The following is a 116,520-nucleotide window of genomic DNA, read 5'->3' as shown; positions in this document are numbered from 1 at the left end:
AAGTCCCTCCAAATCTTCGAACGCCATGCGCTCTGTCTCGCTTTCTGCATCTGTTTTTCTTCCCCCACATGGGTCCTCTACAACCTTATCAAATTCCAGCCCCTCCTCAACCAGATCATACACCTCCATATCTTCTGTACTATCCGCAAACTTGATTCCAATAACCCCAATGTCTCCCCTCTGATCACCAACCCTGGTATGCTTTCACGCCTTCACAAACAAATTCCTCGATCCCTACGCCTACACACTCTCCGTATCCTAACTCAATGCAACTTCAACCAACCAACAAAGAAGCCGTCCAATCAGAACAAACCAAATTGAAAAAAGAAAACAGCCATATTGGGTTTTATTCCTCTTTCCTCCCCCAATCCCTTATCTCCAGCCACTCATAGTGTGACATTAAAGAGACCAAACTGGGGAAATAGTCCAGTTGCATCAGTGGAAAAAATTTAACCCCTCCTCTCCCCATATCTTCAACCTCTCCTTCAATCAGAGGCTAGTATTAAAATTAAAAATTAAGTATTAATTAAAAGTGTAGACCCATCTGGGCCATGGAGCTTATTGTTTGGGGGGTGAGACATTTTGGACTTTCAAAAATTTTCCGCCAATTTTTAACAATTTCTCACTAATGCCTTCCTTGATTTTTTAATTTATCTCCTTTTCTTAGAAAAGTTCTCACCATCTGCCATCTTTGATTTTTAAATTTCCCGACAATGTTTTTTTTCTTAATTTCCCGACATTTTACACACAGGACGGTTTTGAGTTTTCGGTCATTTTTTGAATTACTAGTCGGCCTCCATCTCCGATTTTTTTTTCATTTCCCGCCAAAAGCGGCTGAAGCACCGCGAATGTAGTGCCACCTACCGGCAGAAACTTGAACTGTGTTCCAGCTTGCCCATAGCATTACCACTTGCAAAGACGCTGCAAGTTTAGCAACTGTTGGGGGATGTACCACTTAACATGGATGCAACTAAACGAGAATTATTTCCTAAACCACAAGTTCCTGTTCGATAGTTGTAATTCGACTCCTCTGTCAGCTCCTTAAGTATGAGCGCAGCCTTTTGAATCATCCTTTATATCATGCGAAACAAGTGCAAGTGGAAGTTGTTTCCCACACGCTGACCTTCATTTTCGGCTATGTGACTTTTCACTTGACGTGTGAAGGAATATAATAACATATGTGGTGGATTTAAAATTAATACAGATTCCATAACGTCAAAGTTCTATTGAAAACACACTGCAAAAGGGGACCAGCATACCGCTCAACATATCTGATCCACTCATATGTTGATTCACTTATGCTTCAGTCGGCCAAACCTACCAAACGATAACGGAAAAAAAATGTATTTGCAGCTCTGTCCTTAACATTTTGCCAGAGCATCACATAACCATATCATTGCTTCTACTCATCGGAAATACTATTCTGGAGAGAAAAAGAAACGTACCTCAATGGAAAATTTGATGTCAGTATCTTGTCGAATAATGCGATTACGATAATACTCCAGTCACTAAGTTAGGCTCCTTTGAGGGTCTCCGTGAAATCGAATAGACTATACGGCTAATGGATCAAACGTCATTTGTCAAATGTTAGGTGCCTACGATCGCCCCTACAGTATATGAGCAGAGGCTTCAGTTTCACAAGTTTTCAACATATAACTAGGTAATGGGCACTTTACTTACCCTATTGCCGTTACATTTAGTAGGCACATGCTGCTTAACTGTATGGTTTAATGGCGATAGTACGTCCTCGGCAAAACATTCCGGAATAATATAGTTGCCCAGTCAGACTACTGGGCAGAGACTACTTAGGAAGATGTTATCAGGAATAGAAAGTCTCTGAGGTTGTACAGGTCGGACAACGAAACTTTAATTGCTTGGGCAGGTTAGAGAACTTGAAAGGTTAAGCGGTTAGGTTGGAGTTGCATGCTGAGGAACTAGTGAAGATCGGTGATAGGAAGAAAAGCTTGTCTTATCAGGTGATTACAGAGTTATCAACAATAAATCGGATGAAGGTAATGCAAAAGTAGGAGCAATAACAAACGAGAAAACAGGAATGCACGTAAACTACTTTGAACAAAACAGCTAAGAAAACAAAAAAAACACGAACCACCACAGTACTGCTTGTCGAGTAGATGCCTAATTCTGCAGCTGGGGAATAAATGTGGAACGGTGTAACGAGAAAAATATAATACTAAGTTTGTTAAGAAAGATTTAATTTAATAAGATGACTGGAATTCGATAGTAGCAGAAGGAAGAGCAGACGAAAATGGACTGTGGGGTATGAACAATAGGATAGGAAATCGAGAAAAATTTTGAACCGAGCACAGTCTAATCATTGCTCACTTTTTGATTTTCCTTGAGCCAGAAAACTGGTTTCATGCGGCCCGCCGTGAATTCCTCTCCTGCAATAACCGCTTCACCTCAGAGTAGCATTTGTACCCCATGAGCGCAGTTATTTAGTGGATGCATTCAAAACTCTGTCTTCCGTACTACAGAGGTTGCCCTCTACAGCTCCCTCTGCTACCATAAAGGGTATTCTTTGATGTCCTAACACGTATGTTATCATCCTGTTCCGTCTTTTTGTCAGGACTCCTCGTAAGTTCCTTTCTTCGCCGATTCTGCGTAATATTCCTCATTCCTCACCTTATCAGTCAACCTAACTTTCAACATTCTTCTGTAGCACCACCATTCAAACGCTTCGATTTTCTTCTGCTCCAATTTTATCACTGTCCATGATTCACTACCATACAATGCTGTGCTTCAAACGCACTTTCTCGGAAATTTCTTCCTCAAATTAAGGACTATGTTTGATACCAGTAGACTTCTCTTGGCCTGGAATGCCACCTTGTCTGCGTTAGTCTGCTTTTAATGTCCTCCTTGCTTCGTCCGTCATCGATTATTTTGCTTTCATGGTAGCAGAATTAACTACCGTCGTCTATTTCGAAATCACCTATTTTGATATTACGTTTCCGGCTATTCTCATTTTTGCCACATCTCATTGCCTTTGTCTTTTTCCGTTTACTCTCAGTCCAGATTCTGAACTCATCAGAAAGTTCATTCCGTCCAACAGATCCTGTGGTCCTTCACCACATTCACTGACGATAACAATGTCGTCAGCGAATACTATCGTTGACACCCTTCCGCCCTGAATTTTAATCCCACTCTTGAACCTTTCTTTTATTTCCAACATTTCTTCTTCGATGTACAGGTTGAACAGTAGGGAGGGAAAGACTACATCCCTGTTTTACACCCTTTTTAATCCGAGCGCTTCGATCTTGGTATTCCAGTCTCACTTTTTCCTCTTGGTTCTTGGACATATTGTATATTACCCGTCTTTCTCTATAGCTTACCCCTATTTTTCTCAGCATTTCCAACGCACTGTCGTACACTTTTTATCGGTCGACTAGTGAACGTGTACTGATTTTTTTTTAAATCTTTTTTTCAATCACGAAGCGCAACCTGAGGACTGTATCTCTGGTGCCTTTACCTTGCCTAAACCCAAACTCTTCGTCAACTACTTGATCCTCAGTTTTCTTTTCCATTCTTCCGTATATTACTCTTGTCAGCAATTGGGATACGTGAGCTGTGAAGCTATCTTCGGGATTGTGTGGATGGTGGTAGGCTGAATCAACTTGAATAGTCTTTGGTTGCCACTTCCTCCAGTGATTTTAGAAATTCAGATGGAATATTATCTTCCCCTTCTGCTATATTTGATCTCAAGCCTTCTAGAAGTCTTTTAAATTCTGACGCTAACACTAAAATCCCTGTCTTCCGCAGCGACTCCAATTTCTTTTTCTGTCACGTTATCAGCCAGATCCTCCCACACACAGAGACCTCCATCGTACTCCTTTCCACCTATCCGCTCTCTCTCTCTCCCACGTTTAACAATGGAATGCCCATTGCTCTCTCACTGTTACTCACTTGCTTTTAATTTCATCGAACGCTCTGTCGAGTTTTCTATGTGCAGAGTCAGTTCCGAAACGATCATTTCTATTACGAATCCCTCACGTCTTTTCTGCAGCCATTTCGCCTTGGCTCTCCTGCACTTCCTATTAATTTAATTCCTAAGAGATTTACACTGCTGTATTCCTGCCTTTCCCATAACATTTTTTTACTTCCTTCTTTCGTCCATCGAATTCTGTTACCCTAGGTTTCTTCGCAGTTACCTTCCTTGTACCTATGTTAGTCTGTTCAACATCTCTGTTTGCCCTTTTCAGAGATGTTCACTTCTCTTCAAACTGAACTACTTCTTCTGCTGTTCCTTAGCGCAGCACTCACATCAATAGCAAACTTCAAAAGTATTTCATGATTCCTCAGTAGTTCAGTATTCCACCTCCTTCCACGCTAGTTCTTTCGGATGATTCTCTTAAACTTCAGCCTATTCATCATTATTAAATTGTGACGCGAGTCTATATCTGCATCTGGGTAAGCCTTATAATCCAATACGTTGTTGTGATGCCTCGTGCAAGGAGGAGAAATGCGTACCATCACGTTTCCGACTTTGATAAAGGTCAGATTGAAGCCTATCGCGATTGCGGTTTATCGAAATTGTTGCTCGCATTGGTCGAGATCCAATGACTGTTAGCAGAATATGGAATCGGTGGGTTCAGGAGCATAATACGGAACGCCATACTGGATCCCAACGGCTTCGTATCACTAGCAGTCGAGATGTCAGGCATCTTATCCGCATGGCTGTAACGGATCGTGCAGCCACGTCTCGACCCCTGAGTCAACAGATGGGGACGTCTGCAAGACAACAACCATCTGCACGAACAGGTCGACGACGTTTGCAGCAGCATGGACTATCAGCTCGGAGACCATGGCTGCGGTTGCCCTTGACGTTGCATCACAGACAGGAACGCCTGCGATAGTTTACTCAACGACGAACCTGTGTCCACGAATAGCAAAACGTAATTTTTTCGGATGAATCCAGGTTCTGTTTACAGCATCATGATGGTCGCATCCGTGTTTGGCGACATCGCGGTGAACTCACATTGGAAGCGTGTATTCGTCATTGCCATACTGGCGTATCATCCGGCGTGATGGTATGGGGTGCCATTGGTTACACGTCTCGGTCACCTCTTGTTCGCATTGACGGCACTTTGAACAGTGGACGTTACGTTTCAGATGTGTTGCGATCCGTGGCTCAACCCTTCATTCGATCCCTGCGAAACCCTACATTTCAGCAGGATAATGCACGACCGCATGTTGCTGGTCCTGTACGGGCCTTTCTGGATACAGAAAATGTTCGACTTCTGCCCTGGCCAGCACATTCTCCAGATCTCCTCACCAACTGAAAACGTCTAGTCAACGGTGGCCGAGCAACTGGCTCGTCACAATACGCCAGTCACTACTCTTGATGAATTGTGGTATCGTGTTGAAGCTGCATGGGCAGCTGTACCTGTACACGCCATCCAAGCTCTGTTTGACTCAATGCCCAGGCGTATCAAGGCCGTTATTACGGGCAGAGGTGGTTGTTCCGGGTACTGATTTCTCAGGATCTATGCTCCCAAATTGCGTGAAATTGTAAACACATGTCAGTTCTAGTATAATAATTATATTTGTCCAATGAATATCCATTTATCATCTGCATTTCTTCTTGGTGTAGCAATTTTAATCGCCAGTAGTGTAACTTGTACTAAGAACAACACACACACACCCATGCCCGAGGGAGGACTCGAACCTCCGGCGGGAGGGACCGTGTAATCCTAACATGGCGCTTTAAACGTGAAACTTCCCCTTTGAACAATTATACAGGACTGTCCTTAAACTGACACACAATATTTTGTTAGCGCAACGCAATCTGACTTTCAAAATTCCCTACAAAAGAATGGCCCTGACTAACATTAAACTATACCTTTCACAAATCACTTACCTCACAAAAATCTTTGCTGCTCAAGCTACTGCAATACAGCGAGCGCCACTACTGCCAGCTAAATAAAAGATTCAAACTATGGAAGGCACTAACTACTGATAGGGATAGCTAGCAAATGAAAGATATTAATAGAGAACAAACAATGTATTTACCTTAATATCATCACAAGTCATAATATATATATCAGTTCATGACAAATTACAAACCTCCGCCATCTCTCTCCCCACATCCACCACTGCTGGCGGCTCACCTCCAACTGCGCAACGCTACGCGCTGTTCACAGCCAGCTGCCCAACACTACAATGGCGAGTATTACAACAATGCAAAGCAGCCACAGACTGCACACAGCACAGCCAGTGATTTTCATATTGAGCGCTACGTAACGTTGCCAATAAGAAAACATAAACAGCCTATTTACATAGAGAAAACATAAACAGCCTACTTACATAGCCCCCATGCTCCCCATAAAAAATTTTACAAATTTTTTTTGGGCAGTGGCCAATAATGATTTGATAAAATTTTTCATAATTACAATAACAAAGAAATCAAATGCACACACTTATTGATACAATGTTGGTCAAAAGCTAAAATTGTCTCACAGTCCATAAAGACAGTCCTAATCGTACATAACAGGAGAATAGCAGTGTTTTTCTCAAAGTCTGAGCAGTAAAAGAAAATGCACATGGAAGTAGTGGATTTCCATGCAGTCTTGAAGAAGTAGTGTTGTCCTTCCAATGGAAAGACAGTGCTGACTCTCGACATGCAGACAGGTAATGGGCCACAACAGAGCAAACCCACAGCAGAGTCAGTCGAAATTTTGAAGAATATTGGTAGTTAGGTCATCACAGAGCAGACCCACTGTAGTCCTGATAGAAATTACGGTATTGGTGGGCCACCAGAGGTGCAGACCCACTGTAGTCCTTGTAGAGATAATGGTACTGGTGGGTCATCAAAGATGCAGACCCACTGTAGTCCTTGGAGAGATAGCCAGCAGCCATCTGTTGTGACTGTGCAGGTGCACAATCACCATTGCAGAGTCTTGCGGATAATATAGCAAGTCCATAAACCACCACTTGTGCACTCACAAAGTTTTCGGAACTGTCCTTAGAACCAGCAATGCTGTTATCCAGTCCCTTGCTGAATTAGTAACACACGTGCAAACACTAACAGTCCCAACTTCTCACATATTGTCCATATACTATGACCAACAGAAACGTGTGCAGTGAAATGGAAATTACAAGTTAATAATATGATGAACTGGTGTCAATTACAATTTTGTAACATAAGAATACAATTACAAAGGTACAAAATACATCATTAAAGAACATAACAATTCAGATAACATTTGTAGTAACAAACTTTACAAAAGAATCGAAATAACATATACATCAGTGTTACATGAATTATGACATAAGTGAATATATAAAATAATGAGAATAGTTTTCGAAACATTAATTTCACACATGAGCATTAAATCAGAACAGAATAAATAACGTCTAAACATCTTTACAAAGAAAATAACATAGTATTTGAAAAATTCTACAACATAAATCTTATTAGCTAAACACATAAAGACATTGAAAAGACAAATACACAAGGGTACATATACACATACCAGAATAACACAGGAGAAAAGGAATGGGTTTGTTTTCAGTGTAAGATTTGGTACTGCAGTATTTGCGAACAAAACCTTTTTTGTTCTTGGAGATCTCCCTTCGTTCATCATTATTCCCAAAAAGTCCTATCTGTACCTCTTTTCTGTATTCTAACCATATTTCTTTCAAAATAAATATGGCTCATTGTACAATACTCATTTAGGCCCAAATCGTTTTCATATAACTTTCAAAGCATTATTTCCCTATTCTCCATAGCTAGGTTCTTATATAGTCTACCCCCTCATAAGCTAACTTAAATCTACTGAGCTCAGATATTAAACTAAGGGACGAGGCAATGCAGCAGCACAAAACAATTAACACAAACAACAATGACCAAAAAAATGGAAAATTGCAAAGCAAGCTACAGTAAATCTAAATTACCAAGCAATGCAACATTACAACTAATATGAGCCAATGTACAGTAACAAGAAAAATAAGTCAGTAGTAACACTAGCTTAACAGAGTAACACAACTTAAAATTCAGTAGCACTATGCCTGGCAAACAGCAGCAGCAAATATAAAAAATATAAAACTTATATCTATACATGACAAAGCTCAAGCAGAAAAGATATTACAGTAAAAACAACAATGCAGATAAGGGAAGTGTATATTCACATCTTAATGTCTATGTAAATTAAAGTGGTGCACCACAAGAAGTTATTCTACCAAAAAGTTACCAATTGCTTGAAAAGAAAATTATGAATGCGGTTCCTGTGAAGGTAAATGTCATTTTGTGCTCCCTCATTTTTTTAAAAAAATTATTATTTACTCAATCTGTAGACAGAAAATATTTATATTAGTACATCTATAAAATTTTATTTTAACCAATGCTGCAGTGCAGCTAGAAACTAGATATCAAATGAAATAAGCAACTATGTACAAAGCAAAGCATAAGAACATCGTTCAATAGTCATGTGGCATTTCATAAGTAGTAAAAAAATCTCTCATCTAGAAAGACAGTAGTCATAGTCAGGTGTGTAGACAAACTATTTCTTGTCATTTCATTAGGCATTTCAGTAAATATCAGAAAGTACGATATGTTTCTAAGTAATCAGCGTGTCGGATTTGCGATGCTTTCTCTAAAGGAATGACAATGGCCAGGATAATGGCCTCCCTTTTTTTTATTCCTGTGCTCTGAAAGGCACGCGCTAATGGCTTTCTCTCCAGGCGTCTGACACAGCTGGGTGCCCACGACACATTACGTGCAGGTGGTCACTTAATTTTCTTACGGAAATATTTATGACAACAGTTTCCGCTACAGTGGCAGTCTCATATAAAAATATTTCACAGGTCAAGAATTAGCGTTGCAAATCTGTAGAAAGAAAATCCTATAAATATAAGTGTCCAAATAAAATATTCGTCAGCATTGTGATACAGTCACGCATTTACGCACATTTCATAACTCTTAAAGTACGATTCTTGGTTTCCAACATCCTTTTTCACAAGTCAAGAGTCCCTACCCACTATTCATTACTCCTTACCTTATTACACATATACGTATCCATCGACACTCGTCAATATTTTGTCATTATAAATATGAAGCATAATCAAATAACTCATATAGCCTCAGCCTATTAATCGTAAACATACCTTAGCAGCATAATACACATCGTCATCGTAAAAATAACATCATAACACCTCAGTCAAATCTCAAAATCGTCGTAGCTTCCTCCAATAACTAAAAAAATTCTCTGCTGATGTCAAAAGTGTCATCTGCCTCAAACGTACTTTAAAAATCATGAATCCATACCAAATACATCATTCAAAGCTCTCATAGTATCACAATGGTTCCGAAAAAATATGAGCATTTCACAAAGTACAGACAAAATACAATTTCATAAGTGTGAAGTTATCCAACTGTGTAATTGCGTAAACATCTGTCACTGATGTAATAAAAAAAGTTTATCTCTCAGTTACATGATCAGATAGCTGTGTAATTTGTGTGTTAGAGAAATATGGTACCGATGTGTAAAGTTGTATAAGCAAATACCATATTAGCTAGGGTTCCTTGTGGTTGCCAAACACATGGTACACAAAGTAGGCGTATACCCCCCTGAGGATACATAAACTAACCACTGTGTCGTCTGGTATCTCACAGAAAGTACTTTAAACCCAGAATGTATTTTCAAGTAAACCAAAATGTTGCATTAAAATCTCATTAGCAGTACCAGTATAGGTTCCAAGTATGTAAGCCTGATAGTCGTTACGTAATCGTGCAACTAACAAGCAAGAATGTACACACACAATAACACTGTGACGTCTGTTCACTATAACAATGCATTCGTCATTTCTGTTTAAATAAGTTCTCTTGGTTCTTGACTGGATATTTAACTTCAAACATTGTTGCATGTTAACAGTTTCTTAAGTCTGACAAAGCATACTAGAAATGTGAAGTGAAAAGTTTTATGGCAAAGACAAAGTTAAAGAGCAGATTATCTTTCAATAAACGGTTTTACATGTGAAATGTGGTGTAAACCTTTACTCTTCCTAGTACGCAGAGTTTCAACTTCAACGCAATTATCATGTGGTATACGTCGGATTCTGTAAGGTCCATTGTAAACTAGAAAGAATTTGTGACTCAAGTGTTTCTTCTTATGTGACAATGAATGAGCTTTAATGAGAACTTTCTGACCAATATACAATTTCTTTGCATTTGCTTTACCGTGTAGTTTTCTCCTTTTGTCTGCTGCAGATTTTATATTTTTAAGAGCCAAATCAATTATGTCTTTGTGTCGAAGTTTACGTGTATTTGGGAAAGGTACAAGCTCTCTGATTCTGTTCGGTGGTTCTTCATTCTTCAGTACAAAAGTAGGTGGTAAAGCAGTGGAGTCGTGAGGCATTTCATTCAGCACGTTTTGAAATAAGTGTAAATATCTGTCCCAATGCTGATGCTTTCTGTGACAATAAAGTCTGCAAAGCTTATTGATTTCTTTCATAATCCGTTCGGAGGGGTTACAATGTGGTGAGTACAATGAAATAAAAACAGGTTTGATTTTATGGTTGCGAAGCATGCGTGACCAAACAGCAGATCTGAATTGAGGTCCGTTATCTGAAATGACTTTACTAACGTGTCCAACTTCACGTAAGAAATTTTTAACAAAGGCGTTGGATACAGACCGTCCAGTGGCTTTACGTAACGGTGTGAAAGAAACAAATTTTGAAGTAAGTTCAACAGCGACTAGAACGTACGAAAATCCATTAGATGTTCTGACAAGCGGTCCCAAGAGATCAACAGCAGCAAATTCTTTTAATGTAGAAGGAATGATAGGAAACAGCGGAGCACTATGGGAGATAGTAGATGGTTTCGCCTTTTGACAAAGTTTACAAATAGACAAGACTCTTCGAATTCTCTTTTCCATATTGTTAAAATAACAAGTCGTTCGAAGAATATGATAACATTTTCGTGGGCCAAAATGTGCGTAGCTGAAATGAATGTACCAAATGAGCTTATTATCAAAATCGTCTGGAATGCAAAGTACCCATAGCTTGTCATCAACAGTGCAGCGTTTGAAGAGTATGTTGTTTCTAACCAGGTAATAATGCCGAATCTGAGTGTGTGTCTTTTCATGCCATTTACTTTTGATGTCTCTCCAAATCGGATCTTTATCTTGTTCATGAGCAATGCCTTTTAAAGATGTGGTGATGAAGTTTTCAAAGGCGACTTTCTGAATGTAAAGAATACTGAAATTTTTCTCGAGGTTGCCTTCTTTGTTACTTTTCTCAAGCCCAGCCGGTGCGCGTGACAGTGCGTCCGCAACAATGTTCTCCTTGCCGGGAATGTAAACTATTGTGAAGCGGAATTCTTGCAGAAACAATGCCCAACGTTTTAACCTGTCATGATTTAATTTTGAAGACATAAGAAATTGTAATGCACGATGATCACTGTATACTTTTACGTGCTTACCAGAAAGAAAGAAACGGAATTTGTTAAATGCCCAAACGATAGCTAAAGCTTCTAATTCAGTAACGGAATAATTTTTTTCAGATTTTGTTAGCACTCGGCTAGCAAAAGCAATGGTTTTCTGAACGGTAGTGTCACTTTCTATGGCTTCTTGAAATAAATGGGCACCAAGACCGACTTTAGAAGAATCCGTGCTAAGGCAGAAATCTTGTGACAGATCTGGATGAGCTAGTATTGGTGCGTTAAGTAACGCTTCTTTCAAAGAACTGAATTCCAACTGTGCTTGTTCGTCCCAGTTCCAAATAGTATTTTTTCCAGTGAGAGAACAAAGTTTTGGTGTAACTAGAATTTGCGTATTCAGAAAACGACGGTAAAAATTTACGAGACCTAGAAAACTGCGGACTTGTCTTTTTGTGGATGGAACTGGAATGGCTCTGATTGCTTCTAACTTTTCAGGATCCGGCTGAATGCCTTCAGAAGAAATAATATGTCCCAAAAACCTCACCTTTGACCTACCGAATTCAGACTTTTCCAAGTTAATTGTAATTCCAGATTCTGCAAAAATACGTAACAAACTGTTGAGGATGCGATTATGTAGTTCCCATGAAGCTTCTGCTATTAGAATATCGTCCACATATAAGGTGACGTGACGTTTTAAGAACTCAGGTAATATGGAATTTAGCCCGCGAATGAATGCTGCTGAAGAAATGTTCAAACCAAAGGGAAGTTTCCGAAACTGATAACAAACGCCGAAACAAAGGAAAGCTGTGTATTTTCTACATTCTGGATGAAGTTCGATCTGATAAAAGCTGGATCTGAGATCAATGGAAGACAACACTTTTACACCATTAAAATTTTGAAGAAGTTCTTCCATCGTCTGCGGCCTGTCTGTTTCAGGAATAATGATAGTATTGATTTGTCTCGAATCTAAGACAAGCCTGATCGATCCATTTTTCTTCTCAACAACATGTAACGGATTGTTGTATGAGCTTACTGCAGGCTCAATAATGCCCTCGTCAAGCATAGATTGTATTTCTGTTCTAACACGGTCCCTATAATGTGCTGGAATTACGTATGGTCTAACACAAAATTTAGTATGCTCACGAACAAGAAATTGGTATTGAAATCCCTTGATTGTTCCTGTTTTGTGAGTAAAAACTGTGGAATGTGCTTGTAAAATCTCAAAAAGGTCCTGCCTATCAGTGTCATTACAATTCTCAATTGCTTGAATTTTATTCTGAATTAACTTATTAGTGTCAAATGCGCTGTCGATATCATCCCTGTCAGTACTTGCAGAATGATTGTTAGCGTCAAGTTCCGTCGAAAATTCCGAACTGTTGTCTAACAGGAGGTAAAGCCGATTAATTTCTTCGTCATGGTTTGAGAGCCAATCTTCAAATTTCAAAGCTACTGACTTACCTTCTTTTTCTAAAGTTATTTCAGCATCGTGAAAGTTTAAGATTGCTTTGTATTCATTCAAAAAGTCTACTCCCAGTATAATTTCCGTCGACAATAATGGAACAATAAGAAAGTTCATAGAGAAGCTGTGGCTTTGACAAAAGAATTCTAGGTTGGTTTGTTGGCGTACATCTACACTTTTTCCAAAGATTGCACCTTGTAATTTAATCTTACGTAACGGAAGTGTGGGGCAATCGTTCGATTTGTTGCATTTGCTAAAGGCTGTTTCACTGATTACTGAAATGGGACTGCCAGAGTCAAGTACTGCCGTAAATTTTACGTCATTTACTGTAATGCAAATCACAGGATATGCAACCTTGTTATGTTTTACGTCGTGTTCTTGGAGTAAGATGTCCCTAATATCTTCCATTTTTACGTAATTACTAGCTACGGCAGCTGCGTCGTTAGTGTCATAAGAACGTTTTGTGGCTGCCAGCGGTGTGAGTCATTGCCTATTGTCTCTTTGTTGGCGCGCGTCGTTATTGGGATTTGGAGACCTAACTTCTACAAATTCACCGTGACGAGAGGGCCCTGCCCTGTTTAAATCCCGCCAGTTCTGATGCAATTCAGGTCTGTCGTTACGATCACATCGTCTGTCGTCATGTCGATAGTTCCTGTAGTTTCTTTCTTGTCGGTTAAGTGGTGGAGAATTTCTCCCTGAATCGTAACTGCGCGCTGGACCGTTGCGTCTAAAGTTATTCTGTCTCCCTTGATAATAACTGTTTTGGTTCCCATATTGTCTGTTTCTCTGATTGTCTCTGTGATAGTCATTACCGCGGAGAGGTGATCTTTCCCTGTAATTATTACTACTCTGCCAACGGTTGTCATACGGGTGGTGTCTGTTTTGGTCACGATATGTGTTGTGAGAATAGCTTTGTCGTGTCCAGTTATTATTTCTTTCATCGCGGAATTGCGACGGATGTGATCTGTAATTGTTGTGCTCCTGCGTTCCGCGATTGTCAGTGTCAATTTCCAGTTCTTGTAACAGTCCCTGAAATGCTTCAATGTCGTCTTTGCAACGTCCTGCCAAAATAATATGTCGTAAATGTTCAGGCAGTTTGATTAAGCAAATGCGGATGAGTTCTGAGGGGCTGTATGGGTTTGAAAGATACTGATTCTTATGCAACATGTCTTCAAAATATTTCACAAGACTGGAAAATTCAGATTGTTCGAAGTGTTTCATCATTATGATGCTATGTTTTACGCGGTCTTGTGTGGCTTGAGACCAATATGCTGAGAGGAAGGCATGGTAAAACTCTCCTTCACTGTGGCAATCGTGAATTACCGATCGCATTCTTACAGCTGGTTCATTCTCCAAGTAGCGACAGACTGCACACAGCACAGCCAGTGATTTTCATATTGAGCGCTACGTAACGTTGCCAATAAGAAAACATAAACAGCCTACTTACATAGAGAAAACATAAACAGCCTACTTACAAACGTCGCGACCACTCCACGCGACTTGCAGCTTTCATAGAACGTCTAGAGAAAGGATACAGAATTTGCTATAGACACATCACTGCATTCATGACAGCTAGAAGTGTACAGGAAGGCCAAGAATTCGCGTGTCCCGGGCCCGTTTTGTCGAAGAAGTAAACCAATAAACTACAAGTTTTCAGACATAGCCACACTGCGTTTGGAACACTGGTCAAAATGGACTTAATTATGAACTATTTTCTGGTGCGACACTCTGTAAAACAAAGAGAAAAATCAACAGTTGCCCTGGTCCAGTCTGCACACAACACAACTCACTGTTATACAAAAGATGTTAAACGTTCAATGAGTGGACATCTAAAAATGACTGTAAATTTACCTTCAGAAAAAAACTTTCGGCCTGGAAGTTAAAAAGGCTATTGAAGACAGTCTTCCACCAAACATAGACTTGGAGGCTACCACAAGTGGGAAAATGTTAAAATACTATTAGAAAGTCCTTTATCGTGAGTATTGTTAGTGACAGTGCCGCATATAACCAGAAGTGTATACTACTTTGTGATCTTGGAGTGCTCACAAGGACACAACAATAGGAAACGATTCGTTGATTCATTTGCGGATAGAGATACTGAATGCATGATCGTTCCACCAAAAGCAACAAAATATGTATAAAATTTATGCAAGATGGATAACAGCCTCTACAAGGACCCTCTGCACTGACTTCGACACAAAATTAGGAAATCAAATTTTCTTAATCAAAATGCATTCAGTTATTCAAAAACAGCTCTCTGCTCCAGTGTATCAGCCTATGCCTGACAATTGTCTGGCTACAGTACTCCATCACATGTTGCTGAATTCAAGAATGTAATTGAAGTGGAACTTGCGAGTCTGAGGATTGTTAAGGTACGGCTTTCGCCAAATGTGCCTATTGTGAGTCTGCATATTGTTTCATGCATTTTGTTGAGGAATCTCAGACACATTTTTAAAGTCCGATAGTGAGCAAACTAACGGTAACACAGTCGAATGCTTTCACCACCACAGTGGTACGTAATACTTCTAAGCACAACTGTAACACCGAATTTTTGGTCGAACCCATACACTTCCCTTGTCAGAAAGGCTGCGACATTTTGTACAGCTCACGTATCATTTGCACATTCCTCTTTCCTGTGCGCCTTTTTAGGAGCAGTTGTGATTTCAACAGCTGTACTTAATACAGAAAACCTATCTGTTGGTGATGGTCTCAATCTTGAGCAGAAAGCATTCACATTATCATCTGCCCAAAGATTTCTGATTGCCTCGCATGCAATGTGTAACAGCTGTATCTTTCCGCGAACATACACCACTAAGAACTGTTATGGACTGAGCTTTTCGCGTGCGCGCCATTCAGCACCACGTTTCTATCTCAGAGGGAGTTTCCCAAGTTATTGCATCTGGCTACAGCTAAAGATTTACAGGTTGTTTGCTTAGCTAGGTTGAGATTACACACTCCTTTTGACAATTACCGTTTCTAAGATATTATTGCAGCACGATTCTACTGATAGTGTTTAAAGTAGCAAAACAGTAAAGCAATAAAATTACGACAATCTTACAGAATAGGTAAATACAATATATGTCGGAAGAGAAGTACAAAGACATTTCACAAAGCAAATATAAAGCTGTATTAGAAGCGTGTGAGGTGTCGTGTAGTTTCGTTACGACTGAAGTGGAGGACATAGTTGTGGCTAACGAAAATGAAATGGAGGGGAGTGCGACGTACAACGAGTTGAATATATGATAGTCCAAAGAAGTGCTTTACTGGATTGAATGAGGGTGCTGATATCGATCCTGTACTTGACGGATCGAAGCTACCCTCGCGCAACTTCGCTACAGTGCAGTGGCATCGCTGACGGGGGTGCCCTATAGTCCTAGAACGCACAGTTTCGTGCAATGGGGTGCATTGCGGCAGAGCCATCAAGCGAGTAGATGGCGTAAGAATGTGAGAAAAGCGATCGTAGTTAAAGTGATAATTTTGAAGCAGAGCATTAATATCGTATCAGTGGCATTGTTATACAATTGTAACGCCACCGTACTGTAACGAATCGGCAATGGTATACTCATTTAAACTGGTGATAAATGAGTGGATGTAATTGGAGTGCGAATGAGATCAGATCAACTAGAGGCGTGATACTTGAAATTAATGTAAAGTCGTACAAAAGTGTTCACCTATTGCAAACTTCTTCATTATTATCAGAATGTTTTGCAAAGGACTAAGTTACATTTCAGTGTCGGAGAATGGAGAAGACATGCGTCGTATACACACGATCAGAACTTTAGTCATCGGCGCATATACATTGGGAATAAGTTCGCCCTCCTAACACTGGCTACTTATGAATGTCCGCCGCCTAATATTCCAACCAGTCACAGTATAATAAGTAATAATCAAGTATAAATCAAGAAATAATACAGAGTGGCGGCTTAAAATTGTTAGAGGTAACGAAAGAGAGAGACGGCTACCGATCTGAAAGTGGGTGCTGTTAGAAACCCTTGAACATCAGCAATGTTGCGTATCGTTACAGATCAAAAAGCGTGGAAAAGTCTGGAGGAGGTCGTTATCTTGCAGCAGGTGACAAGAGACCACTGATGATGAATATCAACCACGGTCATGTAACAGCGTGCCTCTTTCCAAACGCCAGTGAATGGCCTTAAAAATGATATCGTTTCATTAAACAAAACATAGTTATTTCATGTTAAGTGTTAACAATACAGTGAAAAACTCTCTCTTGTTCATAGTATCAGTTACTCAAAATCTTGTAACGATATCTTCCATCTTTTTCTAGATTTTAATAGTTTCACACTGTGTAGGAACCAATAAACAGTATAATTATGAGACTAATTTTGTCTTGTGTAATTAAACTATCAGCTCCTGAGACGGAGATGCGTCAATCAGCATCTACATGTTGATCTGCTATAATGCGCCGGCCGAGGTGGCCGAGCGGTTCTAGGCGCTTCAGTGCGGGACCGCGCGACTGCTACAGTCGCAGCTTGAATCCTGCCTAGGGCGTGGATGTGTATGATATCCTTAGGTTAGTTAGGTTTAAGTAATTCTAAGTTCTAGGCGACTAATGACCTCAGATGTTGCGTCCCATAGTGCTCAGAGCCATTTGAACCGATTTTTTGCTATAATGCTCTGTATTTATGTTACGGTGGAACCCCTTAGCCTCTATTTTTTCCTCGTTGCGACGGACACAGGAAAAGAGGAATGATAAAGAGTGCAAGAAGCAGCAGGACAGAGAGGGAGAACGTAAGCAAGAGTATTTGTACAAAGTGCTAAAATTTCGATAGAAGGGATTGTGATTTTTAATGCTGTATAAGCCCTCCCTTTCCACAAGCTGCAATAGGCAGCTGACAAGGGTCTGTGGCGGTAGTTGCCGCTGTTGTGTTTTCATGATACTGACAGAAGAAGGAGGAACAGGTGGGACTCTTAACAGGTTTACCCTCTCTACTCAAGTCTTCCATTTTCGTGTCGCTCTGTAAGCAGCGTAGTGTTCAGGATACGTCAGATGTGTTTGTTTGCTCTTAGAGTAGATCAGACTATCTTTGTGGTGTGGAAGTGCGTTTACGGAGTTAGAAAGTGTTTCACCCTGAACAATGAGATCGGTAGTGATTGTGAAACTGCTGGTGGAGTATTTTGGTACTGCAGAAGACGTACCTACAGAAGAAGAGTTTGTTATTTACGAACAAGTAAAGCAATAGTTGACAGATGAGGATACTGTAATAGCAGAAGTTACTAAACTTTTAACAGATGAAGAGATATCAGATGAAGAAAATGATAGAGCCACGGCAGTGAGGAATGAAGCAGTGTCATCAGTGGCCGATTTCCTGGGAAGTATCGGCTCATCTTATCAGCCATCACCTCCTGGAAAACGAACGAAGTTTCCAGAAGGACATATGGCTGATACGCACAAGATTTGGGCAAAACAACCAAGGAAAAGGATGGGAATGTTGCTTCTCCCCGTCTGTGTTGTCCTGAATTGCAAATATGGAGCCACACCTGAACGTTACAACGTTGTTAACACAAAAAAGCAAAATAAAAGCAAGTCTGTGTTACGAATCTTTGAAAAACAAGTTGGAACAACGTCATTCAGCAAACCCAAAAATTCTGCAGGATATGATACATTGTGAATTATGTTAATATTTTATAGCAAAGAAACAGGAAAACGCAAATAATACATGCCCGCACAAAGAGCCATTGGGCACTGAAAATGAAGAAGAGAATTGACCCTCACAATTCACTGCAGTTCAAAGCCGCGCGGAGTGGCCGGGAGGTTTGAGGCACCGTGTCACGGATTGCGAGGCCGCTCCCGCCGGAGTTTCGAGTCCTCTCTTGAGCACGGGTGTGTGTATTGTTCTTAGCATAAGTTAGTTTAAGTAGTGTGTAAGACTAGACACCGATGACCTCAGCAGTTTGGTCCCTTAGGAATTCGCACATATTTGAACATTTTTGACCAGTTCAAAGCTTCTAACTCGTGGGTAAGAAAATTTAATTCTAAGAATAGCAATGTCTGTCGAAAATAAGCTACAAAGTCAGCGAGCCTCTGGTTGAAGGGGATGCCGATATTCAGCTAAAAGCTTATCAGTTCCTAGAGAAATCATGTCTGTCATTGAGGAAAAACGTCTGTCACCAGATCCAGTAATTAATGCTGACCAATCAAGATGTGATAACGAGTTGTGATCTGGAAGGATTCTCGCAGTAAAGGGAAGTAAGCATGTCTTTGGTGCGGCTGGATCCTTAGCGGCAATCACACACTAATACGTGATAATTCGTGGGTTTGTTATGAATGGTGCGCTCCTGCCTCATTTGTGTGTCATTGTAGCGGAGCCCACCGGCCATTTTACTGCAGATATCAATATAAATTTACCGAACAGCTAGCGGTTTGCTAACACATTTGCTAATATGACGAAGAGAGATTTAAAAATCTTCCTAGAACGAGTATTGTGACCAGACATACAAGAAACAACTAAAGCCTTTCTTTTGGTTGACTGCTGGACAGCTCATTCCAGCAAAGTGTACAGGTATTGTGCAATCTGCCGACGTTTACAACTTCCATCAATACAAAAATTTCGTGATATTTATCATAGATACAATTATGGTATCTTCAGAGAATGACATTAACATGCGGCAAAGACCACTTCTTACGCCTTCAGTCGTTTGTGTATGTCCAGTTCCCGGCGACAAGATTTTCCAACTTCATCAAATTTGCAGTTTTTTCAATGCGGATATACCAAAGAGATTCCTGTTTGAACACCCTTGGAGTACTTCCTCGAAGAACGATTAACGGAAGTGTGTTTCCATGAGAAATTTGAGCAACCTGCTTTCATCAAAAGTGCACACCGCGAGAACTGTCTATGCATTGGCCATGCTGTTATAGCTGACTTTCACATTTCTGCCTCCAATAGTGTAGTTAAGCAAGTAAACTCTGTTATAGAATGTTTCATGCCGTAGCATTGACTGTTTGTCTCAAATGATACATTTGTGCAATAGATCATTCATACTTACAATATTCTCTTCGTAACTTTGACGATTGATTTCTCCTGCTGTAATAGTCCATAGCAGCCACAATTTTTATGGTGTACGTATATTAGGTTGCACTATCAGCAGCGCTATGTATGAATACAGTTTGTGCGGCAACGTTTCCCTGACCTTGCCTCGTGAGTCGGCAGCTGCTATGCAGTCAATTGTTGGCGCGCTGAGACTGTGCCCCACCAATGACCTATGATTACCACAAGGACGTTGGTTAGCGAGGCACGAGGACGGGGGGACGGGGGGGGGGGGGGGGCAGGGGGACAGGGGGGCAGTGTGTGCCCCGGACTCACACAGGCTGCTGGCTCTGCGGCGACAGCTGCCTCTGGCTACTGCACCGCCCGAATCATCTGTAGCAGAGGTGAGTTACCTGCAGTCATTCAGTCACTGTGAAGAGAGCTTTATACCTAACTATATAGGACACGCACTTTGAAGTTTCCATCTCACATTCCTGTTCTTTAAGGTGGACGTATGCGAAGTTTCAATATCTTGAAAAAAAAATCCTTATAAAGTCCAAGGCTTTAAAGACAATATAACTAAATCTGGCACAGTTGTTAAAGAATACGTTTTCATGCTTATTGAAGTTACACGTTTTCAATTACAAACAACTGAAATTTTTTCTACAAGGTGAGACCAAACGTTCCTTTTTCGAAAAATCTATTAGAACGAATTACAAATATCTGTGGAACATAATACTGATATCTTCTTTTGCTAGATTTTCACAGCTCTCCAAATTTCTGTGAAAAAAGTATACCAAATCTTACGGCTTTTCTCTTACGTAAACGCCTTACTATTGTAGTAAATGAAAATTCCTTTCACAGAATGTTCCACTGTAGTATTGACTAACTTCATGCCAAATTTAAGTACTGTAATGCCAGAGTTTTTTGAGGGAAAGGTACATAAAGTTTCCAAAATGTAAGCTATGTCCAACGTGAATCAAAGGTTTCTCCATGTTCGGATTAGGCCTTATTTTATCTGGGTGAGCTAGTGCAAACCATATGCTTTATCATCTCCATCCTCTAGCAGCCTTTTCTTTGCTTGTACTCTAAGGTTAACCTGAATTTCAAACTGAGTAACAATAATCACAGCTGCATCAATTCTCGTGTTCGATTTCCTTCAATATCGATAGCGTGAAAGCTCGTGGATCAAATCTCAGCCTATTTACAGTTCGTAGTCTGTCAAGATTAGCACACTCAAAAACTAAACGCGCATCATACAATGCAACTTCACCAATAGTTGTCTTGGGGCGTGGTTTTCCTGTCACACAGTTGTAATTTTCATTAGGGTTTTCAGCTTCTCCGTGCTCACACCTTTGTAGAAGTTCTGGATCTGCTAAACACCGAAATATTCCTCATCCTGGAAGAAAACACAACAGGAATAAATAATATGAGGAAATACAGAACAACAGAGGGGCGTGACCCCGTGCAAGCTTCCGTTGATTATTATTTCTGTCATACTTAGAAACTGAATAGGAACGTAATATTCAAAATATCAGACTTCAGTACCATGAAATAAATGAAGATCCAATAAAATATTTTTCACAGTTTTGGTTGCTTTCGCTTACGTCCCACCTTAACGAGATATTGCTAGCTATGCCGATTGTGCGAAGCTTCATTACCACCTCTAGAAATGACGCGCGGGAAAGACATTATTTCGGAGTTTTTTCCTTACTCTGCTTGATGCTGCGAAATAACAGCAGTCAAGTGTAAACGTAAGTGCGTTATTCTATGTGGGCCTTTTGAAATAGTGGTACCGCACAGTACAAATCAATAAAATCGAACATTTATTAGCCATATAGCTGTTTGCTTCGCATTCGCCGGTTGGAAGTAGTCCAAAGTTAGTAAATAATTGTAAGGAATCATATCCGTCACTTTCAAGAGCTGAGAATCTGATGGTGAGATGAATCACATACCGCTCGAACATCGTAAACGCGAAGGGCATCCCAAAACTAAAACCACAGGCGAAAGCGTCTATAAAGGGCTTCAGAGTCTATTAGACTATTAGTGGTCAAAGGTGTATGAAGTAGTGTGCTCGGCAGGGAAGTGTATGATACATCTGACATGGAGAAAGAAGGAATAGAAAGTACTGTGCAAAGTGGGTGTTGCATTTGTTAAACGCTGAGCAAAACCAAATGCTTCATTTACTACATAATGAGCAAACGCAAATGCCACATAACGTTTTCAGAAATGTTTCAGTTTCTTTTCTAGAGCACAGATGCTTATGTTCACTAATTTTTGCAGTCTCTTAGACAAGGATTCAACAATTAATGTCAAAAACTAAACACCGTTCAAAACAATATATGGAAGCCTCCGACATTGCACCACAAGATGATGATGATTTCATGTACTGGGAAGGTTCTCGTCAGAGTTTCCTTGCATGCAAATAATATTCTGCTTTTGACTGCCTAACAAAAAGTAAACCACTAACAGGTGAACATTGTGAAAGTATTTTGGATGAAAAAAAGCGTTACAAGACACTTGGCTTTGTAAAATAACGAAAAGTCATATTTCTTCAATCTCCGTTTGACTCCCACATACACTCACATTTAAATAAATTTCTAAGCGGACAAATTTTTGAGTCTATGAAAATTTTACGCAGAAAGGCTATTTTGAACTGCCCATTTACGTTCAAAAGTAACAATTTGTAACTATAGCTTCACACAAAGTATCCGCACAACACAAAAAAAGTCTGAAGCTTATATGTGCTGCGAAAAACGAAAAAATGTTCGTATCTCAGGTCTTGTGTTTTCACTTTATGTTATACGCGATTTCGACATAGGCTTACTGCCACTCTCCCTCACATGATATTTCCAAGTTACGCTACTCCGTAATAATACCAAAAACGGAGTAGCATTTATTTCTTGGTATTATTCTGTCTTTTTTATGGATAATTTAGGTTCAAAAACTGCCATGTAGCCGCATCATTGTATTATACCTCAGCTCTGGGAATACAACAAAACTGAAAAGTATCATTCATTCCTACTGAGTGCAACCTGTTGTTTGTGGCTACAACATTTTTATTACAACGCTATCCTACATGACCTGAAACGGTTTTCAACACTTTATTGCTAACAAAATGAAGGAATGAAGGTTAAAGTTTAATATGCCGTCGACATCGAAGTCATTAGAGACGGAGCACAAGCTCGGATTGTTTCAAGGACGGGGAAGTAAAATCAGACACGCTCATTCAAAGGAGCCATCCTGGCATTTACCTGGAGCGATATAGGAAAATCATAAAAACGTAAACAAGGCTAGCCGAAAGCGAATTTTAGCCGTTGTCCTGCCGAATGTGGGTCCTGTGTGCCAACTATTACGCCACTCAGCTCGGCTTCGTTGCTGGTGTCCTACAACACATCTTCCCATCCTTGGACACATTCCTTGCCTCAAGTCTGTTCCTCGTCTTACTCCTTTAAGGCTCTCACAACTAGAAAGAGTTCTCAAACATCCCACATTTTTGACATATTCTTTCCTTGTAGATTATTTCAGTGAAATGCAGACTTATGTGTCTGACCTTGGACCTTTTTCGAAGTAATGTTTGCAGAAGATTGTAGAGTTCTTCGTTATGGGTTTACAGAGCTGCAGTTCTTTCTAGCTGGATGTGGAATATACCATATTCTTCTTGAAGCATAGATCTGTACTCCTCCATAGTACTTGGGCTGCACCAGTTCTGGCAAAGAATACATTGTTGCCAGATTTCTGATGTTCTCGTCAGTAGCATCTTTCATTGCTAGCCCCCAACCGTGCTGACAGAGGCGAATTGTCCTACATAGGAAATGGTGGGAAATTCAGAAACAATCCAGTTGTACTGCAGGATTTTCCCTCTACTCCCATGACATTACTGTGAGAGTAGGCCACTTGTGACAAGTATAGAATCCAAGATAGGTTTTCAGCCCTAACATCACACATACTGCTTCTCATAAGTTAAAGAGTAATCCCTCTCATGTCATGCTACATTTGGAATTCACTTGTCCTAAGCCCATCAGCGAAAAGATAAGAGTGTTTTTGTCTTTATTTTAAACAAATACTAGAACAGTGAGCCCCCTTTCTGTAGTCTCAAAGTTCACCATCAGCCATACAATACCTCGCCAGGCAGCATTTCACCAGAGACCAACGTAAAGCCGCTGTCGCCACCACTGCCACCTCCCACTTGTGCTAGCACAGAGCTGGGACTGCTGCAGCCACCAGTCACTAGCCAAGGTAGGGCTGGGCAGCCAGCCAACCACATCACCTGTGCTGTGCCAATGACTAATTTCACAGAGATAGGGCTATGTCCACTTGTCTGTCTGTCATTTAAGTGTAGTTGTTCACATTTCAACACTTTCAGTGTGGTGTAAATACATCGCTTCTAGTAGAAAGAGGTCATCAGTCCCCTTTAACTTAGAACTAGTTAAACCTAACTAACCTAAGGACATCACAAACATCCATGCCCGAGGCAGGGTTCGAACCTGCGACCGTAGCGGTCTTGCCGTTCCAGACTGCAGCGCCTTTAACCGCACGGCCACTTCGGCCGGCTAATAGAAAGAGCATGTGTAGTGCAGATATACTCGTGCCTGCCCAATAAAATTTGAACACCTGCCCACTGCAAAAACTGAAGTGTAACGCATCTCTTCCTGCAGGAAAGACGCTGGGCTGGTCACATTTAATGAAGTAGAATTTTAATAAAGTAGAATTTTCTTCAGATTGGTGTTATATGTTTTTACCCCTCAAGCTGGACTAGTTCTTACACTTCACGTGTTGTATAGGGCCGGAGAGGGCTGTCCCCCACTCAAAAAGTGTCACACAACTGACCTGAACACTACAGGCAGCTCATTTCTAAATAACACACTCCACTTACCCTTACTTTAAAAAAAAAAGTGTAACTCAAGTGTGCTGCTTAAACGTTAATGACATGTGGCGTAGGATGGGATACAAGCACTTATTTAATTGCTTTACATGAAAATGGGACACACCCATGAACAGCCCACACCTCACTGGTGGGTAAGCTACATTTAGCCCACACAGCAGGGTATCACACCATACCACACTCAGTCATCCACTCACCAGTCCACAACAGATGCCTAACTCTCTAATGCTAGCTCAATGGAAGCCACAGATGTACTGTTAGTTGGAATGACACATCATAACTTTTGGAGTTTAGACAGATAGATGTGTCCTCTCATCTGCCATGGGTTTCCACACGATCTGCATGTGGTGCCCGTGTGTATTCCACAGCTAGCATAATGTGAGATACTCCACCATTGCTATCCCCATCACACTCGATGATCGCAAACTTGAGTGAGAAAGGGTAAATGCATATATTTTGATCTAATTTCTAAATTGTTTTAATGATTGTCACCACACCTACATCTAGTTGAATCAAGACAGTACATTAAACTTCCCTCACACAATTCTCAAAAACAATCAGATTGGAGTTACAACTATGTATACACCAAGAACTGCTCTATTGTTCTATATGTCAACATAATGAGTGGTGTAAGAAACTCAACTCTACAGCGCCATTAGACTGCTGTTAAGGAAGTGCAAAAATCTTTACTCTTTTTGACATATTTCTGCAATATACAATAATGACAGATTTTTGTCATTTATCAGTCTCAATTCAAGTGCCATACAGCTCAAAGTATCAAAGTATTCTGCAAGACTCAGTCATATGAATGAAAAGTAGTAATGAGTTCTATCGAAAAATCATGCGGGAACTTATCAAGTGCTGTGTATCTCAAGAGTTCGACTACAGTGCTAAAAACAGTCCAGCGAGATGGTAGCACACACTGGCTGACAGACACAACACACATAGCTCACACAAGGCAGATCACTTTGCATAGTTCTGTGAAGCTTCCACCAACAATCATTGTTGAACTCAGCCTCATACACATCAACAACAAAAAACGTAGTCTTCAGAGTTAATGTGACATCAAAATAGCAAGTGTATAAGAAAAATAACTACAAAATATGTAAAAATGTTAATATAGTACCTATTTATTCACTGTACACCTTTAAAACTTGTATACAGCTTTTAAACTTACATGTCAGCAAGTGATGTTACAACAATAACGTTGTTATCATCATCATAATCATTATCTTCACACTTGTTACCACTGAAGTCACTTCCTGCAACAATAAAAACAACAAGGTTCCATTGTCCTTGACCATCAATGAATATACAACACGCCAGAAAAAATGTTGTTCACCTCACACATTGTGATGATTGGGTGCATCACACACCAGTATTGTTGCACAGGCATTCTACGATACATGTAAACATAGCAGTGTCACATGTAGAACTAAAACTCAACAGCATGCAAAGATTGTCCTTAGGTTAAGACACCTAATACTAACATCTCATTGTCATCACTGTCATCATTATACTCTGCAAGAGTGTGCAAAATGATAGATGAAACCAATATTAAACTATTACATTCGTGCAGTAACATTGCATGGGTGCATCGACATTGACAACACCTGAAACATGGTAGGTAGTAGCTCATAAAGATAGATCATGAATATTTCCATTACACTTACTAATACAAAGCACCTATGACAGAATGTTATGTTCTATAGTTACATCAGGGAGTGTTGGTATCACGACATCATCCTCAATGACAACATCTACAGGTACACCAATAACTGATTGCTACTCATCTGATGTTATATCAGTAGCTACCGCACTGTTGAATATAGCAATATCAGCTATGGGAATAAAAACTCATCAACAAGCATGTATGACTTCATCATAATTATGAGCAACCATACAGATAAACAAATAAGTAATAAACATTAATATCTCTTGTGTCAAAAAACTCAATACTCACACTCCATTGGCTGCATATCCACATCCTCTTCAACAGATACTTCATTAATGAAATATTCCAGGTTCCCAAACACATCAGCAGCAGACAGCCAACACAGTCTAACACCAGTAGTGGCCTCTGTATAACAGCTAATAGAATGCTTCATTTTGTAATACAGTGCAATGACTGAATAAACTAACCATGCAGATAGTGAATTATATGTCATCAAGGATAAGGAAGAGAGGCATTGCTATGACCATTACTGCTATGCATCCAAAACCTTTTAGACGTAGCGTTCCTTATAAGGGAAGCAAAACAGACCATTTGTTTCACATCTCATTAGCAGCCATCTGCCATACTTTTCGAACAACGCAGTACTCTTAGTCAGTGGTAAAATCGGAAAGCCTTATGTATCCCAAACATTGCTCCTGTCTTTAGCTAAAGTAAACAACAAGAGGACATAAAAAAGTTAATATGATGCTGCTGACTAAGTTCACAGAATTTTCACATGGAATAAGAAAGTGTTAGTGCCACAACTGAGTCACCTTTCATACTGTACATATTCATCCTGAGGTGACGAATGAAAATTTGTGCCAGGGCTGAGATTCGTAAACAGTTTCCCGCTCACTAGGCAGATGCACCGACCACTTTGCCACCCTGGCACAGTGAGTTTGCACAACTGCACGAACTACACTATCATACCTCCATTATTAATTCAATTACCCAATCATGCCTCAGCCCATTTGGTTTTCCCCAAAAGTCGAACAATATTGCACAGGCTCTCCAACTATATTGGAATAGGACTTCAGCATGGACCAAGGTCCACGATGATGCCTGAAACCCAGGCATATGTGCTTTAATGAAATGAAACTATATGGTTTCACAGACCTTTTCAAGTCCCAAACATCTATGATGTATGTATGCAGACTGAAGCAACAAATGAAAATTTGCACCACGTTTCATCTTCCTTACTTTTCGAATAAAGGAATCCTGTTAGACAATGACAAAATCAGAGACCCCACATTTCTTACGCTGGAACCCTAGAAACTGTTAGTGCTGCAACCAATGTGTGTACCAAACTTTTAGAATAATGCAAACTTCTTAGATGGTGAAAAAATCAGAAAGCAGTGACTTTATGCAGACATTAATTTTAGAATAGAGGCATCCTATAAACTCTTCAATACAATCTTAAATCTGATGTGATATTCTGTATTTTACTCATAAATTTGGAATTCGAACACTGATCGCAAATTGAGAGACAAACATCAGGATGGAAGGAAGATACCACCAGTTACTCCAGTCTTTGTAAAGGAAATGATGTACATAGTACAGTGTATAATATTAGTTTTGCTATGAATTTATGAAACTTTATTATATTTAGTCGGCAATTGCAATGGTATCGTATAGCACTATGTACAGAACTCGCAGAAGAGGCTATTATCAATATTTGTATATATATGTGCACAGTTATGGAACTAAACGTCTAGGTGATTTTTTCATGTACAGTTTCATCCAAGAAATGACTGTAGCCAACCTCTTCTCCGTCTAAGAAGGTTGTGTTTTCACTCTCTACAACATATACAAGCTCAATGCAGGGGACATTTAACCTTTTATAGGTATGGAATCACATCACAAGATTGATGTAGTGGTAATTTTGGAAAATCCACCATTTAGTAACATAAAAGTTGTGCTATCAGAATGATTTGAATCAGTTATGGTAGAATTCAGAACAAATAATTGCAGCATTCAATGGTCAAATGGCAGAAGTGTTACTGAATTGCCAAAGAATATGTGGGGGTGCTACCCAAGAACAGTGAAAATATACAACACCAATAATGCCACACAGTAAAGTCGCTTTCAGGAATTTACACTTCAGAAGAAGAAGAATTCATTGCTACAAATTTTGGTGAGTATTGTGCATCAGCAAGTAGTACTACGAACAATGTCATGGCATCAGTGGCTGATGTTGCTGCAGAATTATGTACATATTTGTACTTGTAGGTGTTAAACAAATCTTTGCTAAGAATTTTGATGTGTTCTGTACTTCAGTACACCATATGTATCATACATCGGTGCCACTATCTGACAATGTTGCAGAGTTATGTGAATATTTGTGCTTATTGATATTCACAGCCATGTTATCACAGATATAAAAACGTGAAGAAAAGTGACTATCTATCTCTCTAAACTGTGTTCATTTCCTTAGAAACTTCAGACATAGTGAATAAACTATGCAGTTATGATTAATAAAGTACAAATAACGTCTATAATGATTTAGATGTTCTAGACAGGGAGGCAATCGAAAACATATCGAAAGTAGGAAATGAGAATTTTTACTTATGAGCAGGAGCGTATAGAACTGTAGATCAAGTTTAAACGAATAGTTATCCATGGGCAGAGTAATACATATCTAGTCGGACAGCTCATTATGTGAAGGACCATGATTTTATGGTCGAGTTCTTGCTACGTTGAAGGGACTTAACACCATTTTACATAAGACGAAACTTAATAGATCAACTGTAAGAGAGTGAGACAGACTTAACAGTTATTGCAAGAAATACCATGTGTTGCAGTAAAGTTGTAGCAGAATGCACCGTGCTGCAACAGAAATCGTAATAGAACGCCTCTCAATATGCGTAGGTGTTCTATAGCTTTACACAGAGTACTCTCATAAGCGAGAGCCTCGCACATACAGTGCACAACAGGTGACTGCGTCTAGAGTCGGACTTTGCAGTCCAAGTTGTTCCTGTGTTGACGTGACATACTATATTTTACCCAAGATGAAACTTAATAGATCAACTGTTGCTGGGTGTAATAGGAAGACTTAGCGGTTTACACATTTTCAGTTGTTGTTGTGTTAGAGAATCTTAGCACTTCATCCTGTTCCAGCTATTGTTGGACAAGACAGTTCATTATCACTAGAAGAGACATAATGCATGTGTTGAATGATGTTGCTGAAGATTTAAATATCGACAGGTGAACCATGCAAAATGTCTGTTGGAAGAAGGAGAGGCGGCCGCACCTTCGTGAGTGCCACCCTAACAAGTGTTATGGTACCGTGAGATAGCCACGTGGGGTAGCATAACGTGGCACTATACATACATATAGTTCCTGGCGCACTACCGCGTGTGTGCGATGTGCATTGTGAGTCTTCATACACAGTACCCAGGCTATACAGCGTGAAGGGCGAAAAACTGGATGCAGTACCTGAGCTATGCAACGCACAAAGTCACATCTGGATGCAAAACCTGGCAATGTATGGGATAGCCTAATGATGCAACATGCAACGTTGTGCCGAGGCATGATATCTGGAGGGGTGCGGAATGGGATAGTGCTCTGGTACTCATGACGGGGCACCCATCCTTCCTCTTTCCCACAGACATTATGCATGTTTCATCTACACATAATTTAAATTCTGAGCTACCACATTCTACATACATTTTGTCTCTTCTAATAATAATGAACTACTATGCCTACTAACAGCTAAAATGGATTAACTGCTGTGAATCTGTAACACAGCAACAAATAATAAAAGTGTATGAACTTCTAAGTCTACCTCTGACACTGTAACAGTTGAACTGTTAAGTCTCATCTCATGTAAAAACGTGGAAGGTTCTGTCAGCGTAGCAACAGTGCTGAACTGTAAACTCCCTCTCTAGGTGAAGTGCTTTGCTCTCGTACATCTGAGATATCTGTTTTGACAGCTCTCTATGTAAAGCTATATATCATTTATGTATATTAAGACGCATTCTGTTAACTTTTATGACGTAACAAGAAGCACTTTGCTACAATTTTACTTTAACATAGGGTATAATTTGTCTCAAATATTAAGTCTGTCTCGCTCTCTAAAAGCTCAACAATTAAGTTTTACCTCATACAAAAATGTGCTACGTCCCTTCGACATAGAAATAACTGGACCCTCACATCAACAACTGTACTATTAGATATGTACGTACACTGTGCATGGATAACTATTTGTTTAAACTTGAGCTACAGTTCTATATGTTCCTGCCCACAGGTAAAAGTTCCCAGTCCCTACTTCAGATAAGTTTTCGACTGCCTCTTTATCTAGAATACTGAACATCTAAATCATTCTACTTGTTATTTGTACTTTAGTTATCTTAACGGCATAGTTTATTCAATATGTTTGATGTTTCTAATAAAATGAAACACAATTTAAAGATATAGACAATAATTTATTTTCACTTTTTAAAATTTTGGTTACTATAGTTGATGATACAAATAAACACAATTATTCACGTAATTCTACACCAACGTCAGGTAGTGGCACAGATTTATTATATATGCCGCTGAGTGAAGCAGAACGCACATCAAAATCCGTAGCAAAGACTTGTCCTGCACCGTTCTGATGGGTAAATTCTGCAAATACATGCCAGACATTTTCATGAAATCCATACACGTTGGGTTGCTACCTGAGACGATGGTCAGCTTGGCTTGAACATTGCAACTATTTGCGCTGAACTTTGACGTAACTGATATCATTCATAGAATGGTACCACGACTTTCATGTCAATAAATAGTGAATTTTCAAAAATTAGCACTACTCTGTTGATCTGATGTCAAGTCAGTAACAATACATTTACTGTCAAACTACCTTAAGCTTTCACACTGCAGAAACAATGCCATATTCATTGGTGCACTATGCAATGCTAGAAATTTGATGAATGCAGCAGATGTTGGTGATAATGGAAACTCGAAGTCTGGAAACAGTCATGCGGGCTAACTTGATTTCGTGCACAGCTTCAGAAAAACATCTGAGTGGTGACTTGATTTCAGCTCCTATGTATGAGAGAGCTATTGCATTTACTGAGACAATCATTCATGCATTGTAATTTGGTTTAATATTTATAATTGTAAATATGCACGTAATTCTACACTATCGCCAGGCGCTGAGACCATGACATCATTCATAATACTGCTTGCTGATGCACGACACTCACTGAAATTCGTTTTCTTCTTCTGAAGTGTAGATTCTTGAAAGTGAATGCGCTGCTCGGTTTTCTTAATGTAGAATATTTTCACCGTTCTTAGGTAGTCTCTCACACATATTGTATGGCAATCCAGTAACACTGCTGCCCTTTGACTGCTGAACATTGCAGTTATTTGTGTTGATTTCTGGTGTTACCTTCTTTCCATCGCGAAGTCCATTTTCTTACACCCAACACGGTTTTGCGAGAACTGCATTGTCATTCCATTTAAGTAGAACAGCACAGTTAAGGTGGTAAATACCGTGCCCCCTGGCTTGTGAGCAGTGTTCGTTGCAGTGCCTTGATACCACAGCATAAGCAAAGTCCAACAGACTATCACGCCAATCTATGATCGCATTGAAGAGATGTTTGGAAGTGTCTGTTCTAAAACTGAGATGTGATCAAGGAGCCTGCCTTTTTGATTTTATCATCTAAGAAGTTTCCATTGTTCTAAAAGTATGCAGAGGCATTGGTTGACGCTTTAACAGATTCTAGTGTGCTGACTTGCGAAACTGTGGCTTTCTGATTTTTATCATCTGAGGGGGGTTCCACTGTTTGGTGACTATTTTGTGGCGCTAATACGTCCTAATGCGACGTTATAGTTCTGCAACTGTAGTCAGCAAAATCGTAAGGACGTTTTGGCATCCTTTTTTCATGTAAGGTACTGTAAAAAAGGTTGAAAAATTTGGGAAACGTAAGGTTTTCTGATTTTACCATAGTCTAAGAGCACTACATTGTTTCAAATGTAAGGTGGATGACTTGGTTGTGGTGCTAATGCTTCCCAGTGGTATGAAAAAGTTTTGACACCTTTGTCAGCAACATACATGGAACGAATCGGCACCCTTGTATTCCATACGTTAGTGTAAAGAATTCTGGAAAGATTGTACCACAATACCTCGAGTGGGAAACTTACAGCTTTTTGATTTTACCATGGCTAAGAGGGCTGCATTGTTTCAAAAACATGGTAGATGGCCCCTAACGAGATGAAGCTACTGCTCTGCTTTGTTTCCTCTTGTTAGGAGCGATAATGGTATTTCCTCTCATCCTTAGCTAAGCTATCACATAAGTCACCATTTCCAGTTGTGGCTTGTTCAGACCTTTCATTGTTTTTCAAAATGGAGAGTTCTGTTATTCCTGATGGTGAGGTCTCTACTGTTGGTAGGTTGTATCGACTGCCTGCTGCTGTTGTCTTTGGGGATATGGAAGATTTTATTGATATATCATGTGATGGAGAGGATGTGTATATGCAGCCAGTGCAATGTGATAATTGAGTTCATTTGACACAAGAGTGATTAATGTTTATTACTCAATTATTTATCTCCATAGTGGCTAATAAATATGATGAAGTTATAAATGAATTTTGCTGATTTATTATCCCCTTAGCTGCTACTCGTGTATTCAGCAGCAGGGTAGTTATTGCTGTATCATCAGATGAGTGGCAGTCAGTTATTGCAGTGTCTGCAGATGCTGTTAGTGAGGTCCATGTCCTGATACCAGCACTGCCTCAGTCGCATGTTCTTATATATATATATATATATATATATATATATATATATATATATATATATATATATATGTGTGTGTGTGTGTGTGTGTGTGTGTGTGTGTGTGTGTGTGTGTTAACGTATGTTATAATGTTATGTATGTCATTTCTGCACATACATTTGGTACATACCAAATGTTTGAGAGGTGTTGACATATATTATTTATTTACTTATTTTCACAGTTGCTGACAATTGTGAGTGAGGAGGTTATCTGCATATCATCTGATGCCAACGTCTGATCTCCCTAATGTGACTGTACAATGTTATATTTTGTCATTGGTGCTTTGTATTTATAAGTGTAGTGTAAACATTCTTGATCCAAAGGCTTTACGAGCTATTACCTACAATGTTACAAGTGTTGTCAATGTCAATGCACCCATGCAATAGTATTACGTGAATGTACTAACTGAATTTTGTTTTGATCTAATCATTTTGCACACTCTCACAGATTCTACTGATGACAATGAAGACAATGAGATATTATTATTGGGTGGCCTAAACTCAGAGCTCCAGAACTATGTTTGCATGCTATTGAGTTTTAGGTACCTTATACATATGGCAGAGCCACGCTTACAAGTATCATAGAACGCCTATGCAACAATATTGCTGTGTGCTGCACCTCTTCATCATGATGTGAGAATTCAATAATATTTTTTTCTGAAGTGCATATTTGCATATTCATTGGTGATCAGAGATGGTTAAATTTTGTTATTTGTATTGTTGTAAAAAGTAGCTTCAGTGATATCAAAGGTGACGATATTTAGGTTGATGGTGATGATGTTATTGTTTTATCGTCAGTTTCTAACGTGTAAGTTTAAAGGCTGTATACAAGCTTTAAAGCTGCACAGTGAATAAACTGGTTGTATATTAACAATTTCTTACATATCTGGCAATTAGTTTCCTTATTCATTCGCTATGTTGATGACACATTTACACTGAAGATTAAGATTTTTGTAGATGCATATTAGACTGAGTTAGACTATGCTTGGTGGCGGCTTTTCAGGGGTTTCTAAAGCTATCTGCCTTGTCTGAGCTATGTGTGTTGTGTCTGTCAGCCAGTGTGTACTGCCAACTCACTGGACTGTTTTAGCACTGCAGTCAGACTGTTGAGATACACAGCACCTGATACAGCCCCTCATGATTTTTTTGTAGAAGTCCTAACTACTAGTCATTTCTGTGAGTGATACTGTCAGGAAACTTTGGACTGTGTGACACTTGGATAGATATTGATGACCAGACAGTTGGCAGATAGTGTACATTGCATGAATCTTTCAAAAACAAAAGAGCCATTTACTCTTCACCAACAACAGTCTGAGGGATTTTGGCATTGAATTTCTTACACCATTCATTGTGCTAACATATAAACTGCTCTGATGTCATACTGTCTTTTCTCAAATGTATGTTGAAATAACCTATGTTTTTATTGTAAATTATAGATGAGTTATTCTAAATAGGTCACTCTCTTTGCTTATTCACTGTGGGTTATAGGAAATGAACTATCCTGAATAATAGAGCAGTTTTCAGTCTGTATGTAGCTGTGGCTCAAATCTGATTCTTTGTAAGAATTTTGTGAGGGGAGTTTAATGTACTATCTACATTCAGCTGGGTGTAGGTGTGGTGACAGTCGTTAAAATAATTTAGAAATTAGATAAAAAGATACACATTTGCCCTTCCTCACTGAAGTATGTGATCATTTACTGTGACAGGGATAGCAATAGGAGAGTATCTCACAGTACTTAGCTGCAGGATACACACAGTTTCACAGGCAGATGTTGTGCAAAGTTCATGGCAGGAGAGGGGAGTAATCTATCTGTTTAAATTCCAAGTCTAATGATGTTGCATTCAAGCTAGCGGCAAATTTGTAAATTCCTTTCAGCTAGCAGTAAAGAGTTAGGCTTCTATTGTGGACAGGTGAGTGGATGAGGTAGGGTGTGATATACTGTTGTATGGGCTAAATATAACTTACCCATTGTTGAAGTGTGGACTGTTCATAGGTTTGTCCCACATCTGTTTAAAGCAAATAAATAAACGCTTGTATCCCATCCTACAACATATGTTGTAAATGTTTAAACAGCACACATGAGTTATATATTTTTATTTAAATTCAAGGTAACTTGAGTGTATTATTTAAACATGTGTGGTCTCCCCTACTTAACCATGTGTTGTCTATGGTATGCAGGTCAATTGTATGGCCCTCTGCTACTTTTTAAGTGGTGAACAATACTCTTCGGCCCTACACTACATATCATACGAAATGTAAAATGTATGAAATGGTCCTGCTTGATGGGTAAAGTCATGTAACACCAATTTGAAGAAAGTCTATTACATATAATTCTACTTTGTTAAAGGTGACCAGGCCAATGTGTCTTCCATAAGAATAGATGCTTTAAACTTCAGTTTTTTACAGTAGGTCAGTGTTCAAATTTTATTACTGTAGGCAGTATTGAGTGTATCTGCACCCCACATATTCTTTCTATAAGTATGGGTGCATTTATAATTCATTGAAAGTGTTGACATATGAACACCTACACTTAAAAATGTCAGACAGATGAGTGGACACAGTGCTACCTCTGTGGCGTTAGTCACTGGCGTGGCACAGGTGAGTTGGCTGGCTGGCTGCTCGTCCCAGTCCTGGCTGATGGCTGACAGCTGCGTCTGTCCAGGTTCCCTGCTAGTGGTGGGTGAACGGAAGGTTGCAGTGGTGGTGGCTTTTCATTGCTTGTTGGTCTAGCAGTGCCTGGAGAGCAGGCATGTGGCTGGCAGTGAACTTAATGACTGCAGAAAGGGTGCTCTCCCCCATGTAGTATTTGTCTGAAATAAAGACTTAAGTTAAACAGTCGTATTACTTCTGCAGTGGGAATAGGACAAGTCAGATCGAAATGAAGTGTGACATCAGAGGGGAGTTGGACTTTAACTTGCCACAAGAAACAGTATGTGTGGTATTAGGAGGAAAACACAGTGACCATCTTGAAGTCTATAAGTGACCTGCCTGCTATAAATAGCCATACTTGTCTGAGTGAATAATAGCTTGGTAAAAACATGTTAAGTAGGCCAGCAGGAAATTCCAGACCGGTTACTACCTAAATTGCAAAAGTATGTTCTCTTATTCATAGGTTTGGTCCTGTAGGGGGAACTAACTTCCTGTACCTCAGGTAGGTTATGGCAAGGGGAAATACGGTGGCCATCTTGGATACTATACTTAACACATATTACATACTTCCACCAATGTAACCTTGCCCTATCTAGGATTTCATGCCAGTTTTTACTTGGGACAACAGGTCTATATCCACAGCGTCATCAGGGAGAAACCTGGAGGCCATCTCCACAAAGGAGCGGTGGGAAACCCTGCAGCACAAGTAACCTGTGTTCTAATTTCCTGACAATTTTTGAATTTGAGCTGTTTTATACACAGGGTACCTGATCTATGTCAGAGGGTTTCATTTCAACTTTTCTGCGTTTCTCCTTACAGTTTTAAGCTTCTGTCTTGAGCGATCACTTATAAAAATTACACCAAATGAAATATGTTAACGTGATTTCATCGATGAAATGATTGGAAATCTGGCAACAACGAACTCTGTGCCCAATCTTTTACAGGTACCTACACTCTGCAGCTGTTTGTTAGTCCCAGACCTCCTCCTCGTTAATCCAAAGTCGCTGTGCTACAAGCTGAACATTTAACAATTCCTGTGCAAGGCGATTTAACATACTGCTCTTTCCATATTGTTGGTAATCCCCGGGTGTATAGACAGGCTTAAGTTAATGTAGAATACTTTTGAAACTTAAATGCACTATAATAGCTGTACCTCATATATTATATTCGGATAACTATTTTGTTGTTTTTCGTTTTACCTGTAGTTTTTCCGAGTACCTCCTTACAATTTTCAGCTACCATCAGAGCGCGGTGGCAACACTGTAAAAAGTACACAGAGTGATTAACGTTTCTGTATTGTTGCGTTCTGTTTTCAATACTATTCAAATTCATAATGACTTTTTTTATCGTGTATACTTCAGCACCCGTAATACTGCAATAAAACTGGAGCCCATTCGTTACATTTAAATATCAGCATCACTCCTAATCGTAACGTTTTAAGTTATTCACAAAATGCAGTTTTGTGCGTGTGTGTGTGTTTGTTTTCCCATAGTTATTATATATAATGGCACAGAGGGTAGATATTACTGAATTTCTAAGACCTTTCATCCTTATGATCATTTCTCAGTGAATTCAGGAGTATATCGCTTGATACCATTGCTTCTATCTTCGCAGCAATGTAATTGTAAATGGTCTTTAAAATTTAAAAAAAATGTAAAAACGCTAATAATCTTTAGCTTTCCTCGGTTAGTCACATCTGTTGATTCATTAATAGTTTTCATAATATTTCAGCCAAGCAAAGCCATTGCATTACTTGGTATGCCTTGGTCCATTATTGCAGTAATGAGGACTTTCGTAGGTTAGGAACAATCGTTAACACCCAATGACCAGTGTTCTGCAGTTTCGATTAGTACTGTAAGCTCCACGTAACTGTTGGCTCATGTGGAAGATTAGGAGACATTAAATTTTATTCCTAGCCGATTTTTGTTTTCACAATGTAAATAATTATAAAAATCGTGCATATCGCTGGATGATCAGTAGATTATTAGTAGGTAGTGTAAAGACTAGCAGTTGCTCCAACAGAAACAAGTGTAATGTTGTGCTCATAAATGTAGCAATATCTCATGCTCTGCCAAACAATTAGCGGAATCGGTCACAGCCATCACCTATACTCTACCAGCATAAACTTAAGGTGAAATGATCATGATATATTCCAATTGGGCCTACACAATGTAGATATTTGCTAAAGAAATTCATTGCAAGTAAAGATTTTTGTTTTGAAAAAACAAAAATTTCGATAGTTGAGGCACTAGAAGAAATTAATCAACGTCATTACTTCCTGAAGATTAAAGTCGTGTGCCGGACCCCAGACACGAACTCGTAACCTCTGCCTTTTCCTGGCAAGTGCTCTTTCAACTGAGCTACCCACGCATGACTCAGATTTCCTTCTCACAGCTTTACATCCACCAGTACCTTCCAAACTTCACAGAAGCTCTCCTGCGAACCTTGCAAGACTAGGACTCCTTGAAGAAAGGATCTTGCAGAGACATGGCTTAGCCACAGCCTAGGGGACGTTCTCAGAATGATATTTTCACTCTGCAGCGGAGTGGGCGCTGATATGAAACTTCCTGGTAGAGCATTACCTGCGAAAGGCAAAGGTCTCGAGTTCGAGTCTCGGTCCAGCACACAGTTTTAATGTCCCAGAAAGTTTCATATCAGCGCATACTCCGCTGTAGACTGAAAATTCATTCTGGAAACATCCCCCAGGCTGTGGCTAAGCCATGTCTCCGCAGTATCCTTTCTTTCAGGAGTGCTAGTTGTGCAAGGTTCGCAGGAGAGCTTCTGTAAAGTTTGGAAGGTAGGAGACGAGATACTGGCAGAAGTAAAGCTTTGAGTACCGGGCGTGAGTCGTGCTTCGGTACCTCAGATGGTAGAGCACTTGCCCGCGAAAGGCAATGGTCCCGATTTCGAGTCTCGGTCGGGCACACAGTTTTAATCTGCCACGAAGTTTCATATCAGCGCACACTCCGCTGCAGAGTGAAAATCTCATTCTGGAAACATCCTCCAGACTGTGTCTAAGCCTCATCACCACAATATCCTTTCTTCCAGCAGCGCTAGATTTGCAAGTTTCGCAGGAGAGATTCTGTGAAGTTTGGAAGGTAGGATGTGAAGTACTGGCGGATGTAATGCTGTGCTGATCGCTGGGGAGTTCTGCTTGGTAGCTCAGCTGGTAGAGCCCTTGCCTGCGAAAGGCGAAGATTTCGAGTTCGAATCTCACAAATATGCCAGGAAGTTTCACATACGTAGACTTATTGCATAATGACGTTTCCAAGCGGTGATATTGGTCCTAGGGCAAATCAAGTATTTTGAGAATTATGAGTAAAACATGAATTAAATTGTGTGTTTACTAAAGTACGTCGAAGGCTTAATATCTTGCTAACCTGTATAGGATCATGCACAGGTCACTAACTTGCGACATAAGATGAGCCGTACTTGAGTTGAACCTACTGGCTGTATAATTGGTCCAGTACTCTAGGTAGTCTGCATGTACATTTTATGTCGCATTCCACAAACACTTGAGTAAAATCTCTGGCCTAGAAATTCATCATACACTGTCATGCAAGAACGTCAACAGACGTGACATAACAAAAAATTTCAAAGCTGGCGTAAGTAAAGTTAGCCTCCTTACAGAAAGGTAACACTCTGGCGTATGCAATTCCATCTCGCGACAGAATAAGTGACCATGTCTGTGATGAAAAGACGTGCTTTGTCAGAAACTTTTGTTAGCCAGAGAGGAAATCAATGATGTTTTTAACTTTTCGTACGCCAGTTTTGCAACACTCAGTGCAAGTAGCGTATACGTTTTCCTGTCGGAAGTATCCTCTATAACTAGAGGGCTGCGTGGATAAGAGTAACAATTTCCGCAAATGCACTGCATACTTAAGCCTCATATTCTAATCCACATCAGCGACAAGTTTATTATCTTCATCCGTAGATATTGAAATTTTATTAACCATTTTAAACTTTTCAGTTCGTGAGAGCTCAAATTGTAGACTCGCATTTTACCTCAAAATTTCAACTACTGAAGTCGGATCTCGTAATTAACGTTTCATGTACTGAAAAAGTAGAAGGTGATCATATAATGAATATAACATAATTGTTATATTTTTGATATGTTCCATAAGTTACAAGTTTATATCATAATTACTGAAATGAATTTAATCAGATTTTCTTGGAATATTTCTCTTATTGTGGGAAGTCAAAAGACGTCATGCCACAGTTTGTTACATTTTGCGTAATGCTAAATGCTAGTCGTATAATTAGATACACAGCGTTAGGAGTGTAAGTGCAGACATTTGTGTTGGTGACAGCGCAGTGTACGGAAGAACATTAAATCACTATTTACTTCACTTGCAAAGTAATAATTATAGCCGGTAGGAGTAATATGTTATTAGGTTGGTTAGTACCTCCAAGTACTTGCGGCAAGAGTAAGCCATTAATGCTTATTTTCTTCTGGCTGTTGAAGTGTGATCACGTGGATGCAAAATGGTTAGTCTATATTGAAAGGCGTAGTTACGCCTGTGCCGGTAGTAAATTATGTGACGCCTTTGTGGTTGGTTGGTTGGTTTAGAATGGGGGAAAAGAGACCAAACTGCTTGGTCATCGGTCCCACGCCTTTGTGGGTTCAGTGTTGGACGAAAAAATCGGGTAGTAAATTGTGTGACGTGTTGGCGGTATAAGTGTTGGACACAGAGAAAAAAAGAACTAAAACACTGATGTGCATTGGATGCAGACAAAAAAAAACTAAAGCACTGACGTGGATACGTATTAAGGTATCAATGATCAGAATATCTGCATTTATCTCCCAATCTCCCCAAGTTGTTTCACCATAAAGTTAAATCATTTCCAAGAGCTACACTTCCAAATCTAATAAGCATCTGTGTAGGGTACTTGTAAATATATTTAAGGGAAACGTTGGAAGACTAACTGACTTTACATCGAACATTGTTAACGTGTATGGAATACATGCTTATTCAGAAGTACCTCTGGCGTTTTAGAAGACGACTGCGAGAAAACTACAAGATGTACAGGAACATAACATTTATCAGTTGGATAGAGTATCTACCCAAGATCGATTCGTAATACACGTTGTAGTGTAAGACAGATGTATGTGTCTCAGAACGTGTAGACAAATCATCCACTGTGTTTATTAAATAAAAAACTTTTAAGAGTGAAAACTTTTAATGCCTAGACCATAATTTTGCTATCACTATTAAAGTTCGAGAACTAGTTTCAGTTGCTGTCTGCAACCATCTGTAGATCGTTCAAAATATGAAAAGTCGCTGAATAAGCATTGGAAAGCATTGTTAGCTGTAGTCATGCAGCAACATGCATTCATAAGGACCAAAACAGTGAATGAACATCGTGTGACTAGGCCCACATTTCGCCGGGTACAAGTGTTTCGATTTGACGCCACTTCGGCGACTTGCGCGTCGATGGGGATGAAAGAATGATGATTAGGACAACACAGTACCCAGTCCCTGAGCGGAGAAAATCTCCGAACCAGCCGGGAATCGAACCCGGGCGCTTAGGAGTGACATTCTGTTGGGCCGATCACACAGCTACCGCGGGTGGACGCCAAAACAGTAACAGTACGTAGTTGAAACAGTAGCCGTGAGCAAGCCAGGTTGTAGACGGTAATTTCGCAGGTTGACGGTCATATAGGAAATTGTCTACTTGCATGTGTAGAAGCTGTATCAAAAGCTCACTACTCGCAATAGTATAACACGTGTTATCGTGAGAGAATTGTACGTAATGGCCCCAAAAACTATCAGCTTTTCCGTAGCCTGGTTTGCACAAGAGTGATGTTGCGTGGCTTACAACGTAGTCATCCTTACAAAGTAAGATTGAAGTAAAATATGTGAAATCTGCACGCCGCCAGTGTGACAAGACATGTGAAAACGAAGTTTTCTTGTGCAAGCCAGGTTATGGAATACCTGACAGTTTTTGGATGCCGCCTAGCCACGTCTCCGACCTCATCATTTGCGCTTACTTCAGGGAGCCTCATCCTAGTTGACATTGTGATAGCTGGACCTGTCGTTTGTTGCTTGTTTGTAATGAGTCTTCGTTAGCTTGGAGATAGACAAGTGAAGTAAATCTCTAGTTTGTTGTATAAATTGTTCGCTAATCATTTCTGCTCCTGTCCAACTTTCCTATGGCGACAGCTGCCACACCAATCTATAACCACCTCCCCTCATCACTGTGTACAAAGTTGTACACAACATAAATTAACGAAAATCTTACTATTTAGACAGAAGAAATTACATGTGGTGTCCCACAAGGATCCATCTTAGGGCCATTGGTTTTTCTTGTGCATGTTAATGATCTCTCATCAGTTGCACTGTGAGAAGCAGAGTTCGTTTTGTTTGCAGATGACACAAGTATTGCAATAAATAGTATGTCGAGTGTAGTTCTAGAAAGATATGCTAATGATATTTTCATGAATATTAATAAATGGTTTAAAGCCAACTCACTAACATTTAAACTTCGAAAAGACTCACTATATGCAATTCAGAACCTGTAAGACGTTTCCACCCAGCATATGCATAAAGTACGAAGAAGAGCAGATAGAAGAGGTTGACAGTCTTAAATACCTGGGATTACAACTTGACAATAAACTCAGTCGGGAGGAGCACACCACAGAACTGCAGAAACGCCTTAACAAATCTGTATTTGCAATTCGAGTGTTAGCAGACATAGGCGACATAAAAGTGAAAAAGCTTGCATACTTTGCCTACTTTCATTCCATAATGTGATATGGTATAATATTTTGGGGTAACTCTTCAAGGCAAACAAAAGTTTTCAGAGTCCAAAAGCGTGTAATACGTATTGTTTGTGGAGTAAATTCACGGACGTCCTGTAGAAACCTCTTCAAAGAATTGGGTATACTAACTACTGCCTCTCAGTATATTTACTCCTTAATGAAATTTGTCCTAAATAATACATCTCTTTTTCCAACAAACAGCTGAGCTCGTACATACAATACCAGGAACAAAAATGATCTGCACAAGGACTTAAAAGAGACTTAAGTTCAAAAAGGGGTCCACCACTCAGGAACACTCATCTTCAATAATTTGCCAGCAAACATAAACAATTTGGTTACAAATAAAGATCAGTTTAAAAGAAGCCTGAAAGACTTACTAGTGGCCAACTCCTTCTGTTCCATTGACGAATTTTTTAATAGAAACAAATGATGTGTTGTATATATTCATACTATTAGTATTGATATTTGAGCTTAAAAAAATATTGACATACTCCACATCCACGAGGATCTCTTCAGCACGGATCTATGGAACGAAACACTAATCTGATGTAATCTAATCAAGCCCTTTGACATTTGAAGACAAATTAGTTTTTACTGCAGATTGACTTGGGCATATTAGCATTGGTGCAGGCTTTTATTCAGAAAGTGGTTATTACTCTGTGTATCCAAATACACACAGCCATCTGCCTATAACTTCAGTACTGGACAATTCTGGTTTCTAAACGTGCTGCAGATGTGTGCAGAGAGCAGGCCGTGGAGGCGGCCGGACGACAAGCCGGTGCCGACGGTGTGGCGGCGCTTCGAGGGCCGGCGCCCCATGGCGGACGGGCAGCGGCCGCGCTTCGTCGTGCAGGACGCGACGCCGGAGCTGGACGACGCCGTGCTGGAGCTGATGGCGACGCACTTCCTGCGCGACGAGCCGGTGTGCGGGGCGCTCGAGCTGACCGGGGAGGCGGCCGCCGTGCGGGACATGGAGCGGCTGTGGCGCCGGATGCTGGACCAGCGGACGGTGCTCGTCGCCCTGCTGGAGGACGGCCGCGTCGTCGGCGCCAACATGACGTCGCCCGAGTGCCTCGCCGACAAGGACAGGAAGGAGGAGGTGCGTAAGGCGTCGCTTTGAGGTAACAGGGCGCACGGCACACTTTGGTGGTACTGTTCTTTTGTAAATGCAAACATCAGAAACATTACATACTACGAGAGCTTTTCGGGATGTAAGGATTGACAGGTCACGAAAATCCGATGAAACTTTGCGCAGATGTGTTGGCTAATGTGTTTAGTATGCCCAACTTTCGCGCCACGTAGCTCTTTTCAGTTCTCAGTGCACAGTGAGCACGTAAAGATGCCCAGAGATCAGTGTCTCCCCACCAAGTACGAGCACCTGCTGAGGTTTCACAAGCCGTCACGCAGCGCACACAACTTAACTGTTACGTGTTTGCTTCTTCATGGTAATTCTCGGCCACACTCTGCAGGGACAATCAATCTACTCTTGCAACGTTTCTTTTATTTTTTTCAATGTGGAGCGATTATCACCCACAATACAGCCAGTAATTCGCTACTGACAGTGTACTGTAGACCAGCATAGAAAAATGACGGAAAGCACAGGCGGCTGCCTTTTATGACGAGGGTATTACAAGATACAACTCTATGACAGATGTCTAAGTAGGAGCAGTGACTATATAGAGAGGAGTGGTAGGATAATGGGGTTTCTGGTGCACGTTTGGTATCAAACTGATACGCAAATTAATTACATTGATCAGTTAATTACACCCCAGCCCCCCCACCCACAGATAACATCAAGTGCTTTCTCCAGCCCCTCCCCCTCCCCTTCCACTCCCCATCCCCCTCCCCCAACTGTCCTACTGGCAGGAATTTCGAATTTTGGCTGGAAATTCAAAACATGGTGGGTATTTAAAAACGGTGGAATTTCAAAAGTGACTTGAATTTCTTTGTCCCAGGGCTCTGCTGACGTCACATCCCCAACACCTCCCATAGAAATTGCAGTAAAATTCCAATTTGGGTGGGAATTTCTTTTTTTTTTTCTGCTCACACTACCAGAATTGGTGGAAGAGGCTCAGTCTATGCTGAGCTCCTGTTGTGGCTGCACTGTGATGTGTTCGATCAACAAGATGAATGTGGGGGACAGAGCGGCTTTCAGTAGCTGTATTACACGTACACATTTGATATGCAGCAGTAGCCGACCGAGACAGAAGCAGCAGCAGGGAAGTAACCGATTTTGTGCCTTTTACGAGTTCCTAATCAGGAGCGAATTATCTAATATCATCTGTGTGCTCAAATAGTTTAGTTTCTTGTGTTTCTGCGTGTTTATTTAATATATAATAGCCACAGTTCACGCGTTTTCGTTTGCATCGGAAAGTGAATCGATTTTGTGACATATTACAAGTTCTTAATCAGGGCGAATTATTTAGTTTCTTCTGAGTGCTTCGGTAGTTAGGTTTTTGAATCTTAGCGTGTTAATCAAATTTATTGGACACAGTTCTTGCGTTTTCGTGCTGATAGTCTGTTTATCTGCATAGTTTAGTTTTCCACGGTCTATGGTATGGACAGGGACTGCGATTGTTGTGTGCGGATGCGAGCCGAGTCGGTGACACTTCGCTCTCAGCTTCAGGCTGTGATGGCTTCAGTTACACAGCTTGAGGCTGCAGTGGATGGGCACCACTGTTGTGGGCCGGCTGTGGGGATCCAGCGGACGTCCAGCGCTTCAGAGTCCTCTGATCGGTCCTCACCAGTGGCCAACCCAGTTACTGCTCGCACTGAGGCTGACCCCCCACCTGTGGTCGAGTGGGAGGTCGCCCCGGGGCGAAGCAGCCGGAGAAAGACTTCCCAGGAGGCTGCACGCAACGTCTCCCTGGTTTGTATGACAAACAGGTTCCATGCGCTGTCTGAGGCCGACGCTGTCACTGAGCCAGATGCTGTCGCTTGTCCTGTTTCAGAGGAAACCTCTCAGCCTGCAAGATCCAGAGGGGTGAGAGTATTGATAGATGGGAGCTCCAACGTTAGGCGCATTATGGGGCCCCTTAGGGGCATGGCTGACAAGAAGGGAAAGAAAACCAGTGTGCACTCTGTGTCCATATCAGGTGGAGTCATGACAGATGTAGAACGAGTCCTCCCGGACGCCATGAAGAGTACAGGGTGCAGCCAACTGCAGGTGATTACTCATGTTGGTAGCAATGATGTGTGTCACTTTGGATCAGAAGAGATTCTCTCTGGTTTCGAGCGGCTAACAGAAGTGGTAAAGACTGACAGTCTTGCTTGCAAGATGAAAGTAGAGCTGACCTTTTGCAGCATAGTCGACAGGACCAGTTGTGGACCTCTGGTACAGAGCCGAGTGGAGGGTCCGAATCAGAGGCTCAGATGGTTCTGCGACAGTTTAGCCTGCAGATCCCTCGACTTGCGCCAGAGGATGGTTGGGTTTCGTGTTCCCCTGAATACATCAGGTATCCACTATATGAAGGAGGAGGTTACACGGGTACCAGGAGATATGTGGCGTAGACTGGGCGGTTTTTTAGGTTAGAGGGTCTCAGGAAAACACAAGAACGGCTTCTGCCACAAAGGGTACAGGCCGAACACATGAAGAACGTAGATACAGGAACCACTCGTATAACAGTTGTAAATTGTAGTAGCTGTGTTGCGAAAGTACAAGAGCTCCAAGCGCTAATACAAAGCACTGATGCTCAAATCGTTGTAGGCACTGAATGTTGGCTAAGCTGGATATAAGCTCAGACGAAATTTTTGCAAGGAACCTAACGGTGTTCCGAAAGGATAGGCTAAACACGGTTGGCGGTGACGTGTTTGTTGCTGTTAGAAGTAGTTTATCTTGTCGCGAAATTGAAGTAGATACTTCCTGTGAGTTAGTGTAGGCAGAGGTCATTGTTGGCAACCGGAATAAAATAATAATTGGATCCTTTTACCGACCTCCCAGTTCAGATGATACAGTTGCTGAAAGGTTCAAAGAAAACTTGAGTTTGATTTCAAACATGTACCCGACTCATACGATAATAGTTGGTGGTGACTTTAATTTACCCTCCATATGTTGCTGAAAATACATGTTTAATTCAGGAGTTATGCATAAAACATCATCCGAAATTGTACTAAACGCATTCTCTGAAAATTATTTCGACCAGTTAGTTCATGAGCCCATGCGAATAGTAAACGGTTGTGAAAACACACTTGACCTCTTAGCAAAAAATAGCCCTGAGTTAATAACGAGCATCAAACGGATTTTCGTAGCGAGATCGAATATTGTAACCCCCAAATCCTCCAAAAATAAACAAAAAATATACCTATTCAAAAAAGCAGGTAAAAATTCACTTGACGCCTTCCTAAGAGACATTCTCCACTCCTTCCAAATTAATGATATAAGTGTAGACCAAATGTGGCTTGAATTCAGAGAGACAGTATCGGCAGCAATTGACAGATTTGTACCAAATAAATTAACAAACGATGGAGGTGATCCTCCTTGGTGCACAAAACTGGTCGGACGACTGTTGCAGAAACAACGAAACAGACGCAAAATCTCCACGATTGGCGATCTTCTACAGAAGTTCGAAATATAGTGTGGACATCAATGCGAGATGCTTATAAAAGCTTCCACAACGAAACTTTGTCTCGAGACCTGGCAGAAAATCCAAAGAAATTCTTGTCGTATGTGAAGTATGTTAGCGGCAAGAAACAGACAATGCCTTCTGTGCGCGATGACAATTGTGATATTATCGATGACAGTGCTGGCAAAGCAGAATTCCGAAATGCCTTCACAAAAGAAGACGAAGTAAACATTCAAAAATTCGAATCAAGAACAGCTGCCAACATGAGTAACGAAGAAGTAAATCATATACAACCGTTCGCTCGACGAAAGATCTGTACCCAAAGACTGGAAAGTTGCGCAGGTCGCCCAATATTCAAGAAAGGTAGGAGGAGTAATCAACTAAATTACAGGTCCATATCATTAACGTCGATATGCAGCAGGAATCTGCAACATATATTGTGTTTTAACATTATGTATAACCTCGAAGAAAACGGTCTATTGACACATAGTCAGCATGAGTTTAGAAAACATCGTTCTTGTCAAACACAACTAGCTCTTTATTCGCGTGAAGTGCTGAGTGCTATTGACAAGTGATATCAGATCGACTCTGTATTTCTGGATTTCCAGAAGGCTTTTGACACTGTACCACACAAGCGGCTCGTAGTGAAATTGCGTGCTTATGGAATATTGTCTCAGTCATGTGACTGGATTTGTCACTTGCTGTCGGAGAGGTCACAGTTCGTAGTAATTGACGGAAAGTCATCGGGTAAAACAAAAGTGATTTCCAGCTTTCCCCAAGGTAGTGTTATAGGGCCTTTGCTGTTCCTTATTTATATAAACGATTTGGGAGACAATCTGATAGCTGTCTTAGGATGTTTGCAGATGACGCTGTCGTTTATCGACTAATAAAGTCATCAGAAGATCAAAACAAAGTCCAAAACGATTTAGAAAAGATATCTGAATGGTGCGAACATTGGCAGATGACCTTGAATAACGAAAAGTGTAAGGTCATCCACATGAGTGCCCAAAGGAATCCGTTAAACTTCGGTTACATGATAAATCAGTCAAATATAAAGGCCGTAAATTCAACTAAATACCTAGGAATTACAATTACGACCAACTTAAATTTAAAGGAACACATAGAAAATGTTGTGGGGAAGGCTACCCAAAGATTTCGTTTTATTGCCAGGACACTAAGAAAATGTAACAGATCTACTAAGAAGACTGCCTACACTACGCTTGTCCGTCGTCTTTTAGAATACTGCTGAGCGGTGTGGGATCCTTACTAGATTGGACTGGTGGAGTACATCGAAAAAGTTCAAAGAAGGCCAGCACGTTTTGTATTATCGCGAAATAGCTGAGAGAGTGTCATTAAAATGATACACGATTTGGGCTGGACGTCATTAAAAGATAGCCGTTTTTCGTTACGACGGAATGTTCTCACGAAATTCCAATCAGCAGCTTTCTCCTCCGAACGCGAAAATATTTTGTTGACACCGACCTACATGGGGAGAAACGATCACCACGATAAAATAAGGGAAATCAGAGCTCGTACGGAAATATGTATGTGTTCGTTCTTTCAGCGCGCTATACGGGATTGGATACCAGGCACTTAAATGTGATTTGCAGAGTATCCATGTAGATGTAGATGTAGATGGAGAACTGCAGGCACAGTCTACTGCTATGATAACGGAAGAGTGCAGGAGAAAAAAGACGTAGATGTAGATGAGATATTCCACATGAAGTATTCACTCTTCCAAAATGGAAGCGGCAGACAGATGATGCTAATTTGCTTCAGTTTAAGCACATTTGTATAAGTTACATATATTACTGAAGTGCTTCAACTGCTCTTCTACACCCACTTCCCCATCTACCAAGCCATCCTCTCATCCCATCATCACTCACTCACCATCCTTGCTGCTGTGCGGAACATGTTCTATTGAAGAGCTGGTGGTGTCTGGCCAGGACGAGATTAACTACCATGTTGCCTGTAAGCATATAGCCGATGACTGTGCCCATAGCCTCCTACATGCAGAATGGAAAGATATTGGATAAATGCCTGAAGAAGAAGAGGAATACTGTCCAGGAGGTAATGGCTATGCAGCTGAATGGTATCAAGATGCTTTCTGCAAATCATGAAGACTGACGCTGTTGTTATAACTGCTTGCCATTTTTCAATTCACAGTCAGTTTTCCAACTCACAAGAGATAGACATCGCTTGTGAGATGGAAAACTGACTATGATCCAGAGGACCAAGCAACTGGTCTAGTTCACAATTATGGCACCATAGGCGCTCAGAACTGGCAGAAGCCAATAGGAGCACAGCACCTGACCACGTTGGGAATATAAGGCTGCCACAGCAGCTCTGCCGCCTCAGTCGCAGTCAGTCAGCCAGCATGAAGCATGAGCCAAGATTGTCCAGTGCTTCGCAGCCGCGGCATCAGCAGAACAGACAGAAGCCACGGAAGAGTGAGTACCCCTCGCTTAATGTCTGTGTTTACTGTCACGTGAGGAAGATGAAGTCTTTGTGCTGGCATTATCGCTTGTACCGGTTTTTTTTTTTGTACGTTCTCCAGTCAGCCGGGGTCTGCAGCAGTGACACGTCCCAGCCCATCTGGGCCCGCAGCAGCAGCTGCGCCCTTGGCTCCTGCCACACACCTGGTCAGCATGTTGGAGCAGGACAGTGAGCTGTTATTGTCAGTTGAAGACACCCAGCCATAGTCTGACTCGCGGAAGCGCACTGGGAGCCCTAACCAGCATGACACAGGGCGGTACTGGACCCCATCATACACCTCGTTGCACAATATTCCTGCGATACTGTGTCGGCAAAGTGAGGATGCAGTGGATGGGAAGATACCATTTGTGACCTCTGCACCAATACTGTTCACTTCAGTGTATAATTTAACCGCTAGTGGCTCAAAGTGTTTACATACTGGTGCAGAAGCATCCACAGACAGGGACTGGTATGTTGTGATAGAGATCAAGAATGCACGTAAAATTGTTAAAGTGTGGCTTACAGAGGTGGAATGGGATGAACTGTGTTGTGTAAAAGCCTACATCAAGCAGTAGTAGAGCGTCTAGTATCATCCAAGCTGTCCTCCACTGGACATTTACTGTGGTGCTCTAACTCTATCCGTTACAACAGTGTATGGTGACTCTGAACTCTGTGTGCAGTCGGGTGACACGTCCATTTGTCTGCAGCACACCATCACGACAAATTCGTTCAGTCTACAGATGGTGCTATCCATTGTGTTGGAAAGGCTGAACAAATGGGTGCCTTGCGTTAAAGCTGTGTACACGGACATTGCACTGTATCTCCATACGAACAGTGTGCATGTAGACGACTTTGAACAGTGGGTCAGTATGGTGCCAACAGAAACTGTCGGTCAATAAGTTTGAGAGAAATACGTGCTGAATTCTATACTTACAAGAAGGCTTTCTTTTTATATTCTGTACCGGCGTTAAGATAAAGAAATAACCTGTTCATGTAGTGCATCCAATTTAAGATTACTGAATAAAAGTGTATACAACCATGTGTGTGTTTTATTTCACACCTCTCATTATATTGGAAGTACTAAAGCTATTGCTAGCAGTATTTTTACTGCAGTCGTGCAATAGCAGAAAATTATGTCATATAACTAAATTCTCTGCAAAAGCCAATTCCACGACACTATATGACATAGTCAGTACTAGGGCAGGGTGCAGTGTTCATTATTATCTATAAAAACCCAATGCATACCAGTATCTGACGTAGTAGGTATCGTGGCAGGGTGGGCGAAGCATGAAGACTTTGTTGTAAGCGACTGTAACTTTGACGGCATGCAAGACAACTGGAAGAAGAATGGCAAACTCCTTCCTGAAAATATGCAGTAATTGTATGTCCATCCAACTGTGGCAAGACAAATGTTCTCATGTCACTGCTAACACATCCGGATGGTGTCCACTTTGAGCTTGTATGTGTATTTCAGTCCAAATATCAAATATAACAGGAGACATTGCAGGGTGTAGGTGGTGTGGGCGGTGGTATCCCTCCACAGGGAAAAGTAAAACCAAACACAGTGTTCATATTTGACGATGTTGATGTGGAAAACCAAGATCAAATTCGACGAAATTTCTGTTTTGGTCTCCTTGTGGCTGTTGATGTATTTTAGCTGAGTCTGGCACAGTCCAGAATCTCAAAACAGCTGGCGAGGGATAATGCAAACCTAATTACGGAATTCAAACGGGCAATCTGAATTTAAAACACATTTACCAGGCAGGCTCGTGTGGGAATCAATATGCCGTTCAATGATTTTGTAACGAAATGTGCAGATTGCTGGAATCACTCGCACTTTCTCGTTATTGACAAAACAAGAAAACTGAATGATGGCTGGTACAGACGGAAAATCCAAGAGTTCCTATATATACACACTCCTGGAAATTGAAATAAGAACACCGTGAATTCATTGTCCCAGGAAGGGGAAACTTTATTGACACATTCCTGGGGTCAGATACATCACATGATCACACTGACAGAACCACAGGCACATAGACACAGGCAACAGAGCATGCACAATGTCGGCACTAGTACAGTGTATATCCACCTTTCGCAGCAATGCAGGCTGCTATTCTCCCATGGAGACGATCGTAGAGATGCTGGATGTAGTCCTGTGGAACGGCTTGCCATGCCATTTCCACCTGGCGCCTCAGTTGGACAAGCGTTCGTGCTGGACGTGCAGACCGCGTGAGACGACGCTTCGTCCAGTCCCAAACATGCTCAATGGGGGACAGATCCGGAGATCTTGCTGGCCAGGGTAGTTGACTTACACCTTTTAGAGCACGTTGGGTGGCACGGGATACATGCGGACGTGCATTGTCCTGTTGGAACAGCAAGTTCCCTTGCCGGTCTAGGAATGGTAGAACGATGGGTTCGATGACGGTTTGGATGTACCGTGCACTATTCAGTGTCCCCTCGATGATCACCAGTGGTGTACGGCCAGTGTAGGAGATCGCTCCCCACACCATGATGCCGGGTGTTGGCCCTGTGTGCCTCCGTCGTATGCAGTCCTGATTGTGGCGCTCACCTGCACGGCGCCAAACACGCATACGACCATCATTGGCACCAAGGCAGAAGCGACTCTCATCGCTGAAGACGACACGTCTCCATTCGTCCCTCCATTCACGCCTGTCGCGACACCACTGGAGGCGGGCTGCACGATGTTGGGGCGTGAGCGAAAGACGGCCTAACGGTGTGCGGGACCGTAGCCCAGCTTCATGGAGACGGTTGCGAATGGTCCTCGCCGATACCCCAGGAGCAACAGTGTCCCTAATTTGCTGGGAAGTGGCGGTGCGGTCCCCTACGGCACTGCGTAGGATCCTACGGTCTTGGCGTGCATCCGTGCGTAGCTGCGGTCCGGTCCCAGGTCGACGGGCACGTGCACCTTCCGCCGACCACTGGCGACAACATCGATGTACTGTGGAGACCTCACGCCCCACGTGTTGAGCAATTCGGCGGTACGTCCACCCGGCCTCCCGCATGCCCACTATACGCCCTCGCTCAAAGTCCGTCAACTGCACATACGGTTCACGTCCACGCTGTCGCGGCATGCTACCAGTGTTAAAAGACTGCGATGGAGCTCCGTATGCCACGGCAAACTGGCTGACACTGACGGCGGCGGTGCACAAATGCTGCGCAGCTAGCGCCATTCGACGGCCAACACCGCGGTTCCTGGTGTGTCCGCTGTGCCGTTCGTGTGATCATTACTTGTACAGCCCTCTCGCAGTGTCCGGAGCAAGTATGGTGGGTCTGACACACCGGTGTCAATGTGTTCTTTTTTCCATTTCCAGGAGTGTATACAGGGTTATTACAAATGATTGAAGCGATTTCACAGCTCTACAATAACTTTATTATTTGAGATATTTTCACAATGCTTTGCACACACATACAAAAACTCAAAAAGCTTTTTAGGCATTCACAAATGTTCGATATGTGCCCCTTTAGTGATTCGGCAGACATCAAGCCGATAATCAAATTCCTCCCACACTCGGCGCAGCATGTCCCCATCAATGAGTTCGAAAGCATCGTTGATGCGAGCTCGCAGTTCTGGCACGTTTCTTGGTAGAGGAGGTTTAAACACTGAATCTTTCACATAACCCCACAGAAAGAAATCGCATGGGGTTAAGTCGGGAGAACGTGGAGGCCATGAGATGAATTGCTGATCATGATCTCCACCACGACCGATCCATCGGTTTTCCAATCTCCTGTTTAAGAAATGCCGAACATCATGATGGAAGTGCGGTGGAACACCATCCTGTTGAAAGATGAAGTCGGCGCTGTCGGTCTCCAGTTGTGTCATGAGCCAATTTTCCAGCATGTCCAGATACAAGTGAAACTTGCCCGCACGCGTTCAACCGTTTCTTCGCTCACTGCAGGCCGACCCGTTGATTTCCCCTTACAGAGGCATCCAGAAGCTTTAAACTGTGCATACCATCGCCGAATGGAGTTAGCAGTTGGTGGATCTTTGTTGAACTTCGTCCTGAAGTGTCGTTGCACTGTTATGACTGACTGATGTGAGTGCATTTCAAGCACGACATACGCTTTCTCGGCTCCTGTCGCCATTTTGTCTCACTGCGCTCTCGAGCGCTCTGGCGGCAGAAACCTGAAGTGCGGCTTCAGCCGAACAAAACTTTATGAGTTTTTCTACGTATCTGTAGTGTGTCGTGACCATATGTCAATGAATGGAGCTACAGTGAATTTATGAAATCGCTTAAATCATTTGTAATAGCCCTGAATATAGCCATGGAAAGATGTGCTTACATCAGTATATGCATCACCATCGATAAATTCGCACGTATGTCTGGAGCTCAGTCTTATAGGATGGGTGTGCATAGCCGAAACATTAGCTTGTACAGGGACGCGAAACTCTCGACTGTAAAGTTGAAGGATTACACAAGGAACTATAGACATTTTGTTATACCGTTCTGAGACTGAACAGTACAATGAATGGTCGGGTTAATTCAATCGAAAAGAAAGTAAACGAGTTAATTGAAGGTAAAATATCTGTTGCTGAGAAGGGACTATGGTACGAACGGGTTAATACAACTGAAAAGAAATTAGGCGACTTCAGTGAAGGGAAAATATCTGTTACCGAATGAGGAGCAGCATAAGAAGAAGGAGAGCGTATGTATGAAACCTCACGCCGCACAGAAGTCCGATTGGTATACAACGAGATGTTGACTAAGCATAAAGTCATTGAGGCATGGAAAAGTTACGGCTGCTGAGGTTAGAGCATTTGAAGTGGGAGAAATCTTTAAGCCAGTTACAGAATCTCTCTGTCAACTCTCAGCAGAGTTACACGATGATAGCGATGCCATTACCGACTTCACTAAGGATCACATGATGCTATGATAGACAAAGTATTTGGTGTCAGCTGAGTCAAACCATACAGCCTATAAATGTAAGTGAGAACACAATACAGATCTATTGAACCTTACTTTCGTAAGACCCACACGCCTACAGATCTGGAAATGTACCTTGAAATATTGCGTTTGACATCTGCTTCAGAATTCGAAAATCCATAGAAACTGGAAACACAAATCCAGTATAAAATCTGTACTGGATGGTGAAAAAAATAGCAGCGGCCATGGTATTTAAAACAAAATTTAAATATGTGGTAAGGACTATGGGACCAAACTGCTGAGGTCATCGGTCCCTAGGCTTACGCACTACTTAATCTAACTTAAACTTACTTACGCTGAGGACAACACAAACACACATGCCCGAGGGAGGACTCGAACCACCGGCGGGGAGAGCCGCGCGAACCGTGACAAGGTGCCTTAGACCGCACGTCATGGTATTGATCGGCTACATTTACTCATGGCATTAGTCGGTGCTGGTAATACAGCTCATTCGAATGAAGTTGTCTGAATAATTTCTGAGCTTAGAGGTGCCATCGAATAAGTATGGAGACTGTAGTTCGAGAAACGCACCAACCGCCGTGCAAAACATTCGTTCGTAGATATTTTACGATTAAAGGTTTGGACGATCTGTGTCAGGCAGATCTTGTTAACATGAGGGAATATTCACGTGTAAATAACGGCATCAGGTATAGTTTAATGGTCATTGATGCTTATTCTAAATTTTCCTTGGCATTACGCGCGAAAGTGAAAGCAGGGAAAGATGCCACGCATGTGTTTGAGCGATTGCTGCAGACGGGGACGAATCGAAGCCCAGACAACCTTCAAACAGATCATGGAGGCGAGTTTTACAATAGATATTTGAAGACTGTGACGGAGCGGTATGGAATACATCACTACTCGACGGTCACCCACCTGAAGGCAAGTATCATGGAATGTCTGAACAGAACACTGATATCCCAAAAGTGGATGCTATCCAATCTTCCTGCCTCACACAAATAAACCGATATCCTGCCACAAATGAATGCACAGTATAATCGAACCAAACATCGCATAATAAAAATGAGACTAGTGGATGTTCGTGATGACAGACTTCTAGATACAATACACAATCGTATTAAAATGCTTTATCTACGCAAGCAGCAATTTCATGTAGATGATTTAGTACATATTTCAAAACGCAAGACAGCATTTGAGAAGCCATACATGCCAAACTGGTCAATCGAGATATTCACAGTTTCCTGACTGCACAGAATGAATCCTGGAACCTCCCTCTTAAAGGACAAAAAAAAAAAAAGGCTCTGAGCACTATGGGACTTAACGTCTGAGGTCATCAGTCACCTAGAACTTAGAACTACGTAAACCTAACTAACCTAAAGACATCACACACATCCATGCCCGGGGCAGGATTCGAACCTGCGACCGTAGCGGTCTGTTAAAGGACAGCAGTGGTATTGAAACTGCAGGATGCCTTATCACAGAAATGTTACAGAAGAGTTTAGAACAAGATGTGTATCTCGTAGAGAGGGTCAATCGGCGTCAAGGAAACAGAACGTTAGTTAAATGGCTTGGATTACCTGCATCACAAAACAGCTGGATCGACGCTGGTGACTTGCTATTTAACAGAGTGCATAGACCACACCCACCTCAGCAGCATAACATGTGTGATAGGAGATGCATTAGAGGAGGAGGTGGTATTTTCGACAAACAACCAGTCGAATTACACATTGCTGAATATAACTGCTCTGGACCTGAAACAAAACTTCAAAAACGATTGGCACGCGGTGGTAAGGGGATAAATCTGCTCGACGAAGCGTGTATGGAACACGACATGGCATATGCAGTGAATAAAGATCGTCACACCACCGATCGAATTTTAGCTGATAAAGCTAGAGCAATACGTGCGAGAAGGGATATGGGTATAGGGCAACTCATTGCAGCAATTTCAGTTGAAAAACCAATGAGTGTGTGGTAAAGTTATGTTGGGCTTGGATGTGAAGAAGTTCAGCCAAGTTGTTAGGGCTGCACGTCGCGCGCTAAGGAAGAAGAAAACCAAAGGGTGCATGAAAAACTGCATACTGACGGCGACGTATGCAGCTAAAAGCACCCTGAAGCAGAAAGGACCGAGAAAAAGAAGATCGTTTGAACCGCCCAGGATTCTACCAATACCCAAGATGTCGGGTGGAATTATTCCCTTACTCATTCCTGCCCTAACCAATCTCTCGGCGTGGGTTCACTGCCAGGACAATCAAGAATGCACAGAACTCTCAGTAGCAACTACATCGGGCACGATGGAGGCAGCAGCCATCGGAGAAGGACTGTCAATGAAAGACCGAGGTCTCTTCATAAACACAAATAACCCCCCTTGCAGTCCTACCAGCAGGGCGCTTACAAATACACATCTGATTAAGTTTGTTAAGAAGAAATAAATTCAATATTCCGTGATTCCGAGGTGTGTTTATGCGGAATACATTACTGAAGACTGTATGGAAATCAGGAGGGTGCGCAATTGTGAATCTAGATGTAGCAGGAGGACCTGGAACTCACTGGGTAGCATATGTTAAATAAAATACAATTGACGTCCGCTATTTCGACTTATTTGGCGTCCTGAAACCTTCACAAAAATTGCAACGATATTTCACAGGCAGAAGACAAATGTTCTACAATTTTCGACGCCACCAAGACCTTAATACTTTCGTGTTTGGTCATCCATGCATCATGTTCCTACTGACGTTTACACCGAATGATCTATAAGGATGGGCATTAAGCATCCATTCACCAATTTATGTCTAGTTGCAATGTCACCCACCCTGACTTTAAAAGAACGACCGTCTGTATTACGTGCGAATTACTTCCCACCAATTGATTTAAGCATTGGAGGTTGAAGTTTCATGCTGATTGGGCTGGAGACATACAACTAAATCCCAAATATCACAAATAAAGTGCATCTGAAATTAATGGCAAAGGCGAAATTCTGAAAACTGAACCTGGTGCATACGATATTGACGATTTAAACGAAGTTTTAAATTGGTGTGGAAATGGACTGAGCTCTGTGTAAACACCAGTACACTTAAATCTGAAATAACAACGGCGAATGCATCGATTAACTTTAAGCAGAAAGGTTCAGTAGGCCCCTTACAGGGTTTCACAAAGGGACAGGTTTTGAAGACGGATTCTGTAAATTTTACAAGTCTGATCAGGTAGTGGATATTCTCTCTATCAATACAATCCATGTTGAGTGTAAGATTGCAACGAACTTATAATTGAACGATAGACTGATCCATTCAATTTACCGATTCTTCCCATCAGTCGCAACAGGGTATATGATTGTTGAGACTTCCACCAATGCTATATAGGTTCCAGTGACAGTTCATACAATGGACTACGTGAAGCGTTTCGTGGACCAGAATAACCAACTTGTTGACTTTCGTTGTGAGGAAACCATTGCACAACTATATCCAAGACAGGATGAGCGTAAGGTATACAACCAGCGCACACAATGCGCAGCACAGCATTTCTTAGAATAACCGCAAGATGATAACACGTGCGAACTACAAGTTTCTTAAATCAGTGGGCTTGAAACGGCGTCGTTTCTCAATAGATGACATCCCGTGGATTATGATGAGCGAATCATATGACAGGAATACTCCTCACAAAAACCTCAAGTTTGAACGACATTTAACAAGAAGATGGAATTACTGTCATCCTACATTAAGACGCTTCATCTTTTTCATGCAAGATTTTCATGTATTGGGATGCATCGTTTAAGGAAAAGGATGGCTGTCATGCAGTGGGATCAGAACTTATGCGTAATGCTTTGGCATTCCTGTTCTAGGAAATACGATATGAACTTAATGGGGAAGACACTGATGGTACACATAAAGAAGGCATTGCATCAACCCTTAGAACATATGTCTCATCATCACTTTGGGTTTAAATGGTTTAGTAAATGCCGGATGGTTCATAGCCGAGCTTGTGTGTGGAACAGCAGAAGAGCACTGCCGATCTCTAAAAATGCTTATGGGGTACTTTGAGGATACGGAGCAAATTATTAGAAATTATTCAGGTATGTAGCGCAACGGACAGCAATTCATACATTCAACTATATCAAGAAGAGGATCCGATCATCATCAACAAAATTATACGGAAAAGTCACACATCATTGTGGCGGACGAGGAGCGTTTGAAGCTTTTAAAAGTTCTGAACACCGGTACATACCTGCCATTTTTTATTTTACTTCCCGCTCATGGGAGGTTTGTGAGTAACCAGTGCTACCGACAGCGAGCAGGAAAAAATGGGCTATTAAAACCTCCCTGCAGCTGGAAACATTGAGATTCATCATACTTGTATTTCAGACCAATAGAGGTGGGAGTTTAGCAAATGGCTCCACCGTACTTGATAACTTAATTTAACTAATACCAGAATCTACTTGAATACAGAATTCTGTCTGTATGACAGTTTAATGCTACAATGACACCATAATGTTTACAGCCTGCTTAATTTTATCCGTATTTCGTAGCTTCAAACGTGAATGTATTCAATACACTGGAGTTGTGAATTAAAACATGACTTTTTTAATTCACACCTCCAGTGTATACAGTCTAGCATTTGACATGTATGCAAGGTTCAGTGCTTCTTACAATGAAGGTGTTGAAGAAGGATGCCTACTCAGTCCACATAAATTTAACGAGCTGGCACCAATCATCGTAATAAACTGTTGTAAGCAGAATGAGATACTTAAATCAGGACCAATAGACGTACGAATCGAATTTGAATCCTTATCAAGTTTCCCAGAACACACTCCACAGTATGCTCTATTTCTACATGACCTATTGCCCACTTACTATTGTTGTGCAGCGTGCTGTATAAATGACCAAGTGCTGCGGCATACCCAGAACATTTCACAATGGCAACTTGCAGTGTGAACTTCTTTGCCGACGTTCAAGGGTTCTATGATCATGATGAGTAAAGACAATTCATATTTAAAGATGTTGCACTCGTAGCATACATATAAGATGCTGGTATAATAGATACATTGTCAGCAAGTTCTACATCGCCGAGGCCATTCAAAGATGTGAATTGTGCTAAAATACAGGAGAGTGTAAAGTGGCTAATATGTTTCTTCCATGGACTCCACTGGGACGATCCTGGTATACCTTATAAAGTTATGATGACGTCGCTTAGAATATTCAGTCATCCTGATATCATCATGTACGCCAAAGACGAGTGGAAAATCACAAAGATGCATCGAATCTTCAGGTTTGCATCTATTCCATCGAATCTTCAAGTTGGCATCTATTCCGTAGAATCTTCAAGTTTGCATCCATTCAAGATCTGGAATTCTATGGGTCCCTGCTACCCATCAGCTCAAGAAGAAGAAGAAGAAGAAGAAGATGTGCGAAAATAGTTTGTGTCTGCTTATGAAAACGTAAAATTGCTTTTAAGTTGGATTAATGAAAATAAATGAATTTTTTTACCTCACATTCTCTATGTTTTTCTTTCTTTCTACCTAGCTCTCACTTAGGTAGTATGTAGCTTTGCCCAGATCCTACATCTGTGGCTTTCTTCAAGCACAGGTGATATAATTTCAGATACTTTTGCTGTATGTCTTTGGAAGCGGACACGAACATTTGCCGCCTCTTCCCAAAAACCTATATCTGCAGCATGAAACGTGACACCCCATCAATCATTACATGTATTTTGTTTTCCTCCATCTTAAACAGCAACCCCCTCATGCTTCATACTAACATCTTGTGTGTTTTGCATAGCCACTATATACATTTGTCGGGGTAGGGATTGGTGAAATAACAACAAAGAAGTATGGTAACAAATAGCAATTTTTAATTGAGACATACATATTCACAGTAGTAATACTTTTTTCCATTCACAAATCGAGTTCTTTTTGCAATACACGAAGTAATACTGTTTTTAAATTCACAGTTCTTGTCGCTGTTTGATAGTCCTTTATCCACAGTTCTTGGTTTTACAAAAAATAGTACTGGATGAAAAATTTTTTACTTTACATTGCAGCACTTATTGAATATTCCTACATCACTTTCAGTGCTGAGTGAAAATTTCTGCATTACATTGCAGTACTGATTACAGCTATTGCAGAGTTTACAGTTTCTCTTACACCATTACTATTACTAGTAAAATTCCACCCAAACAGAAGATTTAATTTATACATTTAGCTGGTGATTCTAAACATTTTCCACCTGAAGCAGATGAAATGATTTAATAATACAATGAATTGGGTGACTGAACTGGGTGACCCTAAAATCTTCATCCCAAACTGCTTCATGAACTTGAAATGGGTGGAACTCACACTTAAAACTAGTATGACTCGAACAATTAGCGGTAGGTGAAACTTAAAAACTAGTCTGCTTACACACGCACTCATATAAAGTGGAAAAGAGAGAAATACGGTGAAACAATTTTTTTTTTGCTTTTCCAATTTTTAAGTTTTTTATGATTTTACTCCAATTTTTAAACCTTGTTGTATGTACTTTTAATATTTTTAACTTTTTTCATATTTTTTGTAGCTTTTTCCAGTTCATGGTCTTATTTAATTATGTGTATATAGTATGCTATTTATTTTTAAAAAAATTATTTGTTTACGCACAGGCATACGTAATTACACAGGCATCCACACTCAAACACACTCACAAGCATATACACAGCCACATAAGCAGTCACACATGAAGGCACATGCTTACAATGTTTACACTATGATAAAAGAGCCATGCTATTGGGTACAAGCTCTCACTCAACTAGTCACCCAGTCTCTCTCATTCACACCATTGGAGTCCCTCACACTCTCTCGTGTTTCAAGTAAGCAGTAGGAGGGTTTTGATCCCGTCATTACAAATGGCTCTTTTATCGTCATGAGGTGACACTCTGACTTAAGACTGCACGACAGAGTACACTTCATGACCTCATGATCGAATATTGCTGTACCATATGCGGAGGTTGCTGTGGAGCACCACAAACATCACCATAGAGGCGCTGTAAGTAGTCTTCGATCGTGAGGACATGTGATGCTGCACATTGCACACCCTTTGCCTCTCGGTGGCCCCATCTGTTGTGTGATATGCATATATTTCGGAGATTAGACTCACAAACTGCACAATCGGCAATCCATCTACCACGTCTTTCATTAAGGGGGGGGTAGGACGTCAAACGGGCCGACTTGGATCAGGAGAGGCATCGCAGGACATTTTAATTTCCACTGTCTATACGTTTACAAATAAATTCATAAAACTTTCTCAGCATCACCAGGAAGGATTCAGGATTCACACCCATTGCAGTGTAAGTTCGAAAACATAACAAAATAATTTTTTTTACGTGCGAAATTTCATAATTTTTTAACTTACTAATGGCTGCATTTGTTGCTAGAGGCACACTTTTCTTCATAAGTTAGAGAGATTATCGATTAATTTTGCACAGCATACATACCATACTGATAGGTGTATGAAACTGTAGAATTTATTTAATTTATGAAAAAACGAATGAACTGTTATATGTTAAACTTAATGTTTAGAAAAAACACAAATTTTATAGTTAATTACCACAATTTTTACCACAGTTTTTAATAGATTTAGGAAATTCTAGAGTTCCATACACCTTTAAGTATGGTTTGTATGCTGTGCAAAATTCATCGAAGAATCTCTCTTACTTATGAAGAAAAGTGTACCTATAACAACAAATGCTTCCATTAGTAAGTGAAAAAAGTGATGAAATTTCACATGTAAAAAAATTACTTCGTTATGTTTTCGAACTTCCACTGCAATGAGTGTGATTTCTGAATCCTTCCTGGTCATGCTGACAAAGTTTTATGAATTTATTTGTAAAAGTATAGACAGTGGAAATTAAAATGTCCTGTGGTGCCTCTCCTGCTGCAAGTCAGCCCGTTTGACGTCCTGACCCCCTTAGGCTGATAACCTTCTTGTTCTGAGGAGCAATAGCATTAGGATTATTGGTTGAACATCATGAGTGTCAAATTCATTATTGTGACACCTCATCACTTCATATGGATTGCAGTTCTTTACCCAATAGATGAAGCTAAATGTATCTGTATAAAGTAACTTTGGTTCCGCAAAATGGATCATAGCAAACTCCTAATGAAATCGGTATATGTGGAGTTTGGAGATGTCCTGTACACATTTCAAAATAGATAGGTTTCATAAACACTAATGAAACCTTCGACATCTCCACAGCAACAAAGTTCTCATGAAAATAGCGACTCACTTAAAACTTGGTCTGGTGATTCAATTTCTTATGTCCCAACGCCCATCCCATTGGGTCCTAATCAAAGTATTGCATCCATTTCTTATATTCTGCATGGTTTTACCGAAAATGGAATTAGTCATTAAGTTATAAAAATCTTTTTCGAAGTCATTAATCACACCCACCCTCTTCTGGGTATTTAATTCAATGTATTCCTTCATCCAGGGGACTAACTGAAGGAGATAGCCAGGTGCTTCTACGCAGTTCCCTCTCTAAACTGACGCACTGCTGGAGATTACGATAATGAGTTATGCACCTCTGATTATGTCCAACAGTTGTCATCGTTTAAGGGATAGTGCTTCCTTGCAAAAATTGTTGCTCTGGGCACAATGGAATGTCGCTTGTCATTTCATGCATACTAACAGGCTATATGTGGTCTGCTTCCACCACATATCCAATAGCCTACATCAGAATCACCCGCCAAATCCATCATTTTTCTACCTAATCTCTCTAACTCCTTTTTGGGCACTCATTGAAACCCACCAATCGGTAATGGCTACATCATGCATGGTGTCCTGAATAAGTTATCCACATCTAAATACAGAATAAAACTTGAATCAAGGGATGCGTTGAACCCCGCTCTCGGTAGTGGATTATTTGTCTTGGTGTATCTATGGACACACTGTCGTGTCTATGGACACACCCCAATCATTATGTTTTTGTTAAAAAATATACATGTTTGAACATTCTGCAGTTACATCTTTATTGCACAGTACAAGTCTACAAGAGTTGGCGCATTTACCACACACACAATTTAAAAGAATTGACTGCATTCAGAACTGCATTGCATGCGTCTAGAAGATGTGCTGCCCTTAAGACACAATTTCAAATAGAGAAAGCGAATTCACTGTGGGTGACGTGAAAGCACTTCTATTAATAGCACAGGAAGCGCTACTCCTGCGCTGACAGCTTGCAAAGGCTGTGGTACGCGAGTCAGACAGTTCCAGTCGAATGCAGGTATAGTATCGTCGTTAAAACTTAGATGCTAACGACGCAGGTGTCAAAAAGAAAAAGTATACCAGGATTGTTAGGGAAGAAAAATTATTTATTTTTCATCCAACTTAAAACTAGTTTTACATTTTCATAAGCAGATATAGTAGCACTTTTTTGATACATGTTCTTGAGTCAATGGATAGATGGACAGCCATTGTCGGGTAGCCTGGTTTCATAGAGTTTTGCCGTACTATCCTGACAAGCGTCAAGGAAAACTTTCCTAGTCACAAGCTGAAACTTTTCCCCAACAGATTATGCAGATCAGGTGATATGCATATTCTCCGAAGGTAGAGTGTCAACAAGTTTCTGGAGTGAAATCTGTATGAAACGTTAAGAGTCAAGGAAGAAGAGCGTAATTTTTGTGTAATTCGTTTTGAGAAAAAAATATGCTTCTCCACACTGTCAGGCATGGTCACTGACCTGATCTTTCTTCACAATGAAATTGGCCAGTTGCTCAACTAGAAAGTGAGGGTCATACGCGCTTAAATTATGGAAGAAGTCGGGTACGTGTCGTGGTAACTGGTGCTTCAAATTGTATGCACTGTGAGCTGTACCGCAGAACTTCCCCATAAGATGACAGTGGTCCCTACGAGGAATTTCAGCTTTTCTGTCTAACGGCAGCCCACAAATATCTCACAGTTAAATGCATCATTGTATAATTTTTTATTCTCCTCCGATTCGGTCATGGGGACATTATTGCTGTAACACCTATCAACATCCCTTGAGAGTTTTTCAAGCTTAGTGAGCAATAAAACTGCAGGACAATCCCCAACATAAGATTTATAGTGGTTAATACTTGAATCGTATGAGCATGCAACTTGGTATGTTATTGCATACAGTAGGTGTTTTTTCTTGAAGGTAGTACATGAGGCCAAGAGGTTCCCTTCACAGTGAGTGAAAGGAGCAAGGAGACATTTGAAGACAGTGTATACAACAAACGGACATCATTACCGGTGCTGAGTATTCTTCAATTTAATGAACTTGTTTTCTTCTGAAGGTATAACAACGTGCACCAGGTTCATGCATTCACAGTCCTCTTTTTAAATACTTTTCTTCTGAAAAGGTATTTAGACAGCTGGAGCAAATGTGCTGTTTACACTTGTGTTTATTGAGTTGGGAGTTAAGGAGGCGAGACGTGTCTTTGATCCATATGTATTGCTGGCTATCACCTTCAGAGCAGAGCAGCATGTTTACATGAAGATCATGCTCACCTGCATATTTAGAGAAATGGAGTGGTCTCACTACAATATGCTTGTACTTCTTATTTTGCTGATTATCAACATCACCATCATAAGCTTCATCTGCCATTCTTTTATTCTTCTTCAGGCCATAGACATGCACTAATATTTTAAGATTTTGTGCCTCAAATCTAGGTATTTTCTGAATCTTTACAGGGAACTCTCTACCGTCTATGTTATAACATCCACGAATATTAAGGTGCTCTGGAATCTACATCTACATCCATACTCCGCAAGCCACCTGACGGTGTGTGGCGGAGGGTACCTTGAGTACCTCTATCGGTTCTCCCTTCTATTCCAGTCTCCTATTGTTCGTGGAAAGAAAGATTGTCGGTATGCCTCTCTGATTTTATCCTCATGGACTCTTCGCGAGACATACGTAGGAGAGAGCAATATACTGCTTGACTCCTCGGTGAAGGTATGTTCTCGAAACTTCAACAAAAGCCGAGCTACTGAGCGTCCCTCTTGCAGAGTCTTCCACTAGAGTTTATCTATCAACCCCGTAACACTTTCGCTACTACTAAATGATCCTGTAACGAAGTGCGCTGCTCTCCGTTGGATCTTCTCTATCTCTTATATCAACCCTATCTGCTACAGATCCCACACCATTGAGCAGTATTCAAGCAGTTGGCGAACAAGTGTACTGTTACCTGCTTCCCTTGTTTTCGGACTGCGTTTCCTTGGGATTCTTCCAATGAATCTCAGTCTGGCATCTGCTTTACCGACGACTAATTATATTTGGTCATTCCATTTTAAATCACTCCTAACGCCTACTCCCAGACAGTTTATGGAATTAACTGCTTCCAGTTGCTGACCTGCTATATTGTAGATAAATGATAAAGGATCTTTCTTTCTATGTGTCTTCGCAGCACATTACACTTGTCTACATTGAGATTCAATTGCCATTCCCTGCACCATGCGTCAATTCGTTTCAGATCCTCCTGCATTTCAGTACAATCGTTTCTCTATCCCTCTGTCGTCTATTTCGATATCTACCATTTTGTCATCTGTACGACAATCTAGAGGAGGAACTACAGTGCAGTCTTCCTCTGTGAAACAGCTTTGGAAAAAGACATTTACTATTTCGGCCTTTAGTCTGTCATCCTCTATTGCAGTACCATTTTGGTCACAGAGTGTCTGGACATTTTGTTTTGATCCACCTACCCCTTTGACATAAGACTAAAATTTCTTAGGATTTTCTGCCAAGTCAGTACATAGAACGTTACCTTCGAATTCGTTGAACGCCTCTCGCATAGCCCTCCTCACACTACATTTCACTTCGTGTAGTTTTTATTTGTCTGCAAGGCTTTGGCTATGTTTATGTTTGCTGTAAAGTGCCCTTTGCTTCCGTAGCAGTTTTCTGACTCGGTTGTAGTACCATGGTGGCTCATTTCCATCTGTTACGATCTTTCTTGGCACATACTCATGTAATGCATATTGTACAATGGTTTTGAACATTGTCCACTGATCCTCAACACTATCTATACTTGAGACAAAACTTTTGTGTTGAGCCGTCAAGTACTCTGTAATTTGCTTTTTGTCACTTTTGCTAAACATAAAAATCTTCATACCTTTTTGAATATTTCTATTTACGGCTGAAATCACCGATGCTGTAACTGATTTATGATCGCTGATTTCCTGCTCTGCGTTAGCTGTTTCAAATAGTTCGGGTCTGTTTGTCACCAGAAGGTCTAATACGTTATCGCCACGAGTCGGTTCTCTGTTTCACTGCTCAAGGTAGTTTTCAGAAAATGCACTTAAAACATTTCACTGGATTCTCTGTCTCTGCCACCCGTTATAAACATTCGAGTCGCGCAGTCTATATCTGGTAAATTAAAATCTCCACCAAAAACTATAACATGGTGGGAAAATCTACTCGAAATATTTTCCAAATTTTCCTTCATGTGTTCTGCCACAACAGCTGCTGAGCCAGGGGGCCTATAGAGACATCCAATTACCATGTTTGAGCCTCCTTTAACCGTGACCTTCACCCAAATTATTTCACATTTCGGATCTCCGTCAATTTCCTTCGATACTATTGCTCTTGTTATCGCTATAAACACGCCTCCCCCTTCACTGTCCAGCCTGTCTCTGCGGTATACATTCCAATCTGAGTTTAGAATTTCATTACTGTTTACGTCTGGTTTCAGCCAACTTTCTGTCCCTAGTACTATGTGGGCATTGTGACCGTTTATTAATGAGAGCAGTTCTGGGACCGTTCTATAGACGCTTCTCCAGTCTACTATTACCACATTAATATTGTTATTCCCTGTTGTGTTTTGCCTACTGCTACCTTGTCGCGTCTCAGGAGGCGTCTTGTCGAGCCTAGGGAGGGAATTCTCTAACCTAAAAAACCCACATGTGCACTCCACACGTACTCCGCTACCCTTGTAGACGCTTCCTGAGTGTAGTGGACGCCTGACCTATTCAGGGGGACCCTACATTTCTCCACCTGGTAGCGGAGGTCGAGAAATTTGCACCCCAGATCTCCGGTGAATCGTCTGAGCCTCTGGTTTAAGCCTTCCACTCGGCTCCAAACCAGAGGACCGCTATCGGTTCAGGGAACGATACTACAAATAGTTAGCTCAGATTCCACCCCGCGAGCGAGGCTTTCCGCCTTCACCAACTCCGTCAACCGCCTGTACGAACTGAGGATGACCTCTGAACCCAGACGGCAGGAGTCATTGGTGCCGACATGAGCAACAATTTGCAGTCGGGTGCACCCAGTGCTCTCTATCGCCGCCGGTAGGGCCTCCTCCACATCCCGGATGAGACCCCCTGTCAAGCAGACAGAGTGAACACTGGCCTTCTTCCCCGACCTTTCCGCTTTTTCCCTAAGCCTAACGTTGGAGCTCCCAACAACTAATAAACCCCTCCCGCCGTGTGCCTGCTCGTACCTTGCTGAAGGAGCGGCCACATGTCCACTCAAAGGCAGAGCGGGCGATGCCACACGGCCAGCCTCCACATTGACCCTCCGCCTCGTGCGACGCGAACGCCGCTGAACCCGCCACTCCCTTTGGGGAGAGGGTGGCCCAACTGTGCCCGGTACTCGTGAAGATGTCTTAACAGCAGGGACAGTGGGTGAAGCATGTAACACCTTGGGTGTACCATGCGACGCACCAGACTCCCCACTGCCGCTACACTCCGAGGCAGCAGCCTGAAGACGGCTGACCGCGGCCATCAGCACGTTCAGCTGTTCGCGAACAGTGGCCAGCTCCTCCTGCGTCCGTACACAGCAGTCACACATCCTATCCACCCCAATAAATCAACAATTTACTGTAGAAAGTTAAGTAATCAACTTTTAACTACACTGGTAATTCACTAAAGGCGGCTGATAGCTGACTAAACTGTGGGTACTATACACTTCTTGTTGGAAACAATGAAAATAAGCACTAACTGTCTCTGGACTGAATTCAAAACAAACACGAAATCTATCGAACACTATCACTAGTACTCGAAAATTGAAGGTTCCTAAAAGCAAAAACACGCGGAAAAAGAAGTGACAAGTAAGAAACACAGTTAAACTTACATTTACGTAGCTTGCTGCACAGGAGATCTGTTTAATTTTACTTTTGCAAGCGTGATTGAGCATGCAAAAGAAGCATTATGCTTTTCATTTTGGACTTAATACATGCCTTGTTATCAGCTATATCCTTAGGGATCTTCATATAACTGGACCCTCCTTTTAACAGATCATAATCATGAGCGCGGATGTCGAGGTGTGGTATTCGGCTGTGTGCTTTAGCTGACTCTCTCATTTCTGTCTCGGAAAACTGGGCCAGCATAGCATCCAAGGTGGATTCACGATACCACGTGGCGATAGATGTGCTCTTCGATATAACTCGATTATCATCCCAGATGTAGTGGAGGCTTTTCTCCTCAGCAACATCCGGCTGTTTCGGAGAGTGAGTCGACCCACGGCAGAACTCTCTAAGAGGTGGAGCCCCTCCACGCCCTCACCGGCATGATGGCCAACTCAGAAGGTCTACTGCCATCTCTGCATAAGGGTTAGTATTCACTGAAGTGAGGTGTCGCAGGGTGTGGGTACTGCGATGTTTGGATACGTCTGGTTAACGTTAACCATTTATACGCGCTCATCTCGAGATAGATTGGGTCGAAAGCCGAGCGATGGGTAGCTGTTTCAAGGGCAGAGGGAAAAAGGTGCGAAGGCAAGCGCCAAGGGCGGGGGGGGGGGGGGAGGGGGAACCCTCTGCGATAGTTAGGTCGGGTAGTAAGAGTAGTGGCGGATGTCTTGCTGACTGCGATAGGTCGTGCAAGGATGGGTCAAGGTAGAAGCGGGTATCATGCAAGCAGATAGCGTGTCATAAGAGATCAGTCCGTGCTGCAGTTTGGGCTGTGAGAGTGCCCTGCCGCGCTGCGTCAGTAGTGACTTGGCGCTGGGGAAGGCCCAGCTGGCACATCGGTGTCTGGTGCGCGAGCGGAGCGTCGAAGCCGAGCGATCGGAGATGTGCAGCCGCGTAGCGGCACCGCTCCTCGCTCGTTGGCTGCGCTGACAGGCTCAGCGATGGCCGTGGCTCAGTCTGCCCTGTGTAGCGGATTGCGTAGCCCATGCCCTTGAGCGTCCTGATCGCCGTGGTAGCCCACTCGTCGGAGCAGAGCTGGTAGGAGCTGCTAGGAGCGGCTTCCACTTTACGCACCGCGGCGCGTTGTGGCAGTTTTTGGCCACAAGCGCTCCAGCTTGGCTGTGGCTTAGGGTCCATGCCTAGGGGGAGAGCTACGGCGGTGACAGGAAAGCCTAAGAGCTTCCTCATCCCGAAGATGTCGCCACCATCTGTCGCAGTTTCCACTACGACGATGTACAGCCGCGGCCTCTTCTTACTCGTCCGGTTGTGCAGCTTAGTAGTTGCACCCCAGAATACGGCACATGAAAGCCCCCGTTGGACCGTCTTGTCATCAAAAATCCAAGGCAGCCTCCTGACCAGGCCCATGGATTGCTTCTCGCGCTGTTTCGGTGCGGTCGTCTTCTGCACAGTGGACGGATCAACAATGTGGGCGGCCACAGCGGTGGTCGGCCACGCTCGCTGCAGGATGGCGTCTGAGTCCAGGGACTCTACGCCTACTTCTTCCCTGCACCAGTTAGCTGTGATATCACACATCTCTGCCCACGACCCTCTACAGCACTTAATGTACAGAGGGGGGACATGTTCGCGCTTCCGTTACGCATTCCCGGTGGGTTGCGGTGCCCGTTTCTGCCCATCCTGTGACGCGCGGACGCGACAGTTTTGCTGTGTGGTAGTAACGACTCACGACAATTTGCCTTAGCGCCACGCCACAGTCCGAGCACGGCTTCACAGCTCTCCTTCTGGCCGAGCACAGGTAGTGCGCCTCCGCTGCTCCAGCGCAACTGCACTCGCAGCAGAGTACTGCGTTACGTTTAATGGCATTGAATCTGGGACCATCTAAGGCTTTGAGGAGCTGTCTTCCAGCAGGCATGCTCCTAGAACCCTGACTGGATCACGATACCCCCAGCCGTGTCTCATTGGTACAAATGTGTTCGTTGCCAAAATGACTATTTTGAGATATACATTAGAAGACACGAAGAATAAAGATGTAGAATGTTAATAACCTTTGTTTTGTTTAAAAAAATTCAGAGGCAGTATTTTTCAGCACGCCCTCGTACGTGAGAGTAGTAGCCTCTGTGAGGCTGGAACTGTAATGTTACTGAAAAACTCTATCGCCGTTCAAGAAAGTATCGATTCTGCTGCGACTCCCGCTATTTCAACAGTATTATCATCATGGAGCAATGCCGTCTGGTTTAAAAAATGGACCATCAACATTTCGGCATTTCTTGGACATGGCGTTGAAATTACTGAAATGTCGTTGAAGGTTAGTGTATCTGGATGACATAATTGTTTCTCCTGCGGATATGCGAGAACGTAGGCAGCGACTGAGGGAAGTCTTCAACAGGTTACGTGCTCCACATTTAACACTGAGTACTGAGGAGTATCATTTTGCTTGGGAAATATAAATAATAAGGATGGTGTGAAGCCTGATCCAAGATTAATACATGCTTTGCGATATCTTCCAGTACCAGGGACAAGCAAAGAGTTACATTCTTTCTTTGGACTTGCCAATTATTATAGAAAATTCGTGAGAGGATTTGCGGATATAGTAGTTACTGAAAACGGTCATCAAATTTGTGTTGCGTGAGGTTTGTCAGAGAGCATTGTTGAGGTAAAGCAAATATTAACATTTAGTCCACTGTTAGTGTTTCCAGATTTTCAGAAGCAATTTAGATTATCATGTGATCTGTTGAACCATTCTTTCAGGTGCGTTTTAGCCGGGAGGTCGATGGAGTTGAGCACTAAGTGGCTTTTATGCTGAGACAATTGAGTGGTGCTGAGAGGAATTATTCTCTGGCATACAGGGAGGTGCTTAGCCAGGTGTATGAAGTAACATACGTTTGGTGTTACCTGTACAGGAGAAAGTTTATAATAGTGGCTGACCATGTTGCTTTGGAGAGGTTATTACTAGGTTTGCCTCCAGTACAGTGATGACATGGGCATTAAAACTTATTACATTTGAGTGTGAAGTAATCCACAAATTAGGGAATAAACACGGATATGCAGATGCCGTAACCAGAAAGGTAGCAGTGAATACAAGTACTACGTCAATACGTTGTTGAGTGGCAAGCAGCGCAGAGTGCTGATTGTGTCAGCGATATAGTAAGCAGCAGCAGCTCAGCATGTGTGTGTGTATGTGGGGGCGGGGGGGGGGGGGGGTTGTTACGTAAGGAGACGAGATCATGGCCATGAATTGTTGTACCAGTGGAAGTAAGGGAACAGGTGCTGAGAGAAATGGGCGATCATGTTTTGTCTGCCATAGGAGGGTGCAGAGCAACGAATGGGAGAGTAGTGGACAAATAGTGGTAGAGAAGAAGAAAAGGTGATGTCAGTCAACATGACAGGAACGATGTGCATTGTACCCAATGTGCAGATCTGAGGAGGAAACAAGAACTGTTGCAGAGATTACTGGAAGCGATGGAACAGCTCTGGTTTCTTGGGATGGATGTATTAGGATCTTTTAAACGAATTCGAGCAGGGGATCGTTTTTTGCTGACTATAATAGATTATTTTTCTCTTTATACTGAGTGGTGCTGATGCTAGACCAACAGGCAGTCACAGTGATGCGAGGGTCGATGAATAGATGTTTGTCGACGTTTGGGATGTCAGAGACAACAATACGGGTAAAGGGACAAATTTCACTCAAACCTGAAAAAGGTATTGTGTCAGTTGTTGCAGGTGAAACATTTAAGAACTGGTCCACTTCATCCTAAGTCATATAGAAGAATGGGACAGGTTCATCAGACAATATGGAGGATGCTTAGCTGTTGTGTTAACCCCTACCACATGCATTGAGACATGTATTCATCTTTTTAAGTGAGTGTATATAATTCGAAAGTACACACCAGCAAGGGATTGCCATTCGAGGTGGTGTACAGCAAAAATATACCATTGCCATTTAATATGATTAAGCAGAAAGGGGGGAGGAGCGGAAACGCAGTCCGAGAAATTGCGAGAACTGTGAGGGAGGTTTGGAAAAGGGTTTAACAATCGAACACCAAGACACTGGAAAGGCGAAAGGATGTAGTGAAGGGTATCGGAACTTTACGTCAGTACAAGGTGGACCACAAGGTGATGTTGTCGAATCCACGTACTCCGAAAAGGAAGACAAAGAAGTTTTCAGGAGTGTATCAAGGAACATACGAAATGACTAAGACCATGACACCGGTGAATGTGACGCTACAGTTGCGTACAAGATCAACAACTGTTCACGTCGCACTTTTACGACCGTTCAAGGGTGCACCAGAGTCGACCTCAGGGACAATATTGGTAGAACCAAAGTAAAGAGCAAAAAAATAAAGATCGAGGAGTGAGCAACAGGATAAGGAGGCCCAAGCACCGCATACATCATATTTGTTAAGCCCAGGCAGCCAATGTGTTTTACGTTATTTACAATTCCTGCGATTTTTTGTGTATTGTGTATATTGTTAAAGTAATTGGGTGTAGGATCGTATGTTTATGTAAGGGCGACGAATTTGTTTAGCTGTTGTGCGAGAGATGCTGACTGGAAACAACATATTTCCAGGAATAGGAGAGGTGATAATGGTCCCCACCCTCAGGTGCCGTTCTCTGAGGGCGAGGAAGGGAGAGTGCTTGTTTCGGAGGTGCTCCACTTCTTCACATGGGGTGGTAGTTTTCCAAAAATGGCTCTGAGCACTATGGAACTTAACATCTGAGGGCATCAGTCCCCTAGAACTTAGAAGTACTTATACCTAACTAAGCTAAGGACATCACACACATCTATGCCCGAGGCAGGATTCGAACCTGCGACCGTAGCGGTCGCGCGGTTCCAGACTGTAGCGCCTAGAACCGCTTGGCCACACCGGCCGTCTGGTACTTTTCCAGGCAGGAGGATGTGGTATTGGCTAGTCACAAACGGATCTTAAGTTTGGTATTTAATATTTGGAAACTAAAGAATGAGAAAAGGAAGTTGAAAGATGTATCTATGGTGTACCCAATAATTAGCAATTAGTAATGGGGTACTCACTGGATCTGTCAGGGGAGCACAAGAAGTCGCTCCTGGCATATGCACGGTTGAAGGAGTGGATGCGGAGGAAAAAAATGGGATGGACAGTAATTGGGGCAGCAGACACAAACGGCGTGAGTGAACTGAATGATGCAGCAGAAGCCATAAGAGAATTGGCAGAAGGGAATCGGAAGGCTGTAGAATGGCATTCCACACCAATTGTAAGTTTGGAAAGCACCAGGTTGAACAACACATACCAGCTTCGGCAAGTACCTAGAGACATAACCGATTATGCCAGAGCATCAGCTAGCACTCTAAACCAGGATTTAGGGGAAGTCGAAGCAAGAATGAGAGTCTTAGACGCAAGATGAATGCTAACAAGACTGCTGCAGTCATTATGACACAGTATATGGGGTGCAAGAGTGGGGATAACGGGCTTGTAGAAAGCCGTTCATCAGGTGCTATGTGGATAATTGATTCTGGTCCTATTGTCACTCAAGCACTATCTGAAGTGTTTGAGGAAAGTATGGAAAGAATTACGGCCAGAGCTACAATTATCAACGACCGTAGCAGTCAGAGCCAGCCTTTGTAGTACCGCTGACCAAGGATGGAAGTAAAAACAGGTAGCACACATATATATGAATCAGTGAAGGTACAATAGTTGAGAAGCATGCTTTGTTTAGGTGTTAGACGGTGTGTACCTCTACAATAAGGCTGGGAACGATGGGAAAGCATATGCAGATATAAAATGATGGTGTGTAGCTGATAGTGAAAGATTGGGATCAGTGTAAAGTATGAGAGTGAGCTACAGCAATCTCAAAGCACGGTTGTCACCATATGTCCCACTTGCGAGATCCAGATGGGAGAAATACATGTGGCATTCAGTCCTGAGCCGGACCTGAGAGGCTGGGCCCAGCAGCACCACTATTTCTCTAGGGTCACACTAGGTGATAAGATGACGCAGCATCACCAACTGAAGCCTGCACCTGCCACACTCCTACCAGTGGGCAGCGATTCATGTCCCAAGCACAGCAGTCTACTCTGATCGCTGTGGTGGACCTGAGCTGGGCCTGAGTCGCCTGGGTGTGTGTGTTGAACAGGAGACTGCAGTCGCAACAAGAAGAAGAAACGCGCCACTGACCTCAGGGCTTTGACCCCCAAGCAGACTGTCGGCTGCTGCTAAGTCTGATATCCAGACACATCTTCGCTGGTCATCAAAGCTCAGTTAGAAGCAGAATGCATCACTGAAGATAATTCTGCTCCAGTCAATGTAATTCCTGGCAGAAGTCGTGTCTTGTGACACCTTCGATTGCGGTGGGATACCAACCTGATTTTTGCCGGCTATACGGCCCCACAACGAGGAATGATGGTGTGGGATGCCATTTCTTTTCATAGCAGGACCCCTCTGGTTGTCATTCATGGCACCCTTACAGCAGAGCGGAACTTCGGCAACGTCTTCTGCCGCGTTTCGTTGCCCTTCATGGGAAGCTATCCTGGGCTTACGTTTCACCAAGATTATGGTCACCTGCACACTACCAGACTTTCTACTGCTTGTCTTGGTGCCTTGCCAAACCCTGCCTTGGAAGTCAGGTCCCCAGATGTCTCCCCAGTTGAGAACGTCTGGAGCATTATGGGCAGGGCCTTCCAACCAACTTGGGAATTTCACGATCTAACGCGCCAATTGGACAGAATTTGGCATGATACCCCCCAGGTGGACATCTAACAACTCTGTCAATCAATGCTAAGCTGAATAACTACTCGCATAAGGGCCAGAGGTGGACCAACAGTTTATTGACTTGCTCATTTTGTGAAGCCTTTTCTTCTGAATAGATAGTCCAATTTTTCTGAAATTGTAATCATTTGTTTGTATATGTATATCACATTCACTGATTTCAGTCCCATTCGGATAATTTTCGCTTTTTTCTTCTTTTTATCTTAGAGTCTACACTATAGAGAGAAAATGTGCAAATTAAAGGATTTTTTCGCCATTAGTAACGGAGATAGTACATTTTATTCTTACAGTAAAAGTAACAGGTTTATTTTCTGGACAATATTCTGAATGTAGTACTTTCTAGAGAGAGTACTGCGTTCCTTCATTCCTAATAAATTAAAACGTTTAATACAACTGATTATTTGATCGTTTATGATAGTAACATTTGGTTCTAGGAGAGTTTTGTGTCATAAACTATGTATACTACTTGCACAAACGAAGTTGACACTTGGCGAGGTGGCTGACAGGAGCGACCGTAATGGCATTTCCCATTCATGATGTCTACCATCTGCCACCGCTCCGAGTGTCAACTTAGTTTATGTGAATCATATTCTACTGCAGCTACAGTCTATACTCTGAAAACCACACACGATCCAGCCACACCCTGTTAGCCAAATAATTTAGTCAAATGCCACGTCTCTCGTAACGACATGTGATCTACAAAAAGAAAAATTTTGAAGTCATCTGCAGCTCATTTATTCGTTCTACGTAGTAGGCCAGAATCACAACTCTGTGGCATCTTCAACTTTTCAGCACTACACTCGGATTAAAATCTGTTCCCACTTTTGTCGTCTGGAGGATCTTCCAATTCCTATTTTCTAGATATGAACTGGACCACTGTTCAGCTTTTCTCCACTTCTGTAATATTCCAAGTTATGAACAAATATAAAAAGCATTCAAACAGAAACACGCTAGAGGCTGCGAAATGATCACTACTCGTAGGATCGTAACGTAATTTCTTGTGGAAGACGGTGAAGTCCCCATAAGAGCGTTGAGGTTCCATAATCGTCGCTAGAGGGACACACACGCACACCAACGTGACAACATGGTGAGCAAGCACGTACGTCTATCGTCCGCTGTGCTCACTCAGGCTGAAAGCAGTGAAATGATGGCCTCAGGAGCAGAGGGTTGTTGTGCGGTTCCTGGCAGCAGAAGGAGTGCGAGGAATGGAAATTCATTAAAGGATGGCCCAAGTGTTAAAACGGATGTCGTTGGCCTATGATGCACGCTCAGAAACGCCGCACCGCATTACCGTCAGTATCGTCCAGCAGGAGGACGCTCTCATTATTCGAGACGGGCGAGTTACGGCAAAAGCCAATGCCGCAGAGTTGGTATTGACCGATGGAAGCGTTCACGCAACTATTAAGGACGGACTGAAATTTCTTAAAGTGTGCACCCAGTGGATGCCTCACAGTCTTCAACCATCGCAAAGTGTGCACCCAGTGGATGCCTCACAATCTTCAACCATCGCAGGAAATATGTCGAACCGAACTCTCTCTTGAACATCATCAGCGCTAGGCTAGGAAAAGGGAATGAGACTCAGTCACGAGTCGTCACTTAAAACGAGACATGGTGTCACCACTTCGAATCTGAGTCCAGTGGACGTAACCTATGTAGGGTCTCCGCCACCCACAACGCACTACACGCTTTTGTGCATCTTGCGGAGCCTCCATTTCAATGTCTCACGCACGACTAACGAGGAGAAAATGGCTAGCGCCATAACCCGCTTTCCCATGAACTTCGCTCAGTTGAAGAGGAGCCCAAATAGGCGAACACGTGTCTCGATTTACCTGAAGATACCCGACAGTTTCTGAGATAATGACGGTTAAAATTTTCAACGTAATTCAGATGGCTTTCAGCGCGCACTTAGCTCGATACTACTGGTGACATAGTGACTATCGTCACGGATCCTAAATTTTGCATCCCGCGTTCAAAAACCGAATAATGTTCCTATTTATTTCATTTTATTTTTTTCATTTATCTACCCAAGTCCATAGAAGGTTATTAGCTGAATGTTTCTTATCAAGTTAGGGGATTCAGGGGCGTTATATTAATTTTAACGTTACAACTGGGTTTCACAATAGTGTCATATATTCATAATATAACATACGTGTGTATGGCATTTTTAGTTGTTACAGTTTTTCTTAATTCTCATATTCTTATATTTTATGCTTATGTTTATTCTTCAGGAGGATTTGGTGCATTCCCTTGGATAATACCGATCGTAGAAACATTTGGAACATATTTTTTAATTGTCAAAATGTTCACTGTGGACTGCATAATTTATTTATTTCACAATTGCAATCCCAGCCTTTGGTACTGCAAAAGATTTTGCTTCACTTCATGTCACTTCAAAATCCTCTCATGCGTGTACATGTCATCGTAAAGATTATGCCATTTGACTCTAGAAATCAGATGAGTCTGATGTTACTGTATTTCTGTAATCATAAGACGTATTTTTTACGATGACATCTACACGCATCAGAGGATTTTAAACTCCGACGTGTACTGAAGCAAAAACTTTAGCAATACCACTTGAAAACGACCCAAAGGACGAAATTGCAATTGTGAAATAAATAAATTCTACAGTCAACGGTGAATATGATGTCCCCTAAAAATTCTACACGACTGCGACCCCCGACCACGAGAAGTTAATCATTCGAAACATACTAATTCAAACACCACAAGCATCTTTCCAAGGCAGTTTTACCACAGCGAAATTTCTTCGTATGCATCTCATTAGGGAAAGAAACACTGTTAACACATCCGCGCACCAGGTACATTCAGCCGTTGCACGAAGAGACAAGGATGGGCATGCACTACGGGTGGATGTTATCCTGAAACAACCGACTTTTTCTTATATCATTTTCCTCCAACGCTAGTTTAACCGGACTGTTAAAACCAAAAGACCCGCTTACTGAAATAACAGATTTTCACCTTCTTATTCCTGTTATTTCCTGTAATAAACGCAGAGATCGTATAGAGACTGAAAAAGTTTGACTCCTTCGGTTTCAAGATGCACAGAATGAAAATATTCAATTAAGTAGGCTAATAAAGGAAAACTTAGTCCGTCCACCGTTCGCTACTTTTCTCGAAAAGTAATTAGTGGCTGACCAGAACCAAAAATTATTAGTTTTCTCCTGGTGATTACAACGTTTTAAACACTGCTAAAAAATCATGCTGTGATCGGGCATCATTTGTACGAGCAGTCAGGAACATTGAGATTGAATAACCTGTAAAGACATTGCTTTCCCCGAAAGTGGATAATATTTTTTTTCTTTTGTGCATTACCTTATCGTAGTACGTATGTATCATTTATTTCAACTATTCTTTATCTGTTAATACGTCACATTGCTTCTTCATTCATTTTTCTACTGTTTTATATTTTATATTGTACGAATGTGAATGTTATGGTTTTATATGCTTTGTAAATCTTTGGTTAGGCTAGGAGAAGTACTGTGTCAGAGAGAGAGAGCGAACGACTATCGATAGAGAGCGTGCGAGTTGCTGTGGTATCGTGGCCGGTTCGCGGATGGAGAAACGTTGCAAAGTTCGGCGTGAAAGACGGTGATACGCGGAGGAACAATTAATTACAGTGCGTCCGCTGTGTTAATAGGAGATCGTGCATTATTAAGTGAACAGTAAAACCTGAAAAGTATATCGAGCGTTTGCGGTGACGATTTCACATACTGTGTGAACTTGTGGTAATTAGCCGTGAACCAGACACCATTGTCGTGTGGAGACACTAACTGTTAGAATTGCGTGAAAGTGGAACAAACCAAAATGTTAAGTAAAAGAACAGTGCTGTGATTTGATCAAGAAACATTTATTATATCATCCAAACTGTCTTAAAGACGACGACGTAAATTGAACTGATGTTTAACGGACTGTTATAGTGATAAACACATGTGACTGTTTTCCTGTGGCAACACGGTGAGGGAATTGTGCGAAGTATTGGCATTAACCGGCTATATATCGTAAATACTAAAGACATTGCATAATTCCGACCTACCTGCACCGCGTGATTAATAAACTTTTAATAATGAAACGTCGCGCGCGTAACGACAACGCACACACTGGAACTATTATTTTCACACCAGTGCTGCCAGCTGATTCGACTACAACGGAGACGTGGACCACCGCCGTAACTGGAATACTAATGAAACAGGAGGACTCATCATTATCTTCACGCCGCGAACCAGGATTCACTTCACACATCGTCCGCGAGGACCACCACTGACGTCATCGCACTGTCTGCAGCAACAGTTAAGACATTAAAAGAAAATTATTACGCTCTCTCTCATTTCAAAATTAAAGACAATTGCAGTTAAATTAACTATTTTAAAAATACTTTCACAATATCCCAATTTTGTTTAGTTACAATAAATATTCTTTCCATTATTTCGTCTTATTGACAGTGTTGAAAACCCGCCAAATTAAAGTTCAATTAATAATTTTCTTTCAAAATTCTTCTCAGTCATTTTGCTACTCAGTATAATTTTATTTTAATGTTTGTGTGTAACTTCTTTTGGAGGGAGTACATATTTTATTTTTGTGCAGTAAAATTAGCTACCATAAAATTACGTAAATTACCAGCTGATGCTGTCCGTCATTAGTGCTTGAAAACTGACCAGCAGTGTTTTTGCACCCATTTTCTCATTGGCTGTCAGCTTCAAAACAAAATTACGTATTTCGTGGGCATCTAGGAGATGCGTGATGTCTATGCAGGCCCCTACAATATTTTTTTTTACTTTTGCAGGTTTACTGGAATTATATTGACTTTAATTGTTCATTTGGCCCCTGTTAAAGTGATTTATCGCATCTATATAATAATTGTACTGAATTACCTAATTAATTTTTTTATTACGTAAACATTGGCATACCATATTTAGATCGAAATTGACGTCTTATTGGTCCCACATAAGATTCTGCACGTTCTGACAAAGACTATGTCAAATTTTTTTCGTCCATGACTAACAGGGGTAGTCAGATTCCTTGTATAGGTCATTTTTATTATTTAAAAGGGGTTTTTCGGAAGTAGAGAACCAGTTTCTTTACAAAGCCAAATTTGTGTGTTGATTTCTGCGGTTTCAAGGGCTACAAGCAGATAAAGGCACGTTACGTAGACGCAGGCAGCAGGAGAGCTGCTTTCTGTTTCTATTATATCTATGAATGAACTGTTAAGTCTCACAATATCACCTTATATTATGTCACAAGTTTGTTGTGGCTTCTCCAGTTTTTAATCTTTTAAAGAAAATGGAGCAATGTACTTCATTGATACAGCGCTCCATAAAATACTTCCAGGCTAGAGATTGTGCCATTCTGTAATACAACTGATGTCTGAAGACGATGGTGAGGAAGTACCTTATAAACCAGAACAGGCAAGTACTCGCATAACGTCCAATAGACCGCACCATGCGGTAACAGATATATTATTGCCTCAGCGCTGATGTACCAATTCTTTGATGCTCTTTGCTGTCGGCATTGTTATTAAACAGTACCAGTCGCTTTCCCGTTCTCTATAATAATGCAATATATCAAAGCAACGCAAATTTTAATAATAAAAGGTACTCGTCTTTTTTTAAAAAAATAAGCATTATTCAAAAAACGAAAAATTTTAGCGTTGCAACTATAGTTAACTGATATTTCCGTTCTTTTACCCAGTTATTAACAAGAAATAGAAACACCTGCTATAACTGAGACCAGATTCCGAAAAATATTCGGAACTAAAATACCACTATAGGTTTTAACTGGTAGATTTTTCTTATCCCTAGCATGCACTGATGCAAAGTCACGCTTGCCTCTGATTAGTGCGCAAGGGCCAGGCGCGGATAGGTTCCCCACCCCTGACAGGGGAGACAAGCGCAACAGTCGTGGGCCTGTAAGCGGTTCTCTCCGTTTGGTGCTTTCTTTCACTACGTTCCACGGCTATATCATTCTTTTTTTTCACGCGTTCATGTTTGTCTTTGCGTTACCACGTCGGCTGAGTGGCCTAACGAGAGACGCATGGAATTAGAACAGTATTATCGTGCATTTCTTTTATTCTCTTTGGTTAATTCTGTTGATTATCACGACAGAGAATTATTAAGACAGGGAATAACTGTCGGCAGGTCCTCTCAGATGAGAACAACCTGGAAACAACAATGGCAAACATGACCGAAATAAAATGTCTTCGCTCGTACTTCCGATGAATATGTGCTGAAGTGGAGGACTGGTTCTGGGGCCGTTGATATGCCGAAGCCATCTTGATTCCTTTATCAGCAGCTTTGATACATAAATAGTTTGCGTCGACAAGAGCAAATAAAAAAAAGCACAGAAGCCTCTAGTAGAATTGCTCATCGATGAAGTACTTTCTGGCTTGAAAATGGAATCGGAAACGAGACATCTAATATCTGATATTTCTTCTTTAGCCTCCAGCCAGTGCCTAATCATGTTGTACATCCATATACTGCAGAGACTGCTCCACTCTGTACTTCTCAAATTTCAACTGCCAAAACATCCGTCCTCATCTCAACAAGTGAAGCAAAAGACGTATTCGTGATATAGATGAAGGACTTTATAGGCACGTTGATTTGGTTGATTTGATGATGGTACTTTTTTTCTTAATATAAAGTATTCTTGCCGTTAGAATTCATCATTACGATTACATGTTTTGCGAGGTAAATTGAATACACTGGGTGATAATTATTGAACTATATAAAAAAACGTAAATTAGTTACAAACTGCGGCATGCACACACTTTATTCAACATGTAAACATCACCAAAGATATTCGGATTTAGACTATGACATGTTCCATATGTCTAGCAATTTTGGCAATGATGTGGCGCTGACAAATAGCAAAATTCTGCATGACCCGCTGTCGATGACCTCCTGAATGGCTGTTTTCAGCTTAGCAGTGGTTTTGATGTTATTGGTGCACACCTTGTATTTAATATAGCCCCACAAAAAGAAGTCGTGTGTGTTCGGATCCCGAAAATACGGCGGCCAACCGAGGCCCGTGCCAGTGGCCTCTGCGTACGCCAGAGCCAGAATGTGGTCCTCAAAGTGCTCCTCCAGGACATCAAACACTCTCTGCTTCGGTGGGACCGAGCTCCGTCTTGCATGAACCACATCTTGTCGAAATCGGGGTCACCTTGGATAATGGGGATGAAATCATCTTCCAAAACTTTCACGTACCTTTTGGTAGTCACCACGCCATCGAGGAATATTGCACCGATTACTCCGTGACTGGACATTGCACTCAACACAGTCACCCATTGAGGGTGAAGAGACTTCTCGGTCGTGAAATGCCGATTTCCAGTCCCGCAGAGGTGCCACTTTTGCATATTGACAAACCCATCCAAATGAAAGTGGGCTTAGTCGCTAAACCAAACTATATTAATTCCCATAATGCCCTGCGGCCAACCGTGGAGTTCGAGCGTCCTAACGCGAATCGTTCCGAAGTTATGACGATTTTTTTTCATGTAGTTCAATAAATGTCGCCCTGTACGTATTTGTACCCTGTCTAAAACAAATGTAGAAAATCCAGCACGTGATTTGTTCCTCTCGGTAAGTAACTTTAGGTCTTCAGCCTGCCTTCATTGGGCATGCACATCGGCAGCACACGTGGCTAGCTCTGATATACTCTCCGGGACTTCGAAAATAGCGCCCCCAGAGGGAAAAAAAGGTAAATAAGTGTAGTGATGTCTGATATACAAATAATCAAAGTTCGGCGCCAATGTTCATGTCCACAGAACCGGCAGAGGCGCTGCAGTCGAGCAGGGGACCCTACTTAAGCGGCGCAAAGTGGACGAGTCACACACGTGACGATCACGTCCTGACTCGAGGAGGACGTCAATAGGCGCAGAAAACGAGGTAGACGTGTTAGATGACATAGCTCACAGTTACGCCAGTTTGAGAGGGGCCTGGTCATTGGCATGAAAACTGCCGGCTGGTCAAAACGTCGTGTGGCTCGGCAGGGTAATAGTTAGGACGCTATTGGGAACAGTGGACACAAGATGGCAGGCAAGTGCGACACATCGAGTCTGAAGCGGCCAGAAAGACTACGAGGCGGGAGGATCAAAGGATCGTGTGGCACGTGAGCAGGGATCGTACAGTGACTCGCTCCATGATACTAGCAGATGTGTGGCCGCCAGTTGTTCCTCAGACCATTTGAAGAAGCCTTGCGAATGAGAATTTGGAATCGAATCGTCCATGTCGTGTGCTGACATTAACACCGAGACATCGGCGTCTGCATCTGCAGCGGTAACAAGCCACAGATTGGTGAACAGTGGTGTTTAGTGATGAATCCCGATTCATTTTGGGAAGGTTCAAATGGCTCTGAGCACAATGGAACTTAACATCTGAGGTCATCAGTCCCCTAGAACTTTGAAATACTTAAACCTAACTAACCTAAGGACATCAGACACACCCATGCCCAAGGCAGGATTCGAACCTGCGACGTAGCGGTCGCACGGTTCCAGACTGAAGCGCCTAGAACCACTCGGCCACACGGGCCGGCTTTTGGGGAGGGATGATAAATCCATACGAGTGTGGAGGCAGCCTGGTGAAGGGTACTGTTCCACCCAAGATGCTCTGCGCCACACCACTCGCCCAGCCGCCATAATGGTTTGCGAGGTCCATCATAACCGATGCCCTCTAATTGTGGTACGTGGAACCTTAACGGGGCATAGTTATGTTGATGAGGGACCTTTCCTATATGGTCTACCAGTGGGATTTCTCCAGCAAGATAACGCTCGTGTGCATACAGCTGGAGTTGCTCAAGAATTTCTACGCCATGTTCCGACTTTTCCATTTCCACCCTGCTCCGCACACTTGTTCCATATGGAGCATGTGTGGCACCAGCTGAAACGCCAGATGGCACCGTCTCACTCTACGCACGATTTGGAGGTGGCTGTTCATGATTAGTGGGCCACTCTGCCTCAGGACATCAAATGCCTAATCAACTCGATGCTGGACTCTATTTCGACATGTACTGCACGCAACAGGTGATCCAACGCGTTATCAAGTTGCACTGCATTTGTCTACTTGTACTCGCTGTATTTGTTTACATGTCTTGGTTTTGAGATCAAGTGAATCTCTAATCTGTCTCATTATATCTAATAAATATCATTTGTATCAGATGTTCCCCTCTTGGTGCGCTATTTTCAATGTTCCTGAGTATAGGAAAAAAAAGAGAGAAGGAGACCGTGCACTGGCCAGTCGTATGGGTGCATTTTACCTGCAGTTGCGGCTCGATCACTGAAGTAGTGTGCATGATTCGCTCTAGGTGAGAATGAGATCGACCACGTGCACATGCTGAGAAAGATTTATGTACCTGTATATGTGTAAACGTAACTTAATGGGTGTTTTAATCGGTATGGTAACGGACTGCACATGTAAGACGTAATGCTCACTGTGACAAAATATTTTCAGTACGAGGGCACAAGGTCGCGCAGAGCATTCGCTGCGTACGACTACATCAAGTCGCTGGTGCAGCCGGACGTGTTCACGCGCTACGGCGTCGACTGCTACCTGACGGCGCTCGGGCTGTGCGTGGACCCCGAGTACCGGGGGCAGGGCGTGGGAGAACAGCTGCTGAGGGCGCGCTGGGACCTGTGCAGGGCCCTGGGCATTCCGCTCACCCTCACCTGGTTCACCGCCACGGCGTCGCAGGTAAGCACCGCCCCCTGCTCTCAGTCGCCTACCGACGCCAGCCCAGAGAGGAAAGCTGCCGTCTCCCAGTACGTAATATCCTGTGTGAAACCTTTGTGGAGCGAGTCAGTTCTCACATTAGAACACGATTTTTGATATTTTCCGTTTTCATTCACTATGTGATCAAAAGTGTCCAGACACCACTTGACCATTAGGTGTCACGAGATATGGACCCACCAGTATAAAAGTCTATGAAATGTATTCGTACTTTCGAATATCGACAACTGTTAGCTGTATAACGGAATGTTGTTGCTGTTGTGGTCTTCAGTCCTGAGACTGGTTTGATGCAGCGCTCCATGCTACTCTATCCTGTCCAAGCCTCTTCATCTCCCAGTACCTACTGCAGCCTACATCCTTCTGAATCTGCTTAGTGTATTCATCTCTTCGTCTCCCTCTACGATTTTTACCCTCCACGCTGCCCTCCAGTACTAAATTGGTGATCCCTTGATGCCTCAGAACATGTCTTACCAACCGATCCCTTCTTCTAGTCAAGTTGTGCCACAAACTCCTCTTCTCTACAATTCTATTCAATACCTCCTCATTACTTATGTGATCTACCCATCTAATGTTCAGCATTCTTCTGTAGCACCACATTTCGAAAGCTTTAATTCTCTTCCTGTCTAAACTATTTATCGTCCACGTTTCACTTCCATACATGGCTACACTCCATACAAATACTTTCAGAAACGACTTCCTGGCAATTAAATCAATACTGGATGTTAACAAATTTCTCTTCTTCAGAAACGCTTTCCTTGCCATTGCCAGTCTACATTTTATATCCTCTCTACTTCGACCATCATCAGTTATTTTGCTCCTCAAATACGTAATATCCCGCGTGAAATTGATGATAATGAAAATTAGTGTCAGAGCGGGACTCGAACCCGGATTTTCCACGGTCGCCTTGCAGTTAGGCTATCCGAACACGACTCACGGCCGGACCCAAACTTCCATATGTCGCCAACCACGTTTGTTGAGTCTGGCCGTGAGTCGTGCTCAGATACCCTAATGGCAAAGCGAGCTTGGAAAATCCGGGCTCGGGACCCGATCCGGATCAAATTTTCATTATCATCATTCAGTTATATGGCAGATGGTTGTCCTACTAGCAAATGTGGATACATTTCATGTATTACATAACAGCTGTAGTTGTCGCAGTGCCTGTTCCTTCGAATATGCATGCATTTCTCAAGGAACGTAGCGCTGTAATTCTGAGCGACACAGGCATTGCACTATCGTAGTATGAAAGAGAGAGAGTAGCACCAGTTGCAGACTGGTCCGGCCGGGAGGGCTTGGTGGCTTCTAACGTACACTAGCCACTGGATGTCACCTGAGTAACAAAGCCCTCAGGGACGTTTCAGCCCTTCTTAAACTATCCAAGTCCACTGTTGGTGATGTGACTGTGAAGTGAAGAAGCCAAGGAACCAGCACATCTAAAGCGAGACCATGCGTGCTCCTTATAATGACAGAGGGGGACCATTGGGAATTGAGATCCAATTACAAACAATGCAGCTAGCACAATGATTGTGCGTGGGGAGTGAAAAGAATCGAGTACACTGTCGAGCAGCTCCTCATAAGCCACAGACATCTGCAGTCAACGGTAAGGACGCTTCAGGTGCTGTAATACCCCGTGGCAGGACGAGGGAAGCGTTCGACTTAAGAGAATACCTGGAGTACGTACATGCCATCGTGTGGAGTGCGACCAGTAAAGAACACAAGGGGGTAGTGTGGCTGGTCTTCGTGGTTAGACACCGGTCCCCTTACAGTGATGAAGAAAACGAAAAATACGAAATATACGAACACACTTTACAGCACTGCTTACTCCGTGGTGTACATGAACAGTTTGGAGACTGATTGTATCACGTCCAGACGTCAGCCTCCTGGTTTCGGCGTTTGAGAAACCAGGGGCTACCATTCCTCCACAGACAGTCAAGACACTCAAAAGACTTCAGGTCGTCTTGAAAGCAAATGGTGGACACGTCCCACGTTAATGTACTCTAGCAGTCGTCCGCATACATTTGATCAGGTAGTGTCTAAGAGAACATCTTTCACTGCATAACCAGTTTATTTTCTTTCTGGAGATACCTCAGAAAACACTGACGGGGATGTTCTTCAGCTATCCAAACCGGACGCACTGAAAAATTCTAAAGTTTAATGAAGCTGGCATGTACCACTGCTTCCCCGCCTCCTATTCTTTCTCGCATGCTAGTCCATCATGAGGGCCCATCAAACACGCAAACTATCACATAGCCTTTTTGTTTTAATTACGTGTTTCTCTCGCCCACTTGTTCTGAGGAAATTACTTTGTTACACAGCCAGTTACCGACTGAAAGTTACTGTCATCAGATCACACTAACATCCAACATATTTGACTGAATACTTCGAGTCTAATAGTAGTCGTATTTTGAATTCAGTTACTCAAAGGACTGATCTCGCAATAATTTAAAAACGCAGACCAGAGAACAGCATGTTCTGAACTTTATCAAGAACTAACATACAATCTGTCATGGTGATCAATTGCACGCTGAAACCGGCTGCGTAAGAAGGACTGATTCGTGTGAATAGTTGGGTGATACAATCAGAACAGTAATGAGAGTAGCAACTGTTACCTCTGCCTATTAAAACTACCATGGATGATGAAACCACTACAAAAAAACTTAATAACCAATTAAAAAATAGCGTTCTACATGTTAGAGCGCGGAAAGTCAGAATTTTGGACGCGATAGGGAAGCTAGAAAAATCTGGAAATGGAAAGGCAAAATATCAGTGTAGATATAGTGGGGGTCACTGAAGAGAAATGGGAAGAAGATGACGAGCTCTCCTAGGGCGAATGTAGGGTAATATCAGCATCAGCATAGACCGAATGTTTAGCGTATAAAGCGAGTAGTATTCGTAAGTTAGGGTAGAAACTGAGTTACTGCGAACAGTTCAGGGAAATGGTTGTTCTCTTCAGAACCGACAGCAAACAAATGTTGACAACAATACATCGGCAGACATCCCGTCATCACAAGCTGAAGATGTAGAGATAGAGACAATATATGAGAATATTGAAAGGGTAATACAGTTTTCAAAATGAGATGATAGCCTAATAATTACGAGAGATTGGAATGCGGTTGTAGGGAACGGAAAAGATGACAGAGCTTAAAAAAATATTCGCTGGGTACTATAAATGAGACAGAAGAAAGGCTAACTGCGTTCTGTAACGAATTTTAGTTTGTAAAACCACAAGAGGAGGAGTTATGCTTGGAAAAGCCCTGGAGACACAAGGATATTCCATGGTAGATTACATAATGATCAGACAGAGGGTGTAGATGCTACGGTAATGAATTCCATAGTAGACAGTTAAGCTGAACAGGAATGTACATATCTAAAAATTGCAATCGCTGAAGTTGGACAGATAAATGTAGTGACAAGGAACATAAGTGCGAAGAAAACTTGAGTAACAGAGGAAATACTTCAATTGATTGAAGAACTAAGTACAAAAATATTCAGCGAAAGACAGGAATTCAGCAATATAATTCACTTAGGAATGAAATAAATAGGAAGTGCAAGGAAGCTGAAGCGAAATGGTTATAGAACAAATGTCAAGAAAGCGGAAAGAAATTGTCATCGGAAGGACTGTTTCAGCACAAAGAAAAATCGAAACAGCTTACTGAGAAATTAAATTCAAAGACGTCAACATTAAGTGTGCAGTGGGAATTCCACTGTTAAGCACAGATGACAGAACGGATAGGTGGAAAAAGGACGTAAATGGCCTCTACGAGGGGGAAGGACATGTCTGATGACGTGACAGAAGATGAAATGGTAGTGAATATGGAAGACGCAGAGGATACGGTATTAGAGTCAGAGTTTAACCGAGCTTTTGATGTAAAAGGGACAGGTAACATTCATTCGGAATTCCTGCAATCATTGGGAGAATTAGCAAACACACGACTTGGTGTGTATAGTCTATGGGATTTGTGACATACTATGAGAATTTCTGAAAAATATCACCCACACAATCCCGAAGACAGCAAAGACAGATACGTGTGAGAACTATAACACAATCGACATCACAGATCACGAATCTGAGTTGCTGACAAGAAAGATATACATAAGAATGGAATGAAAGTCGAGCATTTGTTAGAAAACTGTTAAGTTTGCATTGGGAAAGATAATCGCGCCAGAGAGGCAGTGCTTTCGAAGCGCGTGATACTGGAACCAAGACTTAAGAAAAATTAAGACATGTTCGTAAGATTTGTCTATTTAGAAAGAGCGTTAGTCAAAGTAAAATAGTGAAAGGCATTCGATATTTTGAGGAAGATAGTAGTGAAATATAGGAATAGGGTGGTATACTTTGTGTGCATGAGCCAAGTCGGTGCAATAAGAATTTTGGATAGAGAACGTAGTGTTCAGATTAAAAAGTATGTAAAGAATGCTGCATTTCGCCCCTTTAGTACAGTAGCGGGATTAAAATACGAGGCAAAATAATATTAATAATATTATTCGGTGCTGGGATTGCTATCATCAGTAAAAGTGAAAAAGTTGAATGGAAATATCAGTCAGATGAGCTCAGAACTTGGTTAGACAGTAAACCGAGGATCAACTAAAGTAATGATGAATAGTAGAGACGAGATCTGCGATTAACTTAACATCAAAATCGGTGACTAGGAAGTTGACGAAGTTAAGGAAGTCTGCTTCCCTGGAAGCAAAGTGACATATGCCCGACAAAGCAAGGAGGATATATAAAGTAAACTAGCACAGGAAAAGAGTTTTTTCGTGACCAAAAGAAATGTATTATTATCAAAAATAGGGCTTAATTTTAAAAAGAAATATTCAAGAAAGTTCGTTTGAAGCATAGCTCTGTATGGTAGCTAATCATGGATTGTGGGAAAACAAGAAGAGAAGATGACCAAAGCATTGGAGATGTGGTGCTGTGGAAGGAAGTTGAAGAGTGAGTGACTGATAAGGAATGAAGAGACTCCCCGCAGGTTCGGAGAAGAAAGGAACGTATGGGAAACTCCGATAAGAAGAAGGAAACATTTCGTAGGAACTGAATTAAGAGACCACAGAATTACCTCTATGGCACTAGAGAGTAGAAACTATAGCGAAAGATAGAGCTTGTAATATGTCCAACAAATAACTGAAGATGTATGGCGCAAGTGCTACGCTGAGATGAAGACATAAAGAGGTTGCCTCAAATGAATTCGTCGCAGACCGCATCGAATCAATCAGAAGACTATTGTCTCAAAAAAAAAAAAAAAAAAAAAAGTTTTGGGCTATCTTCACATACAGAAGGATCTAAAGTTCAATGTGGACTTTGGATAATGGTGCAGTGTGGAATTTTCCACATCAACAAATCTTTGCCAGAGATGGAAGAAGCGGTAAGAACCGAAATAATCCCAGGACCAAGACTGCATACCTCTGGATTGATGGTCTGTCACTTGGACATTGAGCCACGTCATAGTTTTCGTTTCATGGTCAGCAGCTTCACTTTATACTCAAAGCCTTGCGAGACAAGCGCTGTCAACCTTTAAGAATTTCTTCGGTCATCGGAATACGTCAGGCTAGGTGATTTGCAGTACGTTCGCTGTGTCCGGGAAATAGTAGGAAATTATCAATGGGACAAGTTCGGTCACAGCAAAACATTTAAAACACAGGGAGTGTGAATAACAACGCCTTCAGTCAGAAAAATTCCATGTTTTATTAAATCACACAATGTGTTTTGGACCCACAGGTGCAAATAGTTTAATGCGCTATTTGATTCTCGTGTTGAACGAGGTGATGTGGAGCGTATGTTTCTGTTGTGAGAAATTTAAATTTTAAATTTCGGATTTCGCGAGTGAAACAAAGAAAATCAATCAACAAAAAGGGAAAAATTTATCAACTGTTCACAACTGCAGCAGTCTTCAGTAACATTAATTAATCGTATTGAATTGGATTTTTATTTGCTCACACAATAAGATCTATGGACAGTTGTTTGTTTCTTCTGAACTGGCGAGTAATTGCTGGCAATGTTAACACGTAATTAGTTATTTTCTGTCACTTTCTATCATCAAATGTAAAATCAAAACCTTCAGAATTATATAATATGAATAGAGAGGCGAGTATGGTCCTCAGTGTATCCACGACTCATCAGATTGTGATACTGATATATAAAAAAAAGTATAAATTACAATAAGCACAATGGATTAACAATTTTATAAAGGAATATTAAATTACTGTTTGCATCATAGACTTTATGCTTTATACACACAGAGATTTCTATTTATTGAGGGCAGCTGATATGGCTAAGCTCAGATACTAAAGACAGAAAGCTCTTCTCCATCTTTGGCAAGAGTATCTCATCCTCATGGCCAATAAGATTCAAATATCATCGACGTGCTTCTGTTACACAAGATAAGGAAGGGAAAAGGGAATAGCTATGGAAGTGATTTTTGGGTTTCATGACCTTCAAAGATCAGGGATGAAATAAAGTCCTACTTTCTGTCTTCTTACCTTACAGTTACTTTGGCTTAAACCTGTTCAATAGGACTCTTCCGAATGGAGATTCTTTATCTTATATGCCTTTCTTTAAGCTCTCCACCATCCTCGACATACATTATTGTCGAAAACTCATTTCTTGCTTATGGCATGCACCACTAACTGCGATTTCGGGTGGCTGGGATCTGGATACCATTGTAATTGGGTCTTTGTTCACAGGTACTGGCTGAACGAATTGGTTTCGAAATGCTGGCTGAAGTACCATATGCTGAATACGACGATCCGGACATTAAAAGAAGCAGCACGCCCACCACAAAGCTGATGGCAGCACGAATAACGTAGTCGCATCTAACAGATTTTCTTTCTTTTTTTTGTGTAATCTTGCCTATGTGTCACAGTTGCACATATATTTTCTATACCAAAGACACAACCACTGAAATAAAGTTTCAAGATCGTTCAGTAAGTATCTGTATGTACACTTGGAATAAAAAGTATTATAATTTGATGATGTGTTACACCACAAAATTTCACTTGAAGACCGGTACACACTTCTGGAACACTTACGATTTAGCACAAACCATATGCAGCACAATGATGGAGGGAAGTTTTGGTGTTACGAATCCAGTTGCGTCATTTGACAGGAGAAGAAACAATTACTTATTAAAATGAGCAACAGTTACTCTCTTCTCCTTACAGGTCTCCTGCAAGCCTTTCTTACACCAGTCTCCAATTACTATGGAACACTTTTGACAAGATGCTGGATGTAGTGAAAATAGCTGTTGTATTTCTCGCCTAAAAGTTACAGTAGCTTATAAAGATAAATTACGCCTTTCGTCCTGCAAAAATGGTTGGTTGTACTGATTTTAACACCTACTAAAAGCGAAATATGCGTAAATAATCAAAAAGCATTCCGTGCACCGAGTCTTTCTCAAGTACATATAACAAGCTTCTTATCATTAGCTTATAGTATAAGGTTTTTCAACACACTACAATAAAACAGTCCAGCTACTTTGATTATGACACACTTTGTTTACGTTTGTGATGTGGAGTGAGGGTTCAGCACGTATGTGACGTGGAGTTCGGGATCAGCGCTATACCCATGACGTCGCAAAACATGGACCCTTACTTACTACGTCATAATAATATCACAAACTGTGCCCTTTTTGAAAGCTGTCACATTGGCAGGAAATTTTAAAAAATGAAAGCTGGTGCTTGTAGGAAATAAAATGTACTTTACTGTCCTTTAAAATGAAACAACCAATCACACTGCAGTTTTTATTACTGGATATTAACATGAAACAAAGATGGTGCTACTGGAAATTAAATTAGCATTCATTAATATGAAATAGCCGTCACAGTGCACTATTTTTTATTTAAAACGAAACAGCCAGTAAGTATATATAGTCCCAATGTTTAAAAGCATCTTCTTATTTACCACAGTACTACAGTATTTCCAAAAAATTACACAAGATTCTTTGCCTGAATTGTGTAAATTACTATCACACAAATAAACATACACACACTGAATTTTTTTGCTGTGTTCAAATGTTTCTGAAGGATCAGTGTTAAAAAAATACTTAAGCTGCCTGAACTGCATAAACCTGCGCCATTTCATAAATTAATCTCTCTCTCTCTCTCTCTCTCTCTCTCTCAGACACACACACACACGCACACACACACACACACATATATATATATATATATATATATATATATATATATATATATATATATATATATGTCAAATATTGTAACTTCATCATGAAAATGCATTGCTTTTGTTACCTTTTGTGCCTTACTCTCTCAGTGAGGATCTTCATGTGTGTAGTATAATTTCACACAGGTCAGCTCAAATGTTTCAGAATGATGTTTTTATCACTATTATAATCTGTCAGAGCAATGGTCAACCTCCTACTAAACTAAATTTCATATTCTGAGTTTCATTTGTAATGACCTGCAGAAATTATGGAATGGTTTACCAAACAGATGTAACTGACTGCACAGTGCATTAAAATGGAATTGCTGCAAAATATGTAAATGATTATTACTCCTGAAGAGGATAAATCGTTCTAAATGTCAGAAATTTGCCACATCTGCAAGGAACATTCAGGTAGGCCAAAGTGGAACACAAGGTCACTACCATGCTACAAGCAGATTTCACAGAGCAAAATGTGATAGATATAATTAAAATTATATACCAAATTTTACATTGCCAATTGTGTTTCACAGTCTAATGAAATATGCTGTTCATTTTATAATTATGAATCTAGGCAAACTAGATTCTAGATTATAGCAAATGTGGAGGAATATAGATCATCCACTAAATCTATCACAGTGGGATATTAGAGTGACACAAAATTTAAGTCTATAGATTCCTTTGGGGTATGTGCTCTAGAAAATTGTGCCTCAATGAGTAGTTTAATTTGATTGATAAAAAGGTGTGTTTCCTTATGACCATGTACCACATGATTCTGAAATAAGGTACATGTTAGAAGTAGATTTCAAATATCCACAATGTCCATGTTGTTCGCCTACTGCACCTTGTCCAGAGTTTGGAAACTCAAGTCGATCTTCAGTCTTCTGCAGTCCTTAAGGTAGACAACAATGACAGCTGCTCTGAATTTTGTCACAATTACATATTCTTAGGAGACAGCTGCTGATGCATGTATTTTGTACTCCCAGTAACTGCTTCATATTCTGCATCACTGAATCAGAAACAAGTATCCCTCAGTTACAGCAAGTAATCAGTATATAGTTTCATAAAACATGATGTGTAATACAATGCTGTGAACAGTGCCAGTGCTTTTCTGAAGAGACTGTTTCCAAATATTAAAAACCAAGAAAAAGAGTGACTGATGTGGCACACTAACAGGCTCTGTTGCTATTACAGAGCATATGCACATGTATACATAACTGTACCAATAATTTTATAAGAGGAAGTATTCATGTCAACTCTTTCTCTTTGGGCTTAGCCCTCTCTATTAAATATCATATGTTCAGTATTCATTCTTCCCGTTAAACTTCCACTTTCTTTACCTTTAGTCAATACATGTCTATGTAGTCTCTCAACTAATGTTGATACTGATACAGAGCACACTCATGAATATACATTTCTTTTTACCATTACTTAACAATAATAAAAATAATAATAATTATTAATATTATTCTATTACTATGCTGAGATATAATTGTAATAAATCAAAACATGTTACAACTTCAAAAATGGTAATATCATGACCCATTATATAAACAGATAGAGTGGTTCTACAGAAATCAGTAAAATAAAAACAAAAATAAAATCTGTTCATGGGTGAAGTGAGAATATTGATAGTATAGGTCATACTTTTTTTTTTTTTTTTTTAGAGTTGTGAGGATCTGAAGGAAGCATTTAACAACTCCTATAATGGCTCAGTATCAACAGTTTGCTATTAGTAGCAAAGTAGCTACATCATTTCATTGCCTATCTTTCTGCATAGTCAGCAAATTAATATTTCTGCAATATGAAAGCAAGCCATATTCTGCTGACTCAACACAAATGTGTGTGTGCCTTCTCAGACAGACAAGCCAAGACAAGCTGCAGCTTCATCCAACAAGCAAAGTATTTGGTCAGCGAGTTCAGATCTGCTGATGCTTGTCTTCTAAGGAACCAGTATCATGTGATGTTTTGTCGAGCTGAATCAAATGCATTAGCAAGAAGCTTGATCCATGTAACATAATGAAATAGTTACAGGTACACCAAACATTGTTTTGTCCACATCAGATGTATCGGTAACACACATGCTTAACACACGCAGTGTAATAAATAATGTAGTCATATTGAAACATCAACCATATGAAAAACGCATTTTCATACTGCAGCAGAGTGGCCTCTGGGTTGAAGATCTGACAGATTAATGAGATACTTTTGGGCAAGATGCTAATTTATGCAAAGGAAACTAGTCTGCCCAAGACGACTATTGGCTACTGCTTTGATGATACAATAAAATGCCCCTTTCACTGCCTCTGCTGACATACTAATGATTATGCAGCATCAAGGTTACCCATACATTTTATCACATGTTGTTTATTAGGGAGTTAACTGTTGGATAAAAACCTGTGTCAGGGTAATGGTAGTTAGCATGATGAGGGCGTAATGGCGGTCACCCTGTAAACTGACTATTATTCTCCCACCCCATCAATGACCATCACTGTCAGACCCAATACTGTAAAGGGGGTAATACTTGCCACTCTGTAAACTGAGCATTATTGCGCACCCAGTGGTATCCAGTGGGTAATGGCAGACACCCTGCCAAAGAAACATCATAGCCCCACCCAGAAGTATCTGGAGTAATGGTGCTCACACTGTAAACTAACCATCATACTAGTGTGTATAGGATAACGGTGGTCACCCTGACAAATGATCGTCATTTGCAATGGTGAACACAGCGCCGCTGCATTCTGGCCATCTTGACGGTTTTTGGTTGGATGTTGAGACAGAGAGAGTATTTGAAGCAAGCAAAGCCATAGCACAGGTCACAATTAATCGCCTGTTTCACAGCTTCTGCTGAAATACTAACAATTACATAGCATCAAGGTTAGGCCTACTTCATATCAAATTATTAAGGATTCAAGTCATATTAATTTCTTAGTTGTTGAATAAATGGATGGCAATGGTAATCACCATGATTGCTGGTTAAAGACAGGTACCATGTTAACAGACCATACTGCTCTCACCCATTAACATCTGGGTAAAAGCAGTCACTTTGTAAGCTGGCTATCGTTTCCTCACCCTGTAAAATGGCAATCATTATCCGACCAAATAGTGTCTATTGGTAATGGTAGTCACACTCTAAATTGTCCATATTGCCCCAAATTCTACATAAATTAACAACGTATTCGAGAAACAGAGTGGAACAGTTGACTCTTACTATCCAGAGGAGTAATGGCAGTCACCCATTAATATCGGAAGAGGTTATTGCAATCATAGTGTAAACTGACCATCATTGCTTCAGTAATGTAGATACACACACACACACACACACATATATATATATATATATATATATATATATATATATATATATATATATATAAAATAACTGATGATGGTCGAAGTAGAGAGGATATAAAATGTAGACTGGCAATGGCAAGGAAAGCGTTTCTGAAGAAGAGAAATTTGTTAACATCGAGTATAACTTTAAGTGTCAGGAAGTCGTCTCTGAAAGCATTTGTGTGAAGTGTAGTCATGTATGGAAGTGGAACATGGACGATAAATAGTTTGGACAAGAAGAGAATAGAAGCTTTCGAAATGTGGTGCTACAGAATAATGCTGAAGATTAGATGGGTAGATCACATAACTAATGAGGAGGTATTGAATAGAATTGGGGAGAAGAGGAGTTTGTGGCACAACTTGACAAGAAGAAGGGATCGGTTGGTAGGACAACAACAACAACAGCACACACACACACACACACACACACACACACACACACACATATATATATATATATATATATATATATATTTGTGTGTGTGTGTGTGTGTGTGTGTGTGTGTGTGTGCTGTTGTTGTTGTCCTACCAACCGATCCCTTCTTCTTGTCAAGTTGTGCCACAAACTCCTCTTCTCCCGAATTCTATTCAATACCTCCTCATTAGTTATGTGATCTACCCATCTAATCTTCAGCGTTCTTCTGTAGCACCACATTTCGAAAGCTTCTATTCTCTTCTTGTCCAAACTATTTATCGTCCATGTTCCACTTCCATACATGACTACACTTCATACAAATACTTTCAGAGACGACTTCCTGACTCTTAAAGCTATACTCGATGTTAACAAATTTCTCTTCTTCAGAAACGCTTTCCTTGCCATTGCCATTCTACATTTTATATCCTCTCTACTTCGACCATCATCAGTTATTTTGCTCCCCAAATAGCAAAACTCCTTTACTACTTTAACTGTCTCATTTCCTACTCTAATTCCCTCAACATCACCCGACTTAATTTGACTACATTCCATTATCCTCGTTTTGCTTTTGTTGATGTTCATCTCATATCCTCCTTTCAAGACACTGTCCATTCCGTTCAACTGCTCTTCCAAATCCTTTGCTGTCTCTGACAGAATTACAATGTCATCGGCGAACCTCAAAGTTTATATTTCTTCTCCATAGATTTTAATACCTACTCCGAATTTTTCTTTTGTTTCCTTTACTGCTTGCTCAGTGTACAGATTGAATAACATCAGGGAGAGGCTACAACCCTGTCTCACTCCCTTCCCAACCACTGCCTCCCCTGCATGCCCCCTGACTCTTATAACTGCCATCTGTTTTCTGTACAAATTGAAAATAGCCTTTCGCTCCCTGTATTTTACCCCTGCCACTTTAAGAATTTGAAAGAGAGTATTCCAATCAACATTGTCAAAATCTTTCTCTAAGTCTACAAATGATAGGAACGTTGGTTTGCCTTTCCTTAATCTTCCTTCTAAGATAAGTCGTAAGGTCAGTACTGCCTTGGGTGTTCCAATATTTCTATAGAATCCAAACTGATCTTCCCCGAGGTCGGCTTCTATCAGTTCTTCCATTCGTGTGTAAAGAATTCGCTTAGTATTTTGCACCTGTGACTTATTAAACTGATAGTTCAGTAATTTTCACATCTGTCACACCTGCTTGCTTTGGGATTGGAATTATTATACAGGGTGATTCAAAAAGAATACCACAACTTTAAAAATGTGTATTTAATGAAAGAAACATAATATAACCTTCTGTTCTACATCATTACAAAGAGTATTTAAAAAGGTTTTTTTTCACTCAAAAACAAGTTCAGAGATGTTCAATATGGCCCCCTCCAGACACTCGAGCAATATCAACCCGATACTCCAACTCGTTCCACACTCTCTGGAGATGTTAGAGAATTGGCTGTTCCCTCAGCTCGAACAAGAAGCACAACAATCCATATTTCAGCAGGATGGAGCGCCACCACATTGGCACTTATCTGTCCGTAACTACCTGAACGTCAACTACCCGAGGCGACGGATCGGCCGCCAGGCAGCCCGTGACAGAGCACTTCATCACTGGCCTCCAAGAAGCCCTGATCTTACCCCCTGCGATTTTTTCTTGTGGGGGTATGTTAAGGATATGGTGTTTCAGCCACCTCTCCCAGCCACCATTGATGATTTGAAACGAGAAATAACAGCAGCTATCCAAACTGTTACGCCTGATACGCTACAGAGAGTGTGGAACGAGTTGGAGTATCGAGTTGATATTGCTCGAGTGTCTGGAGGGGGCCATATTGAACATATCTGAACTTGTTTTTGAGTGAAAAAAACCTTTTTAAATACTCTTTGTAATGATGTATAACAGAAGGTTATATTATGTTTCTTTCATTAAATACACATTTTTAAAGTTGTGGTATTCTTTTTGAATCACCCTGTATTCTTCTTGAAGTCTGAGGGTATTTCGCCGGTCCCATACATCTTGCTCACCAGATGGTAGAGTTTTGTCAGTACTGGGTCTCCCAAAGCTGTCAGTAGTTCTAATGGAATGTTGTCTACTCCCAGGGCCTTGTTTCGACTCAGGTCTTTCAGTGCTCTGTCAAACTCTTCACGCAGTATCGTATCTCCCATTTCATCTTCATCTACATCCTCTTCCATTTTCATAATACTGTCCTGAAGTACATCGCCCTTATATAAACCCTCTATATACTCCTTGCACCTTTCTGGTTTCCCTTCTTTGCTTAGAACTGGTTTCCATCTGAGCTCTTGATATTCATACAAATGGTTCTCTTTTCTCCAAAGGTCTCTTTAATTTTCCTGTAGGCAGTGAGATATGCCTCTACATCCTTACATTTGTCCTCTAGCCATACCTGCTTAGCCATTTTACACTTCCTGTCGATCTCATTTTTGAGACGTTTGTATTCCTTTTTGCCTGCTTCATTTACTGCATTTCAACATTTTCTCCTTTCATCAGTTAAATTCAATATTTCTTCTGTTACCCAAGGATTTGTACTAGCCCTCGTCGTTTTACCTACTTGATCCTTTGCTGCCTTCACTACTTCATCCCTCAGAGCTACCAATTCTTCTTCTACTGTATTTCTTTCCCCATTCCTGTCAACTGTTCCCTTATGCTCTCCCTGAAAGTCTGTACAACCCCTGGTTCTGTCAGTTTATCTAGGTCCCATCTCCTTAAATTCCCACCTCTCTGCAGTTTCTTCAGTTTTAATCTACAGTTCATATATATATATATATATATATATATATATATATATATAGGGGGTTTCTCTACTATGGGGTGTGAGCCGCCTTTTCTCTGGTGTTTCGGCAGATAGTTGCAATGCAATTCGTTTTTGCAACGTGTGTCTGTATTCGGCCAAACCAATTCTGCTCACCAAGTCTTTAATGCGACGTCCAGCTTCGTCAGAAAGCGTCGATTTGTTTCCCATTACCAGCACAATGACTATTAAAGGGGGCAGTAAGACTTGAAGAATAGTCAGTACTCCAGCACAGACTGAGCAGCGCGTTTCTGCATGGCGGTATCAGCCAGCGAGTGAGAGGGCCGTGTTGTCGCCGTGGCAGTACTGGTTATTTACTGTCATTCTTAACACACGTCGATAAAACGAATATCCCGCTAGACTAATTTGGGACCGCTCTGCCGAACGGGCACTTAAAATTCCTCTTCAAAAGTAATTTTGTTTGTAATGGGAAACAAATCGACGCTTTCCATCGATGTTGGGTGTCGTACAAAAGACGTGATGAGCAGTACTTGTTTGGGCTGACTCCAGTTACACGACGGAAAAACGAAATAGCAGATACCTCCCGAAACACCAGAGAAAATGTACCTGACAACTGTCAAGAGAGACACTCTGTATATAATGATCACATCGTTAGAAAATATGTAAGGAAGGCAAACAAAGCTAAATTAATTGCAGAAGATTTAAGAGAAAGCAAACTCACTTGTTCCTGAACGTTTACTGATTACAAACGCTGTTGAAGTTTTTGAAAAGCCTTTTATCAGTCTGCATGGCATATTAAAGAGAGGAAATGAGTCTAACCAAAGTTACTGCACCGAAAGAAGCTGTTGGTGATCATGTTAACACACCTGTCTTTGAAGAGGTGATCCAACACGCATGACGTTCATCCTCCCATCAGACCTGTTTTTCAACTGCTAGAGAAATTCATTCAAGGACAAATATTCTGAAAGGGGAGGTCAGAGCAAAAAGAAGAATACAGATACCTTAAAGCCGAAGAAAACTAGGTACTTATGAAAGCAAAGGGCAGACAAGGAGCAGGAGACATTGGAGGAGGAGGAGAAGGAGGAGGTGAATACGATGAGGGTGCTGATGATTATGATGATGATGATGATGATGTTGATGATGGAAATAAAGAATAGTTAAGAAACAAAATTATAGCAGGGAAAACAGATAGTGTTGTAGCATCATTTTTTTAGTAAAGCAGTAGACAATATGCACATCAGATTTAGCCTATTATCAGAAGCTTGTAAGCTTGCTGATTCGTTGGTAAATAGTGCCGAATATTAGTAGCTAATTTTCAATATAAGGTACCAGGGAACGAGAGGATTATATAATGCATCGTTTACAATTAAACCCAGCAAACAGAGTTAAACAACACGAGATCTTCGAAATTATGGTGAAACTGTCAGGACTACAAACGCTTGTAAGCAAAATTATCTCTCCCATAGGCCACTGAATTCCGACAGAGGCCATAAGTATACCAATGTCGTTACACATGATAGATAAAAGTGTTGGATTATTATTGAGACATGATGACATATACATTGGCGTGGGACTGCACGGGTATGGCGACATTAAAAATAAACTTGACATTCAAGATGTGAATACACTGCTCAACAAATCATCAAGATATGTCGACTATGCCCACTGGAATAACGCCCATCAATCACTAGAGAGATTAGTTTTCTAGCTAGCTTTGAAATTGGTAGGCAATAATTCACATGGTAATGAAATAATATCAGTCGAAGAGGAACTTCGAGAATCACTTGTTATTTTTTGTTGATGGTGTTAGGACAGCAACCAGCCACAAATTTACTTTCAGTTTCTTTATTCAAAGGGTACCGTTACCGATTTCGAATCGTTGTGGTTCATCCTCAGACGGTTTACACGCTTTCTTTATGACATGTGGTGTGTTTTTTACAGATTAATTGTCCTAAAATATAAATAATACATAATTATAAACACGCCACAGACAGATGGTTGCGTTACAGATTTTCGTTTCATGTGACTTACGTGAAACTTTGGTTTGGAGTGTTTGTTTTCGTAACATTCGTCCAACAGATGTAAATACATTCTCACTGCGTTCTTATTGTTGCACACGTAAATTGTTATTGCTTCAGGTTTACAATGGTTGCAGAAAATGAAGTGAAAGACTCAATTGCAGAATGTATTGTAACCTCCCAGTAGATAATTTATGTAACCTCGCAATAATAAAGTGACTAACCTCACAATAAAAGTGTGACTCATATACAAGCTTTCAAAAGAAATCTCGTAATGTAACCTTTCAATAATTAACAGACTGTGAATCTAAACTGGTAAATCTTGACGTCAACAGTGCTGCGTCATGGCCCTGAAAAGTTATTCTGAATAAACTGAACATTATTACCTCAATAATGTCGCCGGGTAACGCGTATACATGTATGATCCTATCAGGATTTTTTCTGGCACAGCCGAGTGCAATGCTGACCACTAGATTTTGTTATGTATGAAAAACAACTGATTCTCTTTACGATAATCGGCGTGACTATGGATAGGAGAAATTAGTAAAAACTTTAAATCCAGATGAATGACTGTCAAAAGTTATCTTTATAAGAGAGATTATTATCGAAAGATTTTTAAAAACATTTACTTGCAACTTTGATATAACAATAGTACAAAAATCAGTTGTAGCAATTAACATATGCGCACGGCAATAAAGAACAATAATATTTTATGTAAGAGGTCCATGACTGAGGAATTTATTGCTAGCGCACTCGAGCAGATGTAACTTCGATGGATTGCTCACGCTCTCCCTGCGATATGTAAGCTACAATAGAATCGCACACCACAGAGTAGTGTCGGCAGCAGTAGTAGTAGTAGCGCGCAGCACAGGGAGCACTTGTGTCCTGGAGTTCGGACAATGCAGTCCAGTAGTGGTGTTTTGTGGCCCGAGAACAGCAGTAGAGTTATGGAATTATCAAGGCCGATCGTGGAGAACGATGGCGGTGCCTGAGCGATGTAGCATAAGGTAAAAGCAAAAATTATTGTTCTTTATTTCCGCGCGCATATGTTAATAGCTACAACTGATTTTTGTACTATTGTTATATCAAAGTCCCATGTAAATGTTTTCAAAAACCTTTCAATAATAATCTTTCTTATAAAAATAGCTTTCGACAGTCATTCATCTGAATTTAAAGTTTTTACTAATTTTTCCCATCCATAGTCATGCTGATTATCGTAAAGTAAATCAGTTGTTTTTCATACATTAACATAACAAAATCTAGTGGCCAGTATTGCACTGGGCTGTGCCAGAAAAAATTTCTTATAGGAGAAGATAGATACGCGTAACCCGGCGACAGCATCGAGGTAAGAATTTATGCAGAATGATTTTTCAGGGCCATGACGCATCACTGTTGACGTCCAGATTTACCAGTTTAGATTCACAGTCAGTTAATTATTGAAAGGTTGCATTACGAGCTTTCTTTTGAAAGGTTGTATATCAGTTATCTTTTTTATTGGGAGGTTAGTCATTTTATTATTGCGAGGTTACGGAAATTATCTGTTGGGAGGTTACACTAATGTCACGTAAAGCTTGAAGTTTTTCGGCGTCAGGCGCAATGCCTTCTGCTGAAATTACATGTCCAAAAAATGTTATGGAAGTTTTGCCAACTGCGATTTGCTAAGATTATCTGTGAGCCATTGCGCACGAAAAGTTTGCAACAGTTGTTCAAGAATCAAATTATGTTCAGACCACTTAGCTTCTGCGATAAGGATGTCGTCTACATACGTTGTGATTCTGTCTTTAAGTTCTGTCGGAAGTATATTATTCAAACCACGAATAAATGCTGCTGAAGAAATTGTTAGACCGAATGGCAATTTTCAAAATTGATAACAATCACCAAAACAGAGAAATGCTGCGTACTTTCTGCAGTTCGTATGGAGCTGAATTTCCCAAAATCCCGATTTTAAATCTAATGTTGAATAAATAGGAGTACCATGAAGTTTCTGTAGAAGTTCTTCTAGTGTCTGTGGGCGATCTGTTTCATTAATAACAATGTCGTTGACATGACGCGAAACAAGTACGAAGCGATGTGAGCCGTCCTTTTTCTTAACAATATGGAGCGAATTTATGTCCGGAAAAACTGCCGGTTCATCATACCTTGTTATAGCATAGTTTGCAATTCTTTCTTGACTATTCTCTGTGGATATATGGAATGGGATAGTGTTTGGATTTAAATTTGTCATGCTGTTTAACTTGAAATTCATACATAAAACCGGACAGAGTACCAGGGATGTTGTCAAAAACTGGTGACAGCTGTAAAAGAATATTGCGTAGTTGAGTACGTTCGTCATCTGTATTTGCATTGCTTTGTCTTACTTTCTCAGAAATCGGCTTCGTCTTGTGTATTGTAGTTGTGTACATAAATATCTGTGAACAATGTGGAATGACAGTCTGTGTTACGCGATGTGGAAATGACCTCTGTCCGATTGATTGCCTGTTCTTCTGTTGGTAAAGAACGCTGAAATTCTAACGCCAGTTGTAATTTTTATCCTTTAACATTACGTAGGAACTTCGAAAGCCAATAATTGCGTCGTACCTAAAATAACGTCTGTTGTCAATAAGGGAACAATCCAAAATTTTGTGTGGTACGTATGACCTGGAATACAAAACGATAAGTGTATCTGTAATTTAACCTCTACTCCTTTACCAGATACTGCTCCTTTTACTTTATTTTTACCTAATGGTAACGTAGGATAGGTGTTCTCTTTGTTACAGTCGTTGAAAGTTTCTTCATTTATAACTGACATAGGTGATCCAGAATTGATTACTGCTGAAATTGTGGATGATCCAATCTTTACTACAATATCAGGGTGGGAAATGGTTCTTTTGTATAACTCGTTTTTCATGTAAAAGTGTGTCTCTGATGTCTTCAAAAGTAATAACATTTTCATGAAAAAGATTCTGTGTATCACAAGTATTGCTTACGTAGCTGGAAGATGCAGCCTGCACTGTATCTAATCACATTCTTTCTGACGTGCTGTTATTTACGGGAGGATCCTGTGGCGTTTCAATTATCTATGCTGTTCTGTTACTTCGTACTGACGTATTAGGTTGGGGATGATATCGACTGTCTGGTTCATTCATGATAATCTGTGGTTGTGGATGATTCTGCTGCTGGCAAAACCTGCTGTTATTAAATTTGCGCTGATACAATACGGCGCGTTGCGATAGGAGTTGAAATGATGTGTGTTCTGTACGTAGTGAGTACCTTGTTGCTATTTGGCGGAGCCGACGCTATACGCGTAGGCGGCGAGACATTAATGCTTGGCTGACTTTGCACATTACATTGTTGGTTAGGTATGCTATCCAGCTAGTTTTGTTGTTTTTGTGGGGAAAGCCTCTATTGTAGCCAAAATGTGTTTGCTGTTGTGATAATTTTGACGATACTGATAATTAAAATTAAAGTTCTGGTAGTTGTCATTCCTGGAGAGTCTAATGAAAACTTTCATGTAAAACTTGTCATATCAGGTTTTCTTTACTCATTCCTAATCCTAGCTAGATCGATAGTTGAAGAGCTGTTTTGATAGATATAAAGGATAGTAAAAGAGAAGGCAGCAGTGCAGAAAACTAAAGAATAAATAGCACTACTACGGCTCGGGGTCCTGATCACGCTACGGCCCATATTCATCGAAGTGTAATGAATCCCCTGAGGTCAAAATCTGCAAATAAATTTTAGTTTCTGCGTTAGAGGCCAACTTGTTGGAAATGCAAAAGTAAATTGTTGTATCCAGTCCAAAGGGTGAATCTGTGTTCTGTCATTCTCAAATAACTTAAATTTCCTAACGGATAAAAAGTTCTTGTAGTCAGAATTATCGTCTCTAAATGTTGGAGCAAGATCAGGGTTGTATAAGAATCTGTTTTTCTGTGTCTGTTCGGAATCTAAGTCACCTACTCTCTGTAAATTACCTAAGTTATACTGGCTGTGTGAGTGTGGCAAACGTTGAGAATGTGGCGTATGCTGTGACGTGTTAGAGGCTGAAACATTTTTCATTACTGTCACTTCTTGCTTTAAAGATGACAATTTTCTACGTAATGTTATTATTGGACGCACATATCTCACTGATTGTCTGCTGTATATTTTGGAATTCGGTTGCTCGATTGAACGAAACTGGTGACGTATCGTCTGATTTGGTGTCATTGTTATTTTCGATAGCGTCAATATGACTGGCCAATTCATCAAATTTTTCAGTCAGTGCTTTTACCTGATCGTCATTTTTTGTGTCACGTCTTTGCATTTACGTGTGGTTTTGTTTAATTTCTTAATGTGTGCTTTAATGTCATCGGGATCCTATATTAATTCCAGTTGTTCAAGTCTGTTGCTCACTGTTTGAAAGTCTACTGTCTACTTATTTTCCAAAGTCTGGATATTAGAGTTTGTTTTTGTTTTTAGATCGGAGATTTCACCATGCAATTCAGTTTAAACTGTTTGATAGTATTGATTTCGTCTGATACTGTAACAATGTTGGTGTCTATGTACGTTTTTGCTTTTGTAAACAACTTATGCTTGTCTTTCTGTCGTTTCTGTTTCTGTATGAATTTACGGTAACTCGTTTCACTTTTTTGTAGATGGTGATTAAAACGTTCTTCAATTTGGCTGTTCTGTTGTTCAAATTTCTTGTCGACTTTCGCATCCATAGTGCGTGAAAGATATGCTGACATTAATTTAAACTCGTCGCATAACTGTGTTGCATTTTCTGAACATTGTTTAGCAACTGCACTGATTTCATCTCTAAGTAATTTTGTTGTGGCTGCATGTGTATTATGTTTTTCTTGTGCAACAGATCTAATTTCTTCACTACTATTCCTACCACAAGCCTTCATTTCCTCACGTAACTGTTCTTTGGTATCATGACATTGCACGACAACGGCTGTAATCTGTTCACTAAGTTGTTTGTAATTGTTGTCATGTTTTTCATTAAGTTGTAGCAATAGTGCCACAACTTAATCCATGCAAAATTAGGGACTCTATTCTCTGTACTGTGTGATGGTGTATCTGCATTTGTCACGTTTTTTGTAACTATTTGGTCACTGTCTGATTCATGAAAAGGCTTACTAACTGGAATCAAATAAATCTGACATATTTTGAGTACAGTGTTCGTCTTCGTTGGAAACATTTATCTGTTAACTGTGTAAATTTTGCAAATCAGGTGTGTCAAACTGGGCAGCGTTCATTGTAGCGGAACGTGCCGCGTCATCAATTGTCGTTAAATTTGCTGTGGACATAATTGAATTTGTTTGCTCATCATTTAGATTAGAATCATTACTGGTGGTCGGCATGCACTGAGTAATTGGAGGATTATCATTATGACACTGAGTGTCGCTAGTATTAGCAGTCAAATTATTCAAGTCGGCTTTTTCACTCATTACGCATCGCGATTTACTGTTAGCACTTTTTCGCGGCATTTTCACTAGTCAAAGGTAGGCATAAAATCAAACAAAGACAAAGCAAAAATGGAACAAATACAATAACAACAAAGAGCAATAAGTTGCCGATGATCTGTGAAAGAAGACAAATTAGTAAATGCGTTGCGCCAGATGCAAACTACATTTAACATTAGATAAATAAGTGCAGATATATAACTTCTCAGAAATTCACAAAAGATACAATCCTGGCCAGCTGTCACCAAGTGTATCTTTCCAATACATAATTTCCGTAACCTCTCAATATTAAAGTGACTAACCTCCCAATGAAAATGCGACTCATATATGGACCTCTCACAGTATGAAAACCTTAAGTCAGTTGAAAGATATCGACAAAAGGTGCATTGAGAAAATTCACAAACTTTTGAAACAGTTCGCTTGATTATTGCAGGGGATTTCGCATGTCAGACAGAGCGCTTCATATCTTGGAAGCAGGTGGTGAGAGAGCGTATTCGATTTCAAAGGAAAATGGAACATACAGGCAGAATAATAGTGCCAATACTACAAGCTGATCGCCACAAAAGGTTAGAGCTTAAAAGATCCATGTGTGTTCTTATTCTATACAGTTTGTCCACCAAATGCAGTTCCGTGTCCTCTCGTTTCTATTAACGCGGAGACAGCTCTCAAAACTTGGTTGCTGGTGGATATGTCTCACATATTTACACGAATTGTAACAAGTTACTGTGTTGCAGGTGATTTTCTAAAAAGTGTTGAAGATGAATTAGAATATCTCTTATATTCGGACGTTTCCACTGTGTGATTGCAAGTAGTTCGTGCTGCAAGTCAAAGTTAACCGTGATTTTAGTGTATGTGTGCAAATGTGACTTACTGCATGAAAATGCATGATTTTTTCTCTGTTTTTCTCTTCTCCCATTCTGACTTCATTGTTTTATGATGCTGATGCCTCATTAAAATAGGCATTACAGAGAGAGAAAATTCACTGAAGCAGTAAATTAACTATGATACTCCTTGAATATGCATAAGATGTAATCACCATTTACAAAACTTGAATTGTGATGACGATGAGGACGCAGATGTTGAAATACCATGTGTAATTTTTTGGTGTTGTGAGCACACAAGTGAAATGAGAGTTGATGGTACGGTAGTATGTTAGTTAACGTAAACACGCACACAAATACACACACACACACACACGCGCGCGCGCAGAAAGGAACAGAAACATGAAATACAGGGTACAGAGGTGGAATGTGATGCTGTGCGTGTGCGTGTGTGTATGAGTGATGCGAATTTACGCACATCAGGTGAAGAAGCTTTCGTAATTTTTTGGAATTAAGGGAGCATTGCGATTAATTGGACACTTGGCAGGCTACATACACAGACTGGCTATTTAGTTTTTGGTGAAAAACGCTGCACTGGTGCTGTCTGTTTTCTGTAACTATTTTTTTTTAATTTCCCACCTGTCATTCTTTTTTCGTTTTAATGCCTCGTAAAAATATTGTAGTGTAGTTACTTGTTCCGCTTTAATGCACACTAGTCGGTCAGGTGTCCACTATATGCAGGAGGCGGCTACACGGGTAGCAGGGTCTGTGTGGCGTGGATTGGGCGGTTTTTTAGGTTAGAGGGTCTCGGGAAAATACAAGAAGGGCTTCAGTCACAAAGGGTGCAGGCCGAACACAGGAAGAACGTAGATACAGGAACCATCGGAATAACAGTTGTAAATTGTCGTAGCTGTCTTGGGTAAGTACCAGAGCTCCAGGTGCTGATAACAGGGTGTATACGACCCGGGACAACCGGGAGATCCAGGAAAATCCCTGGAATTTTTTCATCCGGGAGAAAACCGGGAAAACCCCGGGAATTGTTTAGAATTCCTGGAAATTTTCATTGTTTTAGTTTTCAGTTAAATTTTTGTGATTTTGACTGGTAAGAACCAATACTCTAACAAAGGATATTACTGTATACCGCTACTGCAGAATAATACTGCAGCAACAAAACATGTACGAGAGAAAAAAAAAACGAAAATAAAACTTGAGTTTGAGAGGAAATGCGCCGTATACAACAACAAATGGGTGCTCATAGAAGCGTCTGCCAACACGAAGTGTGTCAAAGGCTTTAGGAAGACTATGCAATGCTTTGTAACAACAAATTGCCTCCGATGAGCGTGGCGTGACAACTGTCTAAATTAGATTTGTTTGAGCAGTTGCGTGCGGACTCTTGCGCACGCGCAGTTGAGTCGCGTATGGGTAGTACCCTCTCCCGCTTCTGGTTACAGAAGTGTGGCTGGGCGCCACTACTTATTATTGCCCCGGTTCGGAAATACAGTAAATCTGGGGCTGATGCACAGAGCAGTCTGAGTTGTGGTGGGGAGGTGGGTCGTCTCCACGTGACCTGTGTTTACGTTCAGTGATTTTGTTGTTTTCTCTTCGTTTGTTGCTCTCACGTTAAATGATAACAAAACGGATTTTTGTGGCCGGGAGCTATCAAATGAATGAAAATACGTTCGCGTTATTACGGAAGGTTAAAATATGTTATTAGTTTTAGATTTTATTTTCACCTTTCTGACAGTCAAACATTAATCGTCTTACAGAACAATCAAGTTATTTTTGCCGGTTTGCTAGAGAGATTTGGCTGTTATTAACCTTTTCTGTTGAGGCAGTCAATTTATCTGAAACTACGTGTTTAATTTCAGACTATTGGTTAGTTTCAACTGTTCACTTCATTTCAAGTGCACGTATGGCATTACGCCATAACAAAGAACCAAACATGGGATAATGCAGTACTGGTACTCCAAGAAAATTTACATACGAATGTGTATTTTAAGCTGAATTATGCTTTTAGTATGGGTCACGAAATTCCGACGCTCTTGGAAGTATCCTCTGGTGTCTTGTTTCTGTTATGACATAATGTAAGATCTTTTAATGTTTTACACGTACGAACATACGGGCTCCCTGCTTCATCGTAGGTGCGCAAGGGCAGTGACGCTTGTTATCTGGCGCTCTCTTGCAACTGCAGAAACGAACGAAAATATTACGAATGGTGGTTTGAAAAGCGTTACATTCAAAGCAGATTTCCTTTTACTTAAGATGAGCTATGTGCGAGAATGTACGATGGATTTCTTAAATCACAAAGCGTTTGACTCTCATTTAAAAATCAACTCTTTGAGGACGACCATTTAGATGAATTTCGAGCCCAGAAGATCAGACATTTACGTCGTCATTAAAAATTTTACTGGCACGTTTGTGTGATGTATCTTAAAGTGTAACAAGCGCAAAAAAGATCAACATTATATGTAGAAGCTTAGCTTCTCTTCCAGCTTATTAATCTTCGAGACCAATATTATATGTGAAAGCTATGTATATTAATTTAAACCATTAACTTTTCTTATTTGTGTGTTCGCGCTACTTAAGAGTGATCTTGCTATTTGCTGACAACATCACGTGTCCTGTGGTGTCATCAGCTGGCGAGATCACGTGACATTAGCTATGACGGGCTTACAAAAGCCCATCGCAAGCTCGATTTCAGTGCTTCGGAAAGTGGCATGCAGTGTTTGGTGAATTCGAATTTATACTTTCGTAATACGAAAATATGCAGCGTACATATGCTGCACATCAAAGGTCTTTCAAAAAAATGGCTCTGAGCACTATGGGACTCAACTGCTGAGGTCATTAGTCCCCTAGAACTTAGAACTAGTTAAACCTAACTAACCTAACGACATCACACACATCCATGCCCGGGGCAGGATTCGAAGCTGCGACCGTAGCGGTCTCGCGGTTCCAGACTGCAGCGCCAGAACCGCGCGGCCACTTCGGCCGGCGAAAGGTCTTTCAAAACGTGTTTTTCCTCCCAGAGTTTCGTTTTCTAAAGTGCCGGGAAATTCTACTCCGGTATTTAAAACCATAAATATTCAAAGGATTGATGAGTCTTACAGTGCCGAATAAGAGTATACTGTCACTTAACACGGAAAAAGTGTATCTTCACCCGGGAGAAAGTGTATTTTTAACCGGTAAATCCGGGAATTTTTTTTCCTTGTCCACGTATACACCCTGCAAAATGGCACTGATGCTCAAATCTTTATAGGCACCAAAAGCTGGCTAAATCCGGAGACAACCTCAGCCGACATTTTTGCAAAGAACCTAACGGTGTTTCGAAAGGATAGGCTAAACTCGGTTGACGGTGTCATGTTTGTTACTGTTAGAAGTAGTTTATCTTAGTATTTATGTAGTTTATCTTCTCGCGAAATTGAAGTAGATACTTCCTATGAGTTAGTGTGGCCAGAGGTCATCATTGGCAACCGGAATGAAATAATAATTGGATACTTTTACCGACATCCCAATTCAGATGATACAGTTGCTGCAAGGTTAAAAAAACTTGAGTGTTTGATTTCAAACATGTACCCAACTCATGCGATTATAGTTGTTGGTGACTTTAATTTATCGTCGATATGTTGGCGAAAATACATGTTTAATTCCGGAGGTACGCATAAAACATCATCCGAAATTGTGGTAAACGCATTCTCTGAAAATATTTCGAGCAGTTAGTTCATGAGCCCACGCGAATAGTAAATCGTTGTGAAAAGGCACTTGACCTCTTAGCAACAAATAATGCTGAGTTAATAACGAACATCAAAACGGATACAGGGATTAGTGAACACAGGGTTATCGTAGCGAGATCGAGTATTGTAACCCCCAAATCCTCCAAATATAAACAAAACATATACCTATTCAAAAAAGCAGATAAAAATTCACTTGATGCCTTCCTGAGAGACAATCTCCATTTCTCCCAAGTTAATAATAAAAGTGTAGACCAGATGTGGCTTGAATTCAAAGAAATATTATCGACAGCAATTGAGAGATTATACCAAATAAATTAACAAACGACAGAACTGGTCCTCCTTGGTACACAAAACGGGTTGTAACGTCGCGAGTCAATACGCAACTGCATTTATTGCACTTCTTTTCAGTACGGCTCGTAGCTTTGGAGCCGTTGGCGGTGACAGAAACAGCCGCTTGTATCTTAGCGGTACTCATTCGCACCTGTCGCTAGCCTAGCCGTGGGAAGCGCTACCTGTCAATTCGAGCGACAGAATGTTCAAGCCCATAAGAATCTAAATAAACTATATTCAATATTGTTCAATTTAGTTAAAAGTCAATATACGGCCCTTTTTTATTATAAAGAAGATAGTGTAAAAATCTCAGCTTTCTAGCTGGCATACTTTCAGAGTTAGAGAAAATTACCTAAAAGACCCCAAACCGACACTTGTAGTATTCAGTTAGGATTCATAACAGTTTGTCTTTTAGTATCATTTGGAATCATTACTGAAGTTCACAAAATCTCAGGTCAATTTATTTGGATTTTCAAATTAAAAACGCTAACTACTTCACATTTTCGTAATATAAAAATCAGACAAAATTATTATTTGTGTCTAATAATGTGGGAGTAAATGAGAGTGAGTGAGAGTGTGTATGTTGGTCATACGTTGAATTTCAAGAATAAATATATGTAATACATTTCTCAATCATAGCGTGGGAAAGATGTTTGTGCCCACTTTGCTGATGATGTATGTCAAAGTGTACTCTAAGTGTACTCTGTTAGGAGGCATCCAGAATAACGGTTGAAAATAAAATCGTATTCTAAATTTATTCCAAGATTAATTTTCTTTTCGTTTGGTTTTATTAAATCTTATTTTATTATTTGCCTGTTGGAATCACGTAAACGCATCTGTGAATAATTATTAGCGCAGGCCAGTTTTGGCTCGAGAATGATTTCGAACAATTTTTCTGATTGGCTAGTCATTTTGATCAACTAATGAAAATTTAGTAGTTCCCACAAACTGCCAGGTAGTTATAGGCTGTGGAAGGAGCAGCATTGCCGAGTCGCTGGGCAGCTATTGAACGTGCAGGTCATGTTGAACGTATCCGTCTGCATAATGTGTAAAATGAAGACGTTATTGGAATTTCGCGTCCAGATTGTGTTGCCGTAATAGCAGTTGCATTTACGGACAGTTTTGTAAAGTTTGGAAGTTTTTGGATTGTTTTCTTGGAAAGAGAACCGCCTGTGAACTTTCGGCGTTTGTAAATTTACACGTAGCATGTTTCATATTCGTCTATGGAATATTTGGCGAGCAATTTCTTTATTAGAAAACCACTGAAAAAGGACCGAATGTGAAACTCGTATATTGTAGCAGAGTAATGACTATAATTCCGGGCTGCCTTGTGTGTGTGTGTGTGTGTGTGTGTGTGTGTGTGTGTGTGTGTGTGTGCTGGGTTGTATGAACTGTGAGCTGAGGACAGTGGGCCGGCCGGGGTGGCCGAGCGGTTCTAGGCGCCACAGTCTGGAACCGCGCGACCGCTATGATCGCAGGTTCGAATCCTACCTCGGGCATGGATGTGTGTGCTGTCCTTAGGTTAGTTAGGTTTGAGTAGTTCTAAGTTCTAGGGGACTGATGAGCTCAGAAGTTAAGTCCCATAGTGCTCAGAGCCATTTGTACCGTTTTTTGAGGACAGTGATATTATTCGTTAATTAAATTCGGGTTGAAGGAAAGTGTTTAATTTTGAACCTAAACAAATAAAATAACTCGCAGAATTTTGTCATTTTTCTAATGAGATGACGCAGTCGCCCTCCACCCGAAAATTGTGTTATAAGATATTACAGGATAGCTTGCCGCCAGAGCTTACGCGGACATTGCAAACGCAAGCATCGACGGTGTTTTTCTTCAACGTTGCTTTTAACATCGTCTGGACAGTATCTACGTATGCAGAGAAACGGGCAGGTGATCTGACACCATGCTGAGGTAGGTGGAACTTTTGTAGCGAACAGTACGCCGAGAGACAGTGATCAAACATTTACGACGAACGAATCATCCCTAACCTGCCCCGATGTAGGGTCAGAACAGTTTTGCAGAAACATCGAAGCAAACATACCAGATTCAAACAGACACAAAATCCCCAAGATTGTCGATCTTTTACAGAAGCTCGAAATTTAGCGCGAACTACAATGCGAGAAGCTTATAACAGTTTCCACAACGAGACTTTGTCTCTAAACCTGACAGAAAACCCAAAGAGATTCTGGTCGTATGTGAAGTATGTTAGCAGCAAGAAACAACCAATGTCTTCTCTGCGCGATAGCAATGGAGATACTATTGAAGACAGTGCTGCCAAAGCAGAGTTACTAAACACAGCCTTCCGAAATGCCTTCACAAAAGAAGAAGTAAATATTCCAGAATACGAATCAGGAACAGCTGCCAACATGAGTAACGTAGAAGTAAATGTCCTCGGAGTAATGAAGCAACTTAAATCACTTAATAAAAGCAAGTCTTCTGGTCCAGACTCTATACCAGTTAGGTTCCTTTCGGAGTATGCTGATGCATTAGCTCGAAACTCAACAATTATATACAACCTTTCGCTCGACGAAAGATCCGTACCCAAAGACTCGAAAGTTGCACAGGTCACACCAATATTCAAGAAAGGTAGTAGGAGTAATCCACTGAATTGCAGGCCCATATGATTAACGTCGATATGCAGCAAGATTCTGGAACATATATTGTTTTCGAACATTGTAAATTACCTCGAAGAGAGTGGTCTATTGACACACAATCAACACGGGTTTAGAAAACATCGTTCTTGTGAAACGCACATGAAGTGTTGAGTGCTATTGACAAGGGATTTCAGATCGAGTCCGTATTTCTGGATTTCCGGGAGGCTTTTCACACTGTAACACACAAGCGGCTTGTAGTGAAGTTGCGTGCTTATGGAATATTGTCTCGTTTATGTGACTGGATTTGTCACTTGCTGTCGGAGAGGTCACAGTTAGTAGTAATTGACGGGAAGTCAGCGAGTGAAACAAGAGTGATTTCTGGCGTTCCCCAAGGTAGTGTTAGAGGCTCTTTGCTGTTCCTTATCTACATAAACGACTTGGGAGACAATCTGAGCAGCCGTCTTCGGTTGCTTGCAGATGACGCTGTCGTTTATCGACTAATAAAGTCATCAGAAGATCAAAACAAACTGCAAAACGATTTAGAAAAGATATCTGAATGGTGCGAAAAGTGGCAGTTGATCCTAAATAACGAAAAATGTCAGGTCATCCACATGAGTGCTAAAAGGAACTCGTTAAACTTCGGTTACACGATAAATCAGTCTAATCTACAAGCCGCAAACTCAACTAAATATCTAGGTATTACTATTACGAACAACGTAAATTGGAAAGAACATATAGAAAATGTTGTGGGGAAGGCTAACCGTACAGTGCATTTGATTGACAGGACACTTACAACGTGTGACACATCTACTAAGGAGACTGCCTCCACTACGCTTGTCGGTCCTCTTTTAGAAAACCACCGCCCGGTGTGGGATCCTTAGCAGATAGGACTGACGGAGTACACTGAACAAGTTCAAAGAAGGGTAGCACGTTTTGTATTATCGCGAAATGTGGGAGAGAGTGTCACTGAAATGATACAGGATTTGCGCTGGACATCATTAAAAGAAAGGCGTTTTTCGTTCTGACGGAATCTTATCACGAAATTCCAATCACCAACTTTCTCCTCCGAATGCGAAAATATTTTGTTGACACCGGCCTACATAGGGAGAAACGATCACCACGATAAAATAAGGGAAGTCAGAGCTCGTACGGAAAGATATAGGTGTTCGTTCCTTCCACGCGTTGTACGAGATTGGAATAATAGAGAAATGTGAAGGTGGTTCGATGAACCCTCTGCCAGGCATTTAAATGTGATTTTCAGAGTATCCATGTAGAGGTAGATGTAAAAATTTTCCATTAGTGCCATTTTGCATTTTTTTAAAATTTGTGCGAACGTGAAGTCATTGAAAAAGGTTATGGTTTGTGACATCGCTATGATGACGTGATTTATAAGGGGCGTGACTTGTGACGTCATGGGGATGACGCTGACCTGCTCACCTTACGTCGAAAATGTAAAGAAAGGGTGCCAGCGTCTCTACGGCTATGCTCCTTAAATGTAATGTGTTGAGAAACCACATACTGTAAATTAATGACGCCCTTTACGTCTCAGAAAGACTCTGTTCTTTAATTTTTATTGTATTCATTGGAAATCTTTATAAATCTGAGTGAATTTGCGTAATATAATATTTTCTCCAGACCATTAAGAAACCATTTATCATATATCATTTTAAAATGTTTGAGAACACTGGTGAAATTGAAGTCAAGTTATACTAGTTTCCTCTATCTTTTTCGTCTTACAGGGCTTTAAATTTAAGGCTACAACGTTCTACAGTAAGCCTTTTGCATAACGTGTCGTACGACTCCAGGCTTTATAATGATACTAACGTGGCGAGCATTAACATCACAGTGCTTACTTAACAGTATCCCCTCT

The 116,520-nt window shown here is 41.1% G+C and overlaps 1 protein-coding gene across 1 annotated transcript; it reads left to right on the top strand.

Annotated features, from left to right (window-relative positions):
* The first annotated feature begins 20,155 nt into the window (after nucleotides 1-20,155).
* LOC124595154 lies at nucleotides 20,156-92,041 on the top strand. Its single transcript, XM_047133758.1, has 4 exons — nucleotides 20,156-20,241; nucleotides 43,343-43,708; nucleotides 84,802-85,041; nucleotides 91,756-92,041. Exons 2-4 carry the CDS (start codon nucleotides 43,343-43,345, stop codon nucleotides 91,876-91,878), a joined length of 729 nt encoding a protein of 242 aa, XP_046989714.1. The 5' UTR covers nucleotides 20,156-20,241; the 3' UTR covers nucleotides 91,879-92,041.
* Nucleotides 92,042-116,520: the final 24,479 nt, after the last annotated feature.

The sequence above is a fragment of the Schistocerca americana genome, chromosome 2 (assembly GCF_021461395.2).
Source record: "Schistocerca americana isolate TAMUIC-IGC-003095 chromosome 2, iqSchAmer2.1, whole genome shotgun sequence".
NCBI classification, from domain to species: domain Eukaryota; kingdom Metazoa; phylum Arthropoda; class Insecta; order Orthoptera; family Acrididae; genus Schistocerca; species Schistocerca americana.
The sequence above is the reverse complement of the archived record's forward strand: the minus strand, read 5'-3'. Positions and strand labels throughout refer to the sequence as shown.

What these genes read in the sequence shown, in the direction of transcription:
- LOC124595154 (XM_047133758.1), top strand. Translation starts at nt 43,343, where the DNA reads ATGTGTGCAGAGAGCAGGCCGTGGAGGCGGCCGGACGACAAGCCGGTG. An exon ending in ACAAGGACAGGAAGGAGGAG is followed by an intron (nt 43,709 to 84,801) that starts GTGCGTAAGGCG and finishes AAATATTTTCAG; the next exon opens with TACGAGGGCACAAGGTCGCG. An exon ending in TCACCGCCACGGCGTCGCAG is followed by an intron (nt 85,042 to 91,755) that starts GTAAGCACCGCC and finishes CTTTGTTCACAG; the next exon opens with GTACTGGCTGAACGAATTGG.